The sequence below is a fragment of the Scomber scombrus genome, chromosome 4 (genome assembly GCF_963691925.1).
Source record: "Scomber scombrus chromosome 4, fScoSco1.1, whole genome shotgun sequence".
NCBI lineage: Eukaryota > Metazoa > Chordata > Actinopteri > Scombriformes > Scombridae > Scomber > Scomber scombrus.
In genome coordinates this window covers 9,316,801-9,446,140 of record NC_084973.1, presented here as the reverse complement: position 1 = coordinate 9,446,140, position 129,340 = coordinate 9,316,801, and the positions used below count along the sequence as shown (strand labels likewise).

Below are 129,340 nucleotides of genomic sequence, written 5' to 3'. Positions count from 1 at the left end.
TGATGGTGGCACTACATTAAAAGTCAGGGGATCACTACAGTGATTACAATGTAACATGAGGGGGATAAGAATGTCTACCAATTTATCCAACAGTTGTTGAGACATTTCACTCAAATGAAAAGTCAATGTCATGATGGCACTTGAGGAAAAGTCAGACGACACCATGAATGTCTTTACAACATTTTATTAAGTCCATACAGTTGTTGAGATATTTCAGTTGGGAAGTGATGGACCCAACCAACTGACAGATCCACTGATTGCATCCCTTGAGCCACAGTGCTAGCCAGGCTAAAAATCAGGCAGCTTGTCAAGCTACACTTTATCATTAAGTATATCTCAAAAGATTGTGCCAGCAGTCACGTCAGTGTTTTATTGTGGCCTTGTGTTTTATAAAATTTAATAAAAAGTTTGGCTATGGAGGTGGTTTCGCAATGAACAGGATGTGTGATGCTCCCCTCTGGTGTGTAAACATTAAATATGTTACAGATGGTGACTAACTTTTATGTGTGTTAACTATAAACGCTTAAAGTGTTGGGATGTACTGAATATAAAATCGGAGAGGAAGGGGGGAGGGGCGGGTAAAAATGAATGAGAATATGTTTACTGCACCATTCATTTACTTTGTGCCAAAATTTCAGTTTTATCACTTTGATGAAGGTGTGAAAAGCCATTACCTGATTAGCCATGTATTTAGCGGTTAAAAGGCAACTTCAAATTTCCAAATGAAATGCAGAGCACGTCCACACGTCCTGACTATTGATTATCTACAGTCAGTGTACAATATACAATTCCCAATAAGCATTTCCAAGTATCTACATCTCTAAAATCCAGGCTCCTGCTGTTTGCATTCATGTGTTTTATGAATGAATTCCCCAATAATGTAACAATCCTCTTCCACTTAATTTCCTTGCACTATTAACAATGTTGTGAGACTGGAGAAGCAACTTGTAGCATTTAACCTCCCTGTTGGAAGTTGCTGGAACATCCTCGGGGCGTAATGTCAAGTATTGTAAACTAAAAAGTACTGACCATGCAAAAAGGTACAGTGGAAACAGCTGACTGTAGTCTTAATGAATTAAATGTCTAATGAAGAGACTCATCAGTACAGTAAACATAGCCTTTGGGGATATTTGATGAAGGAATATATTTGATGCCCATATTCGTCTACGATTTCTTTATTCAGACCACGTGCAGTCCAATTTTTGAAGGCCACTGATTTCTTCCACGTTTGATTCCATTTCTTCCAAAAATGAATGGAACTGTCTAAATGTTTCCCCTGATGACACAGCGAAAACGTACAACCAGGTTTATGAGACAAAGTTCCTGGCAGCAGATCTGGGAGCAGAAAGAACTGGATCAATTTATTTCATAATATCCGAGACTGAGCCAGACTGAAGGACCAGTCACATATTTGGCAAGTTAATCCCTTAAAGAGACTTTTGATCAAAGCAACCTTAACTCCTATCCTATCACATGTTATACTGAGCTGATACAGTATTATTCAATTGGTCATACTACTATTCTGCTCTTTCCTCTCTTAAATGACAACTGCAGCTGACTTTGCGGCTAACTGGTGAGTGGCGCTCTTACTCAGCGACCGGGAAGCCGAGCTGCTTTTGAACGTTGTTGAGTGTTTGAGTGACTCATTGGGTCTCATCCAAAACCACAGTGTTGGTGCAGTGATTAGTTCTCTTTCCATCTCTAATCCTCAGCAGGTGGAGGAACATAGGATCATAAAAAATGTCAAGGGGAAAATGTTACTCCCATATTGAAATAGTAACCAATCAATGCATTTTAAAGCTGCTTGCACCACGAGGGAGAGCTCATGGAAAGTGGCTCCATGTTGGAAATGTTTCACAGATGGGCTTCTAAGTTGGTGAATGAATGAGCATGTCGAAAGGTGTCTGGTTGTTTGCCAGTAAAGCTTCTGTTTTGATTACAATTTGTTACCAGTTTAAAAAAAAAATGAAGTGTTTGTTTTAAGAGTGGATCATTGTTTATTAATGGTATTTATTCTGATACTATTTGCTATACTTACCTGTTACCTATTAAGTGATAAACAGACCAAACTATTAAGTAAAATGTCAAATGTATTACATTTAAATGTATGCATAGTTTGTAATATGAACTGATGTGAGTAATACTAGAATCTTCATGCAGAAACTTGCATGTGAGTTTAAACAAGCTCACACAGTGGGTAAAGACAGACAGACATCTGTGACCCTGAAGCATCTTTTTATATCAAACACAGCTTTTTATAGATCAGGGCAACATTAAACTATGAACAAATCAATAAAATAGCATTTTAACCCTGCAGCTTATGATTCTTTCTGGTGTTGATATTGTTCATTAGGACAGCTTCGGTTGAAAGAGTAGTGCAATTACTTACTCAAATAGAAATACTATCAGGTAGAAAACAATTGTAATAGTGTGCATAGAAAGCAAGAGCACTTTAAACAGCACAGACTTTTTCCCATGAGCAGATGTTAAGCAACAGCATACTTCCTTCACAGCTGGAAGGATATGACCTGACATTATAGTTTTTATAGTTTTCAAGGCAACCCAACATATGTAACCTTCTGTATGAAGTGCTATAAGCTAATAACTAACATCAGCATGTTTACATGTTCATCATGATGTAAACATGTTGATCTGCAGTTACAATGTTTACAATGTTCGGGATCTTAGTTTAGTGTGTCAGCATGCAGACATTTGTTATTATATATATATTTGATCATAATTGAACTAATTAACATTTTGACCTGATGATGGTGCTACTAGATGAGAAGTCAGGAGTTTGCCAAATTCAGCTAACATCTTCTTGAAAGCATGAATATCTATAAGCAAAAACTTAAATAGAAAGCAAGAAAGCGTGGCGGTACAGTCTGTGTCGATACAAAATATTTAGTAAACACTTTTCTTAAATCATTCAACTCTGCAACTGTATTCATACAGTATTTTCAAATATTACAAGTTGGATAGGCAGAAAAACACACATTTTAATGGAAAAAAAACAATGTACTGTAGGACAAATTTCTACTTCAATAGGACAAACGGGATTCGCCAGAGAGATAACGAAGTATTATAAAATCATAAAAGTAATTAAGTTAAATAAGCCTGATCAGAATTAGGTACATAGTACGAAATATCAATAGATATATTCAGCAAATCACAGTTTACCATCCCTGACCTTAATAATGTTGAAGCTAGAGAGACAAATGAAGGTATGAATTAAAAATAAGTCATGAGGTGCAGTCTAATATGGATTAAATATTATTACCTCTTCATAATGCTGGACCTAAAGGTGTCCTGTGAGTTTTCCTGTAAACAAAGTTTCTCTTATATTCCCTTTTACTCACCAAAACGCATTGTGAGTATCCCTGAGGTCTAACAAACGTGTTAAATGCCTTTCCCTCCTCTGCTTTTCCTATGCGCATTTGTTGAAAAGTTTGAAAATTGCAGTGTTTGCCTGCAGTGTTTAGTGTCTCATACTACTAAAGCTTTAAATCACTTTTATGATATGTTCCACAATATTCAGCTCGCTGTGTGTCCATGATAATAAGATTGTGTTTTGGTTGTCAGTGGGTATCGAATATTAGTGCGTAACTGTGTGAGGCCACCGTAGTGACCTATGTTTAAAGACAGCTATATACAAGTCCTGCATGTCTCCCTGTCTGCCAGCCATGATGGATGGTTCTCTGGTGACCTATATTGACCTTACCACCCTTGGCCTACTGTTGCGTGTTGTTTGTTTTGCATGGTTGATTGACAAGCCTCCTCCGAAATGTGAAATCACGTTTGTAAATTGTTGCTGTAACCGGCCCCTTTTTTTGGCCGCATTTATTCTGTGTGGCTATATAATGAATCTTATAGTACTGTAAAAAATCATCAATATGTTAATATTTTCCTCTGTGATGTGGCATGGAAAGAGTCAGTTTAATTATTCCATGGCCTTGCTGTGTAGGACTCACTGTGCTAAACCTACAAGGACTGTTCTGTTGGGAGGAAAATTTTTAGTTTTATGATCTGAGTGGAAAGAATGGGACTGGCTCAGGATTTTGTCAAGCTCACCCCAACTGTTGCTGAAACCACCAAATGAGACCAGTAAATATGGAACGTGTGAGAATTTAGAGGAACAGGATTTCATTCAGACTCCATTAATCTGATGTTGAAAGCATGAGCAGCCTGTGTGGCCCCCTCTGAAATTCACACAACGTAAATCATAAACTGATTTCAACAATTTATCGCTAATATTGCTGGATCTGGAAACAGCATTAAGCAGATTTGGCCACATATGCAGTACGTGACCAACCTGTATTTGTGGAAATACTACAGATTTTGATGTTCGTCCTTTTGCAGCTTGTTTATTAACACGCATTAAACCTTTAATCAGCTCAGTATCATACATATATTACGTTTGACATCATGCACAATAGCATGGAATTTAAAGATCAAGGATACAATACCTATTTGTCAGGAATGCAAAAGATTTACTGCTTGGTTTCCAGACATATTTTACAAGAGGGCCCTCTTTACATCATTTGGAAAGAATCCAAAGGAAAACGCTCACTAGGTAAAGGCTTCTCAACAGGTGCTGTGATTTGGGATCCATGGAAGCAGGAGAGAACAACAAATAAAGGCCAGTTTCATATAGGAAATACTTGAAAATATTTTCTTTGTATATGGGTATTACACATGACTGAATTTCAAGGGTAGCAGTCTGGTGGCCTGCCGTAGACTCATGAGGAATGAGTAGTAATACTTGAGAGTTTTCATGGTAAACATGTATAGCTCAATCATCAGGAGGGCTGTCAGTAGTAGAGTTCAGGTTTCAGAAAACTCAGCTCTCGGTGAAGTTTGTGACTCTCTGTGTGGATTATGTCAGCGGCATATTTGACCTACTTTTTCTGCTCAATGACCATTGCTTGTGGAAATACAAAGGAGTCCCTACAAAACTGTTCAACTGTAGCGACTACTGCGTATTACACATGCAATGCAACATGTACTGCCTACTCTGTGCCTAATTTTCATTATACACTGAGTTCTGAAACTGTGATACAAATACATTCATTTACAGTGCCAGCAGAGCATCCTTATCAGAGAGAGTTTGAATGTCTACAGCATGAATCACTCTTATCATTTCATCTTCTTGGCTCTGTCAAATCTTGCACATTAATTAGGCAAAAATATGATTTTTGAACAAGCCATCCTAATCCAGTCAGGTGTGAAATGGAGTAAAACCATGTCAGTGCAGGGATTGGAGCGTCTTTCTCTCTGGTGTCAGCCTCTGTGTGGACTGTGGAGAACAAGGTGCATTCTGTAGCTGTGTATATGGGTTTAGGTCTGCTAGCTTTAATGACTAATGTCCTGGGAAAAGGACAACCTAGGGAATGATTATCACTGCACCCTGGCTCAAGGTAGACCATAGCTCATTTCCCTGCTGTTTATGGAACTACTGATGGCAGCAGGGACGCCCCCGAAACAGTTCAGCCTAATTTCAGTTCCAACACTCTAATACTATAGTGATGAACTAGACTGTCTGCAGCTGACCTAAGTAGAATTAGAGAATTGTTGTTTTGAAGACATTATAAATGGTCTGCAAAATTTGAATGGTGTAAGTGCTGAAAACCTGAACTGAGAAATTTTGGTGCAAATAATCTCATCATAGAATACAGTGTGTCTTTGTTCTTAATGGGACTCTATAGACTCAGGCCTGTGTGAGAAGTTCTGTTTGATAATTTCCTGTGTGAGGAAACCAATAGGAAGTACAGCAGTGTGAAAATAATACCCCCATTATATATGAGGACTGGTGTTGGACTGGTATAGGTACCATTTAACATTTTTGAAATGTTTTTTGTGCCATGATTACATTTTGCTATATCACTACTATCTTGTGAAGTTACCCTTGCACTTGATGTGGTTCACCTTTTAAGTACAAAACTTTATTTCAAGCACACCTGTATTCAATACTCCACGGATAAAAAGCTGTTGTAAGCATCTCCTGTTAATAGAGTCGTTCTCTTTTGCCAATTAGCATCAAATATTATAGGTCACTGTTGACTTGAAATGTAAGCACCCCAATCAGTACGATTGTAAAAGAACAGCATGGTGCGATGAATCTTTTGTCTTGCCTTCATCAAAACTCTGATTCCTGAAATCTTTGAGTATTTTATGTAATGAACAAGCAAAATACACTAATCGAAACTGATCCATGAATTGTGTCTTTTGTTCTCAATTTTATCCATCTTTGCTTTTTTTTTTTTTTTTTTTTTTTTTAAAGAAATCTCACTTAATGAGCAGGTTTCCAAGTGAAAGCCATTGACCTGAAACTCCCAGGGAGTACTCGCTCCAGTTTATGTGACCAAATCCAGTCAAGTGTGGCCTTTTCCATCTCTGTGTTTCAACAAACCATGTGTGTTTGTGTGACCCTACCATAAATATTGAACTTTCTGCATGTGAACAGTAAATCTTGGTTGTTTTGCTAAGAATTTAAATTTATTGGGGCAATCAGTTAATTGTCTCAGGATTACAACATACCTTTTAGTAGTAATGTATTAGTCCCTGGCTTTTTAGTGTGCAGGTATTGGGTGGAAAAATCATCACCACTAAATGTCTTATGGTGTTTGGCCAACATAAGCCTCCAGAACAGCTTCAGTGTTCATCGGCATAGATTATGCAAATGTCTGGAAATCTACAGAAGGGATTAAACTTTTATTTTTTTATTTTTTATAAATATTCTCTCATTTTATGTGTTGATGATGGTGGTGTGGCATGGTGGTCCAAAATCAACCATAGGCATTCAGCAGAGTTGAGACTGTGATTTTTACACACATTGCTCAGAGTTTCCCTTCAGTTTGTCACCCACAGAGATGAACAAGATATTAAATTTAAAACAACAATCCATTGCTGTATTGCATTTAAAAACTATTTATGTTAAGCCCTCAGGGACTGAGCTAAATGCTTTAAGGCTGAACCAGTGTCTTCTTCCCAAATAAGACAGTCTGCCATCCTTCGTGCAACCACACAGACCAGGACTAATTTTCATTTCATAGGCCGTGGCAACTTGTAAAATCAGACATTTTCAAGTTGACAACTGGATCATTGACCTCAAACAGCTGGCAAAACGCTAAATCCCAGCGGTAAATGTTGGCAAATTCCATGATACCTCAACTTAATGTAATACTATAAAAATAATAAAAAATAATAATATGTTATACAGTGGAAAATATCACAGATTAATATAAAGACAGCAAAAGTACAACAGTTTAAATGATGTAAAAGCCTGTGTGGTGAATAACAACATATTCAGGCCTATAACAATAACAGTGGATTTTATGCCTCTTTAATTCGTCAGTTTCTTCTGACCTATTTACCAGTGAGCACCTCAATGCAAACACCTGGTAATACAGCATAGTCATATGATATTTCCACATTTAACAGGTTGATGGGGATCACATAAACACACTGTTAAACAAGTGACTGGCACGCGATGGACTTTGGATCAGTGAGGGCTAGGGATGTCCCGATCAGATATTTGGATCGGATCGGCCGTCGATATTAGCAAAAAAATGCATATCAATATCGGATCGGCCTGCACGGGAAAATCCCGATCCGGACTCCCGATCCAGTTTGTTTTCAAAACTCCGGTCCGTGTTTTCCAGCGCACCGATGTAGGTAATCCATTCCAGTTTTTTTAATCTTTTCCCCCCAAATCCGGTCCGCGTTTTTCAGCACACCTAGCGACCTGTCCAGCATCCCACTATTTATTTTCTACTCAGCTTTTTTGTGTGTTTTGCTTTTTTCATACAGTTTACAATATTGTTTGCACTGATGGCTTTTTAAGCCTTGGTTTACACTCTTGTTGTTCAAGAGCAGAGCACTGATGCCAATTCAGTTTGTGTGGTTAATTGACTATTTATTATTTTGTCTATTTTGTGTTTATTTAACCCTGTTAAGAATAAACAGGTCAGCTTCTTATTACCAACCATTGTGGATTATTCAAACTAACCTAATTAAGTTGGCTAGTTGTTCTTAAGAGTAAAACCCTTTTCAACATGAGTATAACAACAAAATAAGTAAATATCTTTAATCTTTAATACATGCTTGGATCGGCCGGTATCGGTATCGGCCGATGCTAAAAGCTACAATATCGGTATCGGATCGGAAGTGCAAAAAGCTGGATCGGGACATCCCTAGTGAGGGCTGACCAGGATACACTGGCTGTGTTTGCACAATTTGAGTGAAAGAAGGGCACATTTCTAGGCTGCATTTCTCTGTGGATGGAGAATTGGACACATTTGTCCACTTGTGATATCATCAGTCATGAAAATCAGATTTCAAATGATGCATGGAGCACAAGTCAAGTTTTTAATTCTGGTAGCAGCATGGTCTTATGAATAGTAGCTTGTTTGAATTGCATAGGCATTCATGGTCACCAGAGGAAGAATCCTAATGATTTTATCTCAGTTTTTCTGCTGCGTCCCCATGAGGTTGACATTTTTTTGGCTTTTGGTGATATATCTTAGCAACTATGGAGTCGTTATGCTACAAATATTCATGTCCTCCGGATGATTTGCCAAGCGCTTTTGTGTTCTCTCCACCTATCATCAGGTCAAAGATTAATTTTGCTTTGGCTGTACTTTATATTTAATGCTAATTAGCAAATATAAGAATACTAACTTGTTAAACAAAGATGGTCAATATAGTTAACATTAGCATGTTAGCATTGTCATTGTGAGTATGCTAGTATGCTGACATTAGCATTTAGCTCAAGTCACCACCATCGTTATTCATATCTACAATATAGTAAGCTGACCTCCACTAATAGACAAAACATTGATTTAGTCCTGGCATTGTCAGCTCTGTGTGAATGTAATTCATTGGTGAGTGCAGTAAAATCCCTCCCTGATGAAACCTGCTGTAAAATAGTCAATGTTCAATAAAATCCTTTGATGAGATTCCGAAATCCTAAACCTAGCAGTTGGCCACACACCAGTTAAGGTTAAGTTGTTAAAATGAGACAGTATGACTAAGTATCCCTGTTTCTATGACTAAGCCAATGGCCATAACATTCCTGTTCAAGTATGGTCTCCCTCTCGGGCTGAATCAGCAACCTGAATCAATTTTCAGGTTCAGCTGCTAGCTATCTTTCCATGTGCAAATGGTCTTTTCTGATACAGTAGACAGAACCAAACTCAATAGTGGCACTAAAAAACTAGGCCTTTTACTGACATCAACATGCAATCTTAACTATGCATTTAATTTTGGATTGAGTCATTTGTTCATGTTGTGGTATTATTTGTGTGTTCACTTTAGAAGCCTGTATATGAGAGCTTTTATGAGGATAATATAGTTACATAGGGCGAAACAGACCACACAGTCACTTGAGCTATACTTTGAAGCTGCAGACTGTTTTTCTTGGACCATTCTTGGTCAAATAAGCAGCCAAAGTTTTTTGTTTTAGGGCTTTTCTGCCACCTTAGTGTACAGTAGCTTCTTAGAGGCCTACCAGAACAAGACTGTCTTGAGTATTAGCACTTCACTCACAGATTTTCAGCACAAATCACCCTGTTAAACCTGTGTGCTCCTTCATGACTGTACTACATCCACAACATATGCAAACAATCAACTGGAATTCAATAATTTCCAAAATGACATTTAAGAAAGGACTCATTTTAGTTGTTTTGTAGTACACCTTCCCACTGTCAGTAGATTAATCTATTTATGAGCTATTTCCCATAATCCATCTCAGTAGGAAGAGAATGTAGATTAGATGTTCTGTTAACTTTCCCTGTGGTGATTTTTGTTAGACAGCAGCTTACAAATCATTTGTTATGGTTTCCTCTGTGAAAACAGTAGTTAATCAGTAGCCGGAAGGCTTTGGTTGTCTCAATGTCAAAAACAGAAGGGAATCATTCTGCTTTGAAGGAAGACCTACTTGCTCTGTCTGCCTTTGTTTTGATTACTTCTCCATGTGTGAAGAGGAAGTCCTTGACTGGACACGGGAAGCTTTCCACGCTGGACAGCAAAAGCTCATCCATCGTAGTGTCATCTATTGCAACTCTACTGATAGAAGGATGGTAGAATCACCTGAAAACTGAAAGCCAAACAAACATTCATCTTTGAAATGACTGCAAAGTGGACTTATTGTAGTACTGAATACCCAAACTGTTACCTGAGGGATTAGCACTCTTCCTGTGCTGCTCTTCAGCCATCCTACTTCACGGGTCACCACAGACAAAAACCCCACTTTACAGGGAGGTGGAAAAAGAGTAGCGGAGTATTGGGGCCTAGTGGGTAGTTGTGGTGAGCTAAAATTGCAGACTAAAGCATATCTCTAAATAACAGAGCCCAGAGGATGGAAGAGGAATCCCCCTTGTGTTATTGTTTCCCATGTTCTTCCACCCCTAGTAATATTTTCCAGATTAAAGCATGCTCCTTGCCCTTACTCCAAAGACAGACCCCCAATTTAACAGGAGAAAACCAAAGGAGCCACAGAATGAGAATTGTATTTTCCACTGCACATGAGATAATGTGTTGCAAATTGTGTTGCATCTGGATTCAGCTGTCAAGGTGGAGAATTACTTGAATTGTTCACAGATAATTCAATCAATGTCTGCTGGAGATTGAAATAATATCTAAATATCACGAGACTTTTAGAAATGGTCTATCGCTGGAGAAATTGCGATATCATCCTTAGTTTATTTGATTTTGTAGTTCACAGTGACATTATATGATTTTGAGTTGTATGCTTAATGAGTAGATGCCTTCTGAAAGATTTTTAAAAGGGTCTTATACCATCTGGCTGCAAAATGTTTACAGCCATAACCTAAACATGGCTTAAGTGGAGCAGTGAGGCATTTCCTGGACCACATCAGAAAACTAGACTGGCTTAATAGCCCCACACTTCTGAACAAACACATGTGTACACTTAGTATCCTCTCAGTGCAGGATGCTCACACAGGCCAGTGTTGAGCTCATAATTTGGCAGAGTGTCTGCAGGCTCTTTGTACTGTAAGGTCAGACTACAGCAGAAGACCAGTCCTGCACTCCCACTTTGTACACCAGCAATCTTTGTCTGTTTAGTTTGGAAATGGACCTTGGAAACTCTCTGTACATGTAAGCTGCTCTTTCATTTCCACTCCTTTGGTTGCAGCCATGATTACGAAAGAGATGACCCCTGGATTTTATTTTCCTGGTTAGATCATTGAACTGAGCAGAGAAGACGCATGGATAAAGCTAAAGCAGTAATTGATTGTTTGGGTTTCACTTGAATCAAGGGGAAAGTTATCCTACTTTCCCTCCAGCCGTTGTGGTTGGCGCCTCATGCAAATGCACGTTCATAGGTCTAAGACATGATGTGAAACTGGGGTCAACTCTGAAGTGTGGCCACTGGCTCCCTGCAGGATGTATATAGCGCCCATTTAAGAAGGTCAAGTGTTTAATTTCCTTCAAGTGGCAGGGCACGTAGTCATAATTATTGTCCATTTGACAGATCGTTGTAAATGTCATATGTCATTGGTGAGGACTCTATGTCGTGACATAAAATGCCTGCTGAAACTATTCAAAAGTTACATTCATCCGGCAACAGCAATCAAATGAAACATTTTATTGGTTTCCCTTCGTAAAACTGGCGGCCAGTTTCACTTAGAACAATAGGGTGCCTGTCGTTTGAATTGTCTGAAAAGTAAAACTTTATAACATAAGCTATTCCTCCAGAGCAATCAGGCAGATTTCTTTTCCAAGAGCCCCATTCCTGTACGCCTGCCTGGATGATCTTAAGGTAGTGATTTGCTAAATATTCACTCAAAAGCTTTATTGTTCTGTGCACTGCCGTAGTCAGACACTTAATCAATCCTCAGCATTCGTTTGCACGACTATTTATGGTAGATGCCATACTTGATTAGAGCCCTATTTGTTGAGAAGAAGAACACAGTATATTAATACTAAGTTACTTAATTACAGAGAAAATAGCCGGTGCCCTGTTACCTTGAAGATTATGTTAAATGCTGAACATTATGCTTGTTTTAAGTTTCCTTTCTGTCTAAATACCTCAAATAGAAAGAGAAGAACAACAATTACCTAATGTTTGTCTGTCATAACGTCCATGTACTTCAAGTCAATATTTAGTCTTCACTTTCTTGCCAGTATTTGGTCAGATATTTCCACTGGCCAGGCTAAGCATTACATATTAAAAGGCCAGAACCCCAGACAGACATTATTACACTGGTCTGTCTGTCCAGTCTGCCCAGATGATGTAAACAGTGCTGAGTGTTATATCAACCATCTAAAGTTTGCATCCTCTCTATTTATGTCTATATAATGTTGGAACTGTGCCGTCAAACCTTGCAGCGAGGCCCTACACTAGTTAAATGTCCCCATTGTGACATAAATGAATTATTATCTACTGTATGTTTTACAGCTACTTCACAAACCACAGTCAGGTTATTTCCAGGCACTTAAATAACCTGTTATTGCCAACTCTCCGCAGCCACCTGATTTATTAAACATTCTTAAACCCATCTTCCTCTTTTCCTTTGAGGTAAGTGCCCCGGCACATCAATCTGACAGTGAGTTGGGCCACATTTGGCCGACAATCACTTGTAGTTTTTGCAATCTGTCCAGCACTGTTGGCCTTAGATGGTCCCTATCAGTAGCCGTTTGATATGTTCAGAGTGCTGAGTTCAGCGTCAGAGGAAATTGCTAAGAATAAGCCGTCTGACTGTCTGTTCACTGTTTGGAATATTTCCTCACTTTTTGCGTGTGTCTTTTCTTCTTCCACATGCAAAACACCGTGAACTGACACACCAGTCCAAAGCAAAGCAAACCATGGCGAGGAAGCGTTTCAGACACTACCCAGAGCGGATGAAAAACACTGTTCTGGGTGGAAAAAACTACTTTTTCCTCTACCACATGTGTTTGGTTAAAAAAAAAAGAAGAAGTTTGACTTACATTGTAATTTTACATTAGTAGTAGAGTGAGTGCATTAGTATTAAAGATATACGTAAATTTAAATAAATGCAGTAAACAGCAGTTACGTTTTTTGTTTTTTTTCCCATGTAGTTAAAGAATCCCTGATCTCACTGTGTTCCCCCCACATTTGAGACCAGACGTACACCCAAGCATTGTAAACATGTCAGTGGCAGTTGTTAACGTCAGTGTTTTTTGTGAATAAGCAAACATGCCAAAAAAAAAGTCCAAACTTCTATTTTCTGTTTGTTTGAAAGTTGGCAGGAAAAAAATACTCACATGCACAGTGCGCTGTATCAGTTTTTGTCATGTGGCAGTAGGTTGCAGGGATAATATTAATAATAATTCTCAAGAACAGACTTTTTCGCTGGTCTGTTCAACGTTAACAAAGGCTAGTACTAGATATATTGGTTGGTATATGGTTGGAAATGGTTGTGCTTGATTTGATTTTGATTTGAAGCCTTGACCGTTTTTATGTACTTTTTGCTACAAAAGTCAAAAAAACAAAACACTCAGTATACTTAATAGGAATTGTTGTTTTTTAGAATGATTCCTGCATTCCCACTCTCACTATTCTTTTGACATTTAACAGCCTCACTGTTTGGTAATGTGCTCTCTTTCGCTGTGCATCAAAATGGTCCGCAGTTGCTAACCTTCTACCTGCGCAGGGCTATAAAATTAGCCCGCAGTGACTATAACGTTTTGAGTATAAGATGTGTGAGTTTATATCTACAGTAAGAATTGTAAATTGTTATAACCTATTCCCCCTATCCTTGGAGTTGCCATAGGGGGTCCCAGGCAGCAAGTTTGAATCTCGGCCCTGAACAATGAAGCCAGAAAGCTGATTGAAAAGCCATCTCTAGTGAGACGGATTTTTATTGCTTTCCAGGCCTGCTGTCCCCTATGAGGTCATTTGAGTGGAATGTCCCAGAGAGTAAAGTAAAAGTCAGGTCAGAGTACTTGACCTGTTTGTTTTGAGTCTTGCACATAAAACTTTCCGTTTCTTTAAACATGCAGAAAAGCAGCTTGAATTTCTTCACTGTCAGCCTTATTGGAGCTGGAAGCTTGTGTCAGCATTCATGTTATATTAACAGAATGCAGAAGACTCAGCTTCAGGGAAGCCCTTTTTACAAAAGTGAAAAGCAATTAGGGTAGTCAAGTTTAGTTATTGACTTGCAGCGAGCTTTGGCTAAAGCAGTTCTGTATCAAGTTTTACAGACTGATCAAAGTCTGCCAATTCTCAGTGAAATATAACAATTTGGCGGTGTAGCAATCTACTTTGCCGTAAATTCTGTCCAGTTTACAGTTTTGTTTTGTTCTCAGTAATGAGTAAAACGGAGAACAGTGTCTCTCTGGAGCTTTAAAAGTGTCTTGATAAGAATTCTCACAGTCTGCTTTTGCTGTTTGAGCAAAGGTGAAGTTTGTAGCAGAGTGCTCACAAATCTGTCAAAGGTTTCTGATCCAGTGATTTTTAAGATGAGCCAGCAACACAAGAAGAAAAGACCTTACAATGCAATTCACCAAGTGTAGATGTACTGACTGACTGTGAGACCCTTCATGGGAATATATGCTGTTTGTCACCATGATGCAGTCTAGGTTAGGAAACTCGGAACATCAGACAACCATTTTATTGATTTTTGCCTTTTTTATAGGGGACAAAAGGAAGAAAATACAAATGTTATTTTTCTGTTATAGTTTATGGGTCTGATGATCATACAAAGTAGTTGGGCTTGATGTCTGAATCCATCAAAAATGTTGGATTAGTGTTAAATGTCATTCATTAAACCTAATATTAAAAAGGTAGAGATGGTGTGCTGCAGATGTGTAATTTAAATAACATGAAATACAGTACATATGCTTTGAGCAGAAAATGGCTGGTCTTGCAGCAGTTGCTGCATATTATAAGTGGAATATATATTTTAAGTCACATTTTGTGCCACAATACTAGTTACATGGCAGAGTCACAAAATTAAAATGATGCCTCAACCCAGTTTCACAACAGTTCATGAAATAGTCACAACATTTAATCTATAGATTTGTGTACATGGACACACATTTTCCAAGTATTTCAGGACTCTCAGCACAACTTTTAAGCTAATGTATTTTAACTGGAAGTATATTTCACGTCTACACCACGTTTGACAGACACACACCATCTATGACGTCTATATAATGTACAAATTTCCATGTTTAGATGTGGTGAGTTTGGTGGATGGCTAGATAGATAGGTGGCAAAAGATGGACTTTGCTGCAGAGGACTGCTGTTTGCTTCCCATTTCCAACCACAAGTGTCATGTTTCCAACTGCAATGGGCCATTTTTTTGCCATGACAACAAAGGTTGTCTAACTTCAAGGAAGTGTGATTTAAGCCAAACCTTGATCTTTCTCTAACCCTAACCAAGTAGTTTTTGTGCCTAAACCTAACCAGACCTTAACCACAGTGTTGTCACATCATAAAACATCATTATTTTTTTAACAATGATGTGTAACAGTTTCTGAGTCCGGACTGACAGAAAAATATGTGGTTTAGGCACGAAATATACTTCCAATTTGAAAGTTATGCTGAATGGCATGAAAAAAATGGAAAAGTTGTATCCATTATCTATTAGATTTCGTCAGTTTTCCGCAAACTGCGGTGAGACACTGTTGGATGCCTACCTCTCTGACTTTCTGAATTGAGAAAGAATCATCTGAGACCACATGAAAACAGTACTGAAGGTTTTCAGTATCTGATAAAAACATTTTCCCTACAGCCCGTGTATGATGTGGGGCTGCACTAGGCTTGCCATGTCTCAACCACGCTGGGAAACTGTTTCTCCAAGTCGAGACCCTTAAACGACTGACTGTAACTCCCAAACCTACACTGCAGCTCATGTGTGGTCATTTCTGCTTTGGACGGATCCTGCCAATCCAAGTTCTGATCAAAACTTCAAAATTCACCAGCAGATGTGAATAGTTTTGCAGATAACATATTCTACACGCCAAATGTTCCACAATTATTGAGGTGTATTTCACTCAAGCGCTTGCTCCTCAGCTTCTCAGGTGGCTGCAATATGATCAAACAAATGGCCATACTTAGAGTGACGTAAAAGGGCTCGCTTGCTTACAGACTTTGTGCAATAGACCGTGTTTCCCTTTTCAAATGATACTCTGGTGCTTACAATTGATGGGCTGACCTTGATAGATGATAGACTTGATGAAAGTTTCTCGGCACTTGCTGTAGCTTTTCACTGGTCCTTTTTAAAATATAAAATCCCAACATCATTTTCCAAGTGTCATGATTTATTACCAACAGCTGACTTCCATTTATCATTACTCTTTTTTGTAGTTTATGTCTGTGGTCACTTGTCTCCAAGGGTTATTTGCAACAACAAAGAAACAGAAAAGCGGTTACAGTTTGTTACCACGGCCAGTACAGCAATGAATTGTTATGTCTCATACTAAAGTCATGGGCATTTGTTGGCCCAGTCACTGTTGTAAAATATAGAAGGGACAGGCTAAATATAAGTATGTATTGGATTTCAAGAAGCATGAAATGGTCAGTGCTGAGGGGAAAGCAAGGGAGAGCACACTGTAGCTCCACAGCATGTCCCACAGCACTGCCAGCTGTGATGGATGACAGTCAGCCCCCCCCCCCCAGTACAACCCCATTTCCTGGGGTCAGACTACTGGAGGTCACGTCTCTCTGGAAGCCACCGGCACTCTCAGTTCCAGGAATAAAAACTCTGATCTAATACATCCTAGACAGTCATAAACTGTCAAAAAGAGCCAAAGCAGAAATGTGAATGTTGGACTGACCAAACTTTAACAATGATTCTGCCAAGACAAACAGTGCTCATAGCGTGGGATGCTGTCTTTTGAGTTCCGCCTAATTTTCTGCTAAAAAATATACTGCATTGACTAAGTCTTAGAAGTGGTGGAACATGTCTTTATGGGACTCCTTTTTAGTTTTACTATAAGGGCTCATTCTTATGCTGTGAGGTCATTCTGTGTTTGTAGTTATATACTGTAGGCAGTGTATGCAGTGATGTCACCCTGCAATTTGCTCTGTCGTGCGTTCACACATATGTTGATCTGTTTAGTGTCTGACTTCTTATCGGAAGCTGGAAATAACCGGTTTTGGCTACAGCTGTTATTCTGCATGAGTCCTTGAAGTCTTTTAACTTAAGCATAAATATTGATAAAATTTTATGAGCTATACCTTCTATGATTTATTTATACTAAAATGCCACTTCCTGATGATGGCATCAAATCATTACACAACAGGTCATTCAAAGTCATGACCACAGTCACTCTACAGCCAACGTGTGGGAGGATCAAGACAGTGCCAGGGCCATTTTTGGCTTTCACTTTACCTCTGTGTCTCTAAGTTATTTATGACTATGATATTTCCATCTCTGCGCCATTCCAGAGCAGTGAATGAAGTGTCGGGAGTGTTGTACTCAGCCAGTTGTGACTTGCTGGTGTTGATGTATTGAAGGTGTTTGCGTATTGATTTTAATCTTGAAATTGAGAAACACCAGTCTGTCATACGTCTGCAGATCGGAGAACAGCTGTCAGCAACACTTAAAACCAACAACTTGAACTTTAAAAAAGTCACTTTACAACTCCGTGATTACAGACGTAAGCTAGCAGGGCATCTGGTTGAAAACAGGGAACACAAGTGGTTCTTTTTTCTTTTTTTTTGAGTTTAGAGCATGGGTTCTGTCTTTTCTCTGCTTTACATACAGTACGTGGACTATTCCTTTTAAAGCAGCATAAACAGGCAAATCTAAGTCCTCATTGTGAAATATCTACAAAAAGTTTTCTGCCCTGTACCCAGATACTGATCCTTGATTTTAACTCAATTCTTAGACATTCCATCTCTTTAACAAAAAACCCCATCAAAAAGTTTGAATCTGAAACAAAAAAGGTATATCCAGAGAACACTTTATCTGCCATATAACATGGTCTTATTTTACCTGCGCGGGGTAGCATGTGGCTCGTCGCCCCAGTGGTATTTTTGTAGATAGCCTAAGGTGCTCACTTTGCTGTTACTGCCTCTAGCTTTAGCGTGAGAAAGTACGTCTTTACTACCAGTTCTACACAGCATGGGTTGTGTCTGAGAGTAATCACTAGAGCAGGATTGACAATTACCTGTCCACCAGGGCAGTAAATCTCAGCAGAGTGATTAGTGAACAACTGCGGCTCTAGCAAACAGAGGCTTTGGACTCGCTAATAGAGGAAGCACAACATATCCTGAGGGGGCAGCAGACTTGTGTGCTCTGCCAAATGTTTAGCATGTGCAAGGGTGAGCTGAAGAGCCGCTGATGCAACCATCATGTTATCAGGAGCTTATTCATTTACAAATCTGCTGTAACTGTTTTTTTTGGTCACTCGGAGGCATTGGAAACCAACTGTAAAAATAGCATTGATATATTTTATCTTGCTTTAAGCCATTAAGTGTCATGTTTGCGTCTATTTAATGAATATTCACTCTGTGCTTTGCTTTCCACCAACATCCGGGGGAAATATCTGACTCTTAGCTGCTAAACGCTTCATTATGTTCACCAGCTATTCACTAACTTTGACTGCCTACTGTTGTGCGCACAGTAGCTCACAGTTGGATTTTAGAGCTATTTTGGTAAAAACAGCTGTTGTCTTAAAACTGTGCCGACTAAAATCGGTGAAAGCAAACTAAAGCATTAAGTTTCTGACCAGAAAACCAAAACTGTGAGCTCAACTTCTATGTAAAGCTATGCTGCAGAGTCAAGTGATAATTATCTGTGGGTTTGTCACTATAAACAACCTCTTACTTATTACACCTAGTATTTTGATCACTTGTAAATATCAAAGTATGGATTATAGCAGCATTAAATTTAGTTTCAGGTTTTCATGTATTTCAGTTTGCACTGTAGTTACTGAAATATGCATGCTTTATTCTTTCACTACACTTAAGTATCTGCAACGATTACTACCATTATAATGTCTTTAACTTGCTTGAACCTTTTTTTTATATATAGATTTTATTCATTTGAGCTTGAAAAGTCATTTTGCTTGGGGGAAAAAAAAAAGTGAGAGTGTGAGGAAAAAGAAAATCTGGCGTCAGTGGATCTGCTGTCATGCCTGGGCCAATGTGAATATTAACTGTAGAACTAAACCCAAAACAGTAGCTTTGAGACTGTATGGAATGTAACCAAAGAGCTGTGTGAGTTCTCTCTATTTTTTTCAGCAGTGGTAGTCTTTTTTACCTCTTTCCATCCGAAATGTGAGGATTTGATACTCGTCTCGTCCCCCCCCTTCCACACACACATCTGCAGTCCCATGGAGTAATGGTAGGAAGCAGGGCTTGGCTGGCAGATTGGGAAGCAGGATGGATGGAACTACTGTGGTAAGCGTTGCGGTGATGAAGTCAGTGTCTGGCTCGCATTAAAACTCCAACAGGCGCATGTAGTCGCACAACAGCGACATTCAAGCAAACATGTTTAGAACACATGAAAGTGCATACATGGACAAGTTGGTGTAGCGCTGCATTTCCGATAATTACGACCCTGTTGGCAGAGCGAGATCTTCCCAGCAACAGTCCGAGATGATATCACTGGCTGCACATTCTACAGACAGTCATATTAAGTCTTATACTGGGTTGTAAAAGGTAAACACTGGCCAAAAACTCATTGATGTTTTTGGCAAGCCATTCCCTTACGTGTGCAGGAAATATTGTCAAGCTGGCTGAAAAGAGTGATGTCAAGAAATATACCACACAGTGTGCTTTTTTATTACCCCACTGAGAGGGGCGATAGCTCGAGGGGAGCGCTTCATTTAAGCAGTATTTCATGTTTGTACGGGAGTTGTGCATATCGCCATGAGCTCATGCACATTCTGTCACTTCAGCCCCAAATATGAGCCTTTTCGTCACTAAAAACTATGAACACTTCCTCGTAAACAAAGCGAATACAATAGGGCAACAGAAAATGCAATGGTAAAAAGTCAGCGCACATGCATTATAAATAATCGTTCACTTTATAACACACAAATGATCCCTTATTAACATTTGTGTGCCATGTCTGCGTTATTCCACACTTTCACTGGCCTACTTTTTAAGATTTTTATATATGCATATTTCACTGCTGCTATGGCAACAAGTAAATATTACCATCCCATCCTTGTTCATGTGTGCACAAGTCATTTCCAGCAGGGCATAGGGTAACGCTCTGGGTACGAACACGCTTGCATACGTTGATTATCACATTTATTGGCAGTACAGCCATATGGAGAGAGAAACTTAATATGTCATCTGGAAAATACGCTGCGCTTTCATAAATTTCTCTCCACACTCGAACACAATGTTGACAAAGTGGGGGCTTGCAAATTCTATTAATGGTTTTAAAACATGTTGCCAACATCTTCAACTGCAGCGCGCAGCCTGATTACATTTGCATTTTTGGCATTAGGTGGGCCTCATCCTGTGCAAATTAATAAGGAAGCAAGGCTCGAGCACAAGCACCCACAGAGGGGAGGTAGAACTGTTAAAGGGAATAGACGAGTCTGACTAGTACTCAAAGCTCGCTTTACCTTCAGTGATTGATTCTCCACCAGAGAAACGAGTCTTTGTTTGACATTTTTAACAATCTGGCATTGAAATAGAACTGTCTTGTATGGCTTCACTCGCTGAGTCTTGTCATCCTCCCCTACAGTTTCACCATTAACTTTTAGTCACCACATCATGATTACTCAATCTCCCCACACTTAGTTACAGACAGCAGAGTTATGACCGTCTGTAGCCGGGGCATTACTCATGTTCATTACTGGTTCCAGTTGGAAAAAAAAGAAGAAAAAAAAGAGTTTGTGTTCTTTTTGTCTTCATGTAGTGTCAAAGAAAAATGTCTGAGAAATGTAAGCCAACAAAAAAAGACCTCATGAAATGATTTTATGACTTTTTGCCATGTTTGTATTGTTGTAACGTGTCATATCTGTGGCTTTTCAATGACAGCAGATGCTTAAAAGAGATCCACCACCTAAATTCAAAACACTCAAGCACAACATGCTACAGTATCACTTATAAACTGATCCGACTGATCTTTTAATACATTTACCAGCATTAAACAATAAACTTGTCAACCTGGATTCATTGTTGTTTTTGGCCCAATGAGGTCCAACACACAAAATTGACATTTTATCAGCTCACAAAGTTTTTCATGGTGAAAGTGTTGGCAAACAGTTGCCTATTTATACATCCAGCAGAAAACATTATCACCTGATCAAGTCCAACATAACTTCACCTTTTAGCACACTTCTGGATTTTAACCAACTCCTGATGGAAACATCTGGATCTTAAGCTGCTTGTTGCTAACTTTGTGTTCCTCTCCTGTTTGGTGCAGCGCAGGTAGTATACAAGTTTATAGGCAGTTTTTCATTTGTTTTTTGCTGCAAAGAGCAGCTTGCTGTGTTTGGGAACAATGAGAGTCTGAACCAAAACAGTGAAGTTGCAAGCCATAAAGCCAAAAAATGAGCAGAAATATACCATAATAGCTCCATAAAGCTGAGGAACTGCAGAGTCGTGTGATATTTCTCTGTGGGTTAGTCGGTGTGGGCGACACCTTTCCCATTACGTATACGAATTTAGGGTAATTGTTCATTAAAAAAATATTGATCCGTGCTGTTATAAGTTTTTAGTGTTTTGCTCACTCTGTGGTCAATGAAGGATTTGGCCTCTAATAGAAGCATTAGATCTCAGGCAGAATCTAGGACACTGTGAAATGTTTGACAAAACTCTGATTCTGAGAATTCTTTTGTTTGCAGGTTTAATTTGTTCATGATGGTTTTGGTCTGAGCTCCATTGCTTATACCTACTAACAGGCAGCAGTGTTGTGCTCATTAGCGAGTGGAGCACAGCGAGTCCCCATTTCTCCTGACATCCTGACTGTGTAAAGCAGTAGGGGAGATGGTACTGGTAGCCATCGCTCAGCTCTAAGCATTCATTTCCACTAATGCTTTGTGTTTTATAGTAAAAGGGGAAAGGCCTCCAGTCTGCCTCATAGTATATTGCACATGTTGCTGGGAATTTGTGAAGCTTTATGAAACCTTAATGAATGACTAGCTTCCACTCTGGTGTTGCAGTCCTGCTGTTTTTCTCAGAAAGTAATGCTTGTTTCTTTTTTTGTTGTTGCTGTTGTTTTAAAGCTATATGCTACCACTACTCATTTTGTTTACTTGTGTCTGTTAAAGTCTTAATGGTGCTGCTGCTTTACTTATTGCCCATGGTTCAGAAATATTCAAGACGCAGCACAGATTGTTTTAATTAGTTTCACATGTACCGTAGTCGAAAAGGATTGAGTTTAATAGCTGCTTGTTTAGAAACAGGCTTTCAGAAAATTGTTCCCGGGTTTGTTACTTGCATGGAAAACATGATGAAATCCTTTTTATCGTCTATATTACGAAAAAAAGATTTAAATAGTTATAAAATTTATTTTGTTGCGATACAAGCGCTGACACAGTCACATTATGGAGAATTTCACATTAGGAGAACAACTCAAAACTATGTTAGCTGTCCAGTATTTGATCATTTCATAACGAGTACTGCATAAACACCCGCTCACTAATGTTGACAGTCCATTCACAGTCTCCAATAACTTCTAACATCCAAACCAATGATCACATCACCAAAACAGCAAAAAGCAAAACAACTCCTGGCAGCCTCCCACACACACATAACACTGAAGCATCAACAATCACGCTCAGCTCACCCCAGGTCACATTAACTTTCTCTATTAGTCATATTCAGGAAATGAACTGCAAAAAAATGTATCACAAAGGACAGATTGCGTCAAGTTTTCAGAATTGTCCATTGCATGGCACTAGTGTCAAAGTTAAACTGATCTCATGCAAAGGTTTTTACATGGGTCAGTGCTGTAGTCACTTCTCTGCCAGTGGGGTAATGTTGAAACTCCCTCCTGTCGAGACTGAACTACTGTGTGTTATTTGTTTTTTTTTCTCCCCTCTTCAAGTCTTACTTAGTTATTACAACCAGCAGCTCAATGTCTGACAGTGATGACAGCTTAGAGACCAACAATACTCAGTACTGAAAGCACAGCAGTTCTGACAGTCAGTTTAAATATTTAGAGAAGTGTCTGAAAGATGCTCCATCTGCTGAGCAGCTGTGGTATTACCTAAACTAACCACCACATTTATTACACATTCAATGTATCCAAAGTGGACAAAAACATCAGAATTCAGTCTTATTTATAGACCTAGAATTGATGGTAATGTTGTGTCATAGGATATTTCTTGGCATGATGCAAATTTGTTAACCTCAATGGATTTTGTGATACTTCTAATGTGGTGGTTACTTTTTTTAGATTTTCTAGTTGAAGGCAATATGGATAGTGAGCAGTGCTGCATTATGGAATTCCCTCCTGATGCTTTTGTCTATAAACAATTTCACAATTCAATGTCTGAATAATTAAAGCTGCGAGCAGCGTTGGGCGGGACCTCGCCCCCTTGCGCACGTCGGGCCGCGGCAAAGCGGAAAGGTTTCCGTCAGTTGCATTCAGACGCATTCAGACCCGGGCATTTATTGGACACTGCAATAAGTAGATACACGTTACACACACAATCTCTCTCTCTCTGTCTGTGTAGACATTTAGACTGAGCAACTGAAATGAACTGCCACTTTGATGAGTCAAACAGGAAAGGAACTTATTTCCAGTGAAACCTGTAGATATATTTGTAGTTCATGCTCATGTAATTCGTGTTTGATCTAGACTTTGACAGCAATGTCAGTGAAATAGTTGACAGACTGCACAGATATCTAAAATCATAATAATACAGTCAATAAACTTGAACTAGAATCAGAAAACTTCCTTATCAGGTATCATGACAAGTTTTCTCCACTGGGTGGCACACTAAGACCACAAATGAACCTGGCTGAGCCAGCTGCATACACACACATACAGTCGTTGCCATGGTAGTTAACGACTGCAGAGCATGACAACAGAGCATGCACAGACAGAATGGAAATGTGGGATTGAATGGGAGAGGAACAGGGTGCACATGTGGGGCCGCAGATCAAAAAGTATTAAACATAGCCAGACCAAATTACACATGTGGCTTGTGGCTACATTTTGACGTTTGAATGGAGTCTGTAACTGAAAGTATGCAGGAATAATATATATATTTTGAAAAGCCTGAAAAATCGTCGAAGATCCCACATGTAACGGCAAACTGTGCACTTCCTGTTGGATTTAGGTCAGTGGTGTCAGCGCGTGATTTGTAGGTCTTGATAAGACAAACAATTGAGTTTTGGTTTGATCTTTCTACGATATTCCTATCAGACGTAGAGAGCCCATTTTGGCAATTTTGGGGTTAATTTTTCCATTTTATCAAATGTATGGCCAGACCTGATGTGCGTGGTGAATTTGGTCTGTCCTGGAGCATATTTAGTTGGTCAAATTTAGGGTCAAAGTGGCATTAGACTATCTTCCCATTCATTGTCTATGGGAGCGTTTTGGCGAGGGTTTTTGGGCACTTGACCTTTTGAGGGCTTCTAAAATCCAAACCAGACGAGTAATGAAAAAGTTGTTCAGAACTTTTGTAGAGCAGGGTGTGCTAAGTCAGCTATTTAAGTTTGAAGCCGCCACGATGAACGCCCTCGGACAAGATAACGTTTTTAGCAGGCCAAGAATCGTCAAAAATTCCACATGTAACAGCAAATTGTGCACTTCCTGTTGGATTTAGGTCAGGGGTGTCAGCGCGTGATTTGTAGGTCTTGATAAGACAAAAAATTGAGTTTTGGTTTGATCTTTCTACGATATTCCTATCAGGCGTAGTGGCCATTTTAGTGTTTCTAGGTGGCGCTAGAGAGTTCGACGTTGTTTTTTAGCCAGACCTGATGTGCGTTCCGAATTTGGTGAGTTTTGGAGCAGGTTTAGGGGGTCAAATTGAGGCGCAAAGTGTCGATAGAATAATAATAAAAAACGATACAAATTCAATAGGGTCCTTGCCTCCAGGCAAGGGCAGGACTCCCTTCTGGAGTCCTCGCCCTCTTGCCTTTCGGCTCAGTCCCTAAAAAAACGATACAAATTCAATAGGGTCCTTGCCTCCAGGCAAGGGCAGGACTCCCTTCTGGAGTCCTCGCCCTCTTGCCTTTCGGCTCAGTCCCTAATTACTATATCGTATACAGCATTACTGATACGATATACAATTAAATAATCCACAACAGATGTTATCCATATCACCCACCTCTACTACCTGTGTGCACTGTGGTTTTTAGAGTTCAAGATTCAGGTTCTTGGAAACAGTAATATATTTTCCCACCGCAAGTATTAGTTTTCCATCTTTTTATTGTTCCTTACTTCTTCTGCGTACACATCTTTGCACTGGAGTAGATAGATCTGGTGTGGAGGTTCATATAAGCCCCACCTGTCTTCAATGATGACCGGCCAGTAGAAGTTAAAGGCGTGGCAACAAGAACCAGGCCAGAGACAGTATTTCTTCATTTCTCATTCCAAGTATATCAAATGATTGATTTCCTACCTTTAGATACAGTTGTTAGTGTCACTTTCTCACGTTACCAGGATCATAGTTTATTGTGAATTATGGGTTGATCATGATAAATCTATGGTAGTTTATAATCTGTATTTACTGTCGTACATTTTCATAGCCATATAAGCCGTTATGAGCATTTATTTTAGTAAGATGAAGATATTTTAAAGAAAAATAAAGATGTGTCAATATTAGATTGAAGTTTCTATCAAAGTAAGTTGCAGTAAATAATCATCTAAAAATCTTGATTATATGTTATCAATAAGAATTTGCATACAGTCTGTTAATTGTCAGATTGGCAACTAATCTTAATGTTAATGTGATATTTATTTCTTTTGGGTACTTTTTTGTTAAAATGTTTCCATCAGCCACAAAATACTGTTTGACAATTGTTAGTTTGGGTTCTACAGTATAGTATAATCAAAATCAAATTAGAGCTGCAGTAGGAAATAACAGACAGTGACAAAAGTGTTGTCCAGTTTATTTCTACAAGTATGAGACACTCATTTACAGTAACAGAGATTTAATTGTTTAATCTGTAAAAGCAGGGCAAACATTTTACTGCACTCCTGATGCAACTTCCTTCCTCAGGTTTGTATATTGACAGCACAAGATTGATTTTGATCATCTATTCCAAACGTGATGTATGATGTTATGAATGCAGGAAAGGCATTTGTAGCTGACCCCTCACTGCACACATTTTTAAGTGTAGTCAAACTCCGATCAGTGTCTCTTAACTGCCTGAAAACATTCTTGTTTTGCTCATAACAGTGGCACCAGTTGCATCACTGCCTCAGTGAAGTCGATGGTATCCACTTAGACACTCGAGTACATTCAGAAAGGCACCTTGAAACTTCTTTACATGATAAAAAAATATAAAAGAGTACAAAAACACGTAAGATAGATAAAACACTGTCACACTTACTGTATGTGTTCACAACATAAATAGCTACAAGCCACTGTTAAAGGTTCATTACAAACATGACAGGAAGATGTTGTTTAAACCAGTGACGTGTTGAAGTGGCTTAAATAAATTAAAATAAGGGGGGAACCAAACTTATTACTTACTTATCAAAACATTGTACAATTTCATTACTTTTGAAAACATTTGCCTGTGTTTCCAAGTGAGGGCTGCAAACACATTTTCATATGAGAATACAAATGACCCAGAAATAGATATTCATCATCTGAAACTAACACACACACACATACTAAATGATAGTAGAACAATAAAGTTTCTGACGGATAGTAAATAACTTCAGTGCTTGGTTGACAAACTAATTACACTTTTCCAGACTGCATTTTCTGTATATGACATATTGAATAGAAAGAGGCACTCTAGACATTTCCCCAGATAGATGAACAAAATAATTAGTTCATCCAGGATATATCAGTCACTTCTTCAAAAGAAGTTAGGAACCTACTGAAGGTAAAAATAAGGTCTTTTCTCATTCTGGATTTTTTCAGTCACAGATTAGGGTACACATCTTCATGAAATCCATTGATTGACCATGTCCTCTTTATCTTGTATGTTAGAGCTTCTTTGCAGGGTCTAATGTGTCCAAGGCATGGGTTTTGGGTGAACTGCCTTGTAGTGAAGAGGCACCCATCTATAAAGCAGCACAGCGGCTCAGTAGGGGTACGATGAGATAGAGATGTAGATGATGAAGATGCTCTGGTAGGTAATACGGCCCTGCAGTGAGATGGTGGTGGCCTGCACCTTGAGTCGCACTAGTCCTGGTCTGTCCAGAACCCTCAGCGTGAAGATGATCCCCCTGCCTGCCTCGTCTCTGATGCCAAATACACGGCCCACCATACCTGCCTCTGATTCTTGCTCCAGTATGGTAAAGGACGTACGATCTTGCAGGACACCCGACTCTGAGAAAGCTGACAGTCGTACCACGTTGTGATTGGCTGGTATGCCTGAGGGAAGCGTGAGCAGCTTGTACTGCAGGATCAGAGGAGAGCCTCCTGTGGCACAGTCCAGAGAACAAGGCCTGTAGCACGTCCTTAAAAAGATCAACACAAAGAAGGAAAGTGTCACTACAACATCAGCATTAAAATGTCTTCTAGCTGCTAATACTAGCATGCTACAGTAGCTTAAGCCTAATGTTTGTATTTTACCCCGGACTTCTTCCACTCTGGTAGGATGCAGGACAGGGTGTGTCCAGACACTGGTATCCTCCTCTGGTGTTAAAACACATCTGACTCTGTCCACACTGAATGCCTTGTTCTACACATTCATCGATGTCTAATGGTAGAGAAAGGGAATAAAAGGTTAGCTGTAATAACTGAGGCAAAGATGCAGTTAGGAAACAGTTTAACGAGACTCTCACCTTTACAGCTCCTGCCATTGGGTAACAGCTTGTAACCTGGGGGACATGAGCACTGGAAACTGCCAATTGTGTTGCGACACTCATGTTGGCATGGCTTCCTGAGCAGACACTCATCCACATCTGTGCACAGAATAACAATTTGGTAAATGTGAGACTTGGGAATCTTGTTGAAATAAAGGCCTGTGTTTTTGAATGTCTGTAAAACTACTGTTGATGAATACTCACCAACACATGTGCCGTCTCTGTTGGTGTACCCTACAGGGCAGCTCTGTCTGGTAATGCGGGATACTCCATGAGAACGGGACAGGATTGGTCTACCTAGAGATGACACTAGTTGTGGGCGAAGTCTTGCCCTCACTCTGGTCCCGTTGGTGAAGGTCTGCCCTCTCTCCAACCCTGCACAAGAGCGCCCATCTGCAAGCAGCACAGTACCAGGGGGACAAAGGCACCTGAAGCTGCCAGGCACATTACGGCATTGGAAGGCACAAGGGTTTGGCAACTGCAGGCATTCATCAATGTCTGAAAGGTAAAGCAAAAATCCAAATACATTATAATGTGCAGTCTCTGTAAAAGTCGAGTTAGTATTATAAAACAGACACAGCAAATGTCTTACCCAGACATGGGAGGCCCACTCCCTGGGATCTGTAACCTCTGGGACACACACAACCATAACCTCCGATTGTATTCTGACAGATCTGAGTGTAGCGACACATGTGACTTCCATCCTGACACTCATCAATATCTGGAAAATATGCAGTCAACAAAAGCACAAAAACTTTCTTTTGAATGGGTTTCATTTTTAAAAACCAAGATAATTGTGATATCAGAGTATAATGACTGAAATACTGAATAGTAACAAATGAACTATGTTTGTAAGCCTCATTACATGCCAGTGATGTTAATGGGACTATAGAGTTTCTTAAAATTAAGACCACATTACTATAAACTTTTTTATATCCTGTAATAAAGTGGATCTTGGTTTCTTCACTCAGAGGTTCTCTCTTTGTTCTAATTAATAGTCTTTAAAAAAAAAAAAGCTTTAGCTCCATTTGTAAAGGAAAAGCAGTGACCTTTTGCTATTTAGTGGCTTTGAGAAATCCAGCAGGTTTCCTGTGAAATCTGACCGGCCAATGTTAAATAGAGTGTAGAGTTTGGTGGAGGCTGCCAGTCTTATTACCATTGGTGATGCCCTCATTTGACAAATAAGCTTCACCCGCCAGGAAAAAAAAAAAAGTTGGTAAAGTCACTGATGTCGTCTTTGAGGTTTTCTAACAAGTCAAAATATATCATGCTAATGTGTCAAAATGAATATAGTAATGATATATGTACCCTTGTATGCTACCATTTAACATCTTTTAAATAAATAAAAGTATAAGAGTCACTAACCCACGCAGGCTCCATTCTCTGATTTGGTCATGCCAGCTGGACAGCTGTCGAAACACTGGTATCCTCCGTCTGTGTTACGGCACTGCTGATGAGCTGGGCACACATTTCTCATGCACTCGTTGATGTCTGTAAAAGTGCAACCATTACAACAGAGCTGTTATTGATTGCCAGTTACCCCCTGGCTGAAATAGTATTCACATGTTTTCATATTGGTTATTACGTAATGGAATTTAGTCAAACAGTTCCCTGAATCTAACAAGCCCTGATTTGAAAATTTGAATTTCAATGACTTTTATAGGCTCTTTAGAATGTATGGAAGTCCCACTATGTTAGCTGACTGACCGATGCAGCGGTGTCCTGACAGCTGGTATCCAGGGTGACAGATACAGCGGAACGAGCCCAGAGTATTGAGACACTGATGCTGACATGGGGAGAGAGCAGACTCTTGGCACTCATCCACATCTGAAACACACAATTTGACACATCTGGTTTTATCAATCTATCATGGACATCTAGTTTATAAGATGCACACAATAAGAAATTACATTTATCTTTATTGATTAGCACATATAATTTGATTCAACATGAAAAAGAAAAGCACACAAAAACATAACCAAACATTTAAAAGTAAATGTTTAACATTTGGTTAATAGTGACTTGCCTTCACAGCTGGTTCCTGTGATGCTGGGCTTAAATCCTGGTCCACACTTGGCCTGGCAGCGATATGTGCCCACTGTGTTGACACACTGCTGGTTGTAGTGACACATGTGGGAGCCCTGGGCACACTCATCAATATCTGCATGACATTAAAAATGTAGTTGTGAGTCCAAATGCTGAAGATTACACAGGGGAACAAAGATGGAAGCTTAAAGACACATCAAGTTTATAGTATTTTGTACTTAATATCTTCCATTGGGACATGTTTGTCTGGTAATTAATCACACAAATTCCAGCGAGTGTGTTGTTTTTGTCTCACCTTGGCATGTGTTGGTCTCTGAAGAGATGGTGAAGCCAGAGGGACAGGTACAGGAAAATCCTCCCATGATGTTGTTACACGAGTGAGAGCAGGGAGACTGCAGTGCGCACTCGTCCTCATCTAATAATAACACATTTAATCACAATAAGAAAACTGGTGCAGTGACACCTGCTCAAAGATATATATTTACCAAAAGATAAATGAGGCAGAAAAGGGGAAAGCAGCATACCAGCACAGTAGGAGGCCGTGTCAAGAATGAAACCTTTAGGGCATGTCTCTCCGTTACCATCTACAGACAGAAACGTTCAGTGTTTTACATTTTTCAATATTCAGATCCAGCATGTGATGTTGCTGTTTTATATGATTTATTATTTGTAGAGACCTGGAATAAGAAGGCTGGCAGTGATATGGAAATCCAAAGTGAGAGTAAACATGTTGTAGACGCTGTTCATCCCGGAGACCTTCAGCAGCTGGAGCAGAGGGCCCTGGCGCTCCTCCTGGCCCTCATAAATAACGGTGTGGTTACAACGCAGCACCATGGGGTTTCCTCCTCTCTGGTGGGTCTGCGATGACCACGAGTACAGCTGCCCTTGGCCCGTCTGCACATATGACTCGTCAAACTCCTTCAGGACACATAACAAATCAGGTCAGGGGAAACTGAAGAAGAGCTACAGTAAATTGCATCAGCTGCACATTCTCTAATGAGATTAGTTCTAAATCTTTTAAATTCACATTGTGATGACAGCGGTGAACACACCTGGAGGCTCAGATGAGAAGTTGATAATGAAGGAGGAACAAATCCGTTAATTACGATGTCAATTAGTAAAACTCCCTCAGAATCCACACCTCTGGCGACGTGGGTCAAACGAAGAATCTCCCCTGGTTGAAGAGTTTAGAAAAGGTAAGATTATCACTCATCTAAAAGCACAGTTTAGAAGTTACAGCTTTCATGAATGTCAGTGGTTGTGGGTGGCACCATCTGCTGGTTGTTTAGAAAACTACAAAAAGTAAAAGTCCCGGAGACAATCAGTGGTCACAGGTAAAAACCTCTAAACTAAACCCTGTCTCTTTAGTTTGTATCGGTGTGTAGTTTGCTCTGCATTCACTTACCATAGCATTAGTTTATATAACCATTGGGATAAATGCATTAATAAAATATCTACCATGATTTTATTATCATTCATATAATATTAGTATTTTAATCTCATAACAGATGAGCAGCAGGCCTATCTACCAACCAGTTTCTTAAAATCTCCATTGCCATGAAAGTAAAAACATTCACAAATGATTGATATGTACACGTGTAAAAACTGATCTTACCAGTCTCAAACTCCAGCTGAGACTCTTGTCTGAACTGGCCCTGAGTTAAGGAGTAGCCATTCTTGGTTGCTCCGCTCTGCAGCACAGTGGTCCAGTAGATGGGAGCAAACACAGACACCAGCACCCGGAGCAGGGGACCTATAAACATAACAGTATCAATAAGCTTTGGACCTATTACAGCACAATAGAAATACAATGTTTGTGATTTACAAGATTCAAACAGTATTCCATAAAAGAAACCAAAAACAGAATTCACTTTCATCACTTACAGTGTTTGGTGGCTTGGTAGTAAATAATCAGGCAAATAAAACATCAGCCTCGGTGATATAAGTGTGTGACCACTCACCCACACTGGGAGGGATGTTGTCCAAGCGGGCCTGCATAGTGCTGCTGCCCTCCTCCATATTATCTGTAATGTTGGCCTCAAGGAAGGACACTCCAAACTCCCTCTCATTCACCATTCCTATCAGGCTGCCTCTAGTCTTGCGAGGGGTTTCACCTTTCACCAATAACCACATCACAGAGATGGAAAATGATGAGTTAAAAATGAGAAAATGCTGTATCCCTTTACATACCAATAAGCTTGCATTGTATTTATGGGAAATGTCCTTTTCAAATCATATCAAGAACATTAAATGTGAAAGTCGGTCCTACCTGGACAGAGACCGGCTTGACATTTCCTGGAATCGATACTGGGGCCGCTGCATGATCGGCCACCATTGAGGGGTTCCGGGTTGTTGCAAAGTCTGATCCGTTCTTGGAAGCCTTGTCCGCAGGTGCTGCTACAGGGGCCCCACTCCTCCCAGTTAGAGTAGCCGCCATTGACTGAGTCAAAGAGATAAAAAGAGGAACAAAAGAACAAATTGTGGAGTATTGGTTCTTAGTACTTGTACTTGTGCAGAAATATTGTATTTTTAACCGAGACAACCCCCAGTGAACTTATGATAATCTTTTCTCTAAGGGAGGAAAAGAGGAGGAATCAAACAAGAGAGAAATGAAAACTTGCATCAAAGGAAAGAACAATGTGATATTTAAAATAGTTCTTAAAAAGGGAAGCCAGGCTGTGTGGGAGCTATAGTGTAAAACATGTTATTAATTTAACTTTAATATTACGTGTGTAATTATAAAAACAGAACTCACTCTGAACCTTGAGAGTAATGGTCCTCTCAGCTGTTCCAGCCTCACTTTCAGCCACACACTGATACTGCCCTTCATCTGCAGCCTGAAGATCAAACAGGTAGACGAGAAGAGGTTGGTTTAATTGGCACTCTGAGGAACACTTATCTTCTGAGAGTGCCACAGACCTTCAGGTCAAAACTGTGTCTTAGATCACACATAGTTTCTATAAAAGAAAGCCGACATTATTGTAGAAAAAAACTGACATTTTCCACTGGGCAGCCGAGAGTTTATCTCATTGAATTCTTTGTCATAATAGATATTATTGAGCCAGAGAGAGGAAATTTCACATTATAGCGCTCAGTGGGAAGGGCAGTCATCCGTCTGTGAGAAAGTCTCAGCTGCAGGCTGTGCAATTACAGCAGCAGTTAGAGACATAACAAGGTTATGGGCTAAGGAAAGGAGGGCAGAGTCTGGGAACATTCAGCTCTCTCTGTTCGTATCCTCCCTCTGTTGCTAATGCTGTTAGCCTCTCAGACTGAAAAGCTTCCAATCTGATTTACAGTAGGTGGAGGCAGGACGCTGCAGGACAGTCACACACTGTTCCTCCACCCAAGGGGACTGCAGATGAAGCTTGATTTGGTTGAATACTGCTGCATTGTTCTCCAAGACAAGAAACATTTGTTGACGTAATTAGTTTGCTCAAAGTATCTAAATCATTCAAACTTGAGTGACTTTGGATAACAAAGCTTGTTTAGAGAGAGAGGGTAACTGATGTAACATAAGGGGAAATAAAGGGGTAAAATGAAATTTGTATTTACTGTGATGCTGTAAATGACCAAGGATCCGTTGTGAAGTGTTTGCATCCGGAGGGAGCGGAGAAGTGGTTTCCCATTTCGGAGCCAGCGGAGGACTGGGCTGGGGTCTCCGTGGATTGGACAGTCGAGCACAGCAGAGCCACCCTGGATGACTGTCTGAGACATATGGGCTTCACCTTTCAACACTGGAGGCTCTGAAGGCACAACACATTTATAAAATGACAAATACCAAGTTGATGTCACTATCTGTAGAAAGTTCAATTTATGGTCCCCCGACAAGAAGCTCACCTCTGATGCGGACAAATGAGAGCGCTCGGATGGAGCCAACACTGTTTCCTGCTATACACACGTATGTCCCGGCATCAGTCATAGTAATGTTCTCAATGATGACAGAGCTCCTGCCGGCATCATCTACCGTGGCACCTGGAGCATATTTGAACAATCAATCCCAACTGAGTCAACATAGGTACATGGGGAACAACATGGTTTAATTTGTACTTTTTTAGATTAAATATCACAAAATTAAAGTTGACTGCTATTTCATATTATTATATTATGATCTGAAAAACGTGAATTTAGTAAAACTGGCACTGTGATATTTTGGTAGCACTGAGGTGCTGTGAAGCCCTGTGCAATACCTGTGAAAGGAGTGTTGTTGACAGTCCAGGAAATGACAGGAGAAGGTGTTCCCTGAGCGTGGCAGGACAAGGCCAGGCTCTGTCCTTTGTTCAGAGTGACATCACCTGGCAACTCCTTGAAGACAGGCCTCATGTTGATGGACAGGTTGATGTCTTGTCTCACAGAGCCTGCCGCATTGGTGGCCACACATGTGAACACACCGGCATCTCCCAGCTGTGTGAATAAAGTGATTAGAATTCATTCTTAGACCCAATCCTGAACAGAGATTGTGGCTCATAATGCTGATTGTACTCAGGCTCACCTCAGCCCTCTCGATAATTAGCTCTCCTGATCGCAGGACAGTAAATTTGCCTGGACGATTGGGCACGATGGCACCATCCTTCTCCCATGATACTCTGGGTTCTGGTGAACCCTGAGCAGCACAGGGCAGCAACGCCTGAAATCCTTGAATGACTGATAATTCTGTCTGCGCAGGAGGAATCATGGGTGGGACTGAAAGGCAAAAACACCACATATATTAAATCTACATGGTATAGTCAGTTTTTTTTAAAAAAAAACTGTATAAGAACCATAACTCACCTTGAATAAGCAGTCTTATGTCGTGGCTGGCTCTGCCGGCAAGATTTTTGGCAGTACAAGTGTACAGGCCTGCGTCACTGCGCTGGGTAGATGCAATTGCCAAAGTTCCATTGGCAAAGACATGTGTATGAGCACCGTCAACGAGAGGCCTCCTCTCTTTTTGCCAGTTAACTTCAGGTTGGGGCTGCCCATCAGCTACACACTCCAGGCTGACCGGCTGGCCCAGCACAGCAGTGTACTCCACACGAGGCACACTCAGCACTGGGGGAACTGGAGAAACAGGAGGTAAAAATGTATCAATTATCAATGAAGACCGGTTGAAATATTAGCACAATTGGCACACACACAATTTGAACACAAGCAGCCAATTGTTGGGCAACATGGAGAATCTCTCCAAATGTGTGTTCATCAAGGGTGAAGATGTTGGTTATTAAGTGGATTAAATCTGCTGCAGCCAGTGCTTTCTCTAACCACAACCACATCCTGAGAGCAAAAGTCCATATTACCTTGAAGGACTAGTTTGGTTCTGCCCACAGCCACTCCAGCTTCATTTTTTGCCAGGCACTGATAGGTTCCGGCATCACCCAGTGTAACACGAGAAAACTTCAGGGCTCCATTTGAGAGCACAGCCAGCCTGTGACCTGTTAAACAAGCCACATTCACATCAGAATCAAAATCTATGCAGTTTAATTGTATTTTTACAATATTTATATACGTTTACCTGCTGCTATGGGAACTCCCTCTCTTTGCCATGTGATGGACGGTCTTGGGAATCCTTGAACCTCACAGGACAGAACGGTACCATGATGCAACACCACTTGTACTTCCTCAGCCATTGGCCTGATCTCTGGGGGCTCTAAGTTCATGGAAGAACAGATATATTGTTTTACGTGTTGTTATATTTTACCAGAAGTTTTCTGACAGATAATATTAACACAGTGACTTTCAGCTCATCCATAAGAACTCACCTTGCACAGTGAGAGAGATGTGTTTGTGAGCCACTCCAGCTGGGTTTCGGGCTGAGCAAGTATACCTGCCAGCATGACTTGGCACAGCAGCAGTTATCTCCAACACTCCTGCACGGACACAAGTACAAACATAAATATTTGATAAATTATATTCCTTGTCTTGTGCCATTATTATTCCAGTAGACCATGAGGTGTGATAATATGAAAAGTGTCTTCAAAACCATGACAGTTCCTTTGATACTTACCAGTAGGAAGGACACGATAACTTCCTCCTCTGGGGCCCAGTTTGGCCCCGCCTTTCGTCCAGGTGACAGTTGGCTGAGGGCGTCCTTGTACGTGACAAGGCAACACCACCGGAGACATTTTCACAGCTGTGATTGTCGTGACATCATCTTCAATAGATGGCGGGACTACAAGAGCAAAGAGAAAATTCATCAATTCAATTATTTGAAATCGTTTTCTACAGTCTGCTTGTACAATGTACACATCTCAAAATCAATACCTCGCAGGTTGACCTCAATGACCCTGCGCTCCTCTCCAACTTCATTAGCGGCAGTACACTCAAAGTAACCTTCATCCTCATTGGATGGGGACAAAAGAACCAGGGACCCAGAGGACAATAACCTGGACAGAAGAGCACGACTGTGTCAGGTTTAAGTTCTTATGGCTGTAGGATTTGTGATGCATGTTTCTTGTTTATTGAAGGAAGCTATAACCATATAGCTCTGTCTTTACCTGTATGCAGCAGGCTGATGGCTGATATCTAATGGAGTCCCATTTCTTTTCCAGGATACTTTAGGTGGAGGTATACCTGCAGTCTCACAACTGAGCACGGCTCTGATCCCTGTGGTCACTGTCACATTGAATGAACCTGGACCGATTGAAGGACCCACTAATAGAAGACAGAACAGATTCAAAAATGTTGACCACAGTACCTTCATCTCTGTGTTTAAGGATAGCAAATTCAGCTAAAATCATAACAAGGATTATGGGTAATAAAAATAAAAATCTCTTTAAGGCTTAAGTTCTTTTACTATATTTACCAAACACCCGAAGATCCATTCCCCTGTGATCTGAGCCAGCCTGGTTTGACACAGTGCAGTAGTAGCGGCCAGCATCGCTCAGCTGAACTTCATGTATACGCAAGGATCCCTCTGCTAACATGGTATACCTGAAAGAAATACACATCATGCTGAATTTAGAGTAGTTAAACTCCATGGGACCTTGCTGTGATCCATACATTAAATCAGGTCAGAAATGATGTCGCTGTAAGTAGAAATAAAAAAGGATGGATCGCCCTTTAGATTTGTTGAAACAAAACCAAAAAATATAGGACCTACTTCTTGTTATCTTGATTTATGGGGAAGCCGTCTTTTCTCCACATGATCGTAGGAGACACGTCACCCTCAACTTCACAGGGTAAAACTGCATCCTGGCCGATGTTTGCTGTCACCACTGAGCTGCTCTCCTTTATTACTGGTGGTACTAGAGAATCAAAAAGTACATCCATGTTAGGTTAAACATGTAAAACTATTTTTTAACAATAAGCATACATCGACAAGCTAACATACAGAGAATCTCCACTGTGAAAAAGAGACTGTTGCTTCCAGCCATGTTGGTGACCACACAGCTGTACTGGCCGCTGTCCTCAGGCCTGACTTCTTGGATCTCCAGGTACTGTCCCCCCGCCAGTCGCTGAATACGACCACCCAGCTGATGAATGATGGATGGAAGGAAAAGGAAAAATGCGTTATAGTCGGAGGAGATGGCTTTTCCTTCATACCTTTTTTTCCTAAATGTTGACTCTACCTGCATTTTGACCTCATCCTTGTACCACTCTATATCAGGAGGGGGGTCACTATCAGCCAGGCACTCCAGGGTCAGGTGTCCATTAACCGGCACTGTCAGTGTCCTCACATTACCAGAGCCAAGGAGGGTTGGAGGGACTGAAACACAACCATAAATAATTGGATGTTACACATGAGTATGTGATAAAAAAAAAGTATGTTGTGTTTATCGTGTGAAAAAAAAATTTCACATGTAATTTTTACAATGTAATCACCCAAACAATAAGCATGAGAATGGTGCACAGTCTGTAATAAACCTGTCTGTGGAATCCATCAAAAGTCTATATAACTCACTATATGTACTATGTCATATTGCGTGCATGATAGCTGGAAAATGCAATTACCAGACCCAAGTCTGTTTTTACTTTTGAGCATACAGATTTTTAGCCCTGAATGTTCACAGAACTTTATGCATCAGGCCATCAATGCCAGTGGAGGAAGAAGTTAAAGGAGACGGGGGACATGATATATTTCTTCTTGAACAATACACAAGAACAGCTTGTGTCACCTTGGACTCGGACCCAGTGGTTTTTTCCATCCTCTCCTGCTAGGCTGCTGGCCAAGCAGGTGTACAGACCTGCATCCTCAACCTTTAAAGAGAGATCAGTAATCAGCTTGAGTGCTTCTTGCATAACAATGATGTATCGGAAATGATTGATGCTGTTTAAACACTTTTGTGCATTTTTTTTGTTGCATCTTTTACTTTAAATCCATGATGAATAGAATGTTAAATTGTAAACAAATGTAATAGTTGAGCTTCATGTCATGTAATTTTGGCTCTTCTGGTTCATATAAAAATGGTTTGTACTTAATAGGCCCTGTTATTCAGGGACTGGTATAAACAATTGAGTCAATTTAATCCACCTTTTTGTTTATAAAGATGTAATTTCCTTCTTTTCATATGCATCAACCTTGGATTTTAGTTTTCTTTTCACAAAAAAGTTTTCACCATTATTTATTCTGAACAGAGCACAAGTTTACAGCTACTATATGCATGCTTTAACAATAAAATCTACTGTGGCTTCAATTTTACAAAATTAGCAAACTATTGTCACCATTGTTTGTAATTTACCTGAATTTTGCTAATCCTGACAAAGTGTCCATCCTCCTGAACAATATCGGTTCGTTCCAAGGGGCGACCATCCTTAAGCCAGCTGAGAGTGGGAGGTGGGACTCCTACAGCCGAACACTCCAGCTCCAGAGCGCTGTTTACTGCTATGGTCTGCTCTTCTGGCGAGCTGGAGCTGGATATCTTTGGAGGCTCTGGATTAAAAAGAAAGAGTGTTTTGGCTTAATTGTTCAAGTAGTTTACAACTATGGCTTCAGTGTGGAAATGAATTAAATATAGAGATTGTTTTGGGTTTACCGAGAATGGTGAGATTAAAACTTTTTGTGCTGCTTCCAGCCTGGTTACTCGCCACACAGCTGTAGAGGCCAGCATCTGAAGGCGTTACGTCAGGCAGCTGCAGCCGCGTCTCCTGTCCATCCAGCAGCAGGTTGCGGTGAAGTGACAGCGGCTGATTATCCTTCATCCAAGTCAATGTCGGAGGAGGCACACCACGAGCCTCACAGGTTAACGTCACCAAGGACCCCTGGACCACTGTAACCGGCTCCACTGGTTCAACATGATCCACACCTGGGGGCACTACAGAGCATACACAAACATCTTTGTGAAATCTTTTAAAATGCTACGTATCAGCTGAGGGAAAATTCTTTTAACCAAAGGCCCATGTTATGTTAGGGAGTACTATAATTTGTTTGAATTTTGTGCATTTCCTATGATATTTAATGAGAGTGGAGCAAACTACTCCAACAAATCAAACTGTTTATCAGGCTTTACTAAGGTATTAGTAATTGGATTTATGCTGTAACCACAGTAGTTGGTGTGTTATGATGGTACCTTGGACCTGGACATCATAGTTGAGCTCAGCAAGACCAGCTCGACTGCGAGCCACACATGTGTACACTCCAGAATCAGACAGCTGCACAGGAGAAATCCTAAATCGTAAGAAAAGGAAAAACTCAGCCTCAACATATCTTTAAGAATGATCATGGTCAGCTTTCTGTATGTACTCTAAACTGACCTCAGCACAGAGTTGCCAGACAGGAGGCGTGTACGTGGAGAGAGAAGAAGGGCTTGACCATTCTTTAGCCAGCTAATCTGAGGCGGAGGGTTTCCTGCCGCGTGACACTCCAGAGTGACAGCACTGTCCTGCGTGACCTGGACCTCCCTGGGGACAGTGGTCTCACCAGAAATAGATGGTGGGACTGTGAGGAGACAAATCAAACCATTCAACCTTAGCACTGCAGAGTTCTGGTAGCCTAGAGGTCTGTAAAGCTGACCATTTCATCTCAATGTCCCCAGTTTAAGTCAGTCCAGCCTGGGGACTACTGTATGCTGCATGTTTTCACCTTGCTTTCCATCTTGATTTTTCACCTTGCTTTCCATCTTTACTTTTTTACTTCTTTACAACTATTTTCATATTCTAATTGTTTAGTCATTTTTCCAATCAAAAATTTAAAAAAAGCTTCTCAGCATGAATATTAATTGCTTTTCTTTGTCATATATGATAGTAAACTGAATGTCTGTGTTCTGATTGTATATGATTCATCTAAAAAAATCAATGATAGACTAATCAAAAATGAAAATAATTATAAGTTGTAGCCATACTTTTGACCTTAAAGAAAGGGAAAAAAAACTTGAGCAGTAGCACAGATACACAATTACATGTTGAAACTGACCCAGTACAAAGAGTGTGTAGATCTTGCTCTCCTGACCAGCAGGGCTGACAGCCAAACACGTGTATGTCCCAGAATCCTCAGGACTTAGCCTCAGTAAGGTTAGCGTGCTGCCATCAGGGGTCACACTGCACAATTACAAATACACAGCATGTTTTCACATTCATAATAACAATTCAACATTAAGTTTTCCTATCTAAACTGACATCCATTATTTGTTTGCCCCACTTCTGAACCGCAAAATTATTTTCCCATCATCATTATCATCACCGTCCCACGTCTTTCTCACAGTCACACACACAGACATTTGTCTCCTGCTTTCACTGGCTGATGCAGTTGCATTGACAGTATAAACAGATGAACAGCTGTAAAACAGCTGCTCTTACTGTTCCCCATGATGAAATTAGACAAGGGACTATAAATGACTTCATTTGTCTGTCCACAGATCCCTCTTTATGCTCATAATTTTGAGTGCTAATGCTTAGTATTTCATTTCCCAAACATTAAGGAATGACAGGGATTGATTCTTTAACTGCTTGTCAAACAAACTAAACTGCTTTCAATGAGCAAAAGCTGCTAACTGAAGTTATGCATTATATACATAATAGTAATAATATTACTATTATTGTTATTTCATACGGTTCTCTCTGCTTTTAAACCATGACAGTTAATAAGTACTGTGAATGACTTACGCTATATGACGAGCCTCTGATCCCTCTAAAGTCACTCCATCTTTCAGCCAGCTCAGGTGGGGTGTGGGGGTTCCAGTTGCTCTGCACTCCAAGGTCAGCTCCTCTCCCATGGGTGCACTCACATCAGATGATTGGTCAGAGTCCAAGATGGTAGGCGATACTGAGTAAGGTAAAGATTACTGCTAAATTCAAGTAAAATGCATTCTTTCCTACATGATAAGTATACATCTCTAAGGTGAGTGTCATTCATTTTGCTCAAATTTCAAATAACTCTTTACCCTGCACTGTGAGTGTGTAGTCTTTCTGTGTTTGCCCCTCGCCATTCTTGGCCACACAGGTGTACGTCCCAGCATGAGACAGAGTGAGAGGCCCCAGCTCAAGCCGGTTCCCTCGAATGGACCACTGCCACTGCAGACTGCTCTCTGAACAACAAACAAGTTTACTTACACCAGCTGTCACACATGACATGACAAGTTCATACTATTCAAATTTCCCCTTTCATTGCATTCCTCTCACCGATAGGAGTTCCATCTTTGAGCCAGGTGATGCTGGGCACAGGGACCCCAGAGGCCTCACAAAGCAGGGCCACATGGGAGCCCAGGGTGTAGTTTAGAGACTCCTGGAGAGGCCCATCCAAGACAGGTGGAACTGTAAAAATACATTTGTATTATATTTGATAAATTCCTACCACTCCCTTTTGGAGACAAATTGTTACTTTAAGTCACTGTCGGGGTATTCTCACCATAAACTGTTAGCCTGAATGTCCTGTCTGTCTGGCCTGCCACATTGGATACTTTGCAGGTGTAAGTACCACCATCCGCCATCTAGGAACCAAAAAGAAAAGGCAGTGTGGTGAGGGTGGACATTTAAGTAAAAAGGAGGTCTTGGCTCATTCCTGCATTACTAGCTTATGCACATGATTAGAGTCAAGTGGAATAACCTGGAATGGGATTAAAACACTTGCAACTGTCTCCAGTTTCCTGAGTTGTTTTCAGTCTGTATATTTTATGAGATGAGTGACTAATGTACACTGAATAATGTACAAAGGAAATTCAATAAGTTCACTCTGTATAAGACTGGAATGTGAAATCAGTGCTGGCCTTGTAAAAACCCAGTTTGAGTCATCAAAAGACTCTTTTTATGTGTTGTTTTCAGCCTCTAACGTGTATGACGTCAGGACATTTTTCCTGACCTGCAATCCTGTGATCTCCAGCTGGTGACCAGCCATCTTCAGTCCGTTCCCTTCAGCCAGTTGCAGCCCGTTTTTATACCATGTGACCTCAGGCTGAGGGATACCGTGGGCGTCGCATCGCAGGGTGACAGAGGAGCCAACCAGCGGGGTCAGCAGGTCTGACTCTGCAGCGAGACGGGGCTTGAGGGTGGGCAGCACTGTTGGACATAAGAATGATCTCATTGTGGTTCATTCAGAATTGGTATGATTCACTCTTAAACTCTATGTGGTCACAGCTGGCTTATGGTAAACTGATTTTTTTTGTTGAGACAATGTTCTGAGATTTGATCATCTGTATATGTAGCTGAATTGTGCAGATGGCTCAATGTGTGTACTCGCACCATAAACACCGAGGAGAATACTCTTCTGGTCCTGGCCAGCTGAGTTGGTGGCTGTGCATACGTATTGTCCTGCATCCTCCAACCTCGCCCGGGGCAATTGCAGCATCTGGCCACCTACAGTATTAAAAAAACAATAAAAGAATGATACAGAAGGTAAAATGTACTACAGTCTCTGTGCCATAATTAGATTCAAACTAAATTAATTCTCCTAATTAAATCAGGTCAATCTGAGTTTTCTGGTTCCTGAGGTCTGACCTGGCAAAATGTGAATGCCAGTGCTGAACTGAAGGACCTGTCCGTCTTTGGTCCAGGTGATCTCTGGAGGGGGGTATGCTTGGACATCACACAGCAATGAAACCATGTGGCCCTCAATCACACTAACCCCCTCGTCCTTCTGGCCTATTATCTTTGGAGGCACTGGAAGACAAACCAACAGTTGCATTGTGCATTTAGATGACATCGTCGTCAGTCATCATTAAAGTGTTTTGAATTTTGGGCTTTTATTCCTCACCTTGCACTGTCAGACTGAATAGCTTCTCAACTGTCCCAACCTTGTTTTCAGCTACGCACAGGTACCCCGCCATGTCTGAAACCTGGACACTGAGGAGCTGAATGATAGGAATGGAATGTTATTCCTCAATACAGCATGTCCCAGTTGGATCTAGTGTTGCCTAAAAGTCAACACTGGCTCACCTGGAGTTGTGTCCCATCCTCACTAATGAAGTGCTCCTTATCTGTGTGCACTGGCTGCCCGTCTTTCAGCCAGGATATGAGTGGAGCTGGGTGTCCAGTCACATCACAGTGGAGGACCACAGTGTTGTTGACCACTGCTCCTATTTCCTCCATAAACTCCTCTGATGCCCCCATGATCACAGGAGGCACTGAGGAGGTGAAACAACAGATGATTTTGTATCATTTCCAAATAAATCCCTTTTAATTAAAATTACAATATGCACATGTGGTTGCTTACCCAGGACCTCCAGTCCAAAGTGCATGCGGTCCTCTCCTGCCTCATTCACAGCTTGACACGTGTACTTTCCAGCATCTTCTTTCTGCACTCGAGCGATTTGCAGCACCTGTCCACCTGAGAGGACAAACCCACACAACATGAGATTTGCCCATGAATGTTAAGTCTCAGTCACATGTCTGCTTTAAATGAGATCTCACAGGAAGGAGAGTTTCTGCTGACCTGGAAGTAGTGTCACTCCATCAGCTGCGGTGAGCTTTCTTCCATCCTTATACCAGCTGAGTTTGGGTGGGGGTATGGCATTACTCTCACAGGACAGGCTAATGGGATGACCCAAAACCACCTCCCGCTTCTCAACCATGTCCTCGTTGTTATCCTCATCCTCATGTCCCAGACCCCAGGCTGCTTCCCTGTTAGTCACGCGGTGGAAGATTGGAGGAACTAACGAGGCAAGCATGTTTTTTTGTCAGTTCAGTCTATATCAATTCAAGATCATCAATTCCTAAAATATAAATCTTGGTTATACTAGTTTTGTTTAACACTGGTAACTCACAGAAAATGGAGACTAATGACTATTAGATGTTTTCATTTAAAGTAAAATTACTTGAACCATGTTTCTGAGGATAAATGCAAATATTTAACTGAACACACCGTGAATAGAGACATGAAAGTCTCTCTTGTCTTCTCCTGCAGAGTTGGTGACCACACAGGTGTACTGCCCTTCATGGGACAGCATAGCGTTCTCTATGTGGAGGAAGTAGCCACTTTCCTGAATGCCGGCATGGAAGTTTCCAGTCAGAACCTAAAGGATAAATAAATAAATAAAACATCAGATGATATATTCTTAGTGAAAAAATTGTACGTAGTATTTGTGCATTTAGATTTTAATGTTTTAATGTTGCTACATGAGTGGACATTCAATATCAATGTGGGTTTCACAGGTCAGATGATCATAATGCCTTTAGCATGTGCTCAAATGTCTTGCTTTTAAAAACCTCCAGCCTCTATTGTGTTTTAAAAAGAAAAACACCACCAAGCTTATTTAAAAAAATTAAACATGAATCCAAATGTTATACAACATGTAATCCCCTCGTCTAATCCTCCCTAATAGAGGCCCTGCATAACATGCATGCACAAACACACACACACACACACACACACATACTGAATGATGGGTGTGGCAAAATATTTCAGGTGGACATGAAAATTCTGTCAGTCAAGCCAAAAACAAACAAAGCAGTATTATTACATGTTTTTACGTCACTACATGTCTTCACTGTATGCTTCTTTTAGTCATTTGCTATATTTAACTGGCTTACTCATGGCTCAAAATCTGGAAAGTGGAAGTGGGTTGTGCAAGCGGATGTAAGTCCTATTGAGGGTGTTGTAATTCATACTGGTTGCCAGTAGAGGCTGACAGAGGCTAGAACATGCACATGAAAGCCACTTGACAGAAATCAAACATTTGTGATTTAAGAGATCCAGAGCTTGTAAGGATGAAACACCAACCTGTCCATCTTTGAACCATTCAACCTTAGGCTCAGGGAAACCTTTAGCAAGGCAGGAGAGAGTTAAACTGCCATTGATCCGTACTTTCTTTTCCTGACCACCGAACGTCAAGGATGTAGAGTCACCTTCTATCTGCGGTGGGACTGATTTAAAAAAACCCACACAGATACACCATTAAAATTCTGGTATAAACCATTTAAACTTGTAAGTGTGTGAATGTGTCTTACCCAGAACACTGAGAGAATATTGCTTTACAGCTGTGCCTGCTGGATTAGTGGCCCGACAGGTGTAGAGACCAGTGCTGTCTCCCTGTGCTGAGCCCAGTCGCAGAGCCTGCCCACCACGGGTGTATGTCAGCTGGGGGCTGGACACGATGGGCTGGTTGTCCTTCAACCAGGTGATGCTGGGTGTGGGAGAGCCTTCAACATCACAGGGCAGGACTGTGGGGAAGCCCAGCACCACTGACACCTCTGAGGTCTCACTGGGGCCCTTGATGGTGGGGGGAGCTGGAGAAAGAGATCAACAACTCATTAATATGTAACAGCCAGTAAGATTTATATTGGGGGACCTTAAATACAGCAATGCAGTGTGTGATACTTTGGACAATCACAGCACATGCTGCAGCACTCACCTGTACCACCAGGTATTATGAGTAATACGTAAACTGTAGAGGCCAGCTCTACACATGAATTAAATATTATGTTCAGTAAAGTTCTTTCCTAAAACAACTCTGCTACTACAGCAGTTTTGAAACAGAAATGAACTCAATAACTCACTAACTTATAAGGCCAAAGTTGTTGTAACTGTATGGTTTTTCATTAGGATGTCTACACTTTATCATAGTAAAACAGAATAAGGAGAAAGGCAGACACCTTGCACTGTAAGTCTGAACTGCCGCATCTGAGTTCCTGCATTGTTACTGGCCAGACACTGGTACAGTCCCTGGTCCCTCAGCCGTACCGACTTCACTTTTAACACCTGGCCATCTTCCAGAAACTCCACATGTGGGTCTCCATCACGTGACAGAACCCTGGAGACGGGGAAAAAAAGACAAATCAGATCAATACAAAGGGCACTGCATCCTCTGTGTAGTGCTGAATGTCACATCAATAAACTGTTAGGGTGATGCTTACTCTCCATCGCGGCTCCATTCCACTCTGGGTGCTGGTCGCCCGCTTACTCTGCACTGAAACTCCACCTCCTGGCCCAGCACTACGGTTAACTCCTGCATCCGGGATGTTCCTGAGATCACTGGCGGGGCTGGGACAGTACACGCATGACAAGAACAGTATTCAGTGAACAGATCACATCATTAAAAGTGTTCATTTCAGATAGTTCAGCTGTTAATGAGGTAATTGTCATTGACAAAAAGCAAGTTTCATTAATTAAACTCTTTAAGTTCCTTGAAGGCTTTAGATTGCTGCTCCAGGAGTTTTTATGTTTACTGTCAGTAAATGCTTTCTTGAACAATCAATGTATATGCTCTGATATATATGTTAAACATAAGTGTGCTTACTGGTTAATAAGCTCACCTTGCACCACTATGTTATATTCTCTTCGTGCTTCTCCAGCTGAGTTTTGAGCTGTGCAGGCAAACATCCCTGCATGTTCTTGCTGGACTCTGTAGATTCTGAGCAGCCTATTTCCATTCTGCAGATACACCCCAGGGCTGTCCACCTAGACATACAGAAATCAGTACAGTCATTGCATAGTGTTACCTTTTAATTAGAGTGATATCCACTTTGGTGACATCGTACAGCTACATATAGTCAAGATATGTTAAAAAGTTTTACGTGTACTGTAAAAGGGAAGACAAACTCACAGGATGACCATCTTTACTCCAGGTGATTATTGGGGAGGGGATCCCAAAGGCATCACAGCCCAGAGTGAGAGGTTGCTTCAAGGTGACAGTGAGGTTCAGTGACTTGCCATCATCTTGGATCTCTGGGGGAACTGAAGCAGCACACAGAGAAAAGGAACATTTGTGCTTTCAGTGGTTCACAGCGACCTTTATCAACTGTTAATATTTCATTAAATCTCACCATTGACTTTTAGCCTGGTCTTTCTCTCCACAGAGCCCGCCTCATTGGTCGCCACACACTTGAAGTCCCCGCTGTGACTGGCAGACGCTTTGCTAATTAAAAGAGCGCCATCCCTCGCCACAGAAAACTCTGATTGTTCAGGGTGTATCTCCAGGCCATTTTTGAACCAGCGTACCTTGGGACGAGGTGAACCTGCAGGTGCAGAGAAAATGAAAAGGATTTGGAGTGAGTTAAAAGTTAGCTCTATTGATCACGTCTGACAGGAAGAAAAGTTACTTCTCTACAGGATAATTTAATGGGCAAGCGTCCCAGATTAGAAAAAGCTGCTCTCCATGTATCAGTTGGACAGCAGGGCAGCAGGGGAGACTTTGCCAAAATGGTTTGAGTTCTCTCTGCCTGCAAGCTTGAGAGTCACGTAAAAAGTAAGATACTGTATTTGACATTAATGTACGATGAAAGATTTAAAACACTAGCATCAAGATTTATTACCAAACACCGGTGAGAGTCTTGAGCAGTAAGTGGTTCAACAAGCAGTTAAGAGGCACTGGTGTGTAAACTCAGGAGCCTGAAACAGATGTTTTCTGTGGATTACTAGGTGAAAAAAGCCGGAAATGGTCAAGAGACGACAGGTGGAATGGAGAAAAGGTGGAGGGGCGTATCTTGCACCCAACACAGTTGACTGCCAGGTCAAGGACAGAACACCAATGAAAGAGCAACACAGTGGAGTGAACCAAATGCCACTGCTCTGGCTATTTACAGAGGTGTTACATATAGAAACACCGCAGACGAGCAAGGGACATCAAACGCAGCACCCTTTCCCAATCCAGAAAATAATAATAACCACAGCAGATGTAGCACAACTAAAGGTGATGTTTTCGTCTGTTGCCTCTCTGAACACATGTTTATAGTTAAGAAGCTCTGAAGCGAATTCATTATCTCATTGCTGGGAGGAAATGCATACAGATGTTCTGTTTTATATGTTAACAGATCTCATTAGTAGACTTTGAATTTATTTGCTGGGTCTGACGAAGTCTTATATTATCTCTTCCATGTGTTTCTCAAATAATTACCTCTATCAAATGCAATGTGCTTGTTGGTGAATTAATAATATCTCTCTGGCAGAGAGAGTGCTTTATCTCCCTCATTCAGATAGATCTCTTGAGAACAATGAGGGGATCCTTGTTTCCTGCTGCCGGCAGCCTCTCTGGAGTGTCAAGAGCATCAAGCATTTCTGTGTGAGTCCTCTGAGGCTTGGTACAGTCTCCCTCCCTGCCTGTCAGCCAGTATGACTTGGATGGATTGAGGGCTAGTGTAGCTTCTTTCTTCCTCTTCCTGTGCTTCACAGTGCACCTCAGACATCTCTGTCCTTTATCTGCCAGCAGCAGCCTGTAATTAGGATTCCTCTCCCAGCAGGCCCCGACGCAGAGGAAAGCAGATGTGGCTCACTGAGGCAGCAGGCAGACTTATGTTCCAGCTGTTGCTCCACATTAAACGCAGTCCTCACCTTCTCTCACCAAGTTGGTTACCATGGCACGGCCCCACACAAACAATACCTGTTTGCATGGGCTTTCAGAGGGTAAGTATCCATCAGTGCATCTGCAGACATTCCCTAGCACTCACTGTCTTTTTGAGAAAACAGCTAGCCCTCCAAATCCCTCTGGGATGCTTCCTTGTTCGCACAGAGATGTTAAAATATGTAGACAACAACTTGTCTCTGGGTGCCGGGATGAAAAGAAGCTGTACCTTTTATGGTGGCATGAATTGGGTTTTTTTTCCCAATGTGACAACTAAAAGTCTATGGTGACAGTGAAACATTCCTTTGATGGCACACAAATACACATATCTGTCCTACATTTAAAGTGGAGTTTTCTTTTGCTATGTCATAAAGATAATCCTAAATAAAACAAAACACTGCATCAATTGTAGGGTTTCATTCTGACTGTAAATTGTGTTTCATCTTCACACTAAACTTTACGCTTGTCCTGTTCGTTTCAGTCAGTCCGAGGCTCACTCATGCGCAAACCTTTTTTTTTTTACCTTCAGCTGGACAAGGGATGATGACCTTGCTGTTCGCTACTTTCTCCATGATGGCATCTCCAGGTTCTGCAAAGGATGGGGCCTCTGTGAAGATAGAAAAACACATTCAAAAACGTGTGAATTGCTGGTTCAAAGTGTTGATACAGTGAACATGAGATAAAAAGTGTAATGAGGAATGAGTCAGACAGGTTGTATTATCAATAGCAGCTCCAGTGTAGGTAAAGAAGTGAGTGGGGAGAAGCCTTTTGGTGCACCTAAAGATCTGCTGCATGTGTAAGATTTTAGACTTCTTGCAGGTATTTTTTTAAAATCAGCTGATACCTACTTCAGGCATCTTTTTGTTACAGGGAAATGATGCTGATTTATGCTCATGAAGTGACTCTTGGGTTCTGATTTATGTGTCCTCACATTCCTAATTAACCAAATGTTGGACGTCCGTTGGAAAAACAAGCAGATCTTTTATACAAGTTGATAAATGCTTACACGACTGCTTATCCTTTTGCAGCATAGAGCTACTGTACTGTACCTCAAGGGAGGACGAGGAGAGTCTAAAACTGGGGCACTGTCAGTGTATATAAATGTTCAAATCACCAGTACTAAGAAATCGTTATTTAATTAGATCTTACAATGCAAGCATGGTTTGAAAGATACTGTACATGTTGCAAGGTTTTTGTTAAATTTTGTTTATTCTTGAGGTGAAAAAAAGAGCCGCAACGGAAGAGAAGAAGTGAGCTGCAGTTATTCACCGAGAACTTCCAGCTTGATCTCCAAGGTCTCCTGTCCTGCGCTGTTCCTGGCCACACAGCGGTAGGTACCCTGGTCAGCGAGACTGACCTGCTGGATCCTGAAGGGCACAGTGTTCTTGACCCCAACAGGAAGTCCATTGTGAAACCAGCTGACCTCAGGGCTTGGCTCTCCCTGGACCACACATGGCAGAGTCACTGTTTGGCCTATCAGGGCTTTCAGGAGGGAAGGTGCTGGCTGAATTCTGGGTTTAGCTGAGGACCAAAAAAAACTAAGTAAATACATGTCTTAGCACATTGTTTACTGTTAGAAGTGGTGTATTCACATGTCAGCATTATGAAAAGGGAAGTTTTAAGGTTTCTGACTTTCTAATGAAGCCCCACAGTTACCTTGAATGTGTAAATTGTAGCTTAGGGACACGTTGCCTGCTGGGTTTTCTGCAGTACAGGTGTACAGTTTACTATCAATCAGGCGCACATCAGTGATCTTCAGAGAGCCTGAAGGCAAAACAGTGAACCTGGGAAGTGGTTAGGGGTCAAGGGCAAAGAGATGGAGAAAACACAACACTTTGAGTCACTGAAGATTGTTTGGGAAAATATGTGTTCCTGTTTTGAAGTAATATTTTCCTCTAGTGCCCTGTTTTCACTTCAGAACATGCATATATGTAAGAGCACAAACATCACAGAATATTTACATTGGTTATCCAGTGTTTATAATATAGGGCAGTTGGTATTACATACTTTATGACAATAATGTATATTTTGATCTCAACCTTGAGCTTCGTCGTGTGTCAGTGAGGACACATTTCCAGATGCAATTTGGCTCTGTTACTATTTTTGGTGGAGGAGGATGAGCTGATAAACAGATTGAGACAGTGAATTCCCAGTGCAGCTTCTGCCAGAGGCTGGCTGATTAAGTGGTACAGTAGTATGTAAAATCTTTAGTTAATATGTACAGTTGTTTTATTGTGGAGGAAAGACTGTCCAAGGTGTTTTTAATTTTAAATTAGGATATTTTCTTCACTTATTTTCTTCACTAAATCATTCAGTAAGTTATAAATGCAAAAATATATGAACAAGAAAGCACTCAATGGAGTCCAGACTTCTTCCAGGGTCTACTAATCTCCCCAGGGAGTTGTTACTTTCAAAATTACCATTGTCCAAGGTAATTACAGTATGAAAGGGTAGCTGAAGTTTGACCTGATGACATCACTGTGGGAAAGATCAGAGGCTTGGCAAAAATCAATGGATTTCTTCTTGTTGGGAACAGTAATGTGCACAGCAACTACTGTGTGTATTATTTAAACAGATCATTTAAAAATCCAAAGGTTAGCTTGATGGTGGTGCTAGATGAAAGGTCATGCAGGTCACCGTGATCGATGTGTTTCAGCCTCTTGTAAACAACAATCTGGACAGCAAAGTTTATGCTAATCCAGCCATTAGTTTTTAGGATGTTTGTCTGTGACAAACATCCTAAAGATGTCCAGATGGAGGCGATCACATACACTAACCCCCACTCCAAAGTATGCTTTGTATCAAAAACAACAGCAGTTAAATGTGGGTTTAAAAGTTAAATGTAGGTCAGCAACTTAAAAGGGGTGTGTGGTAACCTGAATTGCACCAGCAGCTTTCCAGCTGTATAAATGTATAATGCGCACAAATGTGAACACACCTCTGTGATTTATCTGAGTGTGTCTGCTAAGCAACTGAATTATAACAATAACATGTTCATGTAAGTGGAAATTAGCTGGAAGCACAAAAGGCTATCTATTTCAGCTGCACATATGGTGTAATACAGTTCCCTCACCTCCTCAAACAGCCTTAGGAGAGGCAGCAACAATCAACACTGAAACCAAGCGACTGTTTCTGCAGTGGTCAATCTGTGCTCAGACTGGAGCACAGCAGCTCGGCAGCGCTGTGCTGACAACTGACACAAGCTTAGGCACACAGGACATGAAACACCCCTTTCGCCCATCCATCAGTCCCCACGTTGGTGTCAAGTCATCTGTGTACACAGTCTGACACAAAGGCTAACTGGGACAAATTGGCCTCATCAGGATTGGGTCTAGCCTGCACAAAACCACTGACCCAGTGGAGGACAGCTCTGTGTCTTACCCTGCCCCTCATCTGTCTTTTTACTACAATAACCTAAAACCACGGTTATGGCAGACATCTAACAGCCCACTGATCCAAGTTGTTTCAACAATCGGCACCCTCTGGTCATTTCTTCTGACCCGCAGAGTGTAGCTGGAGAGAATGAGTCTCCCTTTACACCGCTTGCCTGTTTCCGCAGGTCCTGCATATGCGAAGCATGGGCTGATGTGGGGGTTGTTCACAGAGATGTGTTATTCTCATCAGTAAAGAGTCAGCATGTTGTTTTACTGCTGAAGCACCCCAGGGAATCCCAACATCAGGCAGACAGGGCTTGTATCTCTTCCTCTGTCAGTTAGCTTTCCTCCCCTCTTCCTGGCATCCCCCACGCCAACCCCACCTTTTCCTTCTTCCTGGCCCCCACACAAGTCATACTGTATCTGAGTCAGTCACCACAGCTTTCAACCCCCTCTGTCATTTCTTCTATCTACCCAAAATCAATTCAGTCTGGTGTCTGGCCCAAAGAGTCTGTCTGTCATCTATCCAGTCCGTGTCCCGAGACAGCCTGCCTGTCTGCACCCGGAGTGACCACACATGAAAGCGGACCATGTGGTACCAGATGTTCTTCCTCAGTTTAGCCGACAAGTGAAGCCCGCACACAGCTCTCTAGCAGATTGTTGCTGTTGCTGCCTCTATCGAGTTGCCCTTCAAAAAGGATTCACTAAATTAACTCCAAACATTAGCAGCGGCTTTGAATGGCAGCCAGTTCCTTGTTAAAGCTGAGTCACACGTTAGCTAAATCAGAGGTAAGGTAGGGTGAGAACATTTGCCTTTTGTTACACATTTAACTGATTTTACTACATCATTGCCCGAGTGAGGTAATACTTCCTCTTACCCAGCTGTGACGGGGGGGATGGGATACCCATTTCTGCTCCATGTGATGAGTGGAGAGGGACTCCCCTGGGCCTCACAAGGTAGAACAACCTCTGTACCCACCTCTGCAGCCATTTTCACTGTGTTGTCATGACCACTCACTCCCATTATCTTGGGTAAGGCTGGAGAAGATGGAAAATAGTTGTAAGGATATCATATAGGTTCTTGTTCAACATGTTTAATAATTCTAAACACATTTTGACTCAGAACATCATCCATAGACATAAAACACCGCTCTGTTTGGGTGACTGTGGTCAAACATTTATTAGCCTTACAGTTAACACTGAGCTTGATTTCTCGACTGGCATAGCCCACAGAGCTGGTGGCGGTGCAGATGTAAATGCCTGTATCGTCTGTGGTGGGGTGGGGGATGTGGAGGTATCCTTCAGGGTCAGACTGGAGAGAGGTGCGGTCCTTGGGCAGAGGCTGCCTCCCCTGGAGGAACAGCAAGCATTAGACGAGAATATACCGCAGATAAAAGCTGTCCGCACATGAGCGTAGAGACTCTAAGCTTGGTTTAAGGTTTACAGCTCAACCTTTGATGTCTGAAATAATTACAGAGCTCCCCTTTAGTTCGCTCTCCATCCCCAATTCGCGTGCACAAGAATGCGGCCTTCTGCACGGGTACTTGCTTTGAACATAAAATTGCTTTTACAGATTCACTTTTATCTGACAAGAAAATAAATTTATTTGACTCTGGAGCACTACTCAGAGCATGTTCAGGAAAAGGCAAAGAAAAAAATTTGGCTCACATCAACAATATGTAGGAAACAAGAGCATGTTGACCCAAATTAGCAATGCTGACTATGTAATGTTTTTATTCTGCTGTATTTATTTTTTTCATGGGCAAAGTGAAATAAGCAGGCGTACTCCTCTATAAATGACTATTAAGGATGACAACTGCTGATAGAAAAAGCATCTGATTGTGCCTGACAGGATCATATTTTATCACAACATCCTCTGAGTATCTCTGCATTATTTATAGCTTTTCTGCTGTTATTTTAACACAATTTCTGAACCAGCAGTCAGTGAAAACTAAGCAGATGTGTAGTAGGGCACATGCAGTCTGATGATAAGATTCCTGGGTAAATTATGTTGTCTTTGGCCTCGTACAACAAGCTTTAATGTTTTCTCCTTAAGATATGATTACTGAAGTTTGTATTAGGAAGTGCTGTGAGAAAAGATTTAAATAGCTTCCTAGGGTACAATAAAATACTGAGTGATTTCTCACAGTCAAGCAACAATATAGTAAGGTTGCCATGGTTACATCCTTCCTGGTCAGGTTAATCAAATCTTGATTGCAATGCAAACTGTTATCACTGGTGGTGTTTTTAGAGTGTTCTCATACTATTCTTACAAATCAGAGAAAAATGAGGCCAAACTGGACTGAGGATGAGAAACTTTTTATTAGATCATTTAATGTTTAATTTTGAAGATAATGTATCCATAAAATAATTGTATTTAATTAAAGCAATAAGGAATACATCTTAAATATTTAGTAATTGGTTGGAGCTTCAAATTCACATTATGTTGAACCTTTTTGAAACCTTTTTTATTTATGAATATATCTTAAGGATATGACTTAAGAGAATACATTATTAGATGAAGATGAAGATAAGTACTTTCTCACAGGCAAGCACCATTGTGCTTGTGCTGATTGCATTCATAGCCTGCCGACAACTGGTTTGTCTCAAAGTTGCGCTGTGAGCACCTTGAGAAAATGTTTTATCCATCACCATCGCAGCACTGTATACTGATCTGTGCTTTTGTTTCAATGATAAAAGTTGCATGGTGGCTGTAAGTTCAATAATTATTTAAAAGGTCTTAATGATGATTTACTTTCAGATGAAGGGATGCCAAGTGTGATCTTTTGTAGACAAAGTTGTGGGAATCAGAATTAATCCATTAGTCATATATGGATTTGTGAGATGCAGCCAAAATCATCATGTAGAGAAGTAGATTTGGTCTGCGAGTGTGACATCTTTACCTTGGACCAGACAATAGTTGGCTTGGGAACTCCGCTGGCCTCGCATGATAGTGTGATGGCTACGCCCTCGTTGGCTATGTAGTGGTAAGGACCAGCGTTGATCTCAGGGGGCACTGTGAAGGAAGTAGGTCACAAAACACAGCTGTCTGACTGGCTGTGAAGAAGTGGGTCCACAGCATTATCACTGGCCTTAGCCAGCCAGCAGTATCAGCGCTTCAGACATTTCTTCATTACAAACCGATGATGAACCGTAATCTGGCCTGTCTGTCATTATCCTCCCATGAAGAAAATGACCCCAATCATCAAAGCATGCAGTAAATTGAACCCTCTCACTATGATGACAGCAGGTGGTCAAGTCATTGACGTATTGCTGTTTTCCACAATTAGTCAACACATTGTTGGCCTGACTGTCTAAACTTGCCAGCGTCTCTAACATGGAGAGAAACAGTGTTGGAGAATGGGGACTTACTATGGACCTCCAGGCTGACTGTGATGTTTGTGGAGCCCGCTATATTCACCGCAGTGCAGACATATGCCCCAGCATCCTCTGTGGTGGTTCTGTCAATGTACAAACTACCATCACTCCTCAGGAACATTCGCCCATTTAGCTGAACCTGTGCAGGGGAGTAAAAAAGGAGTGCTGTCAACAGAACTGTCGAAATTATCTATAAAATGATTCATATTCAAGAGTTAGTTACCAGCCAGGCTTACAGGTTTTCCATTATGGGACCAGTGTCTTTCCGGCAAAGGTATTCCATCCAACAGCATGCAAGGAATACTAAGGGACTGGCCGATACCGGTGGTGATGATCGGGGTACCTTTGGCCAAAAGAGGGGGCTCTGCAGCAACAGATACAGAAGTAAAGATAGAAATATACTAACAGCAGGAACACATGAAAAGATTTAAAGGCCACAATCAGATTTGGAGTTCCTGCCATTCTTTGTAAAGTGCAGAGGGAAAAAAAGAGCCTAAACAAGCCTACCCAGTCCAGTGACACTAACTCTGGCTTCGGTTTTGATGGTTCCAAACTGGTTCTTGGCCTCACAGATGTACAGCCCTTCATCATCCAGCCAGACACCTGATGTCAAACACACAGTAAAAGATCAATGAGGATACTTTACAGACATACAGCACATTCTATACAGCTGAGATAAGCAGCATCTCTACACATTGAGAAAGAAACCAGTTTGTCTAAAAGAATAAGTCCATGCTAATAGCAGTTAAGTCCTCCACTCAATAACAAGTGGTATTATTGGTTTGACTGCGCTGTAATTAGGAGTTAAAAATAGAAAATAAAGGGATTAATAGGTTTGGCTCAGCTGCCAGCCTCTTGACACACATGCCCCGCTCAGTAAATTCTCTGGATATCGCATGTTGGAAGATCAACATATGATTCAGTTCTTGTGTTTAGATAGTCGATGTCCTATTTAGACGATGTTTAAATAGGTGATGACAAGACATTAAGCATTAAAGCAAAAAGTAAGGAGCCGGGGGGGAAGAGGGAAGATGGGAATTTGTGCATGACACACTATGGACACGTTTTGTAAAACAATGGCAGGTAAAAAAATAAAATAAAGCCATCTGCAACAGATTGAGCTAATTAGGTCAGACGGCAGCCATAAATGGAAACAGTGACAATAGCAGTCCATGCAAATATGTCTGTTCCTCTCCAATATAATAGTAGGCACACTATAAACATTTAGTCTCAGGAGCACAAAGGATCTCCTATAGTGGCCAAGATTAGTCATATTGCAGGCGGGAAGGCCTCCAGAGTTCACAACTTAAATTCCCTTCAGCCTAATGAAAACATAGTGAAGGAGAAATGAATGGACAATGGATACTGAGTGTCTTAGTGAGAGCTATCTAACTAAGTGATGGTAATGATATCATGTAGCAGCTCTCTTAATAAAATATTTAGAATTTGATATGAAAGGCTGCACCTGTTCTATGTATAATCACTGAGAAAATTTCAGTCATGCCAGTCAGTGAAAGGCAACCATGAAGTTGTATTAGCCAGCAGTGCAGACCAAAGCTCAGTGTTGTGATAGTGCTCTATGAATAACTCACTCTGGATTAGAAGGAGTCCGTTCTCCAGCAGCATTGTTCGACTGTGGCTTTCTGTCCTTGTAAGAATCTGCCTGCCATCCTGTTTGCGCCAGGTCACTGTTGGCTGTGGATAACCTCGGGCAACGCAGGGGAGGGTGATGTTCTCCCCTACGTTAGCTGTTACGTCAACTGGTGCCTCAGAGAACAATGGGCCCGCTGTGGAGGGGAGAGTGGTAAAAAGCCAAATTTTCCTTTGTTTAAATGGAGGAAAAAAAGAAAAAATATATATACTCTTTTTGTAACATTTTAGTATGCAGACGCTCTCACCTCCAACCTCCACGCTGACAGTGCCAGAGGACGTTCCGGCAGGGCTGCTGGCCACACAGCTGTACTGACCAGCATCCACCTCCTGCACCCCTCGAATGTGCAAAGTCCCGCGGCGTTCATCCTGCTCAACAAAAGGAGCAGACCCCACCTCAAGCTCACCTGCAAACACAAAGAAAACAAAGCTGCGAGTCTTTACCATGGACATCCTCAGTCATATTCATGTACATACTGTGTTTGACCTTAACTTACCTTTGAACCAACGGACAAGGGGGGAGGGAATGCCTTTGGCTTGGCACTCCAGAGTAGCATCACCCCCAACAGCTACAAGCACAACCTGCTGTACCACTGTTATTGTAGGCACCTCTGAAGGAAAAAATGGGAAGTTTAAGATGCAGTTTAGTATTTTTTTTAATTTTTATCTTTTTGTATGCAATTCTACTATATATATGGAAATAATAGTAAAGTACTATTGACCAGCAAAGGCTGTCATACAGTCTAAAAAAAACATGCTTACATTTCACACACATTTTGTTTCAAGAGAGCAGGGATAGATATGATTGGAGCAGGCAGACATCTGAGCTTAAAGAAAGAGATAATCTACAGAATCTTACATGGCTCTCACTGCCTTGACAGATCAATGTTGTTAAAAATGACATTCAGAGACAAAAATGTGTTTAATACCAGTACGCCCCAGGAAGAGGCTGCCACACTCCATCAGTGTTGAGGTTTGTGTCAACCACTAACTGACAGCCGTGACTGAAACTTAAGGCCTACAACTGTCAGCGCTCACAGAACAATGAAAGAAACATCCTATTGTGTGAGACAGGTCAGCGTGTGGTCACACTCCCTTGTGCTCTGCTCAAAGCTAGTGCACAACTCGCACTGGATATTATTCACAGATTTGTTCAAACTGAAAGACAATGAAGCAACACAGACAAACAAAAAGTGCTGCTTCATTTGAAGTCTGAGAATTATTGCTAAGATAAATTATTACTTTTTAATTATTTCCTTTTTTTTCAATGTGAATAAGACTTGGTAAAAAGAACAATTAAGGCATATGTCATCATGAAATCTGCAGCAATATGTTGATTTACCTGCATAAATGAGTGAAACAGACTGAGAAGCAGTCCCAGCCTCATTGCTTGCCAAACATGTGTAGTTCCCAGCATCCTCTGGGAGAGCCCCTCTAATGCTCAGAACTCCATGTTGGTGTAGACTCAACCTGTAACTCACAATCAACAGAACGTGTCTTCTCTAAACTTTTCTGCTATGCTTGGGTGTCATGAGCCAGATATTTTTTTTATTTTGAATATGCATTTACACAGACACAAAAAGTACTTGTAGTCTGAAAAAAAAGATTTTACACCAATAAATGTAAATCTCCAAAATGATGCAAACAAGATGTGGCAATCGCACATGTAGTTAAATGACTGGAATGTAATGACTCTCCAAGTCTTCTGTGCCGGAGGTGTTGAGTGGGCTGAGAGTTCCCTTACCTCGGCCGATTAGTGAGGAACATGTTTCCATGGCTCCAGAAGAGTTTGGGAGGGGGGGAGCCGGACGCTGAGCAGACGAGGCGGATCTCATCCCCTCGGGAGAAAGCCTGGCGCTGGGGGTGAACTACCACAGACGGAGCCTCTACAGTTGGAGTCAAGCACAGGCAAGCGGCTGGTGATGACTCAGTGTTTTGTCACTGCTGCATGATGTCATTTATGACTTCCTTTTCACAAGTTTAACAACAGTAAACATCAATGACGTGGGCTACATTGTAGTTGACATTACAACTGGCGGACCATCGTGAGGACAAGTTTCACATATATTATTTTTGAAATGAATCACAAACACCATGCCATGCTCACAATAGAAACCACAATTTTCTACCACCATGAACTCTGACGCTGATGAAAAACATTTTTGACGAGGAAGTGGCTCAATCTCACTGCAGGGAAGTTAAGCCAATGATGAAAACCAGATGATGGGGGTCTGAGAGGAGCCATGAGGCCTCGGTGTGTTAAGTGTTTAAGCAGATGACCTGCAGGGCTTCATACTACTGTACCTGGGACCAGTAGCCACACAGTGATTCTGATGTCTCCGTGGGCGTTGGTGGCCACACAGTGGTACTCTCCAGCATCCTGACTCCGTACCCCGCTGATCTGCAGGGACGAGTCGGACAACAGCTTCACCCTCCCTGAGCGGGCCCGGATGGTATGACCAGCTCGATGCCAAGTAAGGTTGTGGCGCATGGAACCCTCCACCTGACAGGCCAGCACAGCCATACCTCCCACTGAGGAAGTCACATTCACTGCAGGCTTCAGAACCGGAGGAGGCTCTGTTTTAGTGGAGACGCAACCAAAACATTGTGTTATCAGCGGTGAACAAACATTGCAGAAATAGTTTACTCCTAATACAAATATTTATGCTGGCATACTTTGTAGCAATTTGATGTTTTAGCCAGAATCTGAGATAAAAAATATCTGGAACTAATTTAAAAGATTTGCCATGACTGTGATGCATGTAGGCACAATGACTGAGGAAGCATGTGTGCTTGTGTGTTGTATGTGCATGTGACAAACCTCTGATAGTCAATTGGGTTAAGGCACGACCCTGTCCCGCGCTGCTCTGTGCTATGCATTCATACAGGCCTTCATCCTCGGCTGAAGTGTGGGCAATCTCCCATGATGCTTTGGCAGAATGCCTGATACAGAGACATGCTTGGTTAGTGTGCTGAGCATGACAATAGTAACATGATCATATTTTACATCAAATTCAATTCGTCTCTCTGGCACACACAAACTGGGAATAGTTTTCACCACAAGTCAGCTTTACTTCATGAATGTAATTCAAAGCAGGGTGTCAACACCAAGAAAGAATAGATGCTTTGTTAATTTTTCAACATGACACAATCGAATATGTAATGTTCTTAAAATTGACTGTATACCTATTTCCTGACAGATGAGACAATAAAATGCAAGCGTCAACCAGCACTAATGCTTTACAGACGTGTACACTGCTAAGAGTGCACAACATGCAGTGAGTGACCTAATTAGTATTTTTTACAACAGGTAATGGGCGCATGAAACTGCAGCATCTAAGTGAGAGAGAGCCAAATGTTACAGAGTGCACACAGAGGAGAGACTCACTGAAATAACTTTTCCTCTCCCAGCGTAATCCCACTTCTGGTAAATCTTAGCCTGTAGGGAATGTCACTCTCCACTGAGCAGCCAATTGCAGTGGGCTGCATGTAGAAGCCCTTCACCACATCAGGCATGCTCACAGCTGGGGGATCTACACAAGGGAGGAAACAGGTTACAGGTCACGAGAGAGATTGATGAGGTGCGAAAGACATGGCAGAGTGGTTTCAGAGAGGAAGAGGTTGTCTTGCCTGGAACGATGTTGGTGTACGAGACACTGGACAGCCTCTGGAAGCGGTAGCCCTCCTCGTCTTTGCCAGTCACCTTGATGAAGAAGCTCTGAGAGGGAGTGCGGAACTCTGGGAGACTCCAGAGCCCTTGTTGGCCAAGATCAGAGGGCAGAGGTACTGGAATTGTGCGCAAAGAGCGCCCTGAGCCAGACATCAGCTCCACATGACTCAGCTGACCTGGAGGCCTCAGGCCTGTGCATTTCAGCAAAACATGGGTTGGAAGTCCTGAAAGACAAAGAAAACACATCATAAGTCTTCATCTGTTTATGGTCTCAGTCAAATGACATTGGAGACACTGAAAGAGACATGAACAACACCTTTTATTGGCCTCTCCCTGGTGTGGTTGAACTCCAAAACAGGGACACTTGAAAAGCCAGCCCGGAAGTCTAGATTGCTGACTCCTGTGACCCTCAGAGTATGGCGTCCACTGCAGCTCACCTTCAGGAAAGAAGCAAAAGTATGAGCCCTCTGCCATAGAATAGTGAGAAATGGATGTTTATGAATTATTCACCAGAGCAATACCTTCAGTTTCCATGCTCCAGGTCTGGGAAATTTCAGGTTGACAACACGAGCAGAGTTGGGAATGTTCAACAGCTCTTTAAGACCCTGCTCCACACCAACTACACGACCTAAAACAAGTAAATGAAGAATTAACTTTCTAATGTGAAATACATGTTGTCCCATGTGTGGGGGGACTGACAGTATTGTATGAAAGAAAGAAAACATAATTAATTTGTTGTCTACCGAAGGGATCGCTGAGCTCGATTTGTGGTGCCGGTCCACTGAGTGACACAGTGACCTCTCGGAGGCTGGGGTCAAAGGGCACTTCCCATTGGTTTTCCTGTGCACTGTCATGGTTGGACGACAGCAGGTGGACATTCAGGGCCTGAACTGTCTCTTCTACCCACTTTAAAACCTAGCAGGAGCAGACAAAATGACATCAATGAACTGTAATAGAGCAATATTTTACACTGGGGGAGACACATTCGCCGGTGGATGAGTCTGGGAATCATCAAACATAAACTCTCACAGATACCCTCTCAACTTAGAAAGACAGGACGAGGACAGGAAGGACGTGACTATGACTATCACCCCCGCACCCCGCCTTTCCCTGCCCAAGCAGCGGGCTGCTCTTTATCTTCGGACTATTCTTTCATCGCAAAAGTATTCCTCTGAGGGATTTTGCCTAAACAAAGGAAAAGTGAAACAGCTCCACTGTCAAACTGATAACATGCAGTTTTCTGCTCTCTCAAGCATGTATTCCCAGAAGAGTGTCTCTCACAGTGGAAGTCTGTCAGGCAGCAGTATTGCTCCTGCAACACAGCTTTCATGAATCATAAGGCTTATTCCTCAGAATAGAAACCAATGGCAGATGTGGGGGGATTTGCCTTTGTTTTAGAAATACACTTAAATTGTGCATTACACAGTATCAACCTGACACATCTGCAGGATCAGTAATGGACAGAGATGCTGTTTCTCACTTTTCTGTTGAACTGTTATTAAGAAGCCAGATGAGGAGGCTCACTTCTCCACTCAGTGCACAGATAACCCAAAGTCTGAAATAATAGTAGACAGTTTGATTATATTTAATAGGAAAAGCAGTCATCACTTAGACTATAATATCCCTTGGTGGCTCTCCAGAGAACTTTCTGATGATATAGAATTTCAGTTTAGACAGGTGCTTCACCCTTTGGGTATAATCATTATCATGTTATTGACTAAGAATACAGTTTTCTTTTTGTTTTCTTTAAAATGAAAACAGAAGCAGCAAAACCCACTGACATTTCACAGAGTCTCATTTCAGAGGCCACAATGGACCAAATGTCTTCCATCTTCCAAATATTTAACAAGCAACTGCTGTCTACTATTTGTTTTGACCTTGTATGGAGAAGCATTATGGCAGAGCTGCGCCTATAATGACACAAACTGAAAAACAGCAGTTGTCTGGATGTAAGTCCAGTTCTATGAGCGTATGCGTAGCCCTCTAACAGGCCATTAGGGATAAGATATTCTCCCAACTGGGCCTGAATCGACGCTATTCCTAACCCAGCCATAACAATATAATAGCAGTAGTCCAATGGTTGAGTACCACCTGCCTGAGGGCCACACACTGGACTGCAGGAACCCAGCAACAAGCTGGATACTTACCAAGGCACCTCAGTCTGCTCCAGACGAGGTCCCCCCAGACAGTGAACCAAGCACAGTATGAGGCACCAAACCCAAAGTCATATCCCTGGGCCATGACTTCACAAAGGTTGAAGGCAGTCAAACAAATGTCCTGCACTGAGACACCCCTGAATAATGCCATAGAGGATGCAAGAAGACATAAGGCATGCTGGAGGGCAAAACCAGGTGGGCTAGTATGTCCAGCCCCAGTGTTGGGAGTGTTGGTTGCTGTCAGAGAGATCCTGAGAGGGCACTGGGTGTCACTGAGCATTCTCTCTATTTGCAAACAGCTTGGCCACCAGTCGCCCACATTGTATGACTCCTTGAATGAACCCCTTTCTGGACATCCTATTCACCCCCACATCATTGTGGGTCCTGGAAACTAGCAGGAATTCAGGGAGCAAATATGGTGATCCACTTAAGTCAGGATGGACACCACCATCTTGTGCAGGGGCAGTGATCGGATGCACCCTTGTCTGTTGAGGTAGGCCACCCCTGTGGTGTTGTCTGACCTCCAACAGGTTGATGTGACAGGGGGAGTTTGTACCTCCAACACTGACCTGACTGCGGGTCCATCTCCAAACAGCCAAGGAGACATCCATGAACACCTGGACATAATGAGGGACGCATCATAGCAACAACCCTTCACAGGGGTGGCCAGCTGAGTGAAGCTTGGACTAGTTGTTCCAGCTCTGGTGCAATCGAAGCCGTGCAAACCAGTGTTGGAGATTTCTCACATGCAGCTGCCCCAGGCTCACCACCTGGTGGGCTTCTGAAATCATCCCAAGGGGCAACATGATGCTTCCAAATGGCACCAAGCTGCGGACCATACACGTTGAGTCAGCTGTAACTTCACCCCCACATGATTCTGTAACAGTTGTGCAGTCATGGCGTAGGAGTCCAAATGCAGCCCAAGGTAGGGTATCTTCTGACTCAGCTTCAGGGAACAGGGCTGGGGTTAAAGATGAAGCCCAACAGAATGATTTGCTGGATGACCAGAATTGTGTGAACTTCCACCTCCTCTGACAGAATATCAAAGTATGCATCGTTCAGGTCTATGGAGGTCATCCAGTCATCTAGCTGGATGCTTTTCAAAAGCTGTCTGACCATCAGCGTGCAAAACAGTCTGTGCACAATCTGTTCAGGACGCACAGGTCCAGTATCAGTCTCATGACACTTGTTTTCTTGGGCACCAACAAATACAGGGAAAAGAAGCCCATCTGAAGCACAGATATGGCCACAGTGTGGCTATTTCTTCCTCCAAGCCTGCCCTTTCGGTGGGGATGGAGAGAGAGGTCTGAAGTAAGCCGTCTGAATAGGGGGGGCAGCAGAATTTTAGTGCATAGTAGTGAGTGGTAGGGCAATGGGTTCAGCCATGACATTGTCCTAAAATAGAAAGAATCACAGGGCAATCTGGTGGTCTATCAATGCTGGGAACTGAGGCGATAGTGGCCAGTGCTGCATTTCAAACAGCTGACCTGTCTATAAACATTTCTCTCTGTGGTGCACTGTGGCCAGTGTGCGGCAGTGCCGCTCCTTGGTACAGCAGCAATCCCGGGAAAAGAGACCTGATAAGGAAGAAAGAAAGGTGCAGAACAGGACAACAGGCAATGCCCTTTATTGTAAAATGATTGTCAACAACCTCGCCACAGTCAGGTTAGTGATAGGAGGCAGGAAAACCTCCTATCAGGCCAGGGAAGTGCACCAGTCAGCAAATCTGGTACTAGGAATGGAGATTCAAGCCCAGTTGCTCTAGTGCTTTCTGGGCCATCTCCAGCCAGTCAATCATGTTTTGGATGTCTGCGCAGAGCAAGAGTCAGCCTAAGCCTGGCACCACCAACCCAGACAGCAGAAACAGGATTCATCCACTGGCAGCATAGGTGAGGCACATTAGATGCAGGACTTGCTAGTGAACATAATTTCTTCTGCAACACCGGATGGTGAAACGTTTGCAAGTGATCCATTCTCAAGGTGGCTGAGTTGAAAAGGGAGATGAGCAGTGAATGCACTGTGGTTTTAGGGGTAGGGTTCTGCATGGTTGCCACTCCCAATTGTGTAGCGAGTGCAAAGATCTTTCTCAGGTGCCAAGGGGGATCCTCGTAGGGTATACCAATAGTGAAGCTCATTGGAGGGCAGAGCATGTGCCACATAGAACTATTCTTCAGTGGGTGCTTAGAGACAGAGCCAGCAGCAACACATTTTAAGACATTTACAAAAATGAGAAAAAACTGAAACAAGGCAAACCTTTGATAATTTCATTATCAGGCCTCCACTTTTTGTCTATCAGGTCCACTGGGTGCTGACAGCAGCTGGTTCCTCTCGCCGTTTTACAACTGGAAACAGCTGTAATGTCTGCCACATGTGAAGCCATCACCAGCAGAGCAGGAAACTGCTAAGAGCTGACCTACATCTGCCCCAGCATAGTGGCTATTGCTTATGCAAGAGAGAAGAGAGGAGTGGGCATTAGTCTGGCCTCAGACCTCAGATAAAAGGAAGTGGAGCGCAGAGATGGGACGACTGCTGTCCAGGCAACGGTGGGTCTCAGGGAGCATGCTGAGCTCTGCAGCCACTCCCTGTCTCAACCACGGGGAATGCAGAGGATCTAAAGTCCTGTGAAACATCATCCGGTGTGTCTCAGTAGAACGGGCTTACAGGGCTGTTACAAGAAGGACCCCCCTCTGCTATTCATAGAAGCATGACAGATGGGCCAAAGAAGGGTTAGCTAAGGCCTGGGGTGATACTGTATTCCTTTCACTTATCCAGGTACATTACCTGCTCCCCTTTATAAGGATCTGAGCAGCAAAAGAAATACGTGCCTGTGCTGTGGTTTAAGCAAAACAGCATGACTCCATACCTCCCAGTGGGCAGGGGTCAGCTTAGTCCTTGCCCAGGTTTAAACACCACAACTGCTGACATTTGCAGGAAGATGTCCTGCTACAAATCAAGGTTATTAGAGCAAATCAGTCCCAGATGGACCCCTTACTCCTTCTTGGTGGGAGGTCTAACACACCTGCCGAGTCCACCTGTATTTGAGGGAAGCAGCTTTACCATAGACAGACCCTTTGTTTATCTCAATCAGGAAGACAACTAAAGATAAATGTTACCTTGGTTTTATTTTAAGTGCTTAACAACTGTTACCAGCCCACTACTGAATCCATTTAATGAGAAAACCATCAGGACAATTTTAAAAATGACTCTTGAGTAGAGTGTATGCACGGAACGCTGAGTGAAAACACACAACAACTGGACAGATCCAGTGCAGAAAAACTGCATCTTAATTAAATGATTCTATTAAACCCGGAAAGCTGACATCACAGCAGAAATGATCTGGAAGCTAAAGCATCACAGCCCCCATGTTTGATCAGCGCTCCAGGCTACTGATGACTAAGAATGGCATCATCGCCATGAAGAGCACAGATCACGATCCAAGTTTGACAGTACATTAGTGGGGTTCTCTTGTACACACTCTTGTTAGCAGATCCTCTCACTGATTGTAACCAGTCAAATTTTAAAGAGTGTAAAGAATGTGATACATAGAGCTGACAATGAGCTGTTGTGTTAAGACTTGGAGCCAACTCCACTGGGCAGCTGTGTTGGAAGGAGGGCCATGACAGATCATATCCTGGGATTAGAGAGTAAAATAAGCAGTCTGTTTTCCCTCCACCCCTCCCCCCCTCAAACCACAAAAAGACTGTATATTTGATTTGGCTGCACTTTACTAAACTGCTATTAAGAGGGAATATTTTGGTTAGATTTGTAGTACTTCTGAGGTTTTTAAGGATTAAAGGATTTGCATTAATTTGGTAAAAGCATGCCACCCAAGAGCTATAATCACACAGGTCTTAAAAGGACTGACATATATTCAATGTGGATCCAAGACAAATTAGTCCTGAGTATGCACATGTTTACATGTAACAGTACACTAAGGACATGTCAAGATACTACAAAGTAGTTTAGCAAAAGCCATCTGGGGTTGAGGTGTGAGGGCTGGAGTAAATTTAGTCTCCTATTCCCTTACTAGTGAAACACAAAAACGATATTCAAAAACTCCTTAAACAGCTGGCAGGATTATTGAGTGATAATGAACCAAGCTGCCCCACACACAGGCATTGTAAGTTTAGCTACATGCACGCATGACTTGACAAGAAACAGACCAACACACACACACAAACACATTAGAGTTCAGAGGTTCAGTGGGCCACCAGTGCACAGAGCTGTTGGCTCCAGCTCCATGCTGCCCAGCCATCTCCTGTGTTGACATGCAGGATACCAGTGTCTCTTCCAGAGGAAACTCTGGCTTCTTTTACGTCTGCCTGGGAAGTGAGTCCCGCTGTCTTTGGCTTCTCAGACAGGGTTTCTGTTACATGCTGCTTCCGATATAAAAGAGTCACTCGTCCGTATCATATGACCAGGAAGTTTAATATCAGCTTTGGAATCATCTGACTACTCTGGATGAAATTGCTATTATTACATCAATGGGTCAAACATGGTTTGTTGTTTTTTTGGTCCTGCTTGTTTTGAGATATTAACTCTTTTCATATTCATATAAAAAATGTATTATGGATACAAGGTTTGAGGAAAGTAACAGTCACTGCAATGATCACATTTAAATTGCAATGCGTAGTGCATGCTCTTACCTCATTGACCTGCTGCTTGTCCAGGTGAAAGATTTGCCCTGAGGAGGTGGCAGCAATCTCCTCATAGGCTCTGTAGCCAGGCTGAGAGCGGTCCCCACAGTCCCCAGTCAACACAAATACCACCTGAGAACGAAGAGGGCAGGAGACTTAAGAGGATTACTAGTGTTCAGTGTTTGCTTTCTAAAGACCCCCTTTCAGTTGGCTCCAAAGTGACGCTAATGCTCATTGTCATGTAGAAGCTGAGACTGAGCAACTTTGAAGAAACTTTCCCCTAGCTCAGCTGAGCATTGGGGAACTTCACTGGAATGTAGATCTTTCACAGCATGCCATTGTATTTCTTTTGTTACATCATGCGATGAGATAAATGAGAGACACTCAAAAACACTGTGGACTTACTGTGACTTGTATTTAAACTTTGCTGAGCAACTTCTAAAAGTACCACCTACAGTATTTAATAGCAATATCAACTTTCAAAAGGTCTTTAAAAGTAATGATAAATAAAAAAATAAAAAAAGATTATGTTTTTATACTTTATGTAGATGTGATAGAGGAGGAACATTCGATCATATAGGCAATGGATGATACTGGTATTTAACATTTAGTAAAATGCCAACATTGAGATACAGTATATCAGTCTAGCTGTGATCTTGACATCCGCTTAACCCTTCATAGTGTTTCACCTGTGATTGACGGAGCTGCACCAGCTGGAGAACATCTCTTTTGAGGCGGTAGTCTTTGGCCCTGGCATCGGTAAAGACATAGATGAAGGATCCCGGCAGGGAAACCTCCAAGGCTTTCTTTATGGCTCCTATACTCATCTCAGGGCAGTCGCCCCCACCCTGGGAGACAGAATCACACACATGTGATCAATACTGCTGGAAGAACTCAACTCTAAATATCTTACTTTAAACTTCATTCAGACTTATTTTATAATAAACAACTCTGTTATACATTTAACACCTACAATACACCTTATAGGTATGAAAAAAAACTCACCCAGCCCAATTCAATACACTGGGACAGCTTATGGTGGCTAATGTTATCAAACTTAAAGTTAATGTTGCTGTGTAACTGACTTGACTGAGTCAGTTGTCTTACTTTATAATTCCCCTCTAATTGTATTATTGTTACACAATGTTACAGCATTCACAATTATCAAATAAAGTCTCTTGTGGTCATAATGGCTGCTGTCAGGTAGAAGTTACATAGCTAATAGCCTGGAATAGTGCGGAACAAAACAGTGCTCAAAGTTCTCTAGTATAATTCATTCATATGTTCTGTTTCCTACCTGGACAAACAGTTCTTGCAGATCCTGCTGGAACTTTTTGGGGTCGGTGGTAATGGACACAGGGCCAATATCTGCAAGGTTAGAAATGTATATCATCAAAGGTGCCACAACAGAAACTTTTAAAGTGAACAAAATCCAATAAGCTAACCTTAACAAGAGCATTTCTGTTTGCTATACAAAAGAATACACCTAAGAATATTAATCACATCCAAATAAGGGCTTAGGTCTGACTTCTTCAAACAAAACAAATAAATCAGAACAAAGGATTGAGTTGTCCCCCCCTCAGCAGTTCTGAATCAGTGAAGAGAAAAATCATCTACAGTATCAAAATTCCTAACAAGCAAGTCTAATATGTCAAGACCAGAGTGATGCCATGTAGCTCCTATGTTAGACATGAATATCAATCACACACCACACAGCAACAGAGGCTAGATTCATGCACCGACATAATTATAGTGCACAGGTTTTGTTTTACACAAATCCTTGAAATTTTGCCAAAGTTTGAATAATGGCAGAACAATCATTGTCTACAGCTGTAGTCAGCATGTTCTACCAGGCGACTTCCTCCACTCTCACGTCCCAGCAGACCCTAGCATGATGGATAAGAGCCTGTCAGGGCCTGGCATTTACTTGGATGCCTTCTGGGGCCAATCGATGGAACAGTAAACATTAAACAGAAGACAGAGAACACAATGTTTTTGCCATAAAACATTGCTGGCCATAAACGCAAGCTTTTCATTGTAGTTATTATAGAGAAGACTTGCATCAGGTAGGGTGGAGACTTGTGACTTCTGTGCGTGTCTGTGTTTGTTATTCAGACTGTCATATACAATTTTGAAGCACCTTTGTAAGACTAATGACACAGATCTTGCAGATATGTGTCGAGCTGATGACATTTCTAACTCATTCTCGATCTACTTTCCAACAGTGGAGGCTTTCAAGTCCTCGTCGCCTCCTCATGAGTGCCTGTAAAACACTGACAGCCCTGTCACGCCTCTTTGTCAGCCATCACAGCTTCTTTGCAATCTTGGAAGTTTACAAGGTCCCCAAGGGCAGGGTACATTAAACACAGACAAAATGTGTGGTGTTAGTGAAGCACACCATCCCCCCTGGCTGGCTAAACTAGGGACTGTGAGGGTTTTCCGGAGGGTAGGATGGAGGAGAGGGAGGGTGGGGAGGGAGAGGAGGGGGTGATTGGGGTAATTACACACAAGCAGACAGCATATGCTTCTCATCAGTGCTCAAACACCCTCCCCCATTAGAGCACTCTTATTTTCAAGCTCCAGCTTTCCCATACAGAGGGGCAGATGCAGGGGGCGACAGATACCTGTCCCACTACCTCCTCACTTTGAAAGCTTGTACAGTGTGTCTGTATGCTTGAGTAGTCTAAGATCAGTTAGAGCTCTTGTGGTGATCCATGAACCTCTTTATAGAGCAGCCATGGGCTACAACATTTATAACAGGTTGTGCTGCAACTTGTTTCAGTGATCCTTTCCTTTCCGTAAAAAAATTTAAGTGACAGCCACAGGTAACACTATCATATCAGGGGCAATGTAACCCACAACGATATCAAGTGGAGTTTGTAATAAGGCACAAAAAAAAGCAGCAGCCTGTATAGGATGCTGTGTTGCACAGGTATAGCCACATAGTCAGTGGACATTTTGGTGATGTGTTAAACGCCATGAATATGAATTATATGCACTGATTGGCAAGAATATTCAACATTTTATACTTTTATATAATATATTTTATACTAACGGAGTCACAAAAATGTGTCTATCACGTAGCTGATTGTTTCAAGAACAAAGTGAGTGTGATCAAAAAGTACCTGGGTCATGAAACGGCACCAGAACAAAGTTTTTGATGGGTCTGGTCCTACGACTGAGGGTCTTCTCCAGGATCCGTGAGGCGCCCTCAATCACCTGTTTCAGGTCGTCGTACATGGAGCCGGTAACATCGAACACAAAGGCCAGGGTCGAAGCGCTGTCACCGGATCCATCATCCTCCTCAACCCGGGGGACTGCCAAGAGCCTGTGCGCGCTGATACAGAGCGCCAAGACTAGGCACTTAAATAATACACCGGTCATTTTTCTTTTCAAATGTGCTGCATCTGTCTGCTGGAATGATGCAAATCACATATAAAACAAAACAACAAAAACAACTTCAAATTAAAAGTTTTAAAAAGTTTTGATTTGAAAGCAACTCAAACACGTCTGGGACTGTTTAACGGCAATAAAGAAGTCTGAAACAACACTCCTCAACTGAAACACATCAAAATCCAGTGTAAAAGACTTCCACAGCAGTACATCCGTGCGTAAAGTTTGGAGGAACGTGTGGACTGGCTCTGTGTTGGAGAGCCCCTGGAGAGCTGGTGCTCTGACGCTCCAAACAGGGGCGGAGATGGGTATTAAAAGGTTCCCGAGACCCAACCTGATTTGTGTGTATGTGTGTGTGTCTGTGCGTGAGAGTGTGTGTAACTTGACCCCACTGTGATTTCCAAACTTTAACCCTATCCAACATCCCCCTTCGATTCGATGTTATCCGTAATCGCGATGGACCCCTAGAGAAGCGGTTTTAACAGCTTTACGCACATTACCAACAAGTCTGGAGTCTGTATTTTGGACATGCCCAGAACATTGTCTCAGCAACAGCCTCGTTTTTATAAATAGGCATCGTTTATATTCAGCTGACACCAATCTAATTTTATACATAGCCCACCCTGAGAAATATCCCCTTGACATATGAATGAGAGGAAGAGCTTTGCATGCCTCACAGAAAAGTCTCATTTTACTTTGTTGCTGATCTGAATAGAAATACTGTGTGTAATTTATCATCAGACATTATTCATATGCACTTGGTGTCGAGCTATGAAAAATCTAGTCCAAAGAGATCAGACCTCACAGAGGAAGGCAGCCGTGATCCTATGAATGTAAATAATTCAGTGTCTTCTTCCAAAGGTTTTAGAAACCCAAAATATTTCTTTGACAAGAACCACTTATCTTTTACGGCACTTAGTTTCTACATTTGAAAACATTTATAAGAATAAATCAATCAAAGATAACACATAACAGTCTCCGGGCAAAGCTCTGGCCTTTCTGACCTCCTCCGCTTGACATTACCTGAGTCTGTCCTTGATGAGAAGAAAACAGAGAGCAGGTCTGAGCAGGCCCTGAGAACAAACAGAATCAGCCGCTTCCACACAAAAACCACCGAGCCTCATTAATTCACCCATCAATACCTAGACATCACACACATTTTTATGCAGTTCATTGTACATTTCACGTCTGTACGGTGCAAGCTTTACAGCACAGATCAAGTTGGCAAGTAAAAGTCTGTTTTAAAGCATAAAAGGCACAAAAGCTCAAATTAGAACGGTTTCTCCACAGTGGAGTATCTCAGTGAAATACTGGATAGATACTGTAGTACATTTGAAATGCAATGCAATAAGATGTCTGCAGTCTTGAATTATTTGCTATAGAACTGATTATCACTGGGGAGGTTTAATATTTTGAGCAACAGTAATTCCACTTATGCATTAAAAAACAGCTCCTTAAAATGATCCAAAAACTAGTAAATAAAAACAAACAAACAAACATACATTTGGTATCCATTTTAAATACTAATATAAAGAATACAAGAAATAGAAAAGTTAGTCACTTAAATGCGTTTTATTCTGTGCTCTTATACTGTTAATCAACAGGTTAATGACATTTATCATTTTGTAAATTATCATTTGCATAAGGCCTAAAATCAGTGAAGCAGATAAAACACCTTAATGCTCCAACTAAAATAATCAAGAATGATTAAAAGGTATAATCACATGCTCTGGCCTCACAAAGGACAAATACAGAGTGGACAATTGCAACCACAGAGCTCGCAAAAGCTTTACAACCAGAATTGATGTCTGTTTGTGCCTCTCAATGACCATGGCTTTGTGTGTGCTGAGGTTGGAGGACGATGCTCTCAAAAGAAATAATGAGCCTCAATTCAGATGTAAGCTGAGAGAATTGGCTGTGTTGCTTGGTCATGTCATTCAGGATGTGGCAGTGCAACACTGCAGACACTAGACGCTTGTGCTAACGAGGAAGTGAAAACACAATAGGATGCACAGACTGCAAACATAGTAAACTAATCCATAGAAAACTCCTCGCTCCTTCAACACTCTTCTTTAAATAAAAACCCTGTTCTCTGAGGAAAGGAAACCTCTGATTGTGAGAAAAAAAGCAATCTCACAATAATAATGAAAAATACAGTGCAATACATTTCAACAACTTTGATAAAAATAAAAATTCATTCCATTTTTATGAGGAAATTCCCATTAAACGCAGCAAAGCAGAAAATAAATTACATTTATATTTACATTATACAATATACACTATACTGCTTTGTAATTTTAAGTTAGTGTTCACGTTATAACACATTTTTCCAGATTCGTCCGGGTTTAGTCACTCCATGTGGTGATGAAACAGCAGCACAGTTCCTCTGAGCAGTTCACGTGCATCCCTTGGTTTACAGTATGTGAACAACACACACACACTTACCACTCTGAGGGGTTTCAGTTCCTCTATCTGTCCATGGGGAAACCACAACACTGCGCTTGCAGAAATGCTACATAGTCCACAAACACTCAAGGGTGTACGCGGTGCCACATAGCTGTAGAAGCACAGATAAATGACTGAGGGTTTAGCCGACATGTTTGAATTCTCCATCACATCAGAGGATATAGATTTGTTCCCGATCCTTAGTGGAAATGTAGACGAACAGCTACTGACACAAATGTCGTGCGACAAAAGTTGACAGTCCACTTCTGGGTGAGCAAGTTAAACGGGAGACCGTGTGGCCTCCTCCCGTTACAGGTGTGATGGTGCTGGATTTGGCATTTACGCGCAGGAAGATGCTTAGTTGGATCCATCTGAGAAGTTTTAAGAATGATCACCATTGAATAGATGACAGTTAGTGGCGTCATGATACCTGGGTGTTTTCAGAGCATGCGAGATAATCGCTAACAGTGCTGCTGCGTGATCAAAATATGTATTCACATGTAGACTTCACAGTTGACAAAACGCTGAGCAGGATGTCAGCAACAATTGGCAGCGGTTGGTGCATTACAGTAGGCACTGAGAGGAGAGGGCTGTCTCACTCTTCACTCAGCACTGCAGGACTATTTGATTGCCAGCAAACAAGTGGGCCATTTGAATAATTCATAAGAACAAACTGAGAGCAGGAAGTGGTTTCTTTACTTTGGTTTCAGGCCAAAGGCTGAAATAAAAGTTTTCTTTCTTTTATTCTTTGCTCAGACGAAATGAGAGTTGTACAATATTATCTTTGAGTTGAACTTAGGATTGAAAATCACGCAAGCGTAGCAATATGCAAGTACATGCTCATTAACACCTCACTCACCTTACATTCCTATACAAGTCCATCATAAAGTGACAATGCTTGAACAATAGAGGGGTCTGCCTTTGAGCCCTCCTGAAACTCCTGCAGAGTCAGCTTCCCATCTGCATTCTGGAAGAAGAATGTGGGACAGAGTGAAGCTGAAGCCCATTAATGCTTTCACACAGAGGCACCAGCAGGGGGCAAAAGAGGCTCTTACAGCAGAATCATTTTACTCCTGTTCAATGCTGTTGGGACTGCTCTTGGTTCAGTGCACTTGGATGGTGGCCACTCTCCACCAATACAAATCACTAAGTGCTGCTGTGCTGCACAGCTAGTTCAGGGGGCTGATCTTGGCAGCACTGGGCAGACAAACACGCCCAAGCAGACTGCATCTCATCTTTCACTAAAGCAGTGTAGATTCCTGAAGCTGAGGGAGTGGGGCATTAGCACCAAGGGCTAGTGGTGGAGGAGACTATATATGATGTTTATAGATTGTGGGCAGTGTTTGTGACGCTGCAGTGGCTACAGCTAACAGCTCTAAACTTAACAGTGTCCATGTCAAAGCCTCAAGGGTGGCAACAAAGACAGATTCAGTTCATTGGTAAACTGCTAATCATTTCAGCTCTTATACCAAAGTCTGAAAAAGTTAATCAAGACAGTGTAAAAAGTAACATCAAATGCTGTATTATAATTGTCGTGATGTATTATTAAGATATAAAAATTCTAACCTTGTCCATCATGGCAAAAATACGGTCCACTCGCTTCTCTGGGGTGTTTTCTTCTTCTGGCAGCTCCACAGTGTTCCCCTAAAATATCAAATCATTACACTTTGTACAATTCAAACAATTCAGCTTCAAGAGTCCGATATTTGGCAAAAAACTTACCACCATCTGATATATGGCATCGACAATGTTCAGCATCTCATCGCGGGTGATGTAGCCATCATTATCAAGGTCGTATAATTTAAAAGCCCCTGCACAGAGAAAGACATTAAAATATATGGGTTTTACTGCAGCTCTTCCTCAGATCACAAAGTTACTGACACCACAGGGTAAAACTAATGATTATATTCAATTCTATATATATATATATATATATATATTCTATATATTTACATGGATTACAAAGCACAGGGTTTTTTCATTTCTTTGGAACTGATGGAAACTGATCAGAGGAAGGCATTGCACTTAATGGTGGCCTCCCAGTTCAAACAGTGAAAATAGTCATTCTAAATTTAAACTTTGTAACTTTATCAAGAGTTTACAGCTATGGATAATGCTACAAGTAAAGGTTTTTCTAGGGTATTCAAAAAAGTTGGCAACACGTTGGGTCACGACCCCCCAGCACGCAGGAGTCTCCTGTATCTTACAAATCTTTTATTTGCTGTTCTCTAGGAGCCAGCCAGTCCTTTCATATGTAACAAGTAGCAGTCAAGCCTAAATCCTGTCCTTTGAATGTCAAAAATAGAGGTGGAGGGTGCTTCTTCTCACATCTCAGCTTCTCATCCAGAGTCCCCCGAGAAGTCACTGACAAGGCCTGGATGAACTCCGAGAACTCGATGCGTCCATCCTGCAGAGCGGCAAAAGGGAGAGGGAGGGAGAGGGAGAACGAGAGAGGGAGAGAGGGAGAGAGAGAGAGAGAGAGAGAGAGAGAGAAAGAGAGAGAAAGAGAGAGAGAGATGAGCATCGTACTTTGCACTTGGTGGAGTGGTACTTTCATGAACTCCTTGCTGTTCTTTCAAGATGTCCTTGCTTCATTCTTCTGAAAAAAGGGGCCAGACGTTTGCTTCGAGTCGGCTGCTATTTTTGCCCTGCACCTGGCTCTCTCCTGAGGCAGAAATATGTCACCTCTGGTCATTAGGAAGATGGATGCTACCGGCTCATAGTTTAGAAGTACACAAACATATGACCACTCTATTTTCTATAAATCATTTTTCCAATGAGTCGCCATCAAGAATGGGCTTGGCAGATAATTCTGTGACAAGGCAGAACATATTTTTTGATTTCATTTATTTCTTCTCAGCTTTGTTAGAATGCAGACTCTCACCACAGCAGCTCAGAAATTCCAATTACCCTCCCAAAGTTGTGGCCTTGAGCGCTGTACTGTGCAGCCACGCATTGTGCAGTGGATTAAAACATCTGCTAACATGGATAATAATCAAATAGAAAGTGAAAGCACAAAGTGGCTCCAATGCTGCTAATTCAGACCAACTCATCAAGTTATGACCTCCAGCCTCGAGCTAACTTCATGAGACTTACTCACATGAAACTGTGGCACTGCATGCAAGACATGACATTCATACAAGTGAAAACAACAGCTTGTGGACAAAAAGCAATGCATATAAATGAGGTTCCTGGTGGTGCAGGGATCAGCCTCTGGTTAGTTCATATCCTCACCAGGTTTTCTGACATTCTGCTTCAACACTTCCCTAAATGTGAGCGCTGCGAGTCCCGTCACAGCTCTTCTATCAGATGAAAAGTCAAGCGCTCCTCTTCACTCTTCATGGCCTAAAGGTTAGCTAACTTTATCTCTAGCAGACATCTGAACAGCCAGACAAAGCTGAAGTCATGCATTGCTGATTACATAAGTCATAAAAACTGTTAAGATCAATGCATTCTCTAACTATGGGGTGCCTAACGCTAATGAAGGCCACAGATAAACATCAGACAGAGGGGTTGTCTGATCTTCCTGACACAAAGCCTCTCAACCAAAGTCAATAAACCCCCAGGGGCTCATAAGCATCCCGGGAGCTGCTCATCTACACTTTGCCTTCCAAAACACAATTTGAATTATCTTGTCCAACAGCGATGAAGTGAATTATTCCTGACATGTCCCACACGTACAGTTTGGCCTTGTTAAAACTCGCTTTATGTTCATATTCTCAAATGTTTAGAGGATGTGCCCACATTGCAGATACCAGAAGGAGCTTCATTCTAAATAAATAAATGTGTAGCTTTTGAAAAAAAAAAAAAAAAAGGGAAAGGAAACCACTCTAAAAGCTGATTTCTGGCATGAAATTGAGAGTTAAAATTAAGGTAGGACTCAATTTTTGTTTTCAAAGTACCAATTTTTGAGGGCAGAATAATCTGTCCTGTGGAAATACTGACTGACAATTTTCAGGCAGAGAATGATTTCAAAGTCCTCCAAAATTTGCAAAATATTAAAGAATTGTGTTTGTACTAATCTTTCTGTGTGTAAAAATAAAAAGCTGACTAATGTAGAGAGATAATTACACACATTACGCATAAAATCATTTGTAGAGGACACAAAGTACACAAATGCATATAATATACCCTTATTACATTTCATATCTTGATTATACAAAACACAGTTTTAAAAAAATAATAAAAAGGGCTCTGGAATAACAGCAACAAAATGAATATGATTTCCATGTTGCCCTTTTATTCTGTGCAAACCACTGGCTGAAAGAAGGAGCTGTTTTTCTCATAGTGGCTTGAACTGAATAAGACTGAAGGTCTTCAGAGGAGGCTCTAGCTTCAAAAGCTTTACGAAAATGATCCTTTTTAATAAAACTTTCCCTTATCTGGCACCAGAAAGCCATCCACTCTCAAACTTTTATTTTTAATTAACAAAGGTAGATTGTTTTTGTGCCTTGGAATAGGACAACAGAGCATATTAATTTAATTACAAACCTTATTTTCATCAAATACATTGAAGACAAAAGAGGCAAACTTCGTGGGATCTCCAAAAGGAAAGAACTGCTTATATATCTTCTGAAAGCCCACAGCATCAAGCTGCCCACTTGGACAATCCTTAATGAAGCCTTTGTACCTGACAAGGGAAAAAAAGCACAGATATGAAGAATAAGTTAACAAATAGACATAATGCAAAGACAAACTGGGGAGCAATGATGATAAGGAGTCCCCTCTTCAACTCTACAGCAGGCATTACTGATTCACTTTGAAACACTGAGCTACATCAAAAAGGTAGAGTGCAAAGCTATTTGTCTCATTCACAGATAAGATGATCAACCTAATCCAATAGCGAGCCCAGAGTGGTTAACTATAATCAAATTACACTGTAGTCCTCTTTTGATAATATGCGTAGCTGATAGATAAGTCTGAGAGTTTCCTCTCGCCCCTGGAAATGGCATATCTGGAGAAGCATTTCATAAGCAATTTCAAGTGCAGTCACTCAAAGGTAGACAGTTTCCTTGTATGTCTCCATAAAGGAACACAGCGGCCTCGGAGTCGAACTAAACTGTAATAGGTCAGAGAGCAAACAAGAGAGTGCTAGCCTTTACAAAAATAAATGTTAGATGAAAAGTGGAAGAAGGAGGAAATAGCAGGGAAATAATAACACTCTAGTTATAAAAAGCATAGCAAAAAGCTTTTGCTCTTGATCAACAGCAAAAATGACGCAAGTTCACACAAGGGAGCACTGCACGTTCGTCTGTGATTCAGTTAAGGCTGTTCAAAATAAGGCTGGGCTGTAATTAAGGCCAGAGAGAGTGCTCTGATGAAGAATGAAGGCCAGGACAGGCACACTCAGGCTCCTAGCTCCTCTTAAAGTCTTTACTTTTAATCTGCCTTTGAGATAATGAAGCCAGCTCCATACAGTCAAAAGAGACAGAGACTGTTTGAGGAGCAGCTGGGAAAAGTTCAGCAAGAAGAGAGGAGCAAGCAGGGAGCAGAAGCATGTAATTCTCACATTTGAATTATCTGGATATGCAGGGGAGTGAAAGCCTAGCTTGCTATAAAGCAGAATTGGTATTCAAAGTGCAGAAAGCACAATGCGCATTATAATCCAAAGCCAACCCATTTCACCTGAAGTCATTTTTAATGTGCAACTATAGAAATAGTATATCCAGCAACCAATGTAAAAAGGTTCAATTGTACTGGAACATACAGTATAGCTTCGAGTTTGTACTGTATATACCCAACAGCATGCAAATTTAAGACTAACGTATAAAATTGCATACATTAAGGTTGTATCTATCTACAGTGTGTTTGCACTAGGATTCCCGATAGAAAGACCTTTCTTTTGGTGCCACAGGTTTCAGCCGAAGCACATGAAAGGTTGCTGTCATCCAATGGGAAAAATCCTGTCACCCACAATAAATACTTTTATCTGCTAAGCGGTGTCCCCTTTGGTCTTATTCAACCATTTCATAGTCAAATAAATTTTAGTTGATCACAGAAATACCAGAATGAAATTTATATTACAATACTCACATACAATATCTACTAAACACATATATATATGGCTATCAGAGTCTATGTTTACAGGGCAGATATTACAATACAATACAGAAATGAACCATTATTAATCAGAAACCATTGTGTCTGACTGAATAAAAGTTTGCAATATAGCTTTTCCCTTGACCTATTTCTCCATTCTTTTACACTTCAAGAGCACATGAGAGTCCTTGGACTTACTGCTTGTGAAACTGATTGAGCCGTTGTTCTCTGCATTCATCTTGACAGGTTATTTCAACCATCAACTAACTGCGTCATGTTCACAATACAGGCTTACACACTGTAAAACACACTGTACTTCACCAAATGTTCATTATAGTTCAGCAGAAATGATCATTGATTTGTGTCATTTGTTGTAATTGTGTTGTTGTTTATAGCTGATGTTTTACAGTTTAACAGTTGCAACCAAAGCAAATTTATGGGAGCTTTGTCAAAACCATTTCTTTCTTTAATTTCAAAAAACAATTATCAGCTGATATATGTTATTGGATTTTTTTAAAACCCTCAAATATGAATAAAGTCTAGATTTAGTTTGGCCTCTAGCCAGTCGATTAGTTTAGTTGCTTTACTAGGCAACAAAGGACGACTACTGCATTTAATATAGTATCAGTGGAGTTACATAAGCAGAACACACATATACAGTACACTGGTACAGTGCAAAGGCAGTGTACCAGTGTCAGCAAATCTTCAGAGCCATAATCAGAATCACCTTCATTAGCCAAGAACAAGTCATGTACAAGAAATCTGACTTGATGACACACACACACACACACACACACACACACACACACACACACACACACACACACACACACACACACACACACACACACACACACACACACACACACACACACACACACACACACACACACACACACAATGCAACCACGCACTGTACTTGCAGGGACAGAGCAGACGTGACATTGTGCATAAGACCACGCTTGGGAACCAGCATGAAGATAAAGTATTTATTGCTGGCACTGGCTCCTTCTTTTTGGCATCTACCATGGTGGCTTGAAAGGATGTTTCCCTTGCTCCTGCCTAGCTGGCAGGAACATCACTGCACTATGGCATTTTGTTATTGATTTCAGGTGAACCTCGAGCATACTAATGATGTTCCCTTAGAGGAGAATTAGAAAAGGGGAACAAATTTAATGCACAACACAGGCATTTATCTAACCCTGCTAATTCTTCTGTGTCTGTGCCTGTGCTCTAATTACACGCCATCTGGCATTTCCCCTGGTAAAATTCCCTCTCATCCCTCACACTCAGCCGTGTTGATTGCCACTGATCTTCAAGTGAGGACTCATGCAAACTTTCCTGTGAAAGACAGTGAGAGTGATGGTGAGCTAGCTGGCTGCACAGCCGGGGCGATGGAGGGGAGGGGAGGGTGGTAGGGTAGGGTGGGGATTACGCCCCAATGCACTCAGGCCAGCTCGGAGGCTTTGGACCTGCCAATGCCCAATGATATCCGCTGCTGTTACTGCATGGCTGTGAATGTGCCCTGGCTCCTACACACCCCCGCCTCCCACCGACCCCCAACTGTAAACCCCCTAACTGGAGACGCAAGCAGCGACTAGCTCCCGAGGCAGAGCTCTTTTCATGCATGCAGAATTACGGTTGTGAAATGCAAAACCGAAGCAGGAGAACTGAAGTGCACATGAACATGGAAGAGTGATCACTTTATTACAGTGGTCTCCTTTTCCGATGTATACTTTTCTTTGTTTTTCATTTCCAAAAGAAACAATAGGCTGGCAGCACCATGCAGCGAACAATAGCAATGACTACGCTCATGCTTGAGTCATCTCTGTAATGAAGATGCATTCTTTCTTATCCATGTGCTCGTGGCTGTCAAACGGTCCCTTCAGAAAGAAATATTCAAAATTCACACCTTAACAATAATGATCACTCTCACCACGTTATGTGACTTATCCTGGCCCGAGGTATCCCTGCATCATGAATATGTTTCATTTTGATATGTGTAAGTACATGTTACAGCTCTCTAAGTACAGGCTGGGATGAGACAAAATATAGACCTCAGCAAGACGATGGGTCACGCTGACTAATAGGTGCGGAATACGACAGGAAGGATTACTAATCGGCAACCTTGCGGAGGCTCTGTGGCTGTGTAGTCATTAAGTGTCTGGACTTGAAACAACCTTCTCCCCCCTGCCAGTCTTCTGTTATCTGACATCCCTTTTGCAAACAGAGCAAAAAGGTTTCAGAGGAATGCATCATGGAAATGTTTGTATCAGTGTTATCAGGTTTGAAAGTCATTCAGTCTCAGCAAGGCTTCAAAGTCATTCTATTTTCAGAGCTGGTCTGTCTTCAGGGTAGTGTAAGGAAGATCGCTTCAAATTAACTATCAAACCAACGGTGAATACACCATCCACGGATTTCTGAAACCAAATTCTGGGCAAAACACATCAAAGTGGGTTTTGCAAGTGGGTCAAGATTAGGGCCCAGTGATTCTTTCGAGCTTTGCCAGTAAAGACAAAACTGCTTGTCTTTGACTAGCCTCACATCAAGAATGGAAAAATTCTCATTAAAAATGAATGCACACACTTACCACTGCTGCACCTCTTTCTCTGTAACTGCAAGAGAAATACAAAAAAAAGTGAAATTAGCTTAGAGGAAAAAGTTTTGTTTGCCCTAGAAAAAAAAAGTAGCTTGCTGTTGGACACACACATACACACACAGAGGAGCCAAAAGGTAGCATCATTAATCATCATGGCCCAATCCTTTCTAACATGGATCTTCTCACTTGACCAAAAATGTTCAACAGTGTAAATGTGCAATTAAGAGAAAATCGCTGTGTTTAGTTGAGTGCAGAATTCATCGATTCTAGTATATTATCAAACGGGGTGATGAATAATCATCTATCCAGGCCAGTGGATAGAGGACAAGTGGGAGTAAACCTGAGGGAACCGCAAGAGGACGAGCGAGGCTGAGGAAATGAAAGTCAGCCACTGATTTAAGAAAGAGTTTAGAAAAGAGGATGTGTTATCATGCCACACAAGCACCATTATCTGCCAGTATCTAATCAACCAATCCCTCATGGCTCTGCCTTGTCTCTTTACTTTCTCTCGAGTATCCAAAAGTAATTTTCGGCCTCTTGGCCACTGGGATTACTAATGAAAACAAGGGCTGGAAATCAATAGCATTGGTTTAACCAGGTGAGTCTTTTGAGAGAATTCCTTCCTGGTGCTGAGGAGAGATGCCGTCTACTACCACCTCTGTCGGAGCTGGAGCAAACAGCACAAACAGCTAGTTAGTTAATTGATAATTTCTTCTACTGTAATGTTTAACTGTTGAGCAGCTCATAGTCATACTGCAAAAAACTACATAGAAACTCAAAGAAGTACGAGCTAAACATTCACTTTACTATTATCCAACTCCCCCTCATTGCAGGAGAGAATCATACAGAGAGTATCAACAAGGAGGCCAGGTCCGGTAGCCTTTGTACTGCTCAGCATTTCACCGGGAAACGCATCATGTGACCCATTGGCTAGCACTAAATGTCAGAGTCAATCGTACGACTGCCGGCCAAGCCAAGCTACCATTAAATTGGCCTCAAAAGTCAATGGAAGTCAAAAATTGAGGCAATTTACCATGGCTACGATTTAATAAAAAGAATTATGACATAACTCAGTCAAGCGGCAATGGGCAATAATGCAATCAGCCCATGCAGGAGAGTGCGGGGCCCATTCACCCGGTGGGCCCTTCAGGAGTTTGCTAGAATACATCATCCAGCTTGAACTACATTACTGCGAGCCTCCTCATGGCTTTGACAACTTATAAAATCATCAGGCTGCTACGCAGGCCTGGCCTACACCTGCAGACAAATTTGGAAAACCCTATCTGGGTTGACTTGGAGATCTTTTTAAATGTAAGTGAGGGGAGCCTTTTCCACTGTTTTCACTTCAAGAAAGAAAAACACTGAGTAGCTTTGCACAGATTGATGCTGTCTTTGGCCAGGAAAGTGTTTTACTGGGTGTAGAAGGTCACATAATGATTTGCTTATAAAGATGTCTCTGCCTTGTCAAACCTGCTAGAAAAGCAGAGTAGAGACATCTAAAGATATTCTGTTAAACTAAAGCCTTATTTCTGGCTGGACCTTGTTAGTTGTCAACACAGAGGGCTTTATCTGCAAGGAAAAAAAACACTACTTCTTTTACCACTGAAACAAAAGACACATAGGCAGAGAAATTTACTAAGTCCCCAATCTGTCAAAAACTAAAAGAAAGCATTGACTAAAATGGCAGGCAAAGCTCCTCATGGGAGGGCACCAGAGAGAGAGAGAGGCAACAAGATGAAGGAGAGCAGAAATGATAGTGTCTCAGTCAAAAAAAATAACAGAACGAGGGGGAATGATCACACTGAGAGAGAAAGCTTGGTGCCCCTCTCAGTGATGCTAACCAGATAAGATCCTAACTGAAACAAAAGACACATAGGCAGAGAAATTTAGAGAGAGAGAGAGAGAGAGAGATAGAGAGAGAGAGAGAGAGAGAGAGAGAGAGAGAGAGAGAGAGAGAGAGAGAGAGAGAGAGAGAGAGAGAGAGAGAGAGAGAAAGAGCGAGCGAGAAAAACAGAGAGAGAGAGAGAGAGAGAGAGAATGAGTAGGACAGCAGCGAGCAGCCCAGCCCAGCACGGAGCCCAATCTTCCTCCACAGCAATTTCCTGCCACAACAGCCTTCCTTGGTTCTGCTATGGAGAGACCCACCACACAAATAACACTGTCATTAAGCAGCCAATGGATGTCAACTCCCACCCACACCTGCACACTGTACTGCTCAAATAATAATAATAATGCTGTGCTCCAGAAATAGCACTCAAATGATGAATATAGTGTCTTTCAAGCACACGTCGCTCTGGTTAATCATCCATGTGCTCAAATTTGATTGAAAACTGTGGGGGGACACACAATTATGTTTTTTGTTCAGCAGGAGATCATTAATTGATAAGTTGGCACCGGCAAGGTAAGAAGACTGAATGCTGTCAATCTGTGATGTCCTGATAAGCCAACAGGAACAACATGAATGCGTGCACCTGCAATGCTGTCAACAGACTTTATAGCTTTTGACTTTGGGTCATTTCCTCCCATAATTCCATTATTTCTGTCAGTCTCTAAGCAAGAGTGCCACTTATAATAGTGGCATTTAAAGACTAATTTGTATTTTATTTGATATCTTTCTTTGTATACATATAAACACATTTACATACACAGAGGGTCCATGAATTGCATATCTGTCTATAAAACCTGAAGCTTGATAGCTGATAAAAGCTCAGCATCTCCATATTTATAAACCCCTTCAGCATGATTTAAAGATGCTGATTGCAACTTTTGCCAGACCTTAACCAATCACAATTTGCTATACAACAAAACAAAAATCAAAACAGGGATCTCAATCCCAGCTGACATTTTGTCGTAGCTCTCTTTTGTCAATAATGAGAAACTGGTGTGGAATACAAGTATATATATAGATATAAAGATATAAATATATAGTACCAGCAGACAGACTGTTGTACAGCCTGTATGGAACACAGTGAGAGGAAAACATGATTTGTAATTAACTGAGTGGAAAATATGATTTGTAATTAATGTGACATATTCTTGTCACATACTGTATACTGCACATAATGATTACTTTTACCTTCAACCAGGTTTTTCCTGAATTTGCATACAGGCTGTCTGACAAAAGTTTCTGCAAGATTTCTACAGACGAACAAAAAGAAAAAGACCTAAAGGCACTCACAGTAGGTTTTCCTTGTCAATTCCTCCACCACCTCTGGCTTGAGCTTGCTGTTTGATTTACCCATGATCTTCAGCTCTCCTCCACACCCTCAAATCCACCTTGATAGGCTGCACCTGTTACTACCTCCTCTCCCGTCTGCTTCTCTGCCAAAAACATACAAAAAACGTAGGCCAGTTTAGTTGCAGTGACAACGGTGAAATCTGTAGAAACACTCTTTTGTTTTGCTTTGGTTTGGAGAAAGAAAAAAAAACAAAAAGCAGCTCCCATTCAAGCTAAAAGAGTCGTTTTGTGTCGTTCGCTCTGGCTGTGCACATGATCTGCTCAGTCATCAGCCCTGACACTCCAGACAGGCAAGTCAAACTCCAGGGGCCATGCTATGAAGGGCCGGCAGGTTGTTGAGTCTATAAGAACACTGAGTGCCTATGTGTCCGCCTCATTTCTTCACAGCAGTCCGTGGGCGAAGAGTGGCGTTTGGATGCGTTGCTACCTTCGTCCTTGGATACAAGAGTCACTCAGTGGCTGGGTTAAGCACGCTCACTCCCTCACAGTCATTCTCTGTTCTCCTCACTCCTCCCACCCCTCCTTTCCCACCACTATCTCTATTGCTCTGGGTAAGTTACTGTAGAAAAGAATCCTCCCTCTTGACAGCTGAGATAAGAAGGTGTGTAAACTAAAATACAATGAAGAGAGCTTGCCTTGGATGCGCCCGCATGCACTCTGCTCTCACTCAAAGCGTTAACTCTAATCCCTGGAATTTAGATAGACATAACAGTTCAAGAAAAAGTAAAAAGTTACCAGTAATAATTTATGGAAAGCAAAAGGAAGCCAGGTTTCTACATAGTTGTACAATTATAGATGCCAACTGAACAGCGGAAAGGAGATCTGGTCTTGCTCTTAAAATAAGCATGTGAGTTGTCTACCAAGCTTTATAGGCGGATTTGAAGAGTGACAGTTTTCTTTTCTCTTCCATTCTGACTCATAATTCTCCCTCCTTCCTGGACTCACGGCAGCATGCTATGGTGATTTCCTCCTCCCTGTCACAGCAGACAGGAGATGAGGGATAATGGAATTTCTTCGTATCATGGGCCTGGTGCCGGCATGCACTGATGCCTAACCACAGCATCTGTCTGAGCCACAAAACAGAGAAAATACAGTATGCAATAGGCACCTTCACTGCAAACATCTGGTCTCTGTGTCCACGGCCAATGATGTCCTTCTGAGGGACATCATCATCTTGAACAGAACTCAAGCCTTGTGGTCCTGGGTATGAAACTATGAAAATAAACAGACAGAGAGCATTACAAGAGAAATTACAAGTATGTTTTGTGTTTTAGTGCAAATGGATAGTGCTGTCACCTAGAGCCACAGACTCCTGACTGGAAAAATGCTATAATTTTTTTTTTTTTAAATCATACAACGACCTTTACAGTGTGTGCCAAAGCTGCTGAGAGTAGCCAAAAGGCACAGCAGAGTGGAGCAAAAGGAATGCTACAAAGTGCAGAGGCTAATATTACCTTGAATTAAATGTAGCTAAATCTAACTCACTATTCGCCACATTCAAGTCAAGAAAAGAAACATGCCCAGGAAAAGAAAAACAGCACAACTTAGCGCTAAATTAATACCAAATGAATGAGTGAATTAACACGTGAAAAAGGCGCTTTGTTTCATGTAGTCATAGCTGTTTTGAGAGAAACGCATGCAGTCGCGGCGGCAGCAGGTGGGATGTTGCCTGGCAATGCCATAGCAACACACAGTTTATGGCTACAGTACAACAGCTACAGTGCGGGGAGCTTGCTAGTCATTGTACCAGCAACCTTTGGCACCCGTGCTGTTGCTTCTAGCTAGTTGACTTAAAAACTAAACCGAAAACACACATGAGAATGAATAAAAGCACTTCCTTGTAAAGTATGAAACACTGAAAGGTTTACCTGAGTAGGAGAAGTAGGAAGTCAAGCCCCAAACAAAGCACAGCACGGGAGCCGCTATCCAAAAGCTGTTTTACTCCTCCTCCGCCGAGTTCCGGAGCGACTCACTGCTGCTCGTATGACCGTCCGTGCTGCTCTGATGCCGCCGTCAGGGAGTGACGTTGCTGCTGGCTCCGACCAGCTCCGCTATGCTCAGTCAGTGCTGGAGAGACACTGACGTAGAGGCAGCGTTGGTCATAGGCTAACTCTTTGTATGCTTGAATGGCTTTTACACGTGTCATCTTGGGCACCATTGTGTGGGGTTAATGCGCATAAACTCACCTTTTCACCCACGTTGCATTTTCGGGAGAAAGTTTAGAGGAAGATGTATGACCAATGTTAGTCTATCCTAAAAGGAAAATGGGGCGTAGATTTTGGTATGGCTGGTAGGAACATGTCTACCAATATCAGGGTTTTACTGGATTGTCCCACCCAACATTTTTACCGGTTTCAAACAATCTAGCCGCTTTAACTCCACCTAATGTTGACAGCAAGCTGGCCGCAGTGTTGGCAGTTTTCTGAAAAAAATGTATAATTGAGTGAAAGAGCAGCATATGGTCCACCTGATGATCTGGCAACCTTAAACTTCACGCTGTATGCATTGTTGACAGCAGCAGCAGTAGTGATGAGTACAGTCGGCGAGGAGGAGAATGTGATGCTGTTTCTATTTAATGTTCCTTCACATAATTTAAACAACTTAACTGGACAAAACTAAGATGATTTGATATTATTTTTTTAATTTCAGGCGTTGGGTGTTTTTTTATGATGCTCAGACATGCTTTGCCATGCTCTTTAAAATGAGTGGGATTTACTATTTAATGCAATATCTCCCTTTTTCCATGAGTAGATCAAGGACCTGGAACATTATTTATAAGATAAAACCTCCACAGCTTGTCCAATTGAACTGCATCATTTTAGTACTGTAAGATGAAATTTATTTTTCATAACTTTTGAAATGAGGACATTTCATTTGAAGATGAGATTTATTTGTTTGAAGAATATTATTTTGGTATTGGTTGTACATGATTTGAATAATAGTTAATGATGTGATACATATATTCTTTATACTGTTAGGTACTATGTAGTTTGTCTGTAGTGTACTTTAGATTGGGCAGAGTGATACAGAGCACAGTGAAGTCACATCAAGTTTGTTGTTGGTGTTATGGCGGTGACACTTGTCTTTTTCTCGGGCAGATATTGAAAGTACAGGAGTTGCTCTCGGAAGAAGCTGTTCCCCAATGCTGTTTTCCTACCCACGATCCAAAGTTATCCGACATTATTAAGTCGCAAATCTGTTTTTCGATCCACCTCGGGAATCGATGAATTCGATAATTTGGCCTATGGTGTCTTGCTGGACCACAAAACCCATTTGAACTGCCCGTGCAGCAATATCCTTGCATCTGCCCGGTCTGTTGCAGCTCTTGGTGACCAAAAGCTATCACCTCATCCAAATAGTCCCAGGTTATTGCAATGTCTTTTCAAAGTCTGGATGCTTAGGATGATATGGTGATTCTGGGCTAAGATAAGTATCTCCTTATTGCAGCTAAATCCAACTGAAAGTACAATTTGATCAGTTCTTCCACGGCAGGCATAATGCACGACAAGCTATGTCTCCCCAGTGTTGCAAAATGAGGCTATGTGATTTCTTTTTTTCCTGTGTCTGCCAGACAAACGAACTAAGTCAAACAATAACTTTTAGAACAAACAACCTGTTCGTTATACTTCAACTCATGCTAATACGTGGCAATACTCCAAAGGAGTTTTTCCTCATGTCTTCATGGGAGATGGAAAAGAGGACTTACTAAATGGTGCAGACATTTTGTATTGGCTGTTGAGGCCCCTCAAAATTACGATGAGTTACTGGCTAAGCTGCTGCCCATATGCCTGGGTGGCGCTGCTTTTGCTTACTGGGATAGCCTACCTGGCATAACAAAATCTGACTACACTGCCGTAAAAGACAATCTTGAAGCTGTTTTTGGACAAATTGCTTATTTGTCCACATTGCAAAGAAAGTTATGTTAATGCCAGACTCGCCTGCTTGATGCATTTACCACAGGTGATGGTCTCCAATTCAAGGTGATGCCCATGGGTCTGAAGAACTCACCACCAACTTTTCAGAGACTGATGGAGCTAGTTCTGGGAGGTCTCCACTGGACAATATTTGTCATTTATCTCAATGACATAATTTGTATGGGACTGAACTTTGATGATCACCTTCAAAACCTGACAGACATTCTTACACAATTCAGACAAGCTGGGTTGAAGCTGAACCCAAAGAAATGTGAGTTTTGCAAATATGCAATCAACTATATGGGACACATTGTTTCACGTGATGGACTGGCACTGGACCCAGTAAACAGCCAGTGGATATGTGAAGGCCCATTCTGTCAGAAGTGTAGAGCTGGGTGCAACAAAACAAACGGCCTTACCTCAGACATGTTAAATGGAAACTGCAAAGAAAATTGTGGTGGCAGTTCTCAAAACTTGTACCGTGTTATGGCTTGCTCTGTCAAAAAGCCCACACAGCAGCAGCACCAGCCAGTTGTGTTTCAAGTACTAATTCCCAAAACACCCATCACAGAGACTATGAACATTTTACATGGTAACCCCTGATCAGGTCATTATAGCAATCAGCACATTCAAGAAGGCTCTAACTGTGTGCTCTTGGCCTAGCATGTGGTCTGAAATTGACCATTTTTTTGATGTGTGTCATACATGTGAAGCTTATAAACCTGTACAACAACACAGAGCTCCCTTACATTCCATACAGGCAGAAATTCCATTCCAATTTGTGGATAATGATACCACTGAGCTGCCCCTCACTTCACAAGGACATAGGCATATGCTTGTAGTCCAAAACCACTTAACAAAGTACGTCAGTGCATTCCCTATGTCAGATCAGAAAGCCCTAACCCTAACCCTAACCCTAACCCTAACTGTAGCACAACTACTTAAACTACTACTGTAAATGATACATACTTGAACATAGCATTTCAGAGGAACTGTTTTCAGACTTTATGAATCAGAGATCATCCAGACAATATGTCAGTGGCTGAACATCAAAAAGAAAAGGACCTCACCATTAAAGAAAATTGACAGGACTCTAAAAGAACAGTTGGCTGAACTCATTCATCAGAATGGTGGTGAATGGGATCACTATCTGCCAGCAGATAGCCAAGCACGAGTATTACTTCAACAAGCATGTAAGGCTCAAACCTTATAAATCTAGATCTCTTGTGTGGATGGACGATCCAAATACACAGACAGAAACTTGACTGTAACTGGACTGCACCTTACAAAGTTGTCTCCTCAGATAACCAGAGATTCCTATACAAGCTGTTGGATTTGAGACATCCTCAAGCGGGATCAAAAGTTGTTTACTATGATCGCTTAATACCATATTGATCCACCTGGGATACATCCTCAGCACAAGTGATCCAACCTGTGGTTTCACAGCATATGGACACTCCCCCCAGGTATAAAGCACTATCTGGTCCACCCCCCTTGTATCCAAGACAACCTGAAATTGGACAGGTTTCTGCCCTTGCCTGCCCCTCAGTTCCCCTGTTAAAGAGACCGTCAGGGTGGGTCTCTCAAGTCCTGCCACAACAAAATCAAAGGCTGGATGTTGCTCATGCAGTGCCTGCTAAGACATGTAACTCATCAGTTCAGGACTGGTTGTTTACAGACCTCAACAACTGTTGCTGTGAAATACCCCCTCCCACTCAAATGACCAATATGGCCTGTCATTTATTGGGACACTGTTTAGGCTTTTTCAAAATGAAAATTAAATAAAACATTATTTGATTAATGTTGTCAACTTTCATGGGTTTACAGTACTAATTATAAAGGCTGCTGTGTTTATGTAGTTTAATGGAACAACATTTTCAGTCATTTTATGCCATATAAGCTTATTTGTGTTTTCCCCTGCTCATGTGCCTAGTATACTGTGTTTTACTTAGCAGTTATGGTGTACTTTCTCTTTTACTTTGGAGAGGACTTTGAAATGAGGACATTTCATTTGAAGAGAAGGAAGTTTTTTTTTAGAAGAATTTGTTTGAAGAATATATTTATTTTAGTATTGAATGTTGTATATGATTTGAATAATAGTTTATGATTTGATAAATGTATTCTTTATATTGTTAGGTACACTGGGAACATCTTCCTACTATGTAGTTGGTCTGTAGTGTTTACTTTAGTGGGAGTTGAAGATCTCGTGGACAGGGGCCTCCACCAGATGTTCACCCTCACTCCTCATTTAAGTTTCTCAGGTATCACCTGATTCAACCATACAGCCGCAGGTCTGATGACACGACTACAAAGTTGATCATCGACCTTTGGCCTAAGGTGTTCTGGTGCCAAGTATACTTATGGACATCCTTATGCTCAAACATGGTATTTGTTATGGACAATTCATGGCTACAGAAGTCCAATAACAATACACCACTTGGGTTCAGATCTTGCAGGTCATTCCTCCCAGTCACCCCCTCCAGGTCTCCCCATCATTGCTCAAGTGGGCATTGAAGTCCCCCAGCAGAAGTATGGACTCATCGGGCCTTGCCCCCTCCATGGCCCCACCCAGAGAGTCCAAGAAGGCCAGGTACTCTCAACTGTCAGAGTCCTCCTCCCAGCGACACAAAGTCGCAAGGAGTCGACCCTCTCATTCCGTGGGGAGAACTCCAATACTGCTGTGCGCAGCCGGGGACTTGTGAGTAACATTTTTGGTCTCAGATTTGTAGTTAAGTAGTCTATCAGTAAAATGAAATGTAAAAATCAGAGAAAAAACATTATACAAGTCTGGTTTCAGGCAAGTCAGCAAATGCTTATTCAGTAAAATAAACATTTTGCAGAGTCAGGCTCTTGTGTGTGTGTGTGTGTGTGTGTGTGTGTGTGTGTGTGTGTGTGTGTGTGTGTGTGTGTGTGTGAGTGCCTGTGAAAGAAAAAACTATGATAAAGTGCACAGACACAATTATTTTGGCTGACAAAAAATGTCCCTACCAAAATTAAAACCAAACCTACGCTCTTGAGGGGCTCATAAACAGCTTCTCTTTGTTTGTTGTTTTATGAGTGGGCATACTTCAATTTTTTTGCAATAAGGCAATTACTGCACCACTGTGTATAATTAATTGGATGGTGCATTTGAAGTGTTGTTTTACAAACATCCCCATTATATGGCAATATTTTTATGGATTTTTAATGGCCTCATATCGAAACTACAGTAATTAATTGTTTTACTGTTGTAGGGCATTGGGTATGTCCATTTAATATGTTTTATCATCAATGATTGGGGTTGTTCACAGCTATTTTTATGGCAAAGCAATTTAGCAAAGCACTTTCCATAAGTGAGACCAATTAAGAAAAAAAGGTCAAAACTGATGCAGCAGCGGCTGATATAGTGTATCCCGACTTTTAGCCATTGGTTAGGGTCAAGCTCCAAAAACCGTACAGTACCCTTGATGCAACAGTAGCATGTTCTGTTACATCCTGTCTTTCAAACACATTTAGCACACATAATTTAAAAAAGCTCCCAAAAGAGCCACAGAAGGGTCATGTTACCACAGGGTGAGTCTTCAAGTAGCCTGATATTCTGAGGAAAATTGAGGAGTGCCACTCTGTTATTACAAAGTTTTGATTTGAATTATGCTATAATAGTTATATATGTATATGCTATATCCATTTACAATGTGTTTGGAACAATACAGAATTTCTTGAATCTCTTGTAAGTCGTAGAAAATAAGTCTAAAAGCTTCAGAGTAGGATGGAGAGAGCGTACCAGCAAAATTCAGGTTCAGTCCATCCAAACATAGCCCACTATAATTACTGATTTGGAGAGCACAGGGTCAATTGAGAAACAGTGCAATGTGGGAATGTGGTAAAGTGATTTCAGATATACAACTTGCTTGAGCAGAAGGGAGGTAAGGAGTTGAATGGTTTGAAGCAAATGATTAATGTTCTTCAATCTTCACATGTATTGATTGCTTATTAGGCTACACGAAGGAGGCGAGGACGAGTCATTTTCCCACGACTCTCAATTTATCAAATTTGTTACTCGTGCTTGTTACTCATGTTTCTCGTGGTCGTGTCCAGACTTTGCAATAAGACCTCTTCATGCACATCTTATTAAAATACTGGTCCCTTCAGCAGCATGCCAACAGATGTTCAGTTGTAGGATTTGCCCATTAACAACTGCCACATCATCAATCTATAGCCCAACAGGAGATTTCTGCCCAGTCATGAGAGGGTTGGATATAAATGTAGGCTGTGAGTTGGCCAGCTTAGTATTCAGTGCCCTTCCCTGCAGTCCCTTATTGAAGTCAACTGCAGTTCCAGTAGTCTCATAATAATAGGGGGTGCAGGCTGAGTGGAGGAGAAAAAGGCCATGGTGAAATGAGGTAAATTAATGGAAGAGATTCTAATCTTTTTTTTTAATGCTGTAGATCTGAGAGCAGGTGGCACTTGAGTAAAACCTTGATTCTATTTAGAAACAGAAATTAACTTCAACTCTGGCAGTGTGAATTGATTACTCACGTTATTTGTAATTTGTAACTTTAGACATAAACTGTACGCTACACACAATTGTGGATGTTGTGAAGGCGCATCAATTAAGGCTATTCTCTGAGATTGATTGACTTTTATATTAGTTGGTTTAGAATGATAATCACCTCAGAACATTTTATATTCCTTTCTTTTGGTTACAGCTGTATCACTGACAGAAGTCACCGGAGAAAATGCAACACATTTTAGGTCAACCCATTCTTATAGATCACAAAACAGTGTTTCTAGAGACAGAGACATCCAGAATAAAACATTTCATGGCTGCCACTAACTCCCATTTGTTTTTTGCATCTGAAAGTCTTTTACATTATAAAGTGTTGAATTAGTATGTGGAGCATCATCATTTGACACAGTCACCTCTCTTTCTACCTCTTTCTTATTTAAAATGCACATGACAATAACACTTCCCCTGAAAATGATCATGTGTAATTACTCATGCAGATATTTGTACATTTATCTGAAACCACACACTGTGATCATTAAATCATCATCAGTGCAAGGGCATCATTAAATGCCCCTGCAGTGTCTTTGCATCACTGTGATATGCTAACGTATACTAAAACAGCTGGGGGACTACTGGAAGAAAACCACGGCCTGGAAAATGTCAGTAATGTTTTGTTGTGCCACTGAGTTTCAGCACCATCAGTATTGCATTACAGGCTGGAAAGTCATCATCTCAGGGCTGACAGTATGACATCAACACAATATTTGTCTTAATTAGCAGGAAAAAAAGAAGTAAAACCTCCATCACCAGGAGGAAATATACTTGAGTTTACAGAATTTCTTATGTTACAACTAACTTGAGGAGAGAGTCGCTCATACATAAACAAAGCACATAACGATTTAGAGAAACATCCATATATTTGAAAAACTGATGTTATGAGGCCATTTAGTGGTGATATTTTTATGCGTAGCTGTAACTTTGATTCAACATCTGATCCATCACTGTGACAGTTTTATAAATAGTCACATGCCAAACTTTGAACAAGAAGCTTTAGTGAGTCAGACATGGAAAGTGTGTGGGATTTAAGCGATGTCCCCTGGTTACAATAAGTGATTACTGCCAAGATTAAAAAACAGCAGGGTCAAGCCAATAAGGGATTCCATTATTTTACTGGTTGTTTCACAGTAAGACACATCTGTGCCCACTAAGCAAGATTTCCATGCCAGCTATTGAAATGAGCATCCTCTTAGAATCTAAATAAATATTTTCATAAAAATTATCCAAGCATTAATGCTTATCATCTATCTAATATGCAAAGATAAAGACTTGAGATGATGGGATGCCATAAAGAAGAAGTTGAACATTTATAGTTTTTGCACACATGAATCTTTTACAACAGTGTGACAGATGGAGGGAGTGACAAAGAGCAGCAGATGAACGAGAATCATTTTATGTACAAGCCAGAGCCGCTCCACATAAATGCATCTGAAAAAACTGAGAACACATGAAACACTGAGAGGTTGGGCTTGACAATATAAAAATCAAGTTGGACTAATGTCTATCCAAAGTAGTAACAAGTAACATACCATTTGGCATGCCTTAAATAATATTCATGATAGCTTTTCACATGCATATGAGAAGCAATTACCAGAATGATTGCAGGGACAGAACAACAAAAAAGTAGTTTGTAGTTGTTTCTTTTCAATTTATCAGAGCAACAGATATAATCCATTTTCTGTGATGAACTTAATTCTATAAAGAACTTCCTCCTTCTTGCAACCAAACAACTTTTTCCTGAGGCATCATCTGTTGTGCCCACTTGAGTATCCCATATGGCTTGATATATATAATTTAGGACATTATAAATATACAATCCCTAGCTTCCTCTGAACAGACATGAGGATCCAACAACACTTATCACAGTCTGTTATGCTCAGTAAATCCAGCAGGGCATTGAGGTTTTAGTGGAGCAGCGATGCTGGTGGAATGCCTGTGACACCCAGCTGTTAATACAGACTGACAACGGACAGATATCTGGCAGACTAATGGCAGATGGGGCTTGAATCCTCGCTTTATGGAGATAAACTATACCCCCTCAGGAAGGAAGGGAATGAACAGGAGGAGAGGAAATCCATTTTTCCCAGTATAGTGAAACAACATTTTATCTGTAAGGTTAAAAGAAAGAGAAGAAAAAAAACTGCCTGTTGGCGGTTGCTGGATATATTATTATCATACTGAGTGTTGATTGGGAACAGGAGGGAAATGTTTCCTATTAAGCGATAAAACTAGATTAACCGAGCAAGCCAGCATTGTTGTAGAAGTATGACTCAATCTTAAGAGCCCAATTTGAGTCTATTTATATCATCAAATGTGCAGAAAACTAGAAAAGCTTGAGTAAATCATATGAAAATGTTTAACGTCATTACTAGACGTTGGATCATTGGCCCCCAGGAAAAAAAAGAACTTATCATTTGTTGTTTTATTGTCTGCATCATTTTCACTGTGTAACCCCTGCTTTACATACAATACAATAAGAGTTTTAATGTGTTTGTGCACATAAGGGATGTGATTTTATGACACTCTTGTGGAATGTGTGTACTGTGTTTCTCCAGCGTCTTTATGTAAGACCATCCACAGGATCGTGTCTGCCCTCTAATGGCTACAAAAGGCAACAACACACACTATTATTTATGGAAATTAGAATGAATTCATCATTAATTGCAGCTGTGAAAGGACTAAATATAAATATGACATCCAAAAGGTAGATTTTGGTTACTTATTCAAGCATTCAGCTGCAATCACTGATTCTGTCTCATCATCAAAGTATTACAAATACAAAAGGTCTGTTAATAGTTTTCTTTGCTCAGTGATGAAAGGCAAAAAATGACACAAGCTAGTCATAGTACACACAAAAAAGCTGACCAATGAGAGCTGGCCTCTTGGTGGCACAGTGCTGAAAAAAACAGCAAATGCCGTGTGTCATCAACTTTGTCCCTACTGTTTACCTAAACACGTTACTCATACCCTCTCGGCTTGGTCCTCGTCCTGCTGGGCAGGAGGATCACATACTGTCCTAGTGCTAAAGCAGATCAGGTAGACGCACAGGAAGAGGGGAAACATGTTTTTTATGACTCAGCTCTGTCTGCTGCTGCTGAGGCCTGGCTTCGCTGCTCTAATGAGATCTCCATTGGACGAAGTAGGTGGAAAGCTGCGGGTGAACAGGAGCACTGTGGTTAGTGATTCAACTGCTCAGGACTTCTGCAAAGTACATTGAACTCTTCAGCTCTAAACTGTTTATCATCCTGTGAAAACACACTCACCTGCAGAGACTCATAAACATGTTTTACTGGATTTACATGATGGGACTACTAAAAAAAAAACACAAAAGCCTTAAAAAAAAGTTTGTATTTTCTTGCTGTATTTGGACCATGTAGATTTAGTTACAGAATGCAAGCAGTTGTTTCCGGAGGACCTAAAAATGGTGTAATTGTTTGTGTTGTTCCACAGCATTTTCATCACTCCTACCATCAAGCAGACATAGTTTCTTATCAGGGTTCTTCTCCTGATGCCTCAGGTATGACTGTCTGTATCTGAGCTGTACAATTAGTTGACAGCTGTACATTTTTAACTACAAAGCAGTTGTTATATACATAAGCAGATCAATGCTCTGTGTCTATACTATGTCTTCCCTTTGTTCACAGATAGTGGTCGTCTGCGTCGGTCGGCTCTGTTGCCTGATATCACCCACCTGGAACTGCTGGTGGTGGTGGGGCCTGATGTCCAGCAGGCCCACAAGCAGGACACAGAGCGATACATCCTCACCAACCTCAACATTGTAAGTGTGAGCACAGTCATTACAATAAATAGTCAATGATGTTTTTCTGGATTGATTTCTATGAGTGTGTATGAAAACTTAAAACATCCTGGCATAGTAAATCTAAGTATAGATACTTAGTATTTACAGGAGTGTAAGGCTGCAGTGAGGAGTAATCAATAAACAGTGAAGGCAAGTAAAAATCAACACAAATGAGACGGAAAATCTGATGTATGTTGAAATGTTTACACAACCAGTCGGGGAGAGTGCAATACCATACTATAGCCCCATTAAACCCTGAATATCCTGAAATGTATTAATCTGACTTATATTCCAATTTCCACCCAGGCCTCAGAGCTGTTGAGAGACATGACGCTGGGCGCCAACATGAGGGTGCACCTGGTCCGCATGATCATCCTGTCAGAGCCTGAGGTCAGCAGCTCCTTGTTACAGTGAAAGTTCAGTGTATATGAACCTTATTGTATGGGATTTAAGCTTTCGATCAGATGGATAAGATAAATATCAGTGTATATTAAATTAGAGAGGAGACGATTGAATGATCATTTGGTTTTATTTGCTGCTCCTGTGTTCCCTCTTCTAGCCAGAGATCCAAATGTCTACCAACATCACCTCTTGTCTTAGAAGTGTCTGTGATTGGGGAAGAAGGATAATCCCCTCAAATGATACAGACCCACTACACGCTGATCTTCTCTTGTACATTACAAGGTTTGCTGCCTGTAGCTGCTGTACTGTAAGTAGATGTTTTGAATTTTATGGGTGAGCAAAAACTGTTTTATAATAAATGTGTCTTCCTTCACACACAGATATGACCTGGTTTTGCCTGATGGGAACAAGCAGGTCAGGGGAGTAGCACAGCTGGGTGGGGCTTGCTCCAGTGAATGGAGCTGTGTGATCACAGAGGACACAGGGTTTGACCTGGGGATCACTATTGCCCATGAAATTGGCCACAGGTAAGGTAGAATCAAGCAAGTGTGATCATAGGAACACATGTATGTGTTTCGAACTTTAACTTATGGGAAAATATAACCATTATTTATTTATTTGTTTGCATTATTTATTAGTTTTTGCCTTCTGCTGGGGAGATTAATAAGAAATGCATGCATAATTACTGTAGTGGTATATTAAGTCTTTAGAGTTGCAATACTAGTTCCTAACTGCCAGAGAACAGCAGGTCTTCTAATTAAAATGGCCAAGTGAGTACAGATTCTCTAATCTGCAAATGTAGTGATTATTTAGTAATTTATTCATTAATTAGAGCAAGTACAGTATTACTCTAAACTTCAAATCTGATAAAGAAATAAGAAATAGGAAACCTTCATAATCCTAAACACCACATAAAATCGTAATTATGAGTTATTTATATGTGTCTGAATAACTTTAAATGTTTATAACAAGTGATTATAATTTTACCCAGTTTCGGAATCAACCATGATGGAGTAGGAAACGCCTGCAGCAGGAGTGGGTTCATGATGGCCTCTGATGGAGGCTACAACAGTGTGGATCTGACGTGGTCGCCATGCAGCAGACAGCAGCTGCTCACATTCTTCAGGTGGGCCAACCTGTTCTGAGCAGCTGGGCCTGAAAATGTCTCTCATTCATCATGCAGATTGGGCACTGTTGAAAGGGCATTTCATCTATAAGTCATATCTTAATGTTTTCAGCTTGGGGTGATGGAACTGATTCTTGTTTTACATTTTCAGAATGTCCAATGAAATATTTGGTTTTGATTTGAAATTCTTTACAACTATATTACATGTTAAAATACACATTGGACTGGAATATTTACTTTTATCCCACTGAGCTGCTGTTGACACAAAGGCTCAGTGTCTTCAAGAAGACATTTATCTGGCAAATGTAGTCACTCTCAAACTCTAACACTGTCTACACTTTTCAAAGCTTTTGAGAAACAAAGAAATACATGTGGTGCACCAGTTAAATGCAGTATTTTTTGCAGTTACTTTTGCATTAAAGAATCGTCTTTCTATTGGTGCATAGTCTGTAATTGGGATTAAATAATCATTTTCAAAGGTTTAAAGTATGTAATATTATAGGTACATTGTTGTGTCATTAATATCTGTGAAATTGGGAATGAGATATCATGTGCTCTTGTGTTCCCAGTGAAGGGAAAGCTGAATGTGTAAAAGACCTGCCAGACCTGGAAGGCTCCCTACAGGACTGGAAGCCTGGTTTGTACTATGGAGTTGATGACCAGTGTCGAATAGCTTTTGGAAGCACTGCAAGAGCATGTTCTTTTACCAATCCAGACTTGGTAAATCACCTTCCATTGCAGCTTGATACCACCAGGTGGCATTTCACATAAAAAAAACACTATGTTATTACAATTGTAGTCATGTAAACATTTGTCTGCAGCCAGCCTGTCGTGTTCTGTCCTGTCACATTAACCCTGATGATGACAGCTCCTGTAAACGCCTCCTGGTTCCACTATTGGATGGGACAGAGTGTGCACCAAATCAAGTACTGACCTCTCTGATCTATGAGTAATTTTGGTGCAATCATTGACATTGTCATTATTTACTACGCTCAAGCATGTTTCTCAAAAAGGTGCAATCCCCTCTTTTGTAGTGGTGTTTAAAGGGGCGCTGTGTGTCCCCAGACAAGCTCACCTCCTCTGCGGTGGTGCATGGCTCGTGGTCTAGCTGGTCTGATTTCTCCCCCTGCTCACGGACTTGTGGTGGGGGAGTCACTTACCGCACACGCAAGTGCACCAACCCAAGGTAAAACATGTGATCTGTTATAGTCAAACACAGTGCTGAAAAATGGCAAATGACTGCACAATGTACTTAAAGTTTTACCTTAAAATATTTGTCATGTCTGATTTTTCAGACCTGCTTTTGGAGGGAATGATTGTGAGGGTCCAGATATCGGAGCTGAACTTTGTCACCAGCAAGTGAGTTCTCCCTGGTTATGTTTACAGTGGGCCTCCATACAGTAGGTCAATACTATTTACTCAGTGGCTCATTGAAGCAAGAATCTGTCTTTTGGTAGTATTTCCCAACCTACCGCCCCCATGAAAACCCTCAAAATTGGTTGACCGGCAATAAACAGAAAAAGAAGTAATTTAGAATTGGAACCATTATCAATTTTAGGTGAAAAATAAAAAACCCTGAAAGCCATAACAGTGTTTTGCAGTGGTGGGTGCAAACCTGTGACTTCTGACACTATCATCAACCCATAAAAGTTTCTAAAAATCTGTGTTTTTACCACCTGTGTTTTTGTAGCCATGTGAGAACACCCAGCTGGATTTCATGTCAGAACAATGTTCCCAAACAGACCTCCAACCTCTCTACCTTTTACCAAACACTGCCTCCTTCTACACCTGGATCCCTGCTTTAGGCTTTGCACAAGGTGGGCAAACAAAACATTTTCCATCTGAATACCTATATTCCTGAAAACATTCTTTACTGTGATCTGGTCTTGTTGTAACCAGGGGATGAGCAGTGCAGATACACGTGCCAGTCGGACAGAGAAAACTTCATAGTGAGTCGCGGCTCTCAGTTTATTGATGGGACTCGCTGTGAGTCAGACAGCCCGCCTCCCTTTGGCTCCACAGCTGCCTGTCTCAGAGGGAAATGCCAGGTAGAGATGACTAAACTAGATGAAACACACACCAGAGAAATGATGCAATGTTACTGTTGTATATTTAACGCTTTAAAACATCCGGTTGTCTCTTATCAGCTGTTTGGCTGTGATGGTGTGCTGCACTCGGGGAAAGTGAGGGATATGTGTGGGGTGTGTGGTGGAGATGGATCATCCTGCAGTTTGACTTCAGACTCCTACACTGGTGGTCAGGCCAAAGGTAACAAATAACAGCATGTTTTTACTGTACAAATTCAGGGGCAGAATCACAACAACGATCAATAATGACAGCAATAATGCAGCCCCTAATAAATGCATTATCTTTTGGTTTTGTGATAAATCCATTCTTTCTGTTTCAGAGTACACCACCTTTCTAACTCTACCAGTGAATGCCACACAGGTTCATATTGTGAACAGGGCACCACTGTTTACTCATATGGGTGAGTGGAATCACTTCAGGTTTAGGTTTAGACAACAGAGATAACAGGGCCAGAACCCTGAATTATTTTTGCCATTCGCCTCCACAGCTGTAATGGCCGGGGATCGGTACATTGTGTCTGGAATGGAAAGCATGGCACTAAATATGACCCACCCATCCCCACTGGATGATAATCGGCTAGAGTACCGTCTCCACTTGACCCTTGACCTTTTGCCTGAGATGGAAGAGCTGCTTCTGCCTGGACCGATGCAGCAGGAGATAAATATACAGGTCAGGATAGACAAGAATTTTAAATAAAAAATGTAAAGTGTACAAACATAATACAATAAAAATATAATGAAAATATTTCATGTATAATTTTAATATACATTGTTTAATCTACTAGTATCTCTTCCCAGGTTTATCGTAAATATGGAAAAGCATATGGAGAGAAAACAAATCCAAACATTAGCTACCAGTTCTATGTGCCTACCAGAAACGACATGAAAGACATCACACATAAAGGCAAATGGGTTGTCTTCACAACACCCTGCTCTGTCTCATGTGGATCGGGTATGTAATTGTTATTCACAACAAGTCATGTAGAAAAGCGCAAAAAAGAGAGAAGCTGTGTTCCTAAACAGAGCTGTTGTTTCTGCTTATATTACCTTTTCTTACAGGTGTACAGAAGCATATACAAGTGTGTGTAGACAGAGACACCAATGACCATTTGGAGGAACATAATTGTGATGCATTTCCCCCAACCGTACCACTTCAAACAAGCTGTCAACTCCCACTCTGTCCCCCTAGGTCAGGTTCTGTAGCACTGACATACACATACACCTCTGCACAAATGGATATACAACAATTGTTTATTGTTTTACAGATGGGTCACAGGCGAGTTTGGACCCTGCAGTGCCTCCTGTGGTGGAGGAGAGAGGGTGCGTCCTGTAAAATGTGTTCAGAAACACGGAGCCGATGTTGTGAAGGTTCCAGATTCTGAATGTCGGCCTGATTCGGCTCCAAATGCTGTTGAAAAATGTAATCTTCAACTCTGTCCAGCCAGGTATAAAATCTAGTTTACTAATTAGTGTTTTTCAATCACGAAGACTGAATGGGTTAGAATCAAATAACCTCCTGTCCTGCTGCCTCAGTTTCATCACTAACATTGTTTGCACCTGGGAAAAAAGTTGAGTTTTTATGTTTAACCCACTTGTGTTTGTTCACAGATGGCGTGTGTCAGAGCCAGGGGAATGTTCAGCAGTATGCGGGCCAGGAGAGGCAAAACGCGCTGTGTCATGTGTCCGGCAAGAGGAAGGTCAGGATGTTGAAGTGGATCAAAGCTTCTGTTCAAATCAAATAAGACCACCTGATTCTGTGCCCTGTGTGGTAGATGTTTGTCCCATCGGATGGGAGTCAAAGGGAGAGGTAAAGTGAAAAAAGACTCAAATCTTACTCTCATTTCAAAATGTGATGTCTAAATGTTACTTTTCTTCAACAGAACCAGCCTGGTCCAAAGTCTGGTTTGTTGCCACGCTCTAGACAAGCTCCTGTGTATGTCTGGAGTCCCGTTATCAGCCAGTGCTCAAAGACCTGTGGTAATGGTAAGTGAAGACATACACTCACCTTCACTCAGAAACAGCCAGTCCTCATCAGATAAGGTTACCCAAAGCCTGATGCCTGTGTAGGAACCCTGCAGGTGTGGTTTTCCTGTGTGGACCACCAGTCCAGACTTGGGGTGCCTGACTTCCACTGCGATGCTTCTAGCAAACCTGCTCCTCATTCTGAGACCTGCAGCACATCCCCCTGTCCTCCCATGTAAGACACACCATGACAAAATATAACGTATACAGTGTTTTAATGTGTGTATAATGTAATGCAGGAGATACAATATTTGTCTGCAGTCTACATTATATCAATTTTGACAAAGAGGTTATGTTATTGAATATAATAAGCATCTGAAAAGTGATGGTAGAATTATATTTTTGACAACCAGGTGGCACTCTAAGCTAGGAGTCTGCAGTGTAACATGCGGAGGAGGGGTTGCCAACAGGGTGCTGTACTGTGCTAGAGAGACAGAAGGGGAGGAGGAGGTGGTGGAGGATATACAGTGCATTGACTTTCCCAAACCCACAGCAGTGGTGTCCTGTAACACCCACAGCTGCCCAGCCAGGTAACATAAACAGAAAGACACATTTCAGTTTTTGCAAAGGTAAAAATCATCTCACCACCACTGTCCTTTGTCCAGGTGGAAGGTCCTGAGCACATCCCTCTGCTCTGTCTCTTGTGACTTGGGTATAGCTCAGAGGACTATGGCCTGTGTCCAGTTCGTCCACAGCAGGGAGAGTGTGGTGCCGGAGGAAACCTGCCATGCAGCTGTCAAACCGGCCACCACAGTGCCTTGCCTGGTGCAGATCTGCACCTACAGATGGGAGGTGAAGCCGTGGAGCCAGGTACATTTCACAAAATCGATTGGAATGTGAAGAATTGATTAGATTAGTTAAAAACAACAGCAGAACAAACAAATACAAATAGGTAGAAAATGTGGAATGAAAATATAAGCATTTATAAAATTGTTAAAAACCTTGAACAAGTTGTGTGGTACACGTGCATATCTGGAACAAAAACTTGGACCAGGTGCTGGACCAGAGAACCAAAAGTGTGTGTGTTTGTGTGTCTGCGTAGGTATGAATAGGAAGTTGGCTTATATTTTTAGTGGGGATGTTAAGTTTTACTCTGTGTTTTATTGTTTCCTTTACCTGCCCAGGGACTGCAGATGGAAAATAGCTAAATCTGGTACAAAGCATCTTTTCTCTTTTTGAGATTAATGTATTTTGTACATGGTCCCTGATATACATTTCTCAGTGTATGTGACTTGGATGCCTCAGATTTGTGTAACATGAATACTGGCCCATGTTTGGCTCAGATAGTTAGTACTATCTATATAAGTACTATATAATTAGTACAGAGGAACTTTCCTCCTTTCACAGATGAATGTGAAAACAGCCTTATAGTGTAAAACTCTGCACACACATTCTGCATGGTGAAGCTAAAAAAACTTTAAAACATTTTTGAGTGGACGGAGACTTTAAATAATGTTTTACTTGAACATTTAGCTGTTCCACTGTTTGTTGTGTAAAAAATGTTTCACTGATGTCTGTTTACGCATATCACACGCCTGTCACTGTCACTTCTTGCTCTCCAGTGCTCAGTGCCCTGTGGATATGGGATCCAGTCCAGAGCTGTGTCCTGCATGGGCCCCTCGAAGACTGAACCCCTCAGCCCTGTGTTTTGTATGCACTTGCCCAAGGCCCTTACCATCCAGGGTTGTAACATGGGTAGCTGTGGACACGTGCCCGCTACCTCAGACCCTACTGAACGTACTGAAGAAAGGGCTAAACTCACAGAAGAGGGACCTCTCCTGTCTCCCACCACAAGCCACGTGGGCCATCTTCCTCGAAATCCAACAGAGGCAATCACATTCCCACAAATCACAACAACAGCCACCCCAACACCTAAACCCAGTTAGTAGTTACAAACAGTCTGACTCTGCAATCTCATGGAGAGCTGAAAGTAGCTACAGTATTGTCGTGTTACAGTGTGTGTGTTCTTTACCAGGTGCTTGTGGGAAGCTACTCCTGGAACAATCAGGCACAGTAGACTTGAGAGACGTAACTGGCCGCTGCACAGTATCCATAGGTCGACCCTTGGATGAGGTCATTCACGTCAAAGTAGAGTCCACCTCTTTGGACTGCAGAAAGAGTGAGCATTATCCAATATGTGAAGGATTACATTTCATATGCTATGATTACTAAGGCAAAATGAATGCCTGCAACTTTCTGAATGTGTTCCCTACAGAGGAGTATGTAGCATTTTTTGACCGTCTGGCGTTTGTGAGGAGGTGCGAGCAGGTAGCAGGTAGTGAGCTGACCACCAGAACTAATGTCCTGCTCGTACGTCAGCATCTGCTCACGCCTGGGAACGGGGTTGTGCTCACCTACAACTCTCAAAAAAACATGAAGAAGAGTCACCATCAAGGTAAGACATCTGATGGTGTACATCCAAAATCTATCATGTAATATCTCAACAAAGGATGGTGATTAATGAGAGAGGAATTTTCACTTGCTATTTAAATTGAGTGTAATTATTAAGATAATTGAGCCCAATGTTGGAGCATATTGCAACATAAAGACTTAAGTTTGAAACCAGGGAGTGGGGGTGGGGGCAATATTGTGTATCCTTCTTGCATCCTATAATGTGAAGGGGATCACGGCCACATGTGAAAAATTTGAGATCTGATTTAGAACTCTGAACTGAAATACATTTTTCTCGTGGCCCTAGTTCCGTACTAATGCACTAATGCAGTGAAGGCAAACATAATGTGAAGCTTAAAATGTTATTTTGTTGTGACTGATTATTCTTAATTATACATTTTTGGCTGTACATGTGTTGGATTTTGTTATATTGTGCTGTTTTGTTTACCTTGTCCTCTTTTGCAAATTTGTAGGGGATATTTTATTCACACCTTACACTAAAGTGCAACAAACTAAAGCCTAAACACACCTCAGCATATATTCAACATTTTTAGTATCACTTAGTATCCATGTCCTAACTATCACATAAGATTGCATTTGACTGTACAGGCATCCATGACACTGTGTCTACCCCTGTATTCACAAATGGTGAGCTGTTCTTTATGTCTCTGCCATGCAGATTGTGACATGCAGCTGTTTTCCACCAGTGGTGTCTTCGAGAATCCGACAACGTCCAACAGAAACCACACCTGTCGAGTCCTCATCAACGCCCCTCCTTCAGTGAAGATCAGAATCCAGGCTCTGCACATAGGATTAGTGTTCAATGCCACCAACTCCCAGTCTACATACATTATGGTGCTAACAAGCTTTTTAACATGTGCTGTTGTTCCAATATATTTAATCTTGTGGAATGAAAAAGGGAGTTATAATTAATGCAACATCTCTGTCTTGTGTGTCTTGTTCAGATCCGGGACATGGATGTCCTGAAGACCAACGTGTTTAAAGGCCATCAGCTGTTTCAGTGGCACTCCTCCGGAAATATGGCAGAGATTGAATTTCATGGAGATTACCTGCATTCCAAAGGGAGCTTCAGAGCTGAATATACCTTTATACGTCTTTAATATTAAATATGAACTATTTTGTGGTGGTTTGAATGCAAACTTTGGAAGTTTCTTTAGTTGAAACATACTTGAGGTTTTGTAACATAAAATAAATATCATGAAGCCATTACCGTCTATTCTGTTGATGGAAAAGTAGAAAAAGAGACTTTGTTTTCATACGTGTATGTACTAATTATGTTGACCTGAAATCAATAATATACACATTAAAGAACTCAAAATCTTTAAATCAAGAATGACATCATTCTGTACACTGCACAATGAGCAAGGGTATAAACAAACAAACAAACAAAACATACAATTAGCAAATCATGTTCATGTAGTGTTTTTAAATATATATATATATATATATATATATATAGCACAATATATTAAAATATAGAATTTCCATCAGAGAATTGTTTTTCATCTCAAAGGCAGTGCATTCACAGTCAAACGTTTCACTCCTTAGAACCTTTCCATAACAGGTTTTCCCTCATCTCTAACACAGTCAGTACATGTGCATCTATGCCAACATGGCACTCTGCCACAACGCCGGCACTAGTTTGGTTCCAGCTCCCATACAGGCCAGAGGGACACAAACACCATACCAGGCTGCTGTGTGGGATCACTGCTTGGCTGTAGCTGTGTCTTCCAGGAGAGCTCTCATGCCCAACAGAGCATCCTCTACAGCTTGGGCAAACTTGGCAGCGTGAGTCTCCTCACAGCTGTTAAAGGCCGTGATGGCGATGTTGATGTGCTCATCCATGGGATTGTAACACACCCCATAGCCATCTGGCACCATTGGACCAAAGCACATCACACAGTCTGTCTTGGAGCCAACCTGGACACAGAGACGGGAGATGACGGCAAATACGCGAACATAGAAATATGATGGAAAATAATAATTTGCTTTGTAATGATAGACTGTTGATTTTACTATATAAATATACCTGGCTGGTTAAGAGATTATAATGGTGAGCCACAGCAAAAGAGGTGTCCATGAATATCTCAGGCAAAGAGGTCAGGTCTTCAATACCCTGCATCCTCAGCCCGAGAAGGTGTCTGTCTATGGCTTGTCCATGAATGGTCTAAAAAAAAGAAAGCTGCATGTGTCAAACTGAAATGAATCAGATGATGTAAGAAAAAAACCAGACTGATATGTTGATGAACACCAGTCCTCACATTGTACGCGTTGTCCTGATGTGTCTGAACAGCTTTCTGCAGTAGTTCCAGCCTCTCTGTGTTCTGTTGGTAACATTAACTGATCAGTAAGACAGCTTACATGTCATATATACATTACATACATTCACTTTCAACTTGTAGTGGTTTAACAGTACCTGTTTAGCTGGGTCTTGCATTGCCTGGACGAAATTTAAAGAGTCTGCAGTGGTTGCACGGATTGCATCTGTACGCCCATATTTGAACATTCTTAATGATGCACTCTCACAGGTCGGGCAGCAAATATTATACATCCTACGATGTGAAAACAGTGTACAGTGAATGAAATTGCACTCAATGGCTATGTGCATCATCATTTTGGACTACAAAAAGGGATTTCTTACTTGAAGTAGGCGAGTTGAAAAGCCATTTGCACAAAGGCATCTGGACTCAGCTTGTGTTGCTTTGGCACATTTTTTCCAAAATGAGAAAACATGAGCACATGCACGTCCAAGTCATGTACCATTCTAGTGAAACAAAGAAAGGAGTGAGTTACTTAAAATGTCTGAAATCAACACAGAGACAACAGTAATAATAATAATAATAATAATAATGATAATAATGATAATAAAAACACACAAAATACACCCGACATACATGTTCATATTTTGTTTGGCTTTCTCAATGTCTCTTTTGACCTCAGGTGTAATGTTAAAACGAAGTTTCTGAGGCATGGGCAGGGGAATCATGGGGGAGCGGACTATTTCAATCCTTTGCCTGTTGAGAAAAATGTTAAAAACGTAGTCAACTCCAGTTCATTTAAAAAATGGAGAAAACACTCATCTTAAAGTGGAAATGAAACTTACATGCATTTAACAACATAATCGATGAGAAACACAATTAGTCCGTGAGCCAGGGCCTCAAAATATGGAAACCGTTACCGAAAAAGTGGCAAAGGCTACCATACCTTTTCTGAAAGCCTGGAATCTCAGCTTTTCAATGATGTATGATGGCCATCTGACAAGAGTAGCTGTTTTGAGTTATCACACATAATGTAAACTAAGGTTGAGAAAAATAATGCGTATAAATCAAGCAGAACACTGACAGCTGAAAATCTATATTGGACATATTGGAATATTTTATTTTGTTATGTTTGGTATCATTTTAAAGGGGAGACTCTGGGCTTTCATTTAAATCCTTTTGTGAACATTTTGGATAAGTACAGCCAACCCTGGAGCTCTTCAAACTTTTAATCACACACATTTTCCTGCCATTTCCGCCTAAGTCATCTTTTGTCTTTTAATCCTGTGGCACCAGGGAGCATCAGAGAAACAAAATCCAAACACTGAAATACTGGCATGACCCTAAAGATTCAGAAAATGTATCATTTACCCATATTATCTGATTTGGAGGGGGTGATTTTCAGTGTTATATCAGACATGGCGTTTTCAAAGACAGAAACATGTAGTGTACTATTACCCCTATGCTAATTTGTTGAAGTCTGAGGTAAATATTTTTTAGAGAAAGTTGTTATTCAGCATTTTAAGCATTTTTAGATAGTTCAAAAGGTCCTTAATACATATCCACCAAATATAATTTATATCAGGTCCCCAATTTCATGGAATTTACATTAAAAAATGAATGCCTTGTTCTCGGGCGACTCTGGTAAATAAGAAAACTTTTATACATAACCACAAAACTTTCCCAGTTTATCACATAAATTAAGACAAGTATTGCTTGTATAGCAGGTTTTCTCAAAAGTAATGGCTAAATATACAAATGAGGCTTCATTTACTAAAATAGGCGCTAATTTGGAGAAATGTTCAAACTTGACATGTATATATTGGATGAGGTCACCTTAAAAGTTATCATTGCGGTTTAAGCAGTTTAAACATATAATAATAGCCAGTCAGAAATAAAATGTATAAATAATGAGCTTGTAATGTATAAATAAAAACAAAAAGTGAATAAAAACAGAATGCAACGATGGCAGAAAATGTTTTCGATTATTTTTTTTGGAACATCCCATAGGGTCAATGGTATAGCAGTGCAGCCTCGGATGTTCGGTCCTGAACTGCCTAGACCAGCTTGTGATGTGCCCAACAGCACTGTCTCTGTATCTTTGCCAGCTCTGCCAGTGTATGCTGTGGGAACTAGGTGTGGTCCTCCAACTAGATCCTATGTTGAGGTCAAGACAGATATCTGTGCTGATGCTTTGAAGAAGAACTTCTTATGGTTGGTATGCAGACTGCACTCTGCCACAAATCAAAGTGTCCCTAGCTGGACAGGTTACAACATCTTAGCAGCAAACTCTGTTAATGTTATTCCCAGTGTTGTCAGCTATCTGCCAACCATCAATGCCCCGGCCACCCAGATGGCAACTGTTCATGAGATTCTCCTTCAAAGTAAAAACATCATGACTTCCTTACACATCAGCAACATGTCAGTTGCCTTTGATCAGGCTCTCTACTGTAAAGTTATAGAAATTCTGTGGGCACATAGAGACAGGTTTCCCAACATTGTGCCAAGACTTGGAGTCTTTCACACTATCTGTATGTTATTGGGTGTGATTGGGAAGCGCTTCCAGGCTGCAGGCCTAAGGGACATATGCATTGAATCTGGAGCTGTGGCTGAGGGATCTGTCAGTGGTGTTTTGGATGGCCATAAGTACAATAGATCTCTGAGATTCCACAAAATCATGTATGAAGCCCTCCTGAGGCTAGTCTGGAATCAGTTTCCCCAGTGGCTCACAGAGAACCATCCTGATGCCCACGATCTCCGATCTCTAGATATCCGGCCCCTAGTCTTGAGTGTCTTTTCTGAGGGTATATCATCAACCACTGTAGAAGAATCACTTGACCGTACAGTTTTCAGAAAGGTCCATCAGTACTTCTGTGAATTCATGCAGCATCTCAGGTCTCAGCAAGGTCCACTGGCCCGCTTCTGGATGTCATATTTTGACATGGTGGAGGTTGTACTAAACCTTGTGAGGGCATCACGTGAAGGAAACTGGGCATTGCACATGGCTAGCATTCGATCAATCATCCCCTGGACCTTTGCCTATGATAATCTGAATTATGCAAGGTCACTCACTGCTTACTACTCAGAGATGAGCAGCATTGAACATGAGAAACCAGGTCTGTACATGTTTCTCTGTGAAGGTGGCTTTTCGGCCCAGCTGAGTGCAACAAACACATTTGCAGGGTTCCGATTGACCAGACCCTAGAGGAAACTGTCAATCGGGACACTCAGACAGCTGGAGGCACAAAAGGGTTCAGCTTGAACCCAGCAGCTGTCTCAAGATATTACCTTACTGCTGAGTACAAAAGCACTTACCTGTCTATATTGAAAAGCTCCCTGGGACCCCAACAAAGTGACTGTTCTCACAAGGACCTTGGGCAAAGCAGAATTGCCAAAGATGAAGAACACATTACAAGCACTGTGGATCTGTTGGATTCTAGTTGGATAAATCCATTTGCAGGTGGTGAGTCCCTTGTTTCTCTGTCTACTGGAAGTACAGCACCAGCAGATGTTGCTGAAGACCTTCTGAAAGCACACACCATTGGCGAGAATGCCTACAGAACCTTCTCTGCTGAGCGTGTTGAGAGTAATCTTCCTGCAAAGCAGTTCCATGCACCACTCTCCAAGAAGAAACTGAAAACATTCTCCTCAATGCAGGGAAAAGCAAAGATATGCAAAACTGGGAATAAAGAAGTTATCCTCAAAGCTGATAATCGAATATTTGCCCACATGGTACTGATTGCACAGAGTAGACAGCTCAACCTGAAGGAAGTGTTATCTCATCCCCTTGGACCACTTCCGTGGGCTCTTGCTTGTGAGGAAGACTTGCAAATCCTCACTTGCCAAGCAACTGCTCAAGTTCCCATGTGTTGCTGAATCATTGCCATTAAATTCAAGCTGCGTAATAGATGGCATGGTACTTGTTCAGAAGCTGAACGGTGATGGCAAGACATTTGCTGATATTGCAGACTATGTCTTGTCCACTGTGCTAGCTGAAGCAAGTCACAGCACCCGTGTTGACATTGTTTTTGATGTATATAATGAGGCTTCTATCAAACACATGGAGAGAGTGGCCAGAGGTGCAGACTCAGGCACAGAGGTCAGACAGATCACTGCAGGGCACAGAGTTCAGCAATGGAAGAAGTTCCTACAAAGCAACAACAACAAAACAAATCTTGCTACCTTCTTGCTCAAAGAGTGGGGCAAAGAACAGTCTAGAACAAGAATCTGTGAAAAGGTTCTGTACACTACAACCAAAGATCAGTGTTACAAGCTGACCCAACAGGGAGTGCACAAGGTAGCAGACCTGTCGTCCACTCAGGAAGAGGCTGACACCCGTATGCTACTCCATGCTTGCCATGCTTCAAGGACTGGTCACAAATCTGTCATCCTTGTGTCTGATGACACTGATGTCTTGGTGATAAGCCTGGCTACCAGTGATGCACTCACATGTGACCTGTTCCTGAAGTCAGGGACAAAGAATCGCACTAGTTACGTAAACATCTCACAACTCGCTCGTGGTCTGGGTTCACAGTTGTGTCAGGCTTTGCCTGGTTTACACGCATACACAGGCTGCGACACTGTAAGTGCATTTGCAGGTCGTGGTAAAGTGTCAGCCCTAAAACTTCTTCAGAAGAATGAAAACTTCTGTTCAGAAGGTTGGGGCAGACTCGACAATGACACCTTAGTTGTATGCAGTCTTACAGGAGTTCACATGTCAAATGTACAGCTCCAAGTCCAGAATCACCAACATCAATGAAATGAGGTATGCACTTTTTTGTGCAAAGAAAGGTGTAGAATCCTGGCAGTTACCTCCATGCTCAGATTCTCTCAGGAAGCACTGTCTCAGAGCTAACTATCAAGGTGCTATCTGGAGAAGATGCCTCGAGAACAACCCTGAAGTTCCTTCCCCAGTTGAGCATGGGTGGTCTAGAGTGGACCAAGATGGTGACTTGCAGCTCTCCATAGACTGGTTCAATGTCTCCATTGGTCCACAAGCAGTACTTGAGTTTCTGTCCTGCTCATGCAAGAGGGACTGTGTCACTCCATCATGTCAGTGTGTTGCCAAAAACTTGCCCTGCACTGACCTATGCCATGCAAGACAGTGCAAAAACCAGAAGGATGACTTTGCTGATGAGAAACAATCCTATTCCTCTGATGAGGATTCCGAAGAGGAGTTTGATTAGTGTCGTGGCCTTGAATGATGCAATCTGTACGAAAATGTCATAAAATGTCATTGACCATGCCTAAAAGTCATGACCTTGACCTTTTACAGTAATGGCAATGTCATAATTGGGTTTACCACACCTTAAAACATAGGAATCCATGTCTCATTTGTTATTTGTTATACCGTTTTTTAGATTTTCAGCTATGTCAGTGTTCTGCTTAATTTATAGGCATTATTTTCTCAAACGCCATGTCTGATATAACACTGAAAATCACCCCCTCCAAATCAGATAATATGGGTAAATGATACATTTTCTGAATCTTTAGGGTCATGCCAGTATTTCAGTGTTTGGATTTTGTTTCTCTGATGCTCCCTGGTGCCACAGGATTAAAAGACAAAAGATGACTTAGGCGGAAATGGCAGGAAAATGTGTGTGATTAAAAGTTTGAAGAGCTCCAGGGTTGGCTGTACTTATCCAAAATGTTCACAAAAGGATTTAAATGAAAGCCCAGAGTCTCCCCTTTAAAATGATACCAAACATAACAAAATAAAATATTCCAATATGTCCAATATAGATTTTCAGCTGTCAGTGTTCTGCTTGATTTATACGCATTATTTTTCTCAACCTTAGTTTACATTATGTGTGATAACTCAAAACAGCTACTCTTGTCAGATGGCCATCATACATCATTGAAAAGCTGAGATTCCAGGCTTTCAGAAAAGGTATGGTAGCCTTTGCCACTTTTTCGGTAACGACCAACCCCTCTGGCTCACGGACTAAATGGGTGGTCCCTCAGCAGGCGCATGTTCATACACCAGTCCACATGTACCGTCTTCACCGACAATGAACTGAGGAAGATTTATAAATTATATGCAAATCCTCAACCATAACCACAGTCTTATTTTAAGTGTAAAGTTGTTTGGCTCAAACTTGCTTGTATTGTCTTGTCAAACCAGCGGTTGCCGCTGTTCCATCGAGCCCCTCCTCCATGCAGCATCTGGGCAGCCACACGGCTCTGGTACAGATTATCTGACACTCTTGGCATTGGAGCATCCAAACACACAGTGAAGATGCTTTTCTGGATGGCACGGACAGACTCTTTATTCGTCTTATCTGAGTACACAAAAAATGCAAAATGAACTGTTTATCAAGGCCTTTACTATGATTTTTGATACTGATATGTTATTTTGAATTAGAGAATAAATCTATTTGATACTAAGGGGTTCTAGATGACCTCTCAGCTCCATTTTTGTGTCTCCTCTCCTCACCCTTGATCAAATTGTTATAGGCTTTTCCCCAGGTGTTGCGGTGCTGTGATGTTAGGATGCCGATAGGCTCCTTGTTGGTCTGCAACGAAGAGTTCCAGATCTTCTCCAGCTGCATGTAAATCTGATCCACTGTCAGTGGGCTGCCATCACTGTTATACACATCCAAGACAAAGAACTGGGAGGGAGGAACCAGGCAGGATCAATTAGCATGAGTCCAGTGTTTTTTTTCTCACCATTGAACCAATAATAACATTTTAAAAATGAATTTCTGTTCAATTATTTAGCTGAGATATTGAGAAGTACTATAAGGAGAAGAATAGCAGTGCCATCTAGAGTACCTGGAAGTTGTGAACCACAGTGATGTGGTTGGGTGGTGTTTTTCCTATGGAGTGATTAACAACAGTATCTCTCTTTGGTCCAGGGATACGACAGGAGGACAGGATCTGGTAATACTGGTCCATACACAGCGGCTTCTTACTCAAATACTCTATGGGCAGGGTCTCACTGTGACACAGTTTTATAAATGAATTGTGAATCATGATCATCACAAGCTTCATGTTATAAGAGTATGATATTTGGTTTATTCTTAGTCAGACTCACGTGTCAATCATTTTTTTAAACTCCAAAACTCCTGCGATTAGTTTGGCAGCAAACCTGCAGAAGAGACATTGCTGTGTTACTGACAAACATGATGATTCTCCGCTTTACTGATGTTACTGGGTGCATATGGAGAGTGCACAGACAAAAAAGAAGCAAATGTCGTCCCACAATACCTATAAGTCTACAGGCTGACACTCTTTCTCCATGGGGCCACCATGTTCACTGCGTATCCAATGGGTCACAGTAGTCAAAAACAGCTGAGTAATTCTATGAGCAGCCAGAGTGCTTTAAATAGCCAGCATGCACAGGGAAGCCTGTGTAAAGGTCGGCTAGAAACTCCAGCTTCATATGAGCTTGTTTATACTGTACTTCAACGGAAAGTAAATCACTTTTGCAGACAACCTTAATTAATGTGCCTATTAAATGACAATAAATGTTTAGTAGACACTGGAGGGAACATAACAATACAGGTATTTTAAAGCATACATTAGAAGTACTGACTCAACTTTTTTATGACTGTACGAATGTGCTTCAGAGGAACAGCTTAGTGGTAAATAGTGGCTGTTTCTAGATGTGGGTCCTGGTTTTCTCACCTCATTTGTCCTTGGCGATCTTGGAAGTGCATGCGGGGCAGGACAACCCCGGGGCTGGTGTAGACTGCCACCGGCATACGGCAGTCTAGATAGGCTGTTTGCATCCACCATTCTGATAGCTACATAAACACAGCAGCACACAGTAGTAACGAGATATCTGCACTGCAAACAAATACACGACTAAATACACTGAAAGATCCAGCCTACTTTCTGAAATTAACATGAAGTCACCATGCAAATATTTATATTATTTCTATAACTATGAGTTTGAATTCATACTTAAGTTGAGCTTGAAGTGTGAGAAAGGTACTCTAATAACTTCCTCCACTGGCATAAATTGAAACCTTCCCTGGTGCATTTAACTATGAAGGATCTTGATTCATTATACTGAGTTATACACATAAAAGCTAAATAAAACCAAATATCTACCCAGTTTTCTGTCTTTCGGGCCCGTCGATCCAGGCTTTTCTGCAGTCTTTCCCCCACACCTCCCTTGAGGAACTCCTCCACCAGCTGCCGGGTGTGTTCCAGCTCCTCTTCGCTGACGATAGGCTCCAGCGTGGCCAGGTAGCGCTCAAATGTCTGCTTCAAGGGTGGCACAGGCAGCTTAGGTAAACCCTCCTGGTGAACGATGGACCTCTCTGGGATCTGTGTTACTGGTCTGAGCAGGCGACATGGCTTCACCATGCCCGGCCGCAGCTGGAAAACATGTCAGTCAGATAAGAACATAGGCTATGTGATATTCAGCACTACCACTGAATATCACATACGTAAATTATCAACAAAAGGAAGCTTAACTCTTACAGCGCAATGATATCTGACTAGTTGAACCAGATTAACTGGACCACAGAGCTGAATGATGCCGCCTCACAAATCCAGGTGTCAACATGTTGTTAAATATTAAGTGCGTGCAAAAGAAGCCTTGGGGAGTAAATGATGCAAATGGTGAAAAATGGGATTGAGTAAGAAGTGGATTTAGTATTGAATTACTTCAAAAGGCAGTAAATTAACTTGGTCAGTGAAATTGACACCAAAACAACTAAACGAAGCAGTCGTACTATTTGTTTTTGTCCACTGGTGCAACCTGTGCCAGCTTATAAATAGATAGGTTGACACAGTTGAACCTTTGGAATGGTAGCTAAAACTAACAGACATGAAAACAAGAAATCTATCTGCAGTGTGGTTATCAATTTTAAAGACTCAATCTGATATGATGGATTTCAAAACAAATTTGATGAAAGTCTAATCAAATTTTAGATGATTATTTATTATATATATAAGTCTGCAGCAGCAGGAAAATGCATATATTCTGCAGCACTGATGTAAGTCGTTCACACTATTGGTCATTGAAGTTTAATTCATGTTAAGCAAGCGTGAATGCAATAGGGAACTCTGCATAGATGTTTTAGAAGTATAACTGTTACAGAATGATCAACCAAAGAGGGCTTTAAAGTGAAATAAACTACTAGCGCTATGCTGTTTCCAGGTCCTATTCATAGCATAACCCTCATCCTACAAACATATTAACCCTCGTCCTACAGGCTCAGGAGGTAGACCGCGTCATCCACTAATTGGTCGATTGGCAGTTCAATCTCTGGCTCCTCCAGTCCACACGTCATGTCAAGTGGGCAAGACACTGAATCCCAAATTGTTTGAGTGTGTATGTGTGTGTGAATGAATAGTCTCCTCCTGATACACAGGTTGGCGCCTTGCGTGGCAGCATCTGCCATCAGTGTATCAATATGTGTGTGTGAATGGGTGAATGTGGCTTGTAATGTAAAAGTATTTGAGTGGTTGGAAGAGTGGGGAGGTGCTATATAAATGCAGTCCATTTACCATTTACCAACACATTTATTAAATATACAAGGTTAGCCCCTTTTGGATCAGAGAATAAGAAGAATAACCATGATATCTAAATGTTAACTAATTTCCTCTCAAAAATTAGTTATCTTACTAATGTCATTTGAAAAAAACAAACAGATTATTATTTAATTAAATCATATTTGTTTAATACAAATTGCAACTTTTATCAAAAATATAGCTTATCTTTTAACAGAGCCTTTAAAATGACTGACAGATTGTCAGATTGAGCTCCCCTCACCGCCCCCCACCACACCTGGATAGTGTGTGATACTTTAAATTAGGTGCCATGGCAAACATGAACTTAATTAATAGTTCCATCTATTAAAACTGCATAGGTAGGTGTTTTTGACTGGGGTCCCCAACGACCCCAATACATTGGTATTTAAAAAAAAGAAGCTCTAATTAAAACAGAAATCAATGATATGTTGTCATTTGGAATCTGACCGATAAAGCCATTAAAGTTGGCATGACAGAATAAAGCACCTGTGACATATGAGTGAAAGTAACACTCTGGGGTCTGCAGGTGCCCCTGTCAGCAGGACTGAGGTTAAGCTAACGTCAACATTATGCTATCGGCTAAAGCTAGCTAACGCGATGCAAACTAGCACACGGAGAAGTTGCCTAAACGCTGAAAATGCACGGTCCGCCCTGGTAAATAACCTGCCACACATTATGCCAGTCTACAACGTTAAAGCAGGAGTTACATTTTAACTTAATATTGTCACATTGTTGTTGTCCTGCAGCGCCCCACCCCCTTCAGACACAGCCTGACCCGACGCACTAAAACCAAATGTGGCGTTATTGCGACTGTTATTACGCACTTAAAAACACAATGAGATTTTTACAAAATACAATAAAAAAGAAACACACTCACCACGGTTCTGACAAAAACCCTCAACATGTTGTCAGATAGACGCGCATAAGTCTTTACAGATGGGAAAGCTTCGGGCAGTCATGTCTCAAGGACAAGCACTCTGTCTATTCTCAGCTGCCCGCCCCCCCTCGGACCCACCGAGACAAGACAACTGCGAGCTCTGAACTCCTGTTTGAACAAGTGGAGTTTGGTTCTGTACATGCATGCATACCATTTCACCAGTATTTCACAACAACCTTGCAGATATGAAGGCTGCCTCCTATAATTATCCTATTTATTTAATTAGCTAGGGAGAAATGGATTCCAGTGATTCATAACAACTATTAATAACTGGGTTATATTTTAGTTTTAGTTAAAGCAGAGTCATAAATTAAGCCTAGACAATATGGTATTCCTATCTTAAAATTATAGTCTACCTATGGGGAAAAAATAAGACAAGGTCATTATAGACCTTATATGTAAATGTAGGCTACATACTCACTGTTGCACACTTCACAGTAGGCTATAGTGATATAGCCTAAGTCACCAGGAGAGATTCAGTTTAAAATCAATACATCAGTGATGTTTAATTATGTCAGTTTTATTGATAAATGAAAGCAGACCCTGATATAAATAATACATTTTTACAAAATAACATTCTGTGTTGATCTGGTGCATGAGGCTGTACAGATCTGAACGGGCCACATGATGGAGCTCGTCCAACATCTTTCCAGAGAAACAGCTTCAACTTATTTCTGAAGGAAATACAAACCAAAGACAGACTCCAGCAGCCCAAATGAATCACCAGAAAACAAGGTCTAAATAACAATTAATTCATATTGTGTGAAGAAATGATATCAATTGGCACTACACATGTGAATGTGCAAATGTGAAGTGGACATGATTTCTCTATATAATCACATTTCATCAACATGTTTCAATAACAGAGCATAGAGAGAACTGCAGTCGTGTCGATGTTTATTTGAAAGCAATAAAATAAAATGATACAAAGAAAAAACAGTCATACAAATCAAAATGCTTCGATTGCTCTGGTCCAACCGCTGCCTGTTAACAGTGTATGTTTTAAACAAATTGTTTGAACGGCGAATATTTGCTCAAGGTCCGTCTGCTGCCAACCCACAAACTCAGACAGTCCACCTGAACCCAGCACCGAGATCAGGTTGGAGATGTTTGTGGTGTCCAACTGGTCCGAGTCTGAGTGTGAATCATCATCAGTCCTCATCCTTTTACATGGCACTGGCCCAAAGTCTGGTAAATAAAACTCTGGATCAACAATATGATAACTTGTGTCCATCTTTCGCTTTTTAGTGTAGCACTGCGCGCCCTGCGGCTGTTTTGGCTGCGCGCAACAGTCTGAGTGGAAGTATCCATTCGTGACAGTAGTCACAACATGCGTGTCCAAGTCCAGGACAGTCTTTTGGTTGGCTTGTGTGTTTGGGATAGGTAACTCCCAGGAGGATTTGTCTGCACAACTCCAACAGGCTGCCGAAACCATGAGCTCAGAGTCACTTGGAGAAACCATTGCGCAGGCAGATGCGTCTTGGTGCGCCAGCTCTGCAGGCTGGCCGTTGGGCTGGTGCGCTCCGCAGTGCCAAGTGTCCGACTCAACCCCAGTAAAGTTGCAGTAGAAGTCATCGGCCAACTCCGTAAAGCTCCCAGTCAATTCAAGGTATTCTTGCTTTTCACGGACTGCAGCTACATCCTCATACTGATGCGTCCTCTGCGTTTGCGACAAGTTTTTGCTCATATAAAACTGCCTGGCGTTTCTCAGAACGTACGTTACCAGTAAGTTCTTGTGGAGCTTGATGCCTCCTCTCTGCGTCCTGGAGCTTTGGATTTTCCTCAAAGAAATGGAGATCAGATTCTGTGCGTCAAATGCACACTCCATCCTCAACCGGGCCACCCTTTCTTGCCTTTCAGTCTCTCAAATCGTTTGTTTCCTAACTGAAGAAATATGTATGTCTTTAGTTGAGATTCCTACTTGATTCGTGTAGACTGTGTTCATAGCGCTCCATGTCTTCCCAGTAAGGGCATGGATTTGCAACACTCATCTTTCCTTGCCACGCCCTCACATAGACATTGTCCAATGGGAGGGAGGCGGTGCTCCTGTTATACGCAAATATCACTACTAGCCTCATTCAGAATGCACGTAGGAGCGGGCATGCTGCATTTCACCAAATGTGTTCTGGGCTTTTTAAATCTCAGTGCGGACAAAAATCACCAGACTTTACTGCCCATGTAGAATAGAACAGAATAGAATATAGTGGAGGGCAATAGAATATAATGGATAGAATGAAGACTGGTCAAGAAGAATAGAATGGATCAGAACATAGTGGAGAGGACGAAAGGAAAGACAGAATATAATATAATAGGAAGCAATAGAATAGAACAGAAGAACAAGGTTTAAAATAGAATAGAACAGAGTATAATAGATATAATAGATTAGAACTGAATGTAGTGGAGGCTGCTATATAATAGAATGAAACAGAACTGAACAGCATAGTAGAGAGAAACAGAATATCAAACTTACCAATGGAGCTACAAGTAAATTCAAATTTAACTTCAAACAGCTTTCCAGAGTGATGAATGAAAGACATGTTGTAAATGACGGCAAGCCAAAGTAAAATAAGTCAGCACCACACTGTAAAACTAGACAGAAAAAAAGCAGAATATAAGTAATGGAGAATAAACAAGTAAATGGGGTGAAAACCAGACAACTTTGGCTCGTGCATTTGAAAATGTCAACATTTTCCACTTTCCTCAGATCCTTTGGATGGCTGTTCCATGAAGCACACAGCGTCTGAGGCTTCTCGGCGCTGGTGCTTCTCTCCAAGAGGCATACACCCTAACCCTAACCCCCAAGTTACACAGAAGGGAAGAGAAAGAAAGGAGATCTGTGCTACAGAATGTGTTCTAATGTGCTACACTTTACTTTAAGTATAACTACAATATATACTGTACTAACTAACATATATTTCCTCAAAAGCCAATTTAGTATGCTCATATGCACATACCGCACACAGACATACAGTAAATTATGAATGTTCTGTCTGAACCTGACAATGATGTCATTAGAACTGCCTCTGATAATAGAAATATTGTCACGAGGTAAAAGCTCTTTGTAGAGAGATTATCTGTCATCCGTGCCGCACATCTGTTTGTGTGTATACACACAGATGGCTGACATCATACTGAACACCTGGATATGACTTTGATTTCCTGCCAAATAGGTGAATCAGGAGGACAGCCAGTATTATGGTTATCATGCTCTGATAATGGTGTAAATTGGAGCCTGACATGTGTGCACACTCAGGAATTTAGTTTTAATGGCAAAGAGCAGATTGATATGTTTTATGGTACAAAATGATATGGCATAGCATTGTAGCATATGGCATGGTTCAGTACTTTGTAGTATAGTATTGTACAACCTAGCACTAATGAATAACTTAGCTCAGTTTTATAAAGTATGTTTAATGATATTAATTAAGGAATATGCTGAACTTCTGGTGTAAAATGTGTCCAAAGTGTTAAAAGAAACATGTACAGAAAAGTAGATGGCAAGTAAATGTAATGGTAACTTGGCTCCATGCTGTTATAGTATTCCCATATTTCAATCACTTGATCTGAGTAATAATGAAATAAAGATTCTTGATTGTTAGCACTGCCTTAATGCAAACAGCATCAAGTGTAGAGGTTGGGTAGAGGGTATAGTGTTGTAACGTCTGATGCTGGTTAGTGTAGTTTAGTGCAAAGGTCACTAATAGGCGGGCCGCAGTCCGGATCCGGACTGAGACTCCATCCTATCCGGACCCGGGCCTGTAACTGATGAAATATTGAGGATTGTTACATTTTGTCCAAGCATTTCCATTTTAACAGGCACAGTTTATCCAGCTATTACGGTAAAAGTGGAGTGGAAACTCACAGATTATTGTGCATAGACTTGCAGTGAGATACACACGGAGAAAAGAGGAGAGACAGAGAGGTGGCAGATAAGAGCTATTTCACATGGCATGCTCAAAAGCGGACAATGAAAATAGGGCTTTTAATCCAGAATGGACAGAAAGCTAAATGTTAATCCTTCCAGAGACCAGCTCAAGACCTGTATTTCTCATATGTTCTGAGACAGTGGCCATTATTAAAAGCAGCAATGGTAATGCCACTATGAGACAAAGCATAACACTTTTTAACAAATATGCCCACTCAAATCAGCAGTGAGTTACTGAAAAATAACAAAGACATTATGATGTTCCGGACCTTCACTTGAGGACATTTTCACAAATAGGACCTAAGTGAATTTTAATTGAATACCCCTGGTTTAGTGTATATTACAGTATATTGTATACTGTAGTATTATAGAGTGAAAGTGACATTTAGCACAAAACTACATATTTTGAAACATCTTTCAGTGTTTTTTCTAATAATGATAAATGTCATTGTAATTCTTGTAACAATACATTTAAAAAAAATTCAATAGGGGGTTACATGCCACCTTTAGAGCAAAAAGGATGTAAGTCCCCCCTGTAAAAGCAGTACATTCTTTTAAATCTCTTCTTAAGACTGATCATATGGCTTTCTCTTAACAGCTGGTATTTGTTACTAGTTCAATTTTTTACATGGGATCTTGGGAATTGTTTTTATTATTTGCTATTTGTCATTTGTATTTATTGCATTGCACTTTATAACCTTGTTTTGTTATTGTAATATGCTTAATAACATTGTTTATGAAAGGTGCTATACAAAAAACATTATTATTGTTCAGTTTTGCATATTATGTTTTGAATTAAGTGATGCATTAGGGCTATCAGACTAAAGAGCAACACTAGGGGAAAAAGTAAGGGGAATGTGCAAAAATGTCACAATGAAAAAAAAGCAAAAGCAAAAGCAAAAACAACAATAACATCAACAACCGTAGAGTAGATTATATTGAGCATCCCTGGAGAGAAACTACAACCTACAACCTTCAGTCTGAGAAGAATGAAAGAACCAAAGGTCAGACAGAAAGTCAAATGAGTCAGTTCTGAAGATGTTGCTATACTTGCACTCACGCATGTTAACTTGAGGAATATGACAGTGAAAGCTTTACTGGTGAAATGTAAGAAGACATATGATATTAATAGAGATATTATGGGTATTCATTTGGCCAGTCTTTTATTACTATTGAAAAAGAACAACTCTCTGTTTGAAACTAAATATCAGTTGAAGAGAAACCAGATTGTTATTTAAAGGTTACATTTTATTGAAAATTGCTCTATGTTAAGATGATAAATACAGTCAATACATAATAATCATCATTATTTAGTAAACAGAAACAAGCTGACTGGGATTTTTAAACCAGTAGGGAAGATAGTAGGCATAGTATGTATACATAGTGCATCACCAACAACAACCAGCAGATGACTTTTAGAGCACAGCTGTACACAGGAAGACCCTGTCAATCATCAGTGACAACACACATCCCCTCCACCCGGAGTTTGAGTTGCTCCCCTCAGGGTGACGCTAGAATACCCCTGGCAAAGAAAAAGATCTACAAGGGTTCTTTCATCCCTAATGCAATTAATGTGGTTATCCAACTACAGTTAACTCAAATACGGGAGTGCAGGCTGTGCACCATGGGTATGAATGCACTGATTTGGTACAATTGAGAGATCTTTGTTCTGTTAATGTGATGTTTTCATCATGCTGACATGTTCGTGTATATATTTTAATGGGTGAGACCAAGGACAATTTTCTTCTATTCTATTCTATTCTATTCTATTCTATTCTATTCTATGCTATTCTATTCTATGACTATTCCCTGAGCCTAATAGTGTGCAAACCTATTAACTGCAAAAATGACAATAAAATGACATTTTCAGATAACTGTTATCCTTTATCTTTTAACTCATTGAACATTAAATATTCATGAAACTAAAAAAGCAAAAACAAATTAATATTCATCTTAACAACATACATGTAGCCTGATGGTTACTCTGTGATGAAAATAGATGCTATGAATGTTCATTTATATACCATTTAATAATAATTAAATTAAATTAATAATTTAATATAAGGTAAGTATCAAGTAGGATGTTGTGTATACAATGTGAAGTTTGCACTTTAAAACTGAGATGAAATAACTACTGTTATTATTATTATTATTATTATTATTATGCAACTTTTATTTGCCAATGATTTGTTTCTTTAGTTTTTTCTCCATACTGCTACATTCCAATCCCATTACTATTGACACTTAAAACCCTTGAAACTCAAATTATGACTGTGACTGCAACTTGGATTTTCATTTTCGTCATTTTTTTAGGTATTTAGAATAGTACAGTATAGTATAGTATAGTATAGTATAGCATAGTTCTTTTAGTGTTGTACTGTAAAGTGTTGTACTAGTAGTAATCCAATTTAACAGTTCTGTAATAACTTGTGAAAGTTACAATTCTGCATTGTTGAGGACACTTTATGAAAGAGGTGTTCGTTCATGTGCATATAGTGGTTTATGAGGCTGCTATATTGGATTGTGTTATATTGTAAGGTGTTTCTGATATGTTCACTGCTCCATATATCTAAACAAGGTGAAACAAAATGTAGAAACCTCTTCTAATATCCTGCCTTGCAGTTTTAACAGAACTGAGTTAACACACAAACAACTAAAACTTCACAAATCCTTAAAATCTAAGTGGTGTAAGTTCAGTGTTTATTTTAGCTGGTATATTTGGGCTGTGTTTTTAATGGTGAGAAACATGGTATGGAAGTCATCTCTATCTGAATTTGGCTGAACAACACATTGTTTTAGGCCAACCCTACTGAAAGTTACAATGGAATTATTGCAGTATTTTTTTTAGGGGAAAAGAAAGAGAACTAAGAAACTAAGCTCTCTAGTGAAAGACTTAGGATATTTACACATATTGTTTAAGAAGAGAACACTCTTGCACATACAGAACCAGTCAAAAGTTTGGACACACCTTTCCATTCACTTGAAGAAGAAAGTGTGTCCAAACTTTCGACTGGTACTGTATAATATATACAATTAATAAAGAGAGCGCTAACAGATTAAAGCTTAAAATTTCATAGTTTGAAATATTAGCAGGTATCATTTTGCAAAACAAAATTTGAAATGTTCTTATACTTACCTGAACCACGGACCTCATTTCCTGCTGAAACTGAAACTGAAACTCCTGTGGCCAGAATTCTTTCAATTTTGTTGTAGAGATTTTGGGGCAACAAAGTGAACAAGCTGAAATAAAGCAGAAGTCATAAAACTCCAATGGTGGAAATACTTTTCATTTGTTTGTTTGAAATCAGAAACATATCTTTTCAACTCAAACAAAAACAATAAAACAGTTTGATATTTCACTGTTAAATGATTAATTAGCTATGTAATATGAGCTGAAAACAATCAGTAATGGAAGATGCTAATTTGATAATTCAACTCATTCTAATCTGACCTTTTTTTCATACATAAACTATGTTTCTAAACATCCTCAGTATTTTTCGTCAGTCAATTCAAGACCCTTTGTGTTAATAAATTACTTTAAGTGCAACATTTACTGCCAGAAACCCTGTACAAGGGATTCAACCCCGCCCATAACCCGCTCCTTCCTAATTGCACTTGTGCTGCTTTGCTTATTAAAAAATATCTTGTTTTTGAGTTGGTGGACAAGTCCTTAAAGAAAAGAATCTCAGTTAAACAAAGAGAATTCAGTCTTTCCATAGAGTGTCCGCTTAAATACAGAGCTGAGATATGCAGCTCCGTAGAAGATGCACACAATTACTTCAGAGGCGGGGTGCTTTATTTACATATGCAATATGCATAAGCAAGGTTACTGTGAGGGTGAAATAACCGCGAGATAGAAGGAGAGAAAGAAGGAGGGGTTTTGGTATGTGTGTGTGTGTGTCTGTGATGTGTGTGCGTATGTGTTTGTGTGTGTGGAGAGAGGGTGCGTGGGGTATGTGGAAGAGGAGCGGGGGGTGGGGGGGTGCAGAAAATTGGTGTTATCAATATTTAACCAACCCTTCCAGCATATTTATGGCAGACAATAGAGCAGACATGCAGCTGTCTCATGTGAGTGGAAGTGTATTTATTACAGACTGAAATCGAGGCTGTAAATAGTTGTTCATTGATATATCCCTGCTACACTTGCATGGAATTGGGGATGAGCCCACCACTTGGTACACCGCTCCAATAGCTGATTCTTGTTAAAACAAACTATTAACATACTGTATCTACTAATTGTTCCTCACAACCCTGAGTGCATCACACATATTCATTAAAGAGCTATTTCTACATATGGCAAGCAGATGTATGTAATTCAATCAGTTACAAAAGGGGGGAAAAAGAGCCCGAAAAACTATGGAAAGAGGGAGAAGAAATAAAATGTCTGGAGTTTTTTTTGTTTTCTTCACAGACCCATGGCCTCTCAGAAAATGTTTCCATGTGTTGTGTCTGAGCACACTGAGAGCAAAGAAGGAAAACATTCTCTCCTCCAAACCACATGCAACAGATTCTTTCTGAAGCCAAATAAATCAACACTGTGTTTCAGATCATGTGACACTTTTTGTGCTTTGTGTTATTCCCAACATATCCTGTTTCAACCCCCCCCCCCATACTCCAACGCTCTCTCACACACGCGCACAAACACGGCACACACACGTACGCAAGACAACACATGCACATTCAGAGTTTCCATTTCCTGTGCGTAAGATCACCTGTACAGACAGAATGGCGTGCTCCAGTGCGACATGCTCAGGCAGGAAAACAGGAAAGGGAGTTCAAGGGTGTCCAACATGAAATACTCACAGAGTTAGGGGAAACCCAGAGCTCGTGGCAGTGCTCCAGTTTTTCTGAAGACAGTAAGTAAAGTTTCACTCGTGCACTTTTTTTCCTCTTTTTGCTTGAGCACTGCCATCATGTGCTCTACTTTTGCTTGTGCAAAAATTGTTTCAGAAATGTTAAACATCTGTCTGCAGTGCATACGTTTTCAGTACAGGTTAATGGGATCATACAGCATGCATACAGTATACTTTTGGAACACATGTTGCCTTTTTAAAGTAACATTTGAAACGTTGTGACATTATTGGTGCAACTTTCATGAATGTATATAGTATATTTAGCTAGCAGCTGGTTAGCTTAGCAAATTATTAAGACTGGAAGATAGAGGGAAACAGCCACCTACCAGCTAAAACTGGCTAATTTACATGCTATATCTTACACTATTTGTTTGATCCATACACAATTTTAAATCTTGAGTGAATGAAATGAATGTGTATTTTTCAAAAAGTGTAACTACTCCTTTAAGCGTTCCATATTTCTCAGCTATTACTGACATACTCTTCTCTATCCATCCTCTTTTCCCTTTAATCTCATCCACAGGTTTTACTTTGCATTTGCTATTGTTACCATGTAGTTCCTGCTATATGTGACATGCCATACTGATCAATGGCCCTGTTCTCTGTGGGGTAACACAGTATTCTCCTGTGCATCTGACAGCCATCCCCAGCCCATTTACTGTCAAATGGGCTCCACTCTCTTTGCCTGAGCTCAGATGCAGATTTATGCCAGAGCAATGCCGGTTCTTGCATATTAGATGAAAGCCTTGTTTGCATATACCCGCTCTCTCTCTCTCCCCCCTCCCCTCCTCCTCCTCCCCTCTTTCTCTCTTTTCCTTTTTTCTGAGGCGTCACTTTAATATGTATGCAAATGGGCTGCGCTCCACGGGCAGATATGTGTGGAGTCCTGTCCTGCAGTCAGGAGGTGTAGGAGAGATTGTGTTTGTATTTATGAGGCATGGGCCCTGCCGCTCTTGGGAGAAAAACGCTGCGAGTAGTGTGATGGAGGCTCTGCAGTGCAGGCAGAATGCAGATATGCCAATAACAGAGGTCATGGTTGTCACTAATGATAAGAGAAGACAATTAGACAATAGCATAGCTGTAATGTAACCCCCCTTACACCCTGCATATGCACACACACAAACAAACACACAACAAGCCCTCATACCCTTGCTCTGGCATGAAGAGCGGAGCAAGCCAACGAGCTGAGGAGGAGACGCTTCTTCTGGAATGTTCTATTTATTGCGGCGGCTCCTCTCCTCAGCTCTCGACTCGGATGGGGAGTCCTGGGTGATTGGTGTGGGTAAAAGACCAATCTATTGATCCTGCGCATCCCTCAGGGGGTGAGGATCACTGTCAGGGGCTGAGGCAGAGGAGACAAGGTCAGGTCACTTATGAGAGAGGCACCCTTAACCCATTTCATCAGTCTGATGCTTCCCAGACAGGCCTCAAAAGCCTGTGATCAATAATGTCCCTGGAACAGCAGAAACAGAAATAAATGAACAACATATAGTACCAGTCAAAAGTTTGGACACACTTTCTTAATCAAGTGAATGGGAAGGTGTGTCCAAACTTTGACTGGTGCTATACGTCGCTCGTTCTCCTATGCCGTGGCTAGAACGATCTTTATTTTAGCATGTGTGCTGGAAAATTTACTGCTACATGTATGTGTTACGAAATCACAGGAAAGATCTAGTTTCAAATAAAAGGAATTAATTTCAGATGTGTATTGTAAAGTTATAGGAAAAACCTTACTTACAAACCTTACAAATAACAATGAATGTTGAGTATTATGTTCAAAATATAATTATATCTTGGCTTGGTGCCAATCAGTGATCTACTAAGGCAACACACACACGCACACACACACACACACACACACATCCCCTTCCTCCATCATGAATAAACCATACTGTGTCTATGAGTCATATACCACCCCCACATCCCTCTAACCCACTCCCCCTATTCAGCGCTGCTAGAGTAAAAACGCTAATTAACGTGATGGCTAGCTCCAGCTCCTGTCAGCAGCTTGTGGGGGCCTCTCAACCAGCCAGGCTCCACTGGTCTCTGGTTTTAGCAGCTCTCTCCCCAGCCGCCATCTCTGGAGAACCGGGGCCCCTCATTCATATTCAGCCCCAGTCACAGGCACCTGGAAGCAGCCAGCACCACCACCTCCACCACCACCTCCACCACCACCTCGCAACCCCCATAGTGTCTATCACCAGCCCCCCAGTTGAGCCCACCTCCTGTCAATGCTGGATCCCCCCACTGCTGGTAATAATTTAAAAAAAAGAAGAATAAAAAAGAAAGACACCCACAACACCCACCCATTTACCCCACCCATCCACACACTCACACACACAATTATTTTTTTCAAACTACAACCCAATTGGAATACAAGCCCAAGCTGACTCCATTTAGGAGATGTGAACGCTAGAAACTCCATCTAGGAGATGACACAACCCAACGGATGGGTTGAATCACCCAACGGTAGAGAGAGAGGG

General features: G+C 41.3%; 5 protein-coding genes across 7 annotated transcripts; 1 reads left to right on the top strand and 4 right to left on the bottom strand.

The window, feature by feature from the left end:
• Positions 1 to 26,779: 26,779 nt before the first annotated feature.
• Positions 26,780 to 70,757, bottom strand: hmcn2 (hemicentin 2). Its single transcript, XM_062417071.1, has 81 exons — positions 70,499 to 70,757; positions 68,671 to 68,741; positions 68,063 to 68,221; positions 67,383 to 67,505; positions 61,324 to 61,495; positions 61,102 to 61,208; positions 60,897 to 61,017; positions 60,541 to 60,804; positions 60,299 to 60,443; positions 59,732 to 59,853; positions 59,215 to 59,487; positions 58,655 to 58,796; positions 58,253 to 58,380; positions 57,408 to 57,521; positions 57,159 to 57,317; positions 56,853 to 57,047; positions 55,768 to 55,863; positions 55,497 to 55,624; positions 55,255 to 55,399; positions 54,786 to 54,898; positions 53,074 to 53,233; positions 52,761 to 52,920; positions 50,165 to 50,292; positions 49,778 to 50,029; positions 49,032 to 49,115; positions 46,995 to 47,186; positions 46,775 to 46,905; positions 46,485 to 46,629; positions 46,086 to 46,212; positions 45,825 to 45,982; positions 45,180 to 45,458; positions 44,953 to 45,095; positions 44,095 to 44,245; positions 43,666 to 43,884; positions 43,447 to 43,560; positions 43,170 to 43,357; positions 42,988 to 43,084; positions 42,732 to 42,893; positions 42,477 to 42,590; positions 42,097 to 42,293; positions 41,647 to 41,728; positions 41,421 to 41,552; positions 41,183 to 41,326; positions 40,905 to 41,064; positions 40,216 to 40,340; positions 39,558 to 39,741; positions 39,374 to 39,471; positions 38,840 to 39,118; positions 38,546 to 38,736; positions 37,982 to 38,063; positions 37,436 to 37,572; positions 37,198 to 37,339; positions 36,967 to 37,111; positions 36,670 to 36,797; positions 36,362 to 36,518; positions 36,129 to 36,250; positions 35,872 to 36,036; positions 35,627 to 35,734; positions 35,380 to 35,514; positions 35,165 to 35,299; positions 34,659 to 34,928; positions 34,381 to 34,571; positions 34,079 to 34,292; positions 33,729 to 33,863; positions 33,444 to 33,634; positions 32,647 to 32,728; positions 32,161 to 32,331; positions 31,853 to 32,005; positions 31,507 to 31,644; positions 30,944 to 31,065; positions 30,569 to 30,809; positions 30,416 to 30,475; positions 30,187 to 30,306; positions 29,872 to 30,006; positions 29,553 to 29,672; positions 29,211 to 29,336; positions 28,438 to 28,566; positions 28,050 to 28,343; positions 27,825 to 27,944; positions 27,613 to 27,739; positions 26,780 to 27,497 (listed from the first exon to the last, which is right to left on the bottom strand). The coding sequence occupies exons 1-81, from the start codon at positions 70,755 to 70,757 to the stop codon at positions 27,119 to 27,121; spliced, it is 12,606 nt and encodes a 4,201-aa protein (XP_062273055.1). The 3' UTR covers positions 26,780 to 27,118.
• Positions 70,758 to 72,433: 1,676 nt separating this feature from the next.
• LOC133978760 (neuronal calcium sensor 1) lies at positions 72,434 to 87,087 on the bottom strand. Its single transcript, XM_062417072.1, has 10 exons — positions 86,956 to 87,087; positions 86,196 to 86,299; positions 85,028 to 85,170; positions 81,841 to 81,865; positions 77,703 to 77,841; positions 75,540 to 75,618; positions 74,934 to 75,022; positions 74,778 to 74,855; positions 74,071 to 74,178; positions 72,434 to 73,582 (listed from the first exon to the last, which is right to left on the bottom strand). The coding sequence occupies exons 3-9, from the start codon at positions 85,089 to 85,091 to the stop codon at positions 74,080 to 74,082; spliced, it is 573 nt and encodes a 190-aa protein (XP_062273056.1). The 5' UTR covers positions 85,092 to 85,170; positions 86,196 to 86,299; positions 86,956 to 87,087; the 3' UTR covers positions 72,434 to 73,582; positions 74,071 to 74,079.
• A 9,420-nt stretch (positions 87,088 to 96,507) lies between these two features.
• adamts13 (ADAM metallopeptidase with thrombospondin type 1 motif, 13) lies at positions 96,508 to 106,601 on the top strand. 2 transcript variants are annotated; one of them, XM_062417734.1, is made up of 29 exons: positions 96,508 to 96,686; positions 96,998 to 97,064; positions 97,192 to 97,325; positions 97,653 to 97,736; positions 97,906 to 98,030; positions 98,129 to 98,275; positions 98,740 to 98,874; positions 99,444 to 99,594; positions 99,696 to 99,800; positions 99,909 to 100,060; positions 100,170 to 100,233; positions 100,565 to 100,691; positions 100,774 to 100,922; positions 101,022 to 101,142; positions 101,282 to 101,362; positions 101,450 to 101,631; positions 101,760 to 101,913; positions 102,021 to 102,150; positions 102,227 to 102,406; positions 102,570 to 102,768; positions 102,842 to 102,944; positions 103,029 to 103,158; positions 103,337 to 103,513; positions 103,589 to 103,793; positions 104,546 to 104,864; positions 104,959 to 105,102; positions 105,199 to 105,378; positions 106,054 to 106,229; positions 106,340 to 106,601. In XM_062417734.1, exons 1-29 carry the CDS (start codon positions 96,609 to 96,611, stop codon positions 106,493 to 106,495), a joined length of 4,155 nt encoding a protein of 1,384 aa, XP_062273718.1. In that variant the 5' UTR covers positions 96,508 to 96,608; the 3' UTR covers positions 106,496 to 106,601. The 2 variants fall into 2 exon arrangements, with proteins under 2 accessions (XP_062273718.1, XP_062273716.1); XM_062417732.1 differs by having other exon boundaries at positions 96,508 to 96,722.
• Positions 106,602 to 106,698: 97 nt separating this feature from the next.
• Positions 106,699 to 118,143, bottom strand: LOC133979246 (carnitine O-acetyltransferase-like). Of its 2 annotated transcripts, none has more exons than XM_062417735.1 (15): positions 118,020 to 118,143; positions 115,712 to 115,981; positions 115,283 to 115,401; positions 114,690 to 114,743; positions 114,428 to 114,593; positions 114,090 to 114,264; positions 113,756 to 113,934; positions 113,604 to 113,669; positions 108,499 to 108,533; positions 108,290 to 108,409; positions 108,037 to 108,159; positions 107,812 to 107,947; positions 107,657 to 107,719; positions 107,425 to 107,562; positions 106,699 to 107,315 (listed from the first exon to the last, which is right to left on the bottom strand). In XM_062417735.1, the coding sequence occupies exons 1-15, from the start codon at positions 118,044 to 118,046 to the stop codon at positions 107,100 to 107,102; spliced, it is 1,887 nt and encodes a 628-aa protein (XP_062273719.1). In that variant the 5' UTR covers positions 118,047 to 118,143; the 3' UTR covers positions 106,699 to 107,099. The 2 variants fall into 2 exon arrangements, with proteins under 2 accessions (XP_062273719.1, XP_062273720.1); XM_062417736.1 differs by lacking the exon at positions 118,020 to 118,143 and adding an exon at positions 116,087 to 116,725.
• Positions 118,144 to 118,974: 831 nt separating this feature from the next.
• On the bottom strand, positions 118,975 to 119,948 carry LOC133979581 (immediate early response gene 5-like protein). Its single transcript, XM_062418127.1, has one exon. It carries the CDS (start codon positions 119,905 to 119,907, stop codon positions 119,029 to 119,031), a length of 879 nt encoding a protein of 292 aa, XP_062274111.1. The 5' UTR covers positions 119,908 to 119,948; the 3' UTR covers positions 118,975 to 119,028.
• Positions 119,949 to 129,340: the final 9,392 nt, after the last annotated feature.

Bases quoted from the DNA above. Each gene is read 5' to 3' on its own strand.
- hmcn2 (XM_062417071.1), bottom strand. From the start codon at position 70,757: ATGACCGGTGTATTATTTAAGTGCCTAGTCTTGGCGCTCTGTATCAGC. The intron at 68,742-70,498 runs GTACTTTTTGAT...CTAACCTTGCAG, and splicing joins GGTGCCGTTTCATGACCCAG to ATATTGGCCCTGTGTCCATT. The intron at 43,885-44,094 runs GTGTGTTCAGTT...TTGCCTCGTTAG, and splicing joins CTTTCATGTCTCTATTCACG to TTCCTCCAATCTTCCACCGC.
- LOC133978760 (XM_062417072.1), bottom strand. From the start codon at position 85,091: ATGGGTAAATCAAACAGCAAGCTCAAGCCAGAGGTGGTGGAGGAATTG. The intron at 77,842-81,840 runs GTAAGTGTGTGC...TTCCCTTGTCAG, and splicing joins GAGAAAGAGGTGCAGCAGTG to GTACAAAGGCTTCATTAAGG. The intron at 74,179-74,777 runs GTTAGAATTTTT...TTCTTCTTCCAG, and splicing joins TTTTTGCCATGATGGACAAG to AATGCAGATGGGAAGCTGAC.
- adamts13 (XM_062417732.1), top strand. From the start codon at position 96,609: ATGTTTTTTATGACTCAGCTCTGTCTGCTGCTGCTGAGGCCTGGCTTC. The intron at 97,326-97,652 runs GTAAGTGTGAGC...ATTTCCACCCAG, and splicing joins TCCTCACCAACCTCAACATT to GCCTCAGAGCTGTTGAGAGA. The intron at 98,031-98,128 runs GTTTGCTGCCTG...CTTCACACACAG, and splicing joins CTTCTCTTGTACATTACAAG to ATATGACCTGGTTTTGCCTG.
- LOC133979246 (XM_062417735.1), bottom strand. From the start codon at position 118,046: ATGTTGAGGGTTTTTGTCAGAACCGTG. The intron at 108,160-108,289 runs GTATGTCGGGTG...TTGTTTCACTAG, and splicing joins GCCAAACAAAATATGAACAT to AATGGTACATGACTTGGACG. The intron at 107,563-107,656 runs GTGAGGACTGGT...TCTTTTTTTTAG, and splicing joins ATCAGGACAACGCGTACAAT to ACCATTCATGGACAAGCCAT.
- LOC133979581 (XM_062418127.1), bottom strand. From the start codon at position 119,907: ATGGAGTGTGCATTTGACGCACAGAATCTGATCTCCATTTCTTTGAGG.